At 41.3% G+C, this 144,179-nt stretch overlaps 1 protein-coding gene across 8 annotated transcripts in view; it reads right to left on the bottom strand.

The window, feature by feature from the left end:
• Window positions 1-140,155: 140,155 nt before the first annotated feature.
• The window catches only part of Tfap2a (transcription factor AP-2 alpha), a 22,521-nt gene continuing 18,497 nt past the window's right edge, over window positions 140,156-144,179 (bottom strand). For all 8 annotated transcript variants that reach the window (XM_074082920.1, XM_020187371.2, XM_074082919.1 and 5 more), the window contains 2 exons: window positions 143,594-143,735; window positions 140,156-141,806 (listed from right to left, as the gene is read on the bottom strand). In XM_074082920.1, the coding sequence (XP_073939021.1) occupies window positions 141,518-141,806; window positions 143,594-143,735 (431 nt within the window). In that variant the 3' untranslated portion in view covers window positions 140,156-141,517. The remainder of the gene's footprint in view (window positions 141,807-143,593; window positions 143,736-144,179) is intronic.

The raw sequence follows: 144,179 nt of genomic DNA, 5'->3' as shown, positions 1-144,179 counted from the left end.
GGCAAGTGCTCTACCACTAAACTATAGGCCCAGCCCAGTAAGGTCTATTGTAGTATTTTAGGTGAGGCATTATAGCAGCATGAATGAGACTGGTCTCCCTTTGGTGAGAAGAGGGACTCTGGATATAGTGTTAAGATGAAACTAACAAGACTTATTTATGGATTAAGTGTGAGGTAAGGAAAAATGAGTCAACAATGACTCTGAATTAAAACAACTGAAAGTATTCAGTTGCTATTTGCTACCAGGAAGAAAGCTGAAAAAAAATCAATTTGACTGGCAAAGATCAGATATTCAGTTTGAGATATTAGACATCCAAGTGGAAAAAGCAAGTAGGAAGTTGGATATAAGCTGGATTGGAGATAAAAATTAAGGATGACCCAAGTATCAACAGATTTGGACCTGTGAGCTTAGACAAAGGCATCAAGGGGTAAATACAATCAAACTTCCATATCCATGGATTCTACATCTGTGCATTCAGCCACCACTGAGTGAGAATATTCCAAAAAATGGTATCTGAACTGAACATATATAGACCTTTTTCCTTGGCTAAGTATAACAACTATTTACATAGCATTTATATTGCATTAGGTATTATCAATAACCTAGAGATGATTTAAAGTATATGGGAAGATGTATATGTAAATCCTATGCCATGTTATAGAAGGGACTTGAGCATCTGTGAATTTTGGTGTCCTTAAATGAGTCCTGGAACCAACTCCTCACAAATACCAAGGGACAACTCTATAGGTAAAAGAGAATTCTAAGCACTGACTTTGGTAATTCCACAGATAAAAAGGTCAAGAAGATACAAGGAACAAGGAGGCTCCCCCAGGTAGAAGCAGAAAAGGTAATCCAAGAAACAAGAAACAGAAAGAACAACTGAGTGAGCCCTCTAGTCTTAACTTATCTCATTTGCTGTTAGTTGTCTGCACTCACCACCAATTTTAGAGAGCATATAGTTGAGCAATATTCTCTTAGACTCCCATGAGTTTGTGATCACATGTGGGTCACAGGGGTGACAGTTGTTTTTCAGGAGTTTGGAGGCTGTTTTTTTGTCTAGCTCAAGCCAGTTTTAACCACCACTCCTTTCACATGGATCCTTCACAAGGGTAGAATGAATAACCTTTTAACGTGGGAAAGCCAAGGTCACCCAGAGAGCAGGCTGTCACCACCATCTTCTAAACCTGCCTCCCATAAAGAACAGTGAAGTTTGATTGTGCATCTCCAGACCAATTATTAGCTCACTTTTCCCAAGCTCTTAAGACAACAGGCTGGAACTGCTCATCACACCTTTTATCACCCTGCTGCTTTAACCCATAGATGACCCTGAATCCCATTCTAGGAGAGGCATATTTGAAACTTGTTCTTCCATCTCCTTGCTTAGCTGCCTCATAAATTAACTCTCTTCTATAAAACTTGTCATTTTAGTGACTGGCATAACAGGCAAAAGTGGTTACCGGCTCAGTAACAACATGAGGATATAATCACACTAATCACACCTGCCTCCCTACAGCATTTTCTGCCTCTTTCTGGACTTGAGCTTTCATGTCACAAGAGGTGTGAGGAACAATGGATAGCACAGAGAATGACTGTGGAGGTTAAACTGATGGGAAATCTCTTCTTAAAACAGACCACAGAATCCTTAGCCAAGAATTTATTTCAAAAGGGCCACAGTTTGTCAGGTGTGGTGGTACACACTTGTAATCTCAGGACTTGGGAGGTTGAGGTAGGACAATAGCAAGCTCCAGGACAGCATTGGCTACATAGTGAGACCCTGTCTCAAGGAAAAAAAAAAAAAGCAAACCCTACTTCATTTATCTTGAAAGGATTTCCATAGATAAAATTCCATTGCACATGGCCTCACATTCAAACATCATTGAATATATAAGAAAATAAGGCATCCTGAGCAAAAGTCAAGAGAAATAATAGACAACAGAATCAGACCTGCAAAGGCTCTAATTATTAACATATTTTGAGAATGAATTTAAAAGAAGTATTTTATGATTTGTAAATGTTTCATTATATGTTTACAGAAGCAAAAAGGTAGGTTGAAATTATGAGTGGGGGAATGGGAGACTATAAAAATGAACAGGCAATTTTGTAAAAGGAACAAATAAAACTAATACAAATGAAAAATGCTAATAATTTAAAATTTAAATGACAATGAATGGATGAAATAGATTACACACACCTGAAAGAGAATTCACATAGGAATATAGCACTAAAATTATTACCTAGATGAAGCACAGAAAGACAACTAGATTGAGTTGAGGGAGAAAAATCATGAGGGATAAGGGGCTAGAGAACACCTAATATACATTTAATCAGAGTTCCTGAAAAGTCAGAAAAAGGGGGAGAAACAATATTTAGAAACAAACTGATTGAAAATTTTCTAAATCTGATGAACAAAACTCAGATTCAGAATTAACATGAATTTGAATAATAAAAGGAAATCTATACCTAGACCATTATAATGAAACTATAGAATAATAAAACAAAAGATAAGATCTTAGACAGAAAGAGAAAATACTGAGCACATTCATGATCATTATTACATAGACAAGACATAGGCCTGTATAAGCTGTACTTAGAGAAAAGCCAAATAAAAACATTATTGAACAAACAATGAACAATCTTAGAATCAAAAAGTCCTTATAAAGGAAATAAACTAATACACCATCAGAAGGGAAAAAGAAAATCCCAGAATAAAGATGAGAAACAGAAAACAATGAAAAGACAGTGGTTAACATTTGATGAAATCTAAACAACTATTGACTACACTTAAGAAAAAAAAAGGAATGGATTCTCAATGATAATATGAAAAATGTAGAAACAATCAAAACAAACATAGGTAGGCATAGGGTGATCAGATTATTTGCAGAATTTTCAAGGAGCTAAAAATAGTTATTAACTTAATAAGTACATATGTCAAATGCCCAACGTAGGGTGTCGTGCCTTTTGCCTAGACCAGCCTTGGACAGTGATCCTCCTACCTCTGCCTCCTGTGTAGCTGAAATAACAGGCATGAACCACTGAGGCTGGGCCCTAAAAGTATAATTAATTATTTCCAAACTCATAGAGGAAACAATAGATCAATCCAAAAGAAGGAAATGGAAAAAGAAACTTGGAAAGTATAGCAAGCACAAAATACCACAAATAAACCTGAACACATCTGAAATTTGACAGCCTGGATAAAAAGCTAAATCTAGCTATTAGTTGTTTCATACAAAACATACTTACAGCAGGATAAAGAAAGGTTGAAAGGAAAGGAAAATACTAGCCAAAGGAAATAGAGGGTTGTATCTTTATTGTTGTTAAATGATGAAAAAATTTTAAGGAAAAAATACTCCTAAAATCACAGTCACTCTGTGGATTTAAAAAGCTTCAATTCACACAGAAAACAACAACACTATTCTAGGACTAGGGCTGTAGCTTAGTGGTGGAGCACTTGCTAAGCAGGTAGGGGCCTGGGTTCAAACTCCAGCACTGGAAAAAAGAAGAAGGCACAGTAACTCTAAATTTTTCCATACTTAATGATAGATCCTAAAAGATGGCTGATATTAAAGGGGAAAAAGTACTAAGAAAATTGTAGGAACAAATTTACAAGTCAACCATCTTTGTAGCCTACCAATAATTGGTAAATCAAGCAAACCAAAAAAAACCAAAAATAAATACATAAGACATTTTAGCAGCCTAATTAACAAGATTGGATTTATGTATTATCCACCATTGAAGAATTTTAATTCATTCTGAAAAAACTCAGCATATTTTTAATGGACCATATGCTATGTCATAAATCAAGCCTCAACATAGTTCAAAGAGTTGATATTATATGGAAAACTTCTCTCACAACACTGAAAGGAGACTAAAAATCAATAACAAAAAGAAAACTAAACAAACAAAAACATTCACTTGGGAATTTAAGTCACGCTTCCAAATAATTTATAAGTAGATAGATGGATGATAGATAGATGGTAGATGATTGATAGATAGATAGATGATAGATAAATAGATAGATGAAACAGAAATACACATATTGAAGCATGAACACAACTAAAATACTACTTATGTTTTCTTTAAGTGCTTATATTGGGGGGAGAAGGTTGAAAATGAGCAAGAAGTTAGATAAAAGACAAGAAATTCAAGCTAGAGAAAGCAGAAGGAAGGAAAAAGGAAAGAACAGAACAGAAATCAAATAGAGAAGTCAATAAAACAGAAAACAATTATACAATGGTAACCAACATAGTCAAAAGTCGGGGCTTAGAAAATTGACAGCCTATTGTGAGATTAATTAAGACAAACGGTAATAAGAAAACATTGTCGGGGGAATTATAGCTCAGTGGTAAAGTGTTTGCCTAGCATGTATAAAGCCCTGGGGTCAATCCCAAAGAACTACCAAAAAAAACTTGTCAGGGATATTTTGCTATAGATGCTACAAAGACCTAAAAAGATAATAAAATATTATGAACAAGAAGACTATACAAATGGAGAAATTCACAGAAAGAAATTTAACTCACTAAAACTAATGCAGAAATAGCCAGAAAACCAAATTAGTTCTACAGTGATTAATGTAATCAAATTTCTCTCATGAGGAACATTTTCCAATTCATTTTATGATGCTCAATACCAATAACAGGCAAGAATTACACAAGAAAGAAATATTACGAACAAACTTCCTACATGAGCATAAATGTAAAATTTAAACAAGATACGAGTGAAACAAATATGAGTATAAAATTGATCAAACTGGATCCAGGTATTGTGGTGCCTGCCTGTAATTCCAGTACTCAGGAAGTGGAAGCAGGAAGACCTTGAGTTCAAGGCCAGCTGGTGCTACACTGTGGGACCCTGTCTCAAAAACAACAATAAAGGAGACAATATAAGGAAAGGGTGAAGGAGGGCAAATATGGTGGAAATATTATGTATGAAAATGGAAAAATGAGACCTGTTGAAACTATTCTAAGAAGGGGGGACCAACAGAATGATGGACAGGATAAATCTAGCTAATATATATCATAAGAACTTTTGTAAATGCTCAATGTGTCCCCTGTGCAACAGAAATATGATAGCAAAAAATAAATTTTTAAAAATAAGGAAAAAAAACAAAGAACAAATTGGAATGCAAAGCTGTTAGAAAATCATTTGAATTCATCAAAAGAGAAAACTATTTAATTATCTTAATATCTTCAGGGGGAAAGAGTGCAAAAAATTAAAAGCCTTAAAATTGACAAGAACATCCTTAACCTCATAAAGAAATTTTAAACAAATTAAACTAATACTTAATAGTGAAGCATTAAAAACATTGGCTTTAAAATCAAGACAGACACATATGCTCTATTTTGGTCACCATTCTACTGGAGGGCCTCAGCAAAGCAGTTAGAGAGTGAAACAAGAACAGATTCAAGGGGAGGATTAGTGGTGGCCCAAACAATGTAAACACATGTGAGTAAATGTAAAAACGATTAAAATAATAATAAAAAAGAAAAGATTCAAAAGGAACATGAATTAGAAAAATAATACTATTTTTCTTCATAGTAAATCCCATCAGTTCCATAATAAATGTTTGGCAAAATTGCTGAATTCAAAATAACTACCAACTTGGGGAAAAAGGAAAATGGAGGAGGGGGTGAGTTCAAGTATGATATATTTGATATATTGTAAGAACTTTTGTAAATGCTACAATGTATCCCCACCCAGCACAACAATAAAAGAAATAACTACCAAAGTCCATTGCATTCTAATCATACAACAGTATGAATAATTAGAAAGGATAATTTTTATTAGTTTTTTAAATTATTTTATTAGCATATAATAGTTGTACAGGACGATTCATTGTGATATTTATATATGTGCTTATAGCGTATCTTAGTTAAATTTTCCCCCTCCATCATTCTCCCTCCTCTCCCCACTCCCCAAAGGATATTTTTTAAATGAAGCTAATTTACAATAGCAAAAATAATAAGGGAAAACAGAAGTTACCTGGGAGAGGCGCTGAATGTCTCAAAGAAGACAAGACACTTAATAGTAATTGGCTGGGTTGTAAGGATAAGTCTATGGTCAAAAAAAATGGTTGAATTTAAGATTTCAGAGGGGACGTCAGGGGCTAAGGGTGGTGTAGAATCAGGTGGTTGAAGGGAAATAGAGACACCAGCAACATCATAATTCCCTCCTATAAAGTACTCAGTGGTAGAATCCAGCTGTGAAAGTGAAGGGTCCAAGAGACTTGTCAAGTTGTTGTTGCATGGTTTAATCTACATCAATAAATGTAGAAAAGATGCTTTTAAGCACATTTTACTATGACAAAAACATATTTTGCTTGTATACATGCTTCTCAATTTTGATGCAGCATATAAACCCTTCATAAATAGAAAATATTGTAAATCAAAAATGCATTTAATCCAACTAATCTAATCTACATGTGATAAAATTGCATAGAAATATAATACACAGATTCAGAAATGAGTGCATATGAAATTGGTGAAATCTGAATAAACTCTGTGGATTGTACCAACGTCAATATTTTGCCTCTGATACTGTATTATAGTTATGTAAGATATTATTAATGGGAGAAACTGGGTGGCTGTTCCCTGGGACCTTTCTGTAGTAGTACTATTTTACAACTCCCTGTGAATTTATAACTATTTCAAAATAAATTAAGCTTAATAAAGTGAAAAAAATCCACCTAATTAGTGAACATCCCAGCTTAACTACCTGACACTCTGTAGAGTGACTGTTGTGACCACATGGCTGACTGGGAGCTGCCACTCACTGCAGCTGCTCAGCTTTGAGGGAAAGGATCAGACCTCATATTGCTAAGTTGGGAAAAGATCCCAATTCAACACTCCAAGTGGTCTGGTTTCTTTGGAATGCTTATCGCCTGCACTATTATAATGTTGCACTCACAAATTGATCCATTGTAAGTCAGGACTGCCTGTACTTATTGGATTAGAGTTTGGCTTGGCAGAGTTGCTGATGGAATGTGTGAGAAAAGTTTACCACTCTCTGTCATTCAGTCTTCCATCACTATAACAAATACCTGAGATAAACAACTTATGGGAGAAAAAAATGATATGGTTGCAGAGGCTTTGGGCCATGGTCATTTGGCCTCGTTGTTTTGGGCCTGTGGTGAGCAGCACATCATAGTGGATAGCATATGGCAGAGAAAAGCCTTTCATCTTACAGCTGGACAGGAAAGAGGGAAAGGAGGAGACCAGGGCCCTACAATACCCTTCAAGGACACAACCCCAGTGATCTAAGCCCCCCGACTAGGTCCCACTTCTTGAAGATTCCACCATCTCTTAACTGTGCCAAGCTAGGCACCAAGACTTTAGCACGTGGGCCTTTGGGAGACACTGCAGATCCAAACCACAGCTCCTGCCTGCAACTTCTTAACATATCTACCCACAATGAAAAAAATAATCAGGAATACTTACTTTCAAAATTCATAATTTTTATACCCCCAAATTGTATCAGCTGCAAATGTGTGCATGCCTATGTTTGTGTATGTACATGCATTGGTAAAACTTCTTGGATTGGACCATAAGAAATTGCCATTTTTGTAGTGAAATCACTTAATATCATTAATTTTATACAATAGTACCTAATATTTTGTGGGTAAGCTGCACAGAGGTTACTGACCAAGCTGAAAACTTTAGTTTTTAAGATAAAGGGATGTAGTGTTACAGACTACTTCATGCTTTTGCAGAGAAAACAAAAACAAACACAGCTCTCTAAGTGCCAATTATATTTTGCTATTATTGCCAAGATGATTCTATTAACTATGTTAAGAAGCTATAAAGTAAAATATTTTGCTGGTAAGTTCTTTAGTCAAGTTGGGTAGATATTATCTCCTGACTAATGAATAAGGGTTCATTTGATTATAAAATGCAGTTGTCTATTAGTGCGGTTTCAATGCACATTATATCCCGTACAATATCTAACTAGCACAGATTCTAATTCCAGTGCTTTTATGTAGGCCTGGCTGGCTTCTCTATTAAAATTGGAAGTGTTAATTTGCCAGTAATCACTCCACTTTCTCCTATCGCCTAGCCGAAAGGACAGGGCCTTACTGCATGGATAAAATGTAGTAATGCACTTAGTGGTAGGCCATGATTTTAGACCTCCAGCTGTTTTACTGGTTGTGTAACTAAAAATAAGATGATGTTATGCTGGGTAACCACGGCTTTTGTAGGCATTCACATTTTACAAATCACTGCACAGTATGCAAACCATTATATTTTTTAAATGCTTAAATCCAGCCAAGGAGTCTAATGCTTCCATTATTAAAGGAGAGCTTGCTAGACTGTAAAGTAGGCCGCACCCTGGTCAGGGAAGCTGGTGTGCTGGATGTACACTATCCGGGTCATTCCTATAGCCCAAGTGGGAACAAGCATTCCTGGCTGTCGATGATGCAGAGCGAGATCTTGAAAGGCTGGTGGGTTGTTTTGTTTTTTAATTTCTATCTTATCTATAAACCTAGTACTTATTCAAATAATGCAAACCACAGAACAGAAGGTTGAGCAAGAACAGTGGCGAGAAATAGTATGCTTCTCTAAACAGGCTTATGTTAAAAATAAAGGGTCAGAGGAAAGGACTTTGCTGCTTCACATCGTGCAAACACATAAAAGTCCTGTGATATTTATACTTCTGTGATCTAATCAGAAGCCCGAAGCATGTCTTCTTTAGCTGAATATTTGTCTTGCATGAAAGCCTTGATAAATAAGAGGAGCTATCCTAAGCTGCATCTGCTTTCAGAAATACCAGTCATTCAGAACAAATGCTCCCGGAGTGCACTGCTCCACGTGGACATAAATACTGCCAAGGATTTGGTGGGACTTTGAGAGTACCTGAAATTGTTTTCAAGATGCTAGGGGCTATTTACATTCTTTCAATGCTAGTTGTAATTTTGCCAAACACTGCATCACATGTAGAACCCAGGTTTAAATAAAGGCATCTAAAGCTCATAGAAATATGAGCTTGGGCAGGAAAGATGGGGTTTCCCTAAGACCCCTGGGAAGTTAATGGTTCAGATGTCAATCACTAGAAGTGCATAAATGTCCCAACAATGTTAAATAACTCTTAGATCCAGATTTTAACTAACCCACTTATAATCACCAATTGCCACCAAGAAGATGGAGTAGGAGTGGATAAGAGGGATGAGATGTAACTCTGTGGTGGGGCAGAGAAGGAGGACGGGGGTTAGGGAGTGTGGATTTGAAAATCGAGACTTGGTAAATAGGAAGTGACATTAGAAGACTCCTTCACATGTGATGTGGGGTTGATAGGAGAAGATTGAGCTTATTGATGCTATAAAAAAGTGAATCTTTCAGAAAGATTAGACCAAAAGCCTAGTGTTCCTGGGAAATTCAGAAAATTGAAAATGCGTAAAGCCCATCTTTCATCACAAGGCCTTCAAGTTCTCCAGTGGTGAAGATGGAGCCTCCTCTTCCCCCATCTTTCCTTCCTACACAGGCAGGGTTGGTTACTTTTAAGGATTCAGAACTTGACCTTCCATTAAGGCAGGAAAAGGAGTGCCTATGTCAGGCTAAAATGTATCTCCTGTGCGTTTGGATCAGGACCTTTAGAGTTAAAGGGGAACTTGGAATCCATCTGGTACAAATCTCTAACTTTATACACAGGGATCTGTCACACCAAGAAGTTAAGAAAGTTGACCAAGGTCACACAGCTGAGAAGCTATGAATTAAGCCAAGTCTTTTTGAACCAAAGTGGTGTGTTCGAGTTACTTTTGCCAAACCGCCTGTACATTGTATTCTTTCTTCTTTAAAAGGGTAATTGATTATGAATAGATGAAACTAATTCTTAGAACTTACACATATCCCTCTCACAATGGACAAAATCAAATGTCAGAACAAAAAGAAATGTATAAGTCATGTTTTGGCATGGACAGCCAGCACAAAGTCTTAAAGCCCATCTTAGGAGATAGGAGGCCGGGCCCAGGCTCAAAGCAGGGTGTGGACAGAGGCTGTGCCTCAGAGCACTGCCTCTTGGTTGAGTCACCAAATCACTGAGTCAACCCTCTCCTTTCTAGCTGACTGTGGCTTAATCTGAAGGGTGTGGTAAATAATCCAGCCCCAACCTGGAGATCTAGCCTCACATTTTCCTGGAAAAATGAAAGATCCAAGGGATTACCTTGAGGTTTGGCTGTTCTTTCAAAACTTTACAATACCTACATCTAAGGCCAAACTTCCAGTGTTACCTTATATACAATAATGCTAGTTTTTGTCTTTGTCTTTGTTTGGGTTTTTCAAACATCCTAAGGAATCCCTAAGGCCTTTGCCATCATTTTCAAATAATGACAAATTCTTAAGATTACCTTTCTAAACCCTACCTGTTCTAGGGAATTTGACCTCTTACTGTCTTAATTTTTTAAGTGCCTGACTTTTGATTTAGAAAAATTCGATACTAGACATATTATATGAAGTAATCTGAGTAGTGTATGGTTGCAATGTGTTTTCAGCTCTAGCAGCCCCTCCACTCATGACCAAGACAGCTCCTGGAATTTAATGTTCTAAAATTCAAGTTCTTTTTACTGGCTCCTTGAAAGCAGGTTACATATGCTCTCTGCCCCAACCCTAGCTGTCCCATGTCTCAACCTAATGATACCCAATTAATTAATTTTGTCAGTTCTATGGTTGCTGGGGAAATATTGTACATGATAAGTAATTTATTGAAGGAGTCACAAAGCTTCTCCTCTCTTCTAGTTCACAAGTCACTCAGCCCAGGTACAATCCAGTTCTGCTCTCAGAAGGTGCCAGGGTGTCCTGAGGCCCTTATCATATTCTTTTTTTGTTTCTATCTTTCCTTCTTCCTTTCTTTCTTTTACTCTTTCCTTCTCCCCTTTCTTCCCCCCTTCTTTCCCCCCTTTCTTCCTTCCTTTCCTTCTTTCTTTCTTTTCTTTCTTTCTCTCTTTCTTTTTCCTTTTTTGAGACAGGTTTTCACTGTGTGTCCTAGGTTGGCCTTGAACTCAAGATCTTCCTGTCTTAGCCTCCCCAGTGCTAGAATTACAGGCAAGAGCCCCTGTGCTCAGCTTTCCTACAGTCTCTCTTAAAATGAAATGGCAGGATGACATCTTTCCATTTCCCTCCTACTTCTTCCAAAACTTATGTTCCTTGGGGAGAGAAGCCTTCGACAAGAAAGGTCTTCAATAGACAAATAAAGCAGGAGGTTTATTTTTTAACTCTCAAATCATAAAGAAACAGATAACACATTCAAAAGGTAATCACAGTTAAGCTTTCCCCAGCCCAGCACCCAGCCACTCTAGCAAAAGTCATTGGTAGTTGCAAGTCAGTTAGGCTAAATTGTCTCATCACAGACCCTGGACCACCATCCAGAAAACAGAAAGTTGTAGGGGTCAGGGGTGAGGATAGAGTTGCTGCAGAAGATGATCATGCCTGTGGGGCTAGCAGGATTTTTCTACTGAAAAGAGGTAGTTCCTGAAGTTCTCAGAAGGTGTACTCAGCCCTCGGGATTCACATCATACCTGTTTGTGTACATAACTCGGCATTTACTCATTATATAAACCTGTTAGCTGCTGTTACTTCTTGACTCTTTCTTTCTTTCTGTTTCTTTCTTCCTTCCTTCCTTTCTTCTTTCCTTTCTTTCTTTTTCATTCTTTCTTTCTCTTTCTTTCTTCTTTCCTTCATTGCTTTCTTTTTTTTCTGTTTGAAACAGGGCATCATTATGTAACATAGGCTGTTATCAAGCTCAAGATCCTCCTGCCTCAGCCTCCCAAGTACTGGAATAACAAACCTCTTGGCCATTTCGTTAGCCAGTGTATCCTTAAGTTGATAAATAAATTTAGAAATTGTATTCAAATACCATTGTAGTGTTGATTGTTTTTGTGTCTAACTTCTCTAAAGACAATGTGGAAAAATAGCCACTGACAATGCCTTTTCTTTTTTTTTTTTTGGCAGTACTGGGGTTTGAACTCATTAGGGCCTCACACTTGCTGGGCAGGTACTCTACTTCTTGAGCATGCCACTAGCCCTAACAATGCCTTTTCTAACTATAGGGGTAATCTTCTTGGCCTCAAAGACATTGGTTCTTAAGAACATTTCTACTTGGTCAAGAGTACAGCTCAATATTTTAATGTTTGTGCAGAAATTCTTTAAATTGCAAGTATTTCATTATTAACTCATCAGCAGAAAAATCCACAAGAAACTAGCACACTTCCTTACCTTTGCTTCAGAGATAAGGAAATAAGAGACCAGGTGGCAAACAGAATTAATATCTTTCTGAATCTTATTTCACAGCTTCCCAAAAAGGAAAAACATAGGCTCTTCTTCCTTGTTAGCAGGTACATCAGCCTATAGTTGCTTTTTAAAATTTTAACTATGTGATCTTGGGAAGTCACCAAACTCCTCTGAGCTTCACTACTTCCCCAGTCAATGTATCTACCTTGGGAAAGGTCAGTAGGCTAAACTGTGGGAAATAATTGGTAAAATATTAAGAGATGGCAGCAATTATTGTGATTAGGCCCATAAGTCAAAGCTTCTAACCACAGCTGGTTCAGGGATTCTGCAGGAATTTACTTCCCTTCTTTGCTGTGTGGGCATAAAAAGTTGGTATCCCAACCAACTATTTTTACTTCAAACATTTAGGGAGATAATTTTGACTCATTTGAACATTCTTCATCTTTCTCTATTAAAGCAGAATAATTAGAAGTATCCCATCTGGAATATAATGTCTTGTTTATATGGTAAAATAAAATATTTTGCTTTTGTAATGGGCATGGTCAGTGTCCTTCCAAAGATCCATTCCACTTCATCCAACCTCAGCCATGAATACTAGATATCACCTTACCCCATCTCTACGATGGATCCTGATTGTCCTGTGAAGGTCAGTTTAATTATTGTTTCAGGGATGAGTGTATAACTCAAGCTAGTCCATTGTAGAGATATGCAGGATTCTGTTGAGTGTTTCAGGTGTGGCTTGTATATGGAAAGCCCGGAGCTGCTCCATCCACTTTCTATGCAGTCTCCAAACTGACAACAATGTCAAGACCACCAGAAGAGGCAAAGCCAAAGTCATCTCAGAGAAACAGAGCCATAGAGATGATCGAAGTACCCCTTAGGCTAACTAGAATGCTGGAGCTTTCAATTTCTTGAGCCAATAAATCCTGTTAGGCCCATTAAGAATTGGCCCCTATAACTGTGGTCTAATGTACTTTAATGGTACAGCTTCCTTGTAATTCCAACCTCATCTACCAACCTCATCAAGGGTTGATGTGGAAAGTTCCATCGTACCATATGCCCTCTGTACTCACGGGCTCCCACCTGCAGATTTAACCAACCACAGATCAAAAATATTCTGTCTGTACTGAACATGAATGGACTTTTTTCTTGTCATTATTACCTAAACAATACAGTATAACAACTATTGACATAGCATTACATTGTATTAGGTATTATAAGTAATCTAGACATATGCATGTAAAGGAAATGTCACAGTGAAACCATTCATCTGTGAAATTAATATGCATAATTAATGGCTACATTTTTTAAGATAAAAATAAAATAATACTTTTATCTAAAAGAAAGAAATAAAGCCAAAATTTTAACCAGAAAAAAAAAACAGTAATTACCCTAGAGATGACTAAAATCCACAGAGAAGTATATGGGTTCTCTGAGGTATGACCCTGCAGATTTTGTTACCCGCAGGAGGTTCTGGAACTAATTCCCCACAGATACCAAGGAACAACTGTATATATTTCTGCCCCTTCTGAAAACAATGATCCTGAAGATGTTATGTTACTGTTGTCCTTTAAACCTGAGTCCACATGGTGAATTTGCCCTTTGAATTTAATGTGAGGAGAACAAAGCTTACCTCTGAGAACTTGCATCCCATCATTTCTCAGACTAAGAGATCTCTAAGCTAAAATCATTTCCCATTGCCTTGAACCATGTGGAAGAACAGAAATCCATAACATTGAAGGTTTGGCCATGAACACTGCAGGAATCTTGGCAATGTGTGAGGACAGGACAACTGAGGAAGCAGAGATCACCAGGACTCCTTACACTGACCAGGCATCTGAGAGTTGGGGAGAATGAGAGATGGAGATAGGAGATAAGGGCACTCAAAAGTTTAGAGAGTATTAGACAACATCCAGCTCATCAGAGGCCATTGACAAAAATCACTCCCTTGTAGGCAGCATTTCTGCTGCTGGGGATGGAAATCCACCACATTAGAGCCACCTGAACAAATGGGGGATTTGTTGGGAGCACAGATTCCTAGGTCCATCCCAGGCCTGCAGAACCTGATTCTGTATGGCCTTAGGAAATGTACAAATCCACTGAGATGCCCAACTGAATCTGATAGATTTGAAATTTCCTAACTTGCTTGACCATAATACTGACCCGAAGTACTTTTTCATATACTGACTGCAAAGCCCCATCTCAGAACTCATGAACCAAAATCTCAAGGGAAGATCTGAGTGCTCACATTTTACAGTATCTCCAGAAAATTCTTACGATCAAGTTTGTTTAGAGAATAGTTCCTAACTTACTGCAAGCTGCTACAACAAAGTATTGTAGACTAGATAGCTTATAAAGCACAGAAATTTATTTCTTATCATTCTAGAGGCTAAGAAGTCTAATATCAAATATCAGGCGTAGTGGCACATGCCTGTAATCCTAGCATGTGGAAGGCCAAGGCAGTAGAATCACAAGTTTGAGGCCAGCCTGGGCTACATAGTGAGCTCCTGACTCAAAAAAAAAAAGAAAAAGGTGGGAAGGAGAAGGAGGAAGGGAAGGAGGAAGGATTAGGGAGGGAGAATAAGGGTAGGAGAAGAAATCTGAGAATAAGCACAGATGCTGGGTGGTTGCAGACTTCCATCTTCTCATATCCTCACTTGGTGGAGAGAAAGAAAGCAAGAAAGCTCTATGGAAACCTTTTTAAAAAGGCACTAATCCCATTCATGAAGGCCCCACTGTGATATCCTATTTACCTCCCAAAGACCCCACCTTTTATTATCATCACCTTGGGGGTTAGGATTTCAACATATGAATTGCAGGAAGAGTGCATAGTCAACCCATAATATCTCCCTAGAAAGCACTAGCTATCCAGTGGCAAGAGGGTCTAGGAGCTCCCCTATCTCACTCAGGTCTGCTGGGCAGTAGAGGTCAGGGGAGCCCATGGCACTAGGTCATCAGATCCAAGATCTGAAGAGCCTGATTGCCTCCATGTCACTCATGCCAGTGAACTTGAGCCTGGCTGTACCAGCACTTCCCACACCTGTCTGGTGCAAGCCCAGGCCTGCTAACGCTACCCAGCACCAGGACAGGCAGCTAGAAGCTGGCCAAACTGGCAAACCAAAGCCAGGGAAAAGAAGTCCTTGCAGCAGTGGCCCTCAGATACCAACCTCTTCTTGCTCTCTTATCATTGGATGTCAACCAGGGCTGTTGTAAGTCACCTGAGTAGCTTTAAATAAAAACAATGCAGGGCTCCACACCAAATTAATTAAGTCAGAATGGCAGGGCCATAAACTGATTTGTTTATTGCATCCTCACTTCCCACCTGGGTGATACTTCTGTACTGTCAAGGGGAGGAAACACTGTGAGCTGTTCTCTCTCTCTCTCTCTCTCTCTCACATACACACACACACACACACACAATCTCTACTAACAACTGCCCTTCCTCAGCATTTTTATTTAATTGTTGTTGCAAATGGGTGTGGAAACACATTAAAATATTTTAATTGACCTGTTAATTCAGTCCAACGACTAGTCAGTTTATTTCTTAAACATCCAGGTGAGTAATGGGTTTTTTTTTTTGTTGTTTATTTTGTTGTGAATAAGCTTCTTAAAAATACTTTCTCCGTGATGAAATATAAATCACAATTCGTCCTGAATCCTAATTGATCACTATACACAAGCAGAATTCAATTCTCACTCTTAGAGGATAGAAAACCAATGTACATAAACATTAAAAGGTGCACCTGTAGCCTTGTACCTGACCAGAGTCTTCATTTTCTAGCAACTTTCAAATAAAGTTAGCTCCAAAGCCCTTATTCATGGGACACACTCACCAAGAGCCACTTAGCCCTACCACACAGCAAAGGACCGAGGGACCCATGAGTCAAATGGAAGGACTTGGAAAGGTTTGAAGGAGGGAAATTAATGAGACCAAGCCTACTATGGTGGAAAAAAGAGCTCTTGGGAAGTAGAGCAGAAAGTTATTTAGATGACCATGTACTTTACAAATTGAAGGCATGAGCCTGGACACAGTGGAAAGAACATTAGAACTGGTGACCTCAGTCCCATGTACTGGCACCATGAGCTCAGGCCAGCCTCAGAGTCCTTCTCCATCTCAGAGTCCCCACCCCTAAAGATGAGGAGTAACAGTATCTCCTTCAGTACATTATCATGATCAAAGGAATGAGGCATGAATTGGCTAACATGAAAGGGAAATTGCATAAGACAGTCCTTTGAAAATAACCTTTGCTGTACAATAGGACATCTAGAAATGGTATGGTTACAGTCCATGCTGTGAACACTTTTTGCTGAGTATTTTGAACAACTGGGTGCTCCACAACAAACTGAAGAACTTGGAGAACTTGGAGAAGGTTCAGAAGAGAGCCACAGAGATGATTAAAGGGACAGAAAATCAAAACCAGGCTTAGGAAAGGTTAAAAGAACTGAGTTCATTCTGCTTGAAGAAGACAATTCTACAGGCTAATTTAATGATTGTTTACAAGCACACACAGCCTGTGTCCAGCTGTTCCTTCCAATGGACAGAGGAGAAGAAAGGATTGTAGATCCTTGTCACTGGCAGATTTGACATGCAAATTTCAAACCACTTCGTATGATTCTGAAGGTTCGTGACATGTGATATTTTATACTTTGTTCTATGCCACAAAGTTTAACCCCATGTATATGAAGGGAATACATTAGGTGGTCTAACTGAGTCCATCCAACCACCCAACATTGACATCTCAATGCGAATATGTTGTTCTGCCCTGATTGTCTTCCACACAGGAATTCTGAGAAATAGAAAAAAATAATAGCTACCTTTAATTGTTTACTCTGCAACCAGCAGTTAATGCTAAGAGTTTCTTTTAATGGAGAAAGGAAATAAGGCATGAATAAACTGAGTAACATCACTCATAAAAGTCACACCACTCATAATCAGAGGAGCTAGAATTTTAACCCAGATCTAGTCCAGAGCTCAACTCCCTACTCACCTAAGCAAACTATTTCTTTGTTTAAAAAAAAAAATGCTCCCCCAAATACAATCTTCCACCAAAGCTAATGGGAGAAACAGAAGCAAAGTATGATAGCATTAAATAATGACAGTTCTTAACAGAAGCCAAGAGTTTCATCAAACTTGGATGTTGTTGATAGTTTTGACACTGCTAGACCACTTTAGAATTTGACACCCCATATACAACTATAGAATTTCTAGATCTGCTGCCTTTCTCCAGCCTTCAAGGTCTAGTTCATGTTGGACTGTAACTATCTTCCTACTGATGGTCTGTCCATCCCTTGTATCCATGTGGCTTGCTGGCTACACATTAAAGTTAACTCAACATCACATTCAATCCTGCTTTCTATATAGCACAACTTTCCATAGTCTCATTGTTTTCTATAATCTGATTCTAGTACTTGGCTTCCTGGTTAAATTCTTCAGTTTTGGTTTGGTTTGGTTTTCCACAAAGTCTTAGGTAAACCAATCCTGAAAATGAGTTGCTGCTGAAGTAAGAACCAAAGGACTCCAATAGTAGGTAGGGTTATTGCCCAGAGGGGTTAGAAGTAGTCTCATTGGAAGTAGGAATTAGAAATCAAACTCAACAGAGAGTCAAGTCCAAAGCCAGAAGCATAATATCCAGTCTTAGTAAATGAGAAACCAGTATCAAAGAATGAGTCAAGAAGCCAGAAACCAAGGAGAAGAATGAAGGTGGGGAACTTATGTCCCTTTGTTCCTACATTCCTGATTGTCTACAAGGAACAGTCATGACATAAGCCATACTGATGCAGTGTGGTCATCTGTATGGTGGTGACACACAATGCTATGAAATCGTGGAGAAGGAGCCCTTAGGAGTCTGGCTGGAGGAGAGGAGGCTTAGGCTGAGTGTCATAGCAGAACTGAGTAAGAAGCAGAAAGAAACATATTCCAGGAGGAGGGACAACCTAGCCAAAGACCCCTACCACAGGTCAGAAAGGGAATAAGAAGAATCAATAAACCAGGAATATTTCCTGTACTTCTGGAACAATCAGACACCACTGCTGCTAAGGACATAGCACAGTAGCCTTATGTCTTCAGACAGAAGGGCTGAGAGGACAGGAGGAAATTACAGGTGACCCCAACCCAGAATATCAGCTTAGGCGGCCCCTGGACAATCAGTGGTTTTCCCAGTGTCTTATGTGAATTTCCACACTCTGGGTCTACTAACTCTAATGTCATTAGAAATTATAGTCTTGGACAGGCTGCAGTGGTACATGCCTGCAATCTCAGCTACTTGGAAGATTATGAGGATCATGGTTCAAGACCAGCCAGGGCAAAAAGTTAGAGTGATCACTTCTTCTCCCTCTCTCCAACTTCAAACAACAAGCTAGGGATGGTGGCATGTGCCTGTGATACCAGTTATGTAGGAGGTATAGGTAGGAGGATCACAATCCAAGATGGGCCCCTGGGCAAAAATGGGAGACCCTATCTGAAAAATAGCTAAAAGCAGAAAAGAGATGGGAGCATGGCTCAAGTAGTAGAGCACCTGCCTAGCAAGCTCAAGGCTCTGAGTTTAATCCTCAGTACTGCTTTTAAAAAAAAAAAAAGAAAGAAAGAAAAGAAGGAAAGAAAGGAGAGAGAAAGAGAAAGAGGAAAGGAGAGAGGAAAAAGAGGGCTTCAGAAAAACCTCTACCAGACCAGTGAGACTGGCTGTACTTCAGAAAAAACATACTTGCTTTGCCTGGCATAATGTCTGAATCAAAAGAGTGAGACAGACATAGAAATACTTATTTGAGAGACTAGTTACAATGTTATTAGAGCGCCCTATTTAGGGCACACCCTATTCAATTTCCTAATAATAAAAGTAGTACTTATCTTAGGCTGAAGTCATTTGTTCAAATATCAGTGTGTTGTGAAATGCTTCTGCCCCTGAGAAGGAGAACTGAGATGCCATCTCCTATCAATTACAGAAACCCCAGCAAAGAGCCCTAAGCAAATCCCCCTGCTGCTCCTGACACTTCTCATTTACCCACCTCCAGGTTATCTACTATAAGATTTCCCCAAACTTCTGGGCTACTTCCTCTCTCCGTTGAGAAATATCAACAGATTTTAAGAGATTTAACAAAATCTAGCTCAGAATTTCAAAGGTTTTTCCTGAAGATTAGATTCTGTCTTCCAAAGCCAGTTGGAAATGGAAATCATTGTCCAACCTTGATTGTGACGCCTCTCTCCCACCAGGTGTGTCATCTTGAGCCCACCAGGGTCCATACTTCCAACAGAACAGGTAACTGATTTCCCTCAGTCAGGTCCACCCAGCACCTCTAAAACATTTCCCTTCTCCTTCGATGAGTTCACACCTCCAAAATACCCACAAACTGCAGTACATAGTACTTTGCAGATAGTAGCCACTCCCCAGGTTACCTTCAAGCTGCTGAATGACTGAGGCGTACCCTGGACACTTCTGGTTTCTATTCTCATCTGCCTCTCTTCCTCTCATGATTTCCCCTCTGGCCACACTGGCCTTCAGTTTCTCAAGCAGGGTCAGCAGCCCCTCTGCCTCAGGCCCTTTGCACATTTTCCCCTTAGGCTCCAATGCCCTTCCCTAAGATAGGGCTCATTCCCTGAGCTCCTTCAGGACTCTTAGTGTCTGACAACTTAATAGTGAGAGCTTCCTCCCACCCCAGATTGAACACATAACCCCCCCACACCACATCAGTCCACACCTCTGCAGGTACCTAACTCCCTTTCCTGTTTCATTTTTCTCTGTGGCACACTTACAAACATAGGAAGTTTGTATGTTTCATTTGCTTTTCATACTCCATATAAACTTTCAAGTGCTTTGTACACTGTGGTATCCGTAGGACCTAGAAAAGGCATGACACATAGGTGACATAACTAATAGTTGAGTGAATGAATGAATGAACATACAATTGAGAAGCAAACTCAGTGTCAAGGAGAAGCAAACATAGGATTTCTTGATGCAAATTTCCTCTTTCCTGGGACCTGCCGTGTACAAGCACACACAGCCACTTAAACGAGATTGTGAAAGCAGACTTTGTTCCTTAGGTCATCAGGCTGTCACATAAAGTATTTGAAACCCTAGGCCTTTAGAGATAAAGCTTGCTGATGCAACTTGATTATAACATAGCAGTCTAAATTCAGGCATTACTGATATGCTTGAAATGTAACTATGTGCTCGGTTGCTAAAGGAGTAGTTGGCAATCTGGTGAAATAACCGGTTGCCCCTGATACCCTGAGATGATAAGGCCACAGCCCCTGTGACTAGCCGTGTGATAAGACTGAGGATTGCACCCAGCCAGCCCCCGTATGCTGGCCCTCTGGCTATCTCCCTATGGGAGCCCCAGGCAATAGTACAAGAAGCCACCAATGCACCTGCCAGAACCCGTGTTGCTCCTGAAAACGCGCTCCTCCCACTGGCCATTAAAGGACTCTGCTTTCTCCAGGGTCTGCCTGCACCCAACTCTCATCTAGACTGGAAAGAAACTGGCAGTCTGAACTCCCGTAGGGAGCCTGACACCTTCCCAGCCTTTCCCTCTGTCTCAGGAAGACAGATTCCTTTTATTCTGAGAGTCTGCATCGTGATGCAAAAGTTCTCTTCTCTCGAAAGAATAGGAACTTGATTCCTGTCTGCTTCTGGAACTAGAAAATCAATCCTTCATTCAACTAATATGCCAAAGGGTATAGTCACAGTTACCATGACCTCAAAACAACATCAACAAATACTTACCAAGAGTAAGGCACTGTGAAGGTAGAACATGGGCTGTCCTTGAAAACATCTTGCAAGACTCTGACTCGTTATGGAGCAAAGTCCAGTCTTGCCCACTCTTCAAGCCCCCCTGAGAGCCAATGGAACCACAGGACAGGTTTCTGAGAGGTTGCTAGCAACTAGCATTTCTGGGTGAAATGACAGATGGTGAGATCCTGAGGGTTGGGAGAGAGAGAAATTGAGGAACAAGAAGAGGAGGAAGAGGAGAAGGAAAAAGAAGGAGAAGGGGAAGGGGAGAGGGAGGAGAAAGAGAGGAGAAGAGGAGGAGGAGAAGAATATAATCTTGGTCTTGTGTGACCCCTGTTCTAAGGGGATACACAAGACCAAGGACAGAGCCAAATCTGAATCTCTTGGATCACCACCTCACACTAGAATGAAACTAAAAGTCTGTAAGGAGAAAATATGGGGAGAGAAAGGTAGAAAGGATATCAGAGTGGGGAAAAGAAACTTCCACTTCCATCTGAGACAATGTTATGGTAAAAGTAATTAAGCCTTTGCATCACTCTCAAGTGTATTCCAGGTCCAGTTTCTATAAATAAAGTTTCATTGAAACACAGCTACAATCATTTTTTTCTGATTTTCTATGATGTTTTTGTGCTTCACAAGTACAGTTGTATAGTTGTGAGGAGACTAAACAGCCCATAAGGCCAAATATATTTCATTATCTGCAGAAAATTTGCCAACCTCAGATTTCAAACATGAAAGAGAACTTTACTGCCCCAAGCTGTACTTTTTGTAAAGGGTAAAATGACTCCAGAAGTTTGTTGCCCTTAACGCAGAGAAACTAAAGCAGATACCTTAAAGCAACTGAGGCCAATAGGAAAAGGGGAACAGGTACTAGAGAAAAGGTTAGATCAAAAAGAATTAACCTAGAAGGTAACACCCACGAACAGGAAATCAATGTGAGTCAATGCCCTGTATAGCTATCCTTATCTCAACCAGCAAAAACCCTTGTTCCTTCCTATTATTGCTTATACTCTCTCTACAACAATATTAGAAATAAGGGCAAAATAGTTTCTGCTGGGTATTGAGGGGGGGAGAGGGAGGGGGCGGAGTGGGTGGTAAGGGAGGGGGTGGGGGCAGGGGGGAAAAAAAAAAGTAAAGGGTAAAATGACTCCAGAAGTTTCCAACTTTTTCCTTGTTGACTCTTCCCCCTTGTTGAAATTGCTTGCAATTCCCCCAACTCCATTTACATTAGTCCTGCAGCTAGAAGTCTGTGTGTACCCATCTGTAAGGATAGGTGACATGAAGGAGAGGTGAACACCACCTTTCAGAGAAATTAAAGACAATATGAATATATTTTAAGAAAAGTAGTTCCCTGTGTTCTTCTGTGAACACTGAGAGTGTTTTATTTTTCCCTGCAATGTCTTGTGTTTCATAAATAATTGCAACAATCTTTACAAAATTGTATATCTTTAAATGACATGTTCTTATAAAATCACAAATAGCTAGCATTTATAGAGCTCTTTCTGGATGCCCATCACTAGTCTAAGAGCTTTACGTGAGCTATGCCATTGGGTCTTCATGAGAGAGAAGGACTTTCATCACCATTCTGCAGATGAACAAACCAATGAAGGTACATTAGTCCATTTTTGTTGTTATAATGAAATACCGGAAGCTAAGTACTAATAAATATTTAGCTAACAGTATTAGAGGCTGAAAGTCCAAGATGGGGCAGCCCAATTGATTCAGCTTTCAGTGAGGGCCTCATGGTAGATGGTATCATGATGGAAATGTATACAAGGAGGGAGAGGTCACATTGCCACAGTTACTGGAATCCCACAGTGCCTTCTGATTACAGGCCTAATTGACCTAAAATCCTCCCCATAGGCCCCACCTCTTCTTAAAGGTTCCACCTCCCAAAATTACCAAAGTGAGGACCAAGCTTCCACACATGAATCTTTGAAGGAAAAACCACATCGAACTATAGCAGAGGGCTTCAGCAATTTCTCGTTGTCAGGTTGCAGGGTTTCAACCACTTCAGAACCATGTCCTTGACCACCTTGAAGAAAATGTAAAGGGTTTGAAATGTTGCTCCATGGGAGAGCTCTTGCCAAGCATGCACAAGACCCTGGGACCAATCCCCAGTGTCCTCTGCCAAAAAAATAAAATAGAAGAAAGTATGAACACAAACAGCCAAAAGTCTAATCAAGAAGTAAATGCTCATCAGGCATTTAATAGTTATGTATCTACCAAATACTAATATGGAAAGACAATTATTAATTTTTGTTTATATCAGTTAGTCTGAATTTTGAGAGAAATATGTTCCATGAGATTAAAAACACCTGCTTCTTCTTATAACATTTATTCTCTTCTGGGCCTTTATTGGACTTTCATTTCATTACTGTGTATATAAAGACTATCACCAACTATTAATGCTCTTATTTCACCTGATGTACAGACAGTAAAAGAAAGTAAGGCTACTCTGATTTTCCATGTCTTTTATTTAGCTGTATTTGCAAAAACCTTTAGAATTCCTAGACATATCAGCATCAGTAATCTCTTGACTCTGACATGTCAGGTCTGGGTTAAGCTTGTTTTCACGTTTTCTTCTTCTTTTGAGGTGGGTAGGACACTTGGAATAGAACCAGGGCCTTGTACATGCACATCAGAGGCCCTCAAGTAGCAAGCCCTTTGTGATTAGTTAACAACACAACTCATTCAAGTTGTTCCAATTAAAAACTGTGGAAGGAATATTTTCTAAATTAGAATTAAACTCATAAAAGAAGAGGGAGATTGGCTCCTGATCTACCTGTATGTTTTTCCTCCAAGAATCAGAACTGATCAGTGATTCCACCAGAAAATTTCTCTCCAGTTTCAATGAATATTACAGGGTACAAATACTGTATGATAGAGACTTCATATCAAAGTTTCGTTTTGCAACAAATATAATTTGAAAAAGTTTTTTTAAGATATAAATGAAGCCGGGAGTAGTGGTACATGCCTATGATCCCAGCACTCGGGAGGGTGAGGTAGGAGAAACACAAGTTTGAAGCCAGCCTGGACAACTTAGTAGGATGCTATCTTAAAATAAATAAATAAATAAACTGACAGAAACCTCTAACATACAAGGAGCTTGGAAGTCTTCACTCTATCCTAAGTAAAAATCAGCAACCCTACTTAGATCTGTTAGAGAAGGAAGAACATGTTACCACATGTTCACACTTATTGTCCACAAAATTGCACTACAGAAGTCACTGGACCCATGAGCACAGGAGCCAGTGCTGAGTAAGAAGTCTGAACTGTAACTGATGAGTTGCTGGAGGTTCAGTGTGGACAAGTCTAAGAGTTAGAAATTCCAGGGGACCCAGTCATGGAGGGACCCAGTCATGGAGGGACCCAATCATGAAGGGACCCAGTCATGGAGGGACCCAGCCATGGAGGGCTGCTACACCTTGGTAAATTTTACCACCAGGAGACTGATCAGGTCCACACAGAGCACCAATGAAAAACCCCCTCACATTTCCAGCAGGGAGATAGGAAAAGGAATCATTTTCAAATACACCCAAGCCCTCTGCTCTTCTTAACAAAATGATCAGAATCATTTCAGGGAAAATGATTTTACCAGCACCTAACCTGCTGGAGTTTTATCAGAGCCAAAATTACCTGGCCAAGGGTCACACCCAATGCCAGCCAAACTTCTAGGAGGCCAGCACTACCTAACAGCACCATCAGACAAACATGTTACACTAACTCTGTAACTATATGCCTAGAGCACAATTGTCCACAACCACAGGAGTACTGCCAGAGCAGAGAAGAGGCTGGACGCTCCCATCTCACACACTTCCTTGGTTCTGGGTATGCCAGAGCAGCGGAATGAAAACAAAATAACTAACTTGTCCTAGCAGCTGCTTACAAGTACAGGGAGCTGCCCTCTGCTTTCCTCATAGCTACATAGGCCTTCTCCCTCACTGCCCTCCAGGAACTAATCCCATCCAGGACTTTAACCCTAAAAGAAAGCATAGAGATCATATCATTCAAATGTGAGTCTGAGTCCCAGGAGAAGTTGAAAGTCTTGATCAGGATCACCTGGCTCTTCAAAGACAAAAAGAAGCACAGTAAAGCTTTGGTGTCACAAACCTTGATTTAAGTGAATTCGGGAAGTTCTACAAACAGCACTGTCTTGATGTCTTGATTGCCGATATTCATTAAGCATTTGCTACAATATTTTGTGGAATCTAAGATTCCATCACTCAGAAGACCCCCCATTACTTTGTGAAAGAAGACGCATCATTGATTGTAGATATCTTTGGGAGATATTAACATGTGAGTCTCAGAATCAAGGGAAAACAGTATGGTATTGAGGATTCTATGGACCTAGTCATACTTAAAACAAAACTTCTGAGACAGGTTTGGACCATTTTTTTAGATGAAGAAATAAATGCTTAAGTTTTTCATAAGTGGCAGAGACCAGTCAGATCCATGCTTGACTGTCCCCAGGATTTAAGTCTATAACCACCATAGTTTTACAGGTATCTTACACATCAGAAAAGGAACCATTGAACAGGACCCAAGTCGATCTGAAACATACCAGCTCTTACCTCTTGTACCTAGAGGTTTTCATTTTGAAAACAAATGTGATGATCTTTTCCCTCCAACATAGTCTATGCACAAGGATGTGCTTCCCTTTGTTTTTTCCTTCTACATTCTAGCAGCTCCTGGAGTACAGAACTCAATTCAAAATTGACCTGCTGCCTCCCTCTTAACAAGGACATAATATTCTGAGCAGCTGTCAAATTTCTGGAATTTAGAGTTTCATTATTCTATGCTGTATACTTTTTTGTGTTTAAAAATGTTTATGGTGCTGGGTGTGGTGGTGCATGCCAGTAATCCCAGATATTCAGGAGATGGAAATAGAATGATCTTGATTCAAGGCTAACCTGGGTCAAAGTGTGAAAACCTATCTGAAAGTTGATTAAAAGCAAAAGGCCTGGATGAGATGTGGCTCCAGTGTAGAGCCCTTGCCTAGCAAGCACAAGGCCCTGAGTTCAGTCCCCAGTACTGCCAAAAAAAATGCTTATAACAAAAGGTTTTTAAATATTATAAGCAATATTATATTGGCAATAATCATCATGATAAAACTTTGCTATGTACCCAAAGTCTAATAAGGTCATCTTGTGCAATATTTTTACTGTACCTGTATTTTGCTACATCCAGTCACATGAGGTCAAGTGTGGAATTTTCCACTTGTGGCATTGTGTCAGTACTCAAAAACTCTTGGATTTTGTAGCTTTTCAGATTTTGGAAATTCATATGAGGGATACTTGAAGTCTATCTAAAAAGTGCCTGTACCACAGACAGGGAAGCTTACTCTTTTCAAGGCTTTAGAGAAGAAAAGTTTTTATCAAAATCTGAAGGTCAACGAGTGTTAAGATGAGAGAGAAAACTGCATGTACAAGACAAGGCTAGGTGCAGTGTCTCACACCTGTAAACCCAGCTCCTCAGGCAGCAGAGATCGGGACAATCATGGCTTGAGACCAGCCCAGCAAAAACTGCACACAAGACTCCATCTCAACCAATGGCCAGGCACAGTTGTGTGTGCCTGTTATCCCAGCTACAAGGGGAAGCACAAATAGAATAGTCCAGTCGGCCTGGAAATAAAACGAGACCCTATCTCAAAAATAACAAACATAAAAAGGACTGGGGGAGTGACTCAAGTGGTAAAGCACCTGGCTAGCAAGCATTAGGCCCTGAGTTCAAACCCTAGTACCAACAAAAAAGCAAAAATACTAAGATATGCCAAGTATGCTACTGAGCACCTGGAATCCCAACACTTAGGAGCAAGAAGCAGGAGGATCATGAGTTGGAGGCTAGCCCAGGCTGCATAGTGAGACTCTGTCTCCAAAAGCAAAAACAAAACAAACAAAAAGACAAAAAAATACAAGTCTTTAGGAAAAGACTTTAGGCTACTGACAGGCAGTGTATAAGCAATAGCACCCTCATATCTAACAACAAGCGCTCTCCAAGTGCTCCACCTTCTTAATCCGCGAACTCTGGACGCCTTTTAGCTGTATTCAAGGAGGGAGTTCTCTTTAAACACCATGGAACTGACTCATTTGTACACAGAGAGGATGAGTGGCTGACCCTGCCACACTTGGAGTGTTTTCTGGGGAGTCTTTTATGTGTGCCTGCCCTCACACACTTGCTCAGAAAGCAAATGAATCCGGCCTCATATGTTCTCTCTTTCTCTCTCTCTCTCTCTCTCTCTCTCTCTCTCTCTCTCTCTCTTTTCCTCCCTCAGTCTCTCTCAAAAGTGAAAGGAAAGAACTTAGGGCTTAGCATGTCTATCAATAGCAAACAAACAAAAAAAGTTTGGGGGTTAGCATTTGCATAAAGGCCAGAATTTTTCTAACATACTGGTCTCAAAAACAGAAAAAGCAGAAAGAAAGTCTGATTGGGACTGAAGGTGTGGCTCAAGAGGTAGACCACCTGCTTTGCAAGTGCAAAGCCCTGAGTTCAAACCCCAGTCCCAACTGAAAAAAAAAAAAAAGAAAGAGAGAGAAAAAAAGAAGGAAAGAAAGAATGAAAGAAAGAAAGCCAGCCTGATTGTTGCTAATGCCACAGAATCTTGAATGTCCTGTAGCTTTGGGAAGGCTTCTGCTGATGGCCATCCAGCCTGGAGTGCATAAGGCAGCTGAGCAGATGGTAGCAGAAATGGGCAAAAGGGACAAAGGAAAAATGAAAATGGTAAAATGGACCAGAAAAGAACAAAGAGTCGCTGAAAATCTGACAGATTCACAGTCTCTCATGATGACTGAAGAACTGAAGAACAAAATTCAGCTGAAAAGTTCAAGCTGAATCCTCCAAATCAATGCTTACTTGATAGACCCCCCAAACATACTGGTCTACCTAAAAATATTTTTAATATTGAACAGAAATATAGTTGAATGAACCATGTTAGAGACATATTCAGGGCATTTGGCTTCATTTCACACATGTTCAGAATTCTCTGTCCCCAAATCACTTTTTCCCCCACATGAGAAATAGACACCTACAGTAATGCATTAAACTTGCTGGCTCCAATGCTCTTTTTTTCCACTTGTGGTGTAGATGAGTTACCCTGGAATATTCACATTCTCATATCACCCACTCATCTATTTTGATTATCCCACTGACAGCTGAGGGGGGCCAGGCAGTCAACAAATAGTCTAAAATACAAAGTTGATAGAAATGGCAGGTTTGCAAATGGAAATAATTAAACCCATTACTCAAAAGCAGAGAAAGAGAAAACTCAGCCAATAGTTCAGTAGAATGGGAAAGGTTTTACTTAATGGAAGGGTGTCAGGAAACTGACAATCATTTTTATATTATAAGAGATAATATCCTAGTCAAGGAAGCATCAATACGAAGTTGCTTTCAAATCCTTGGTCATGTCTCAATTTAGAGTCTCCTGAGTATTTTCAGCAGATCCCTTAATTGATCTCTTCACACTTAGTTTGTATGCTTCTTCACAAACTGAAGTCCTGACAGGTAGCTATAAACAAAGTCATGCAAGACCAGTGTTTTCCTCTAGACTAATAAAGTTTATAAAATATGCTGGAGGTGCATTGGTCCCAGTTCAGAAACTGAATCTTAACTCTTGGTCCAAAGGCTAAGGTAACTTTATGCTACTCTCAAGAATCAGTTCTGCTCCTTTGCCCTGAGCAGTCCACCATGGCCTAAGGAGCTCACAAGGTAGTTGCCAGCAAACAACACCCATGCCGAGCAGACACTTCTTCAATCTGATTCATTTATTTCCTTTGTTCACTTGGTACTCCTTCGACCATTATCTTAGACTCCTTGCTGCAAAAACTGCCGAGTCATGAAAGTTGAGTCATAAAAAGTCGGATGCTGAACTTTTCTGCTTTGATAGGTGTGTTTGTTTGCTGATTGGCAGCATTGAAGACAGTTAAGCTACCGTCATCTCTCTGAGCCCTGACTCCAGGTGGAGAACCCTCTAGACTTGGCCAGCTCTTCTCTTACAAAGGCACACTTTTTCTCTTGAATAAGGAGGCCTAGGGAAAAAGAGAAAGAGTGAGTATGCATGCACAGGTGCACAAGTGTGTGTACACAGGCACACAAATACAAAATCTAGCTTCCAACCAGTATCGCAGCCTGCTACACGGAGGGGACCAAGAGATACAAGGTTGCCCACATAACAGATGCAAGTTTCCCATGCTCCAGCTCAGCTGGGACCACAGGCTGTAAAGCAGAAATAAATCAGATGGAACTTGCTGTCATCTCTCTACCTTCCTGCTAAACCCTTCGACACCACCGCTTGACTGGCTGGAGTCACTGTAGTTTTTAAATGAAGGCTGGAAAGCATCATTGGCTGCCCTGCCTAATTTTTAGCTAATGCCTTTGTGGATTGTGCGTTCGCATCTGGCCAGTGCCATCACACAAGTATGATTATAATAGGCTGCTGCTCTTTCCCAAGCAGGAAGCTGGAGTCCTGTAACCAACAGCTTCAACAGAGGCTTGTTCCAAATAGATTGTAGGCAGGGAAGGGTCTGCGGTGCGGGACTTCTCCCAAGGCATAAAAAGAGAGAGAGAGAGAAATGTGTTAACTGTGCTAACAGTGCCAAGTAATATGCTTCGTTAAAAATTTAATCACCTACAAGTGCAAAACAAGTGCAAAGCAATCATGTTGTAATTAGCACAGCAATTAACACCTCCCTTTCCGATAGCACATGCATCCTAGGAAGGGCAGGATTGCAAGTGTTTATGCTGCTGACAAGCTCCTTTCCTATAGAGAGGGAAAAAATGCTTAAAGAGAGTTTTTTGGTTTCTGGCATTTGGGCTGTGATGGGTCCATGAAATCTCACAATCAGCTGCCATTTTGATTTTGTGCAAAAGTCATTCTGCTGTGTGGAACTTCCCATTTTATGTGTTCTCCAAAGCTTCTTCATAGCTTCACCTTCCCTTTCCCTAACATTAAGACACAAGTCAGTCTGTATTGAGACCACATTTGCCATGCATCTGGGCACCATTTGCATGATAGATGGTGCTTCCTACCAAAATAAAATTTGTCTTCCTTAGTTCTTTATCAGTAACAAAAACAAAAAACTCTCAATGCCAGGATAAATGAATGTTGGAAAAATTGCCCTAAAATAATTCATTCTGGTACTTCAGAAAACTTAGGTCCCTTCTATACCACCAAGTTTGGTCTTAAGGACTGTCAGTTCTTTGGGGAAGGGTTAGGGAGGAAGGTAAGCAGTCCTTCTTTCCGTATCATCCTACATCAAGCCCAAGTCCAATTATTGACCTAAACAGGTCATAGCCCAGCGGCTGCCTGGCATTGACTGAGAAGCAACTATCCCAACATGTACTACCTACTCACCGGACTGACAGTACTCCAAAGATCATCTCAATACATAGAGATTTAGCGTCAAACTGCTGAGAAGATATAGCAAGTAGTCCTCAAGCTCCATTGAAGAAAGATTTCAAATATATTTTGCACCGGGGTACAGCTAATTGGTAGAGCATGTGCTCAGCATGTGCAAAGTCCTGGTTTCCAACTCCAGCACATAAATAAACAAACAAACAAATAAAATGCCTTTAACTTTCCAACCTATTTCATGTCTCTACCTAGGAACATGTCAGAGTATTCGGTCTGAGCTGCCACTTACTAGCGATTCATCCAAGGCCTCGAAGTCCTTGGCACAGTTTTAGAAATGAGTCACTCTGAGAATAAAACCAAGCTAGCAACATGAAAACCTCAAATGTATTTGAAAGGAGTTGTATTAAAAAATGTTGAAAAAAAGTAAGAAACATCCAGGGACTTGCAAAGTCATGAAACAGCATGAAGGAAAAGCAAACTAAATATTGAGGGTGGCTTTGTTTTATTTGTGTTGGCCATTGACAATGGAATGAACACGTTCTAAGGAACAGTGGAAACACTTAGAACGTGATGTTTAGGGAATAGAAAATCAGTCACCTACTCCTCACATTTCTATAGCTGATTTGTAATAATGTTGCTAAAATATGAGGAGTAGAAAGCCGAGGCCATAGCACTTGCTAACATTCCAACATTCCGCAGACTCTGTAGAAAGTGCAAGCATTCATACATGCTGGTCACTTTCCTGGTATATGCTGTTTCTTTTTCCAGCAGTTCTTTTTTTTTGGCGGGGGGGGGGGAGTTAAATTATTTATTTATCATTGTGATTATTCAATCAATACCCATTTCTTCTAATTAAATGTAAGCTCCATGGGAGCAGGAAATACTTCTGCTATTGTTTTAGCATAATGCCTGTCACATAATAAGCACTAAATGTTCGGGAAATGAATGAACTTATTCAACTTTAAGACCATGAACAAGTTGTTTCCAGAGATCCTCTGGTTTTGGCAAGCTGGTAGATTCCTGATCTAAAACAGTGTTGTATTATAGTACCTTGATAATTCCACAATGTCAGTCACCAAAGGATTTTTCTCAATAACATTTATTTATTTATTTATTCACATATATATACATTGTTTGGGTCATTTCTCCCCGCTGTTCCCTGCCCCCACCCTCCTCCCCCACCCCCCTCGCTTCCAGGCAGAACCTGTACTACCCTTATTTCTAACTTTGTTGAAGAGAAAACATAAGCATAATAAGGAAGACAAAGTATTTTTGCTAGTTGAGTTAAGGATAGCTATACAGAGAGATTCCTAGCATTGCTTCCATGTACAAATGTGTTACAACCCAAGTTGATTAATCTCTAACTGATCTTTACACTGGTTCCTGATCCCCTTCTCATGTTAACCTCTGTTGCTTTAAGGTTTCTGTATTAGTTCCTCTGGAGTGGGGACATCAAATGCTTTCATGTTTTGGGTTTTCTACCTATCCCCATACCTCTCATATGTGTTCTCCCCTTGTCATGTGATCCAAGTCCAACCATATTGCTGCATTTGTCCTAGATCTAAAGTCTGCATATGAGGGAGAACATACGATTTTTGGTCTTCTGAGCCTTGGTAAACTCCCTCAGAATGATGTTCTCTAGCTCTATCTATTTACTTGTGAATGATAAGATTTCATTCTTCTTCATGGCTGAGTAAAATTCCATTGTGTATAAATACCACATTTTCTTTTTTTGTTGTATTATTCATATGTGCATACAAGGCTTGGTTCATTTCTCCCCCCTGCTCCCACCCCCTCCCTTACCACCCACTCCACCCCCTCCCTCTCCCCCCACCCCCTCAATAACCGCAGAAACTATTTTGCCCTTATCTCTAGTTTTGTTGAAGAGAGAGTATAAGCAATAATAGGAAGGAACAAGGGTTTTTGCTAGTTGAGATAAGGATAGCTATACAGGGAGTTGACTCACATTAATTTCCTGTGCATGTGTGTTACCTTCTAGGTTAATTCTTTTTGATCTAATCTTTTCTCTAGTTCCTGGTCCCCTTCTCCTATTGGCCTCAGTTGCTTTTAAGGTATCTGCTTTAGTTTCTCTGCGTTAAGGGCAACAAATGCTAGCTAATCTTTTAGGTGTCTTACCTATCCTTATATCTCCCTTGTGTGCACTCGCTTTTATCTTGTGCTCAAAGTCCAATCCCCTTGTTGTGTTTGCCCTTCATCTAATGTCCGTATATGATGGAGAACATATGATTTTTGGTCTTTTGGGCCAGGCTAACCTCACTCAGAATGATGTTCTCCAATTCCATCCATTTACCAGCGAATGATAACATTTCATTCTTCTTCATGGCTGCATAAAATTCCATTGTGTATAGATACCACATTTTCTTAATCCATTCGTCAGTGGTGGGGCATCTTGGTTGTTTCCATAACTTGGCTATTGTGAATAGCGCTGCAATAAACATGGGTGTGCAGGTGCCTTTGGAGTAGCCTGTGTTGCATTACTTTGGGTATATCCCTAGGAGTGGGATTGCTGGATCATGTGGTAGATCAATGTTTAGATTTTTAAGAAGCCTCCAAATTTTTTTCCAGAGTGGTTGCACTAGTTTGCATTCCTACCAGCAGTGCATGAGGGTTCCTTTTTCCCCACATCCTGGCCAATACCTGTTGTTGGTGTTTTTGATGATGGCTATTCTAACATGGGTGAGGTGGAGTCTTAGTGTGGTTTTGATTTGCATTTCCTTTATGGCTAGAGATGGTGAGCATTTCTTCATGTGTTTTTTGGCCATTTGAATTTCTTCTTTTGAGAAAGTTCTGTTTAGTTCGGTTGCCCATTTGTTTATTGGTTCTTTGATTTTGGGAGAGTTTAGTTTCGTAAGTTCCCTGTATATTCTGGTTATCAGTCCTTTGTCTGATGTATAGCTGGCAAATATTTTCTCCTACCCTGTGGCCAATAATTCTTATGTTCAAACTCAAAAGGCTATCCCAGAAAGCTGAAAAAGGAAACCTTAATAAGTAAAAAAACACACTTTATAAGCGGGGAAGACTAAAATAACAAGAAAAAAATCACACTGGAAAGCCTCAGTAGAAAGCAAATGAAATCCCTGTCTGGAATACAAAGAGGATAAATGTCTTATTATGCTAAAAAACCTCAAATTAGGTCTATAGAGTTGGAATAGTCGTTCCTGAAGTCATTTTATTCTTATAAAAAAGACATGTTTTAAAACCAAAATCCCATAAATATTGTTATCATTTGTAAAACTAGTTGAAAATGTCTGCTCCATTGTAGCCTTAATCAAAAGACCCAAGTGATATATTTCCATATTTACATTTACTTCTAATAAACATATTGTCTATGTTGATCAGCTTTTATTTTCTCTTGTATTAAAAAGGCACAAATGCCAAAAAGTTGGAAATCAACTCATTGTGCAACTTTTGCAATGTTAGCATCTTCTACACTTGCTAGTTCATTCATTCACTTAATAAAGTCATACTCTGTGCCGGGGGTTGAGCTAGGACTGGGCACTGCTTCAGGTAAAAAAAGATTTAATAGCACCAAAGAATAAGGACTCTAAGTCTCTATGCTCCCCTAAGAAGTGTTTTTTACTTCTTCATATCCTTAGACCCTCACACAGAGCCTAGCATGCCTTAGAAATCTGTTAAATTGATCAATCAATCAATGATCAACCAACTCCACCCTAAGCTGATAGTATGGAAGTAAAGTAAGTATATTAATGTATCTAACACAACTTAGACATTGATAAGAACTCTAAAAAAGAGACATATGAAATGCTAGAAGGATGCAAAAATACCCACTTCCATTGTAAGTGCTGGAAGGGGGAAGGAAATAGAGATGGGAGACAGAAAAAATAGACAGTTTAGTTTTTGCAGGAGCACTGTGTCCCTCAATGGGAATAATGTTGGACTACTTCTGAAAGGTAGGTAGAGGCAGTCACAGAAACCTTTTGTGCCTGCCAAAGAAAATTAGGTTCTGAAACAGAAGCCAGTAAAGAAAAATTAATCTATCCATAAAATATGCAAAATTGATTACACTGGAAATGGTCTGGCAGCAAGGAGACCTATTAGTGAGCTACTGGGACAGTCCAGGCAAAAGTCCATGTTTACCTGAGTCGGGAAAGGGCAGTATCCATAAGAAACTGGTGATTTTTAGAAGAAGCTGTCATATCAAACAACACATTGAAATTTCAATGTTTGATGGCTGGTTCCACTGGCAGAAAGTGGGCCCTCAGAAAGGAGCATTTGGGCCCACATTTGGGTAAGATGAGGATCTATGTTTTAGAGGTACTACTTTTGAAGAGATGGCTGGACATCTGGCAGCAAATGAAAAGCAATTGGAAATGTCAAACTAAAGCACAAGAAATGAAGTCAGAAATGGAAGTAAAAAAAATGGATCCTCTACATACAGCTTTATAATCAGTCATGTGGCAGAATGTCACAGAATTGAATGAGAGGGAAAAGAAAAGTAAGGGTAGAACCTTGACCACTAACCAAATGTGGGAGGAAGAAAAGAAGCTGGGGAGGGAAAAGGATAATTGTGAGCTATGAAATCCAGGAAGAGGAAAATTTCCAGAAGGCTGTGGTCCCAAGTGCTCTAGAGAAATGAAAGTAAGGTGTGAACTGAGAACAGACCACTGGTCTTCACCACCAAGAAGTGATAGATGACCTTTGAGAATACAGTTTCATAACCTGGAGAAGTTCCAAGGAATGAAGTGTGGAGAGGTGGGAAATCAGTGGAAGCAGAAATACAGACAACACTTTCAAGAAGACTAGCATTTAGAGGAGAAAAAAAAGGGGAGTAGATTGAGAAAGGACAGGCCAAAAGTCAGTTTCTTTTAGACAAGTGCATCACAGGAACGAGGGTATTTATCAGATAACTCACCAACAAAGTCTAAGTTGAGATCCCAGACTTCCACCTTCACCAGGCTGTAAGGAGGTACCCAAACATACCCACCAGAGTAGAAGGCCTTAGGGAAGGCCAAATAGGGAGCTGGAACTTTCATCCTTACCAGGAGGTGGTATCACGAAGGGGACATTAATAAGGCATCCTATGCTCCAAGCCACATAGCTATCATGGAGGCCAGGTGAGAAGCTGAAGCTCCTAGTCCCCCACTATACTAACAAGGAGCTCCCTGGACTTATACCCCTATCTCAGTAATGGGGATATACCCTCCTCGCACTAGTAAAACAGAGTATCAGATGAAGCCAACTTAATGAAAAGGTTTAAATAAGACACAGAGTCTCATAATTTCAAAACATAATTTTTGGTTTTGACCAAAAGTACTCAACATGCCAAAAAATAGGAAGATCTCAAACTGAATGAAAAAGACTATCAATATCCTATGTCAAGTGATAGAGATGTTAGAATTATCTAACTAAGATTTTAAGGTAGCCATCATAAAAATGCTCCCATAAGTACTTAAACACATTTGAGAAAAATGAAACTTATAAACACATTTGAGAAAAATGAAAACAAAAGTAAAATCACATAAGGAATAAATACTCTCAGCAAGTCAAAAATACAAAGAAAACCTAAATGGATATTTTAGATCTGAAAAATAATAACCAAAAGAGCAAACACATTGCATAGGCTCAATAACAGGATGAGGGGGACAAATGAAAGGATCCGGGAGCTGAAATAGAACAATGGAAACTACCCAAAGGAAACAGCAGAAAGACAAGTAATGCGATAACCAAGGAGGCAGGAAGAACAGACCTAAGAGAAATGTGGGATCTTAACAAAAGATTTAACATTCGTTTCATGAGAGTCCTCAGAAGATAAGGAGAAAAAGGGCAGAGATAAAAATGAAATAATATCTAAAAGCTTTCCAATTTTGGCCTAAGATGTAAACCTACAGATCTAAGAAGCAGGGAAAATCCCAAACAGGATGAAATCAAAGATCATTTCACAGCAAAACACATCAAAGTCAAACTTCAGAAAACTAAAATCCTATTTTAAGAATCTTGAAAGCAGCAAGAGAAAAATGGCACCTTAGTGGTAGGTAACAAGGTAAAGACAACATATTTCTTATCAGAAATCATGGCAGCCAGAAAGAAGTGGCACAACATTTTACAACTGCTGAAAGAAAAGGACAGTCAAATGGAATTATATAACTAGCAAAAATGTCTTTCAGAAATGAAAGAGAAATCAAGGAATTCTCAAAAAAAAGAAAAGCTAAGACAATTGTCACCAGACACCTACCCTAATAGAATTTCTAAGGGAAGCTGTCTAAGCAGAAAGGAAAAAATCTGGAAGGAAGAGAGAGCATGGTATGCACATGGGTTAATACAGTAGTTTTTTCTCTTGAGTCTTCTAAATTACACTTGATAGTTGTGGCAAAAATTATTAGCACTGTCTGCATTAGTCAGTTTTCTGTCACTATCACAAATACCTGAAAAAACAACTTCAACGGAAGAAGGATTTATTTTGGTTCACAAGTTCAGAGATTTTAGTTCTTCATGGTAGGGAGGGTATGACAGCAGAGCAGCTCACTTCATGGCAGCCAGGAAGCAGAGAGTGAGGCAAGAGCAAGAGAGAGACAGAGACAGAGACAGACAGAGAGAATGCCTCCTCTAGCAGGCATTTTTGCTCCATCTGGACCCACTAGCCTGTGGGATGGTACTTGCCCACATTCATGGTGGATCCTTCCCCTTAGTTAATCCTGTTTAGAAACACCCTTGCAGATACACCGAGAGGTGTTCTTTACTAATCTCCTAGGCACTTCTCAATACAATCAAGTTAACAATCAAGATGAACCATCACACCATCCAGTATGTACCAAATGTATGTAGAAGAAATATTTAAGATTTATAGAAATATTTAAAATTAATATTTAAGATTATATTATAAAGAGGAAGCCTAAAGAGATGAAAGGGACACAGGTTTTCTACACTTTACTCAAACCAGTAAAATGCTAACACTAGCACCCATATGTATGTATATGCAAAATGTAATACCAAGAGCACCAAATCTATATTTATGTACAAAGAGATATACTCAAAACACTATTAAAAACCAAAATGGAGTTCTAACAGATATTCAAGTGACTCAGGAAGACCAGAAAAATAAAACAGAGAAATGAAAAATGGAGGTAAGAAACCAAAAACAAAAATAAAATAAAATGGCAGGCTTAAGCCCTAACATAACAATTATTGTATTAAATGTAAGTAGTCTAAGTACATCAATTAAAAGGTAATCTTGTTAATGCATATTAAAAACATGACCAAATTATACATTGGCTCCAAGAAATCTATTTCAAATATAACAATATGGGGACAGTTGAAAGTAGGGAAAGAAAATTATATACCATTCAAAGAGTCATCAACAGAAAGCAAGAGTGGCCATATTCATACCAAATAAAGTACACTTGACAGCAAAAAAAAAACAAAGACTTATCAAAGACAAAGACAGACAATATATAATGATAAAAATGATCAATCCATCAAGAAGACATAATTGTCATAAGAGTATATATATCAAACAATAGAGCGATGATAGATATATAGCAAACATTAACGAAACTTAAAGGAGAAATAGACAAATCCACAATTACAGCTGAATACCTCAACATTTTCTCACAAGAATTGATAGGGTAATAACAAAATGCAACAAGGATATAGGAAACTCATTAACACCATCAAATAGTAGCATCTAATTAACACTGAAAGAAAATTACCCAACAACAGCAGAACCCATATTCTTTTCAAGTTCCCAAGGAATATACACCCAGATGTACCATATTCTGAGTCATGAAACACACCTCAACAGATTTGAAAGAATCAAAGTCATACAACTTATATTCTCTGCATATTGTAATCAAATTGACAGTAACAGAAACATAAAACAAAAAAGTTTTCTAACTCTTAGAAACCAAACAACACACTTCTAAATAATTCATGATTCCAGAAGGATGTCATACTAAGAAAAACACATTGAACTTAATGAAATGAAAATAAAATATAGCAAAATTTGTGAAACACAGCTAAAGCAATACAGAAAAAATGCACATATTAAAAATGGAAAGCTCTGGGTTGGTGGAGTGGCTCAAGTGGTAGAGCACCTGCCTAGTAGGAGCAGAGCCCTGAGTTTGAACCCTAATGCTGCAAAAAAAAAAAAAAAGAAAGAAAGAAAGAAAAGAGAACAGATATGACCAGTATCAGAAATGAAACTGGAACTAGATATCATTACAGACTGAAATACTTCCTTGACCTTACTCTAATCAGGCTCAACTGAACTCTCTTTTCAAATAGACCCTAACTTTTAGGCTTCTGAGTTCAGATCTGCTTAGTCCATATTTGACAAGAATCTTGTTCGGTTTAGTTCAAATCTCCCACTCTTAGTATTTAATCCAGTTCCATATCCCCCACCCTCATCACTCCAGCCTGCCCTCAGCAATAATCCTGTCAAGTCAATTTAGACAATATCTCCCCCAACACCTGATGTTCTTTTCTAGTAATTTCTGATCTACTGACTCCCCTCCCCCCACCACATTGTCACACCACCACCATCATTCCCAGCTTGTTGGGTTATACTTGTCCTGATGTGTTCAGAATTAAGCCTTATCCCTCTCTTCTACAACAAAACCCAATGTAATAGCTTTCCTTGAAGAAAATTTGCTTATTGTTCTTCAACAAGAATGATTTTTTTCTTTAACAAAACCCTATACATATTAACAACATAAAAAGAAAATAATGTGAACAACTTTGTATTTGACAACTTAGATGAAATATATCAATCTTTAACAGGGTAAACAACCACAACCCATTCAATAAGAAACAATTCTTACAACCATGAAGGAAATTGAATTTGTGACTTAAATGCTCCCAAAGAAGAAATCTCCAGGCCCAAATGATTTTACTGTTTAATTTTATCAGATGTTTAAAGAAGAGTTAACACTAATTTCTATAAATTGCTTCCAAAAAGTAAAAAAGGATAGAACTCTTTCCAATTCATTTTATAGAAAACTGTTATTAGAGTGGTACCAAAACCATACAAAGAGCATCTTTTACTACAGACAAATAATCTTCATGAATATAGACACCAAAATCCTCAACAAAATGTTAACAAGTAGAATTCTGTCATATATATCAAGACCAAGTGAGATTTATTCCAGACATGCAAGGGTGCATCAATATTTGAAAATCAGTCAATGCAATAAACTGTATTAACAGACTAAAAAAGAAAAACTAATTATCAAGTATATTGATGCAGAAAAAGCCCTTGACAAAATTAAACACCTATTCTCAGAATCAGAATAGAACAGAACTTTCTCAAACTGATAAGGAGTATGTATTTTAAAAGCCTATAACTAACATTATATTTAATGATAAAAAGACAATGCTTTCTCCTAAGAAGTAGAAGCAATCTCATTCTTACTCAACATATTATAGAAAGGTCTAGCCAATGCAATAAGGCAAGAAAAGGAAATACAAGCATGCATACCCAAAATAGGAAATAAAACTATAAAATAAAACTTGTAGAAGACATGATTATCTACAAAGAAATTCCTGATAAATCTACAAAAATCTCAGAGAACTAATAAATGAGTCAGCAAGGCCACAGACTATAAGATAAACAGACAAAATCAGTTTAAATTTCTACATACCCAGCAATGAACACATAGACATGAAAATTTAAAATACAAGATTATTTACAATTGCTCAAAAGTAAAATTATATGGAAATCTGACACAGTATATAGAGGATTTGTGTACAGAAAACTGCAGAATAATGAAGAAATGGAAGGAGGCATAAATCAATAGAGAGTCACAGGCTGTTTCTGGACTGGAAGTTTCACCTAATAAAGAGATCCATTCTCTCCAAATTAACATACAAGTCAGTTTCCTGTGCCTATTGTAACAAGTTACCACAAACCCAGGGATTTAAAACAGAGAACTTTTTTCCTTCGTAGTCCTTTAGGACAGAATTCCACAGTAAAGAGGTTAACACGATGGATTCCTTCTGGGGTCCCAGAGGGAGAACATGATTCCTGCTTCTACCCTAGTTTCTGGAGGTCACCAGCAGATCTTCATTTGTGGCACCGTAACTGCAATCTCTGTGTCCATCTACTTTGTGTGTCGCTGTGTCCTCCCCACTTTTTATAAGTACAGAGTTTTAACTATTTAAGATCTAACCTAATCCAATGACACTTCATCTTAAGGTAGCTAGTTACATCTCAAAGATGCTATTTCCAAATGAGATAACATTCCGATGTTCTGTGTGGACATGAATTTCATGAGGACACTATTCAAACCACTACAAAGTTTAACAGGGTTCCTATTCACATGGAACTAGAAAAGTTTAAGTAATTGTGAGGAAGAACAATGAAGTTGAAAAAATTGTTTTGTCCAACTTCAGACAGACTGGCTGCAGTAACACTGTGTAATATTGGTAAAAGTACAGACAAACACACAAATCAATGGAATGGAATAACAACTCAGTAACAGACCTATGCTAGTGTGCCCAAGAGATTTTTTAACAAGGACACAAAAGCGACTCTATGAAGGAAAGGGAGCCTTTCCGAAAAATAATGCAGGAACAATGCACCTTGACTGAACCCCCATATTCTATAATTAAATTACAGAATAAGTGTACAATGTCAAACTATAAAACTTAAAGGAGAAAATCTTTAAGAGCTGGGTTTAGGCAAAGAGTTTTTATGCTTAACTGAAAATGCACAATCCATATAAGGGAAAAAATAATAAATTGGACTTTATCAAAATTGAAAGTTTTGCCCTGTGAAAGACACTGTTAAGAGGATGAAAAGACAGGCTACAAACTGGAAGAAAATATTTGCAAACCACATATCTGACATAAGCCTAGTGTCTAGAATAATAAAAAATTCTCAAAACTCAACATTTTATGAAAACTAACAATCTAATCAGAAAATGGGCAAAGAACATGTGAGACATTTCACCTAAGAGGGTAGACAGATGACAAGGAAGTGCATGAAAGGAGGCTCGCCTTTACCAGCGATTAGCGGAATGCAACTTAAAACCATGAGGAGATCTCATCATGCTCCTATTAAAATGGCGAAGATAAAAAATGGTGACAACACCAAATGCTGGTGAGAATACAGGAAAACTGAGTCACACATGTATTGCCATAAGACAGCACAGCACTCTGAAAAGCAGTTTGGCAGTTTTTGGTTTTTTCTTTATTTGCTTAGTTGGTTTTAGTTTTTATTTTTGCATTTTGAATACCGGGGATCAAACCCAAGATCTATACATATTTGGCAGGTGCTCTACTACTGAGCCACACTGCTGGCCCATTGGCAGTTTCTTTAAACATGCAAACACCACAGGATTGAACTCTGGACATTTATCTAAAGAAATCAAAGAAACCTATGCATAAACATTTGTAGTAGCTTTATTTCATAACAGCCCAAAAGCTGGAAACAACCCAGATGCCCTTCAACAGATGAATGATTAAATAAACTGGTAAGTCCATCCCATGAAATGCTACTCATAAATACTCACATATATAAATATGAAAATGTGTGTGGGGGCAACAACCTCCAAAGGATTATATGAACATGGGGGAAAAAAAAAACAGCACGAAAGGTTACATACTGCCCGGCACCGGTGGCTCACACCTGTAATCCTAGCTACTCGGGAGGCAGAGATCAGGAGGATCACAGTTCGAGACCAGCTCAGGCATATAGTTCGTGAGACCCTATCTCAAAATACCCAACATGAAAAAAGGGCTGGGGAGTGGCTCAAGTAGTAGAGCGCCTGCCTAGCAAGCATGAGGCCCTGAGTTCAAACCCCAGGAACATCAATAAATTAAAATTGAAAAAAGGTTATATACTGTATGATCTGATTTATTAATATTGAATCAAAATTATGCAAATAAATAACAGCTTAGTGAATGTTGGGGTTCAGATGAAGAATGGGAGGGAGGTAGGTGTGATTAAAAAGGGGGCAGCATGCTGGGGACAAAACTTTAGGGTACTTAGCGTGTGCGAGGCCCTGGTTCAATCCCCAGCATGAAAGAATTTAAAAAAAAAAAAGAAAGAGCAATATGAGGGACCCTTTCAGTAAGAGAATTTCATATTATGTCTACATTAATGTCAATATTCCAGTGTTTTGCAAGATGGTGCCATGGGGGACTGAGTGAAGGGTGCATGGGTTTTCTGCCTTGCTTCTCACAACTGCATGTGAATCTATGATTATCTTAAAATTAAAAAGTAAATTTAAAAAACATCAAAATCAGCACTGTGGCTGTTATGTAATAAGTGGTATTTTAATTGTTAATCTAAAAAATAAGAGAAGGAGTTGGTAGGAGGTGTGAATGGAAAGGCTTTGAAATAGATGCTTTGTTTCTATTTAATAGGAAGCCAAAGATTAATTAGAATTGATTCTTCAGGTGTCAATTGCACAGTTGCATGAAAATACCAATCTGTGTGCATACACACATATAAACAAAATCCCTGTCTCTTAAAAGCAAAGCAGGGTGTTAAAAACTATTTTTTTGCCAGGCATGGTAGTTCATGCCTATAGTTTTAGCTACACAGGAGACAGGTAAAAGGATCACAGTGAGAAGGCAGCCGTAGGCAAAAATACAAGACCCTATCTGAAAAATAAGTACAACAAAAAGGGCTGGGGGTTTGGCTCACAGGGTAGAGCAGGCCTACCAAGCACAAGGCCCAGGGTTCAACTCCAGTTCCACAAAAAAAAAAAAAAAAAAATTGAATTGAAAAAAATGGGACAGGCAAAAGATGAAAATAGATACTTTAGAGAATTAGTGTGAGGAGGGGGAATGGTAACAGCATTGACTACTGAACATTTAACCAGCTGGGAAGAACCAGCTTCGATAACATGCATTATCTCATTGGTCATTTCCACGTAAATTCTACCACTATCCCAATTTACAGATAAAGAACTTGAGGCCTGCAGAAGTTAAAGTAGCCCAGCTGGCAATCACAAGACAACAATCCCTGACTGAGAGCTGATGGTTCCCCAATGTAGTGTCTGGCCACTCCCCAAAATAGGAAATCATCTTATCAAATAGGAAATGATCTTATCACAGCCACATGGCACTGACCACAAGGTGCCTGACTTCTTGAAGACAGGCAAGGAAAAATAACTCAGGCTTGCCTGGAACCAAAGAGACCTGCCTTTCTTTAGGGATGGTCCAAGCTTAAACCTCCATCAGAGAGTGAGGAAGAAACAGAGCCCGATTCAGATAACTTTGCTTGATTCCTACCATTTTCTTCAAACGGTTTCCAGAATCCATTTAAAGTCTGTTGCTATTTATGTACAGACAGGATTAAAATGAGAACATTCTCGAAGTGCTAATTTGTTAGGCTTTGCCATGACTGTTAGTGATGATAATTATTTAAATGATACTGGTTAATTTGTTTTATTGTTTCACATAGTTTGATTTATTTGCTATTTATTGGTTCACTTATATAATGAGTAGGATTAGATTAATAGATTTTCAAATGTAAATTCACTTTCACTCATTTTTATGAGCTACATTTGTAGATGTGGTTTAAATAAATACATGACCAGGAATCAAGATTACAGTATATTTTTAGCATAATAAAGTAAGGAGTCAAATAAATAAGATATGCAGATTCACAAAGAAAACTAGCCAGTACAGGCAGAGGGATAGCCAACCCTGTCACACAGAAAACATACAGATATTCATTTTCTTCCTGGTCCACCCAAAATGAAATAGTAAGATCATAGTAATCCTGGGGTCATAATAATTATGTAAGCGGTGTCACTGTGAATAGCTGCCTCAAAACCCTGCTTTGAACGGCAGTTACAGGTATGCTGGCAATCAGGTCACATCTGAGAAAGTTCCCCAAAAGGGGGATCCCCTGTCACCTCTCCAATCTCCCTGCTGCTTTCATGGTATATCATGCTCAAGGGCCAGTGGAGGTAGCACGACATCCCAAGCAGGGGAATAGTGAGTGTCAAATGCTCAGCTGAAGTTGCCCATGGAACTCAAATTTATGCAAACTAAAGGATCACCAATCAACCAAGAACAGACACTAACATTCAAATTTTTTTTCAGATAAGAGTCTCACTATGTAGCCGAGACTGACCTCAAACTCATGAAGGTCCTGCTTCAGCCTCCCAAGTTCTGGGATCGCAGACATGAGCCATGACACCCAACCTAACATCTAGTGATTGTTCCTAGTTATCTAACTAGGCTAGAAAGCAAGAGGGCACTGAGTGTGTGAAGAGGATGGGGGGTGGACAAGGGGAGATGGATGCAAAACAATATAACTGAGAACTTTCAGTGAGGCCAGTGTTGAAGCATGTCCAGGCAGCCTTCTAACATTGGTGCATCACCCTGGCTAATGTTCTAAATAGCTCTTTGAGGCAGGGGCTATGAATTTTATTTCAAAGAAGAAACTGAGGATGAGAAAGTTAAGGTCCTTTGAGTAGTTGTTTCAATGGTAAAAAGATCACAGTATGGGACCAGGTCTGTCTTCAAAGGTAAGTTCATAGTCAAGTACTATAAGTGCTGGGAACAAATCTTCCAGTCTGTAGCAAATGTCCTCAGAGGAAGTCACATTTGTCTGATAAATGTGAAAGATGGCTAAAAATATATGATGGAGAAAAAGCAGCCTCTTCAACAAAAACTGCTGGGAAAACTGGTTAGCAGTCTGCAAAAAACTGAAACTAGATCCATGTATATCACCCTATACCAAGATTAACTCAAAACGGATCAAGGATCTTAATATCAGACCCCAAACTCTTAAGTTGATACAGTAAAGAGTAGGAAATACTCTGGAGTTAGTGGGTATAGGTAAGACCTTTCTCAATAGAACCCCAGCAGCTCAGCAACTAAGAGATAGCATAGATAAATGGGACTTCATAAAACTAAAAAGCTTCTGCTCATCAAAAGAAATGGTCTCTAAACTGAAGAGAACACCCACAGAGTGGGAGAAAATATTTGCCAGCTACACATCAGACAAAGGACTGATAACCAGAATATATAGGGAACTTAAAAAACTAAATTCTCCCAAAACTAATGAACCAATAAAGAAATGGACAAGTGAACTAAACAGAACTTTCTTAAAAGAAGAAATTCAAATGGCCAGAAAACACATGAAAAAATGCTCACCATCTCTAGCAATAAAGGAAATGCAAATTAAAACCACGCTAAGATTCCACCTCACCCCTGTTAGAATAGCCATCATCAGCAACACCACCAACAACAGGTGTTGGCAAGGATGTGGGGAAAAAGGAACCCTCTTACATTGCTGATGGGAATGTAAACTAGTACAACCACTCTGGAAAAAAATTTGGAGGCTACTTAAAAAGCTAAACATTGATCTACCATTTGATCCAGCAATACCACTCTTGGAGATATACCAAAAAGACTGTGACACAGGTTACTCCAGAGGCACCTGCACACCCATGTTTATTGCGGCACTATTCACAATAGCCAAGTTATGGAAACAGCCAAGATGCCCCACCACTGACGAATGGATTAAGAAAATGTGGTATCTATACACAATGGAATTTTATGCAGCCATGAAGAAGAACGAAATGTTATCATTCGCTGGTAAATGGATGGAATTGGAGAACATCATTCTGAGTGAGGTTAGCCTGGCCCAAAAGACCAAAAATCGTATGTTCTCCCTCATATGTGGACATTAGATCAAGGGCAAACACAACAAGGGGATTGGACTTTGAGCACAAGATAAAAGCGAGTGCACACAAGGGAGATATAAGGATAGGTAAGACACCTAAAAGATTAGCTAGCATTTGTTGCCCTTAACGCAGAGAAACTAAAGCAGATACCTTAAAAGCAACTGAGGCCAATAGGAGAAGGGGACCAGGAACTAGAGAAAAGGTTAGATCAAAAAGAATTAACCTAGAAGGTAACACACATGCACAGGAAATTAATGTGTCAACTCCCTGTATAGCTATCCTTATCTCAACTAGCAAAAACCCTTGTTCCTTCCCATTATTGCTTATACTCTCTCTACAACAAAATTAGAAATAAGGGCAAAATAGTTTCTGCTGGATATTGGGGGGGGAGAGGGAGGGGGTGGAGTGGGTGATAAGGGAGGGGGTGGGGGCAGGGGGGAGAAATGACCCAAGCCTTGTATGCACATATGAATTAAAAAAAAAAAGTGAAAGATGGTCAATTGATGGAGTGTCAAATACGAAAAGACAGCTCAATGAGCTGACATTGTGATTAAAAGCAGAATGTGAAGTGTTTAGAATCTTGCTGTGGCTTATGGAACAGAAATGTTCAAAAGACTATGACAGTGCAGAATGTTTCAATTCCTTAAGGCGTCAGACAGACAGAAATGAGATTTTACATAATTCTATCTCTATGATAATATTAATAACTAGAACAAACATAGCACTTCTGTATGTTTATTATATATCTCCCCTAATTTCATTCTTACAACAAATGAGGTCATTAGCATTATCAGCATCGTTATTCATCAGTCCATGGGAAACTGAGGCACAGAAAGATTAATTAACTAACCCAAGTTTACATAACTAACAAGTGTGTAACTAGAGCTCAAACTTGGGCCTCCTGCCAACTGTGAGCTGACTGCTGGGATTATAAGCTGTTCTGCCTCCTAAATCCTTAAGGCCTGGAAAGCCCAGGTACACAGAGACCAACTCCCAAGTCTCAGGAAAAAATCAACCCCTATAAGAATCTTTTAACCATCTGGCACATTCATTCTGAAACTCAGATTAATGAATTTGTCAGCACTTGTCTGGCTCTTTCCACAGGTCGCCATTTTCAAGTCCCAGCTCTGCTATTTAATAACTGTATACCTCTACATCCCTCAGTTTCCCCAGTTTACAAAATAAAGATAATAAGATTGCACCTATCTTTTATTTTAAAGATCCTATCAGCTAATACCTTTATAGCTATTTAAACGCCACCAAAAGCCACTTGGTAAATGCCATGATAGTTATTGTTATCCCTTGGTACAGGCCCCATGCCTGATTCATCTCTGTGCCTCCCCCTCTCAGAGTGCTGAGCACATAATGGGTGTTAGGAAATACTGGTGGAATGGATTAATAAACAAGCAAGAAGTTAGGAAGGAGAAACACTTGACCTAGGCCTGCTATGAAGAGTGAGATTTGGGGAGGCAGAGAGAAGGGAATTTGAGGTACAGGAATTGAATCTGGAGCAGGAAGACCTAAGCTAGGCTGGTAAAACTATAAGCTGGCCAGAGTGGTGAATTTCAGCTGGAAATTAATGGGATATTACAAGGAAAAGCAGAGTGCAGTCAAAAGATGGAAACCTTGAATGACCAAGACATCCAAGGTCTATACAACACCCAAGTCTGTGTTCTACTCATTCTACTTTTGTGCAGTTAAGAATCTTTGTTGGTGCTTAATCTCCCTACACACTTAAGTCCTAAAGCAGTGCTCTTTAACATAAAAAAAAAGTAATATTTTACTGTTATATAGGACTTTAAAGTTTCTGAAGCATTTATATATTTATTATCTCATATAACAAGCTCCTATGTTGTAAGGTACATAAATAATATATTATTATATATTCTATAATCTACAGATGCTTTATTATATAATGTTTTGTTATTTTTCTGAGCAGTCTTTCCAACTTAAATCAATACTGAGGCTGGGCTAGTGATGTAGTTGAAGTGGTAGAGCACCTGCCTAGCAAGCACAAGCCCTAAGTTCAAACCCCAGTATCACCAAAAAATAAAATACTGAAGGCTAAGAAAGTAACACATAAGTCAGTCTTATATCCCACAGTGAAGAGCACCAATTGGTAAGGGGTTGATAGGTTGGCTTATTGGTAGGTCCTACACACACACACACAGCACATGTCTTCCAGGTGAGACAGTTGGAATTGACTTTGGCCAGTCCTAGAAGCTTTCCCAAGGGAGGTGGAAGAGCTCTAGCCAAGACCTGCTCAGCAATGTCAACACAGTGAGATGTTGCAATTAATGTGACTTTCACCCTCCTTTTCACTGACCTTCTCAATAGGTAGGAGAAGAGTCATAAAGAGAAAAAATCCAGGAGCTCTTTCATACTGTGACATTTTAGGAATGTTTTCAGATGCTTAAGGTCCCCCAGAAATAACTTGTGTCCATTTCTCAGATGCACAATCTGTACCTGTCCTCTCCTTCCAGAAGCAACACAAGAATTCTTTTATCCCAAGGTCTGGTCATAAGCATCTTTAAAAATTCAGGTAGCAAAGCTGTGTTCTTTTTGCTCATTGAGTGGTGGTTACTTTTATTTCTAACTCTTCAAGTTTCTTTTAGGGATAAAAGAATCCAGGTATTCTAAGTAATGCCATTTCAGGGCCCCCTGTAATAGGATGGCATGTGTAACATGGGGATGGTCAGTGTTCCCCTCCCAAGCCCCTGCACTGTCACCACAAGAGAAGCTTTCATGTCTCCTTACACACTGCATGCTACTTGCTGTAAGTATTTCCACTCTGCTATGCCATATGTAGTAAAACATCCATTTCTAGTTGGGCATGGTGGTGCATGCCTATAAACCCAGCTAAACAGGAGGTATAGGTAGGAGGATTGCAGTCTAAGGCCAGCCTGGGCAAAAAGCACTAGATGCTATATGAAAATAACTGAAGCAAAAAAGGACTGGGAGCATGGCTCAGGTTTTGGAGCACTTACCTATTTGTTTATTTGACCCTGAGTTCAAGCACCAGCACTGCCCAAAAATAAAGGAGGAGGAGGAGATGAAGAGGAAGAAGAAGTGGTGGGGGAAGAGGAAGAAGGGCGAAAGAGGAAGAAGGGGGAAAGAGGAAGGGGGGAAGAAGAAGAGGGAGGAGGAGGAGGAGAAGGAGAAGGAAGAAGAGGAAGAGGAAGAGGAAGAAGAAGAAGAAGAAGAAGAAGAAGAAGAAGAAGAAGAAGAAGAAGAAGAAGAAGAAGAAGAAGAAGAAGAATCCATTTTAAGCAATACTTCATTGCACATTTTTGATAAAAGGTGGTTGATGGACACTGTACTCATACTGATAACCCTTTCTAGGAGCAGACTTCCTGCCATGTTACTACTACCCCATTTATTTAGGATTGCTATTTACAGAAGCTCTCCTTCAAAACCCTATAAGCCCAGGCACCATTTCTCCCTACCACAGTCTTACCAGGGCTTGTTGTTTCCAACTACCACTTTCACTGTCAAGCTGACACAAGAAGCATAAGCAAAGCAGAAAGTAGTCTAGTCTGTTATTTTGTTTTTATTGCCTTCTGCTTATACAGAAGTGTCCCTGGTGTCCCTTTCCATATCTAAGTTCAACACTTTGGGCAGAGAAGTCAAATTCAGTAACATGCAGTTATGGAATAAACAAAGAAATGAATTACACAGCTTGGATAAAGACAAAGCTTAGAGCCAAATCACCCACAGAGTGCCCACATTTATAGGCATCATAGATATTGTTGCTGATTTTATTTATGGCTGGGGAATGCAGGTCTTAGGCTGCACCAGGGCAGGGCCACTGGAAAGCAAAGGCATGTTTTCCAACTTAAGCTGGGACTAGTTTTAAGCCTGGGTTGGTGAGACTTGGGCTCTAATACATACTTTCTAGCTTGTCCCATAGTTCTTAACAAGATGGGAACTAGTAGCCCCACTTTTTTTTTTTTTTTTTTCTCCTGGGGTTTTATTTTGAAATAATTTTTGTTTTACAGAAGGGTTGCAAAAGTAAGTTTCTGTATACCCACTTCATTCAGATGCCTCTAATGGACCTTGCATGACCGATGGACATTTATTGAAATTAGGAAATTGACAGATAATGGTGCCATTCACTACTCACTGTATATAAAATACAGGCTTTGCTCAGTTCCCGTTTCCTCCGATGTCCTTTCTTAGTCTCAGGAGCCAGTCCAGGGCTGGACACCATATGGCATTCAGTCACATGTCCCCTTAGCCTCCTTCACCTCCCTCAGATACAGTCTTCCCTTGTCCTGCATGCGTGGACACTTCGTTTGTACTTTCTCATGGGCTTTGTCGTGATCTTTTCACGCATGGACTTACGGTCCTTTGTCGGTATTCACCCCGCTGCCCTCTCGTCCCCTCCCACAACACTTGGGACGAGTTCTGGCCAGGTATTTTGTAGACGCTCTAGTCTGGGTTTGCTGTGTTCTCAGAATGAGGCTTGGGGTTTTAAGGAAGACCTTGGCAGTGGGGCAGGGCTTCTCACATCGTGGTGGGCGGTGGGCGGTGTCACCTGGGCTCACTGCCTCCATCAGTGGGTGAAGACAGCCTCTGCCGTTTCTCCCTTCTCATGGATTGTTGAGTGTGTCACTCAGCCCAGCCCCGGGAAAGCAAGCTCCCTCTTATAGGGGAGGATGTCAAGGAATTTGGGTTGCCTATTAGCACCACAGTGCCTAGGGAGTGGGGGAGATGCTCGGAGGCCATGCACACGTGCTGCCTCACTTTCACCCGCCGATTTCGGCCTGCACCAGCGGCAGTGCCTCCTCAGCTCCTACCACGGTGCCTGTGCTAACGGTCACGTTCTCTGCTTCCCTCCTTCCCCTCTACATGTCACCTTACCTCGGTGTGCACAGATGGCAGCAACCTTTGCACATTGTCCTGTTGCTTTATTTCCAGGACCTACTTTTTGGCACTGCACAATGAGCGGGTTCCTCACGTCTGCCAACGGCCCATGTGTGTCTTGTTACACGTGTTGCCTGCCAATGTCTAAATAAACATGAGTTCTGATGGATATCCGGGGTTGGATACCCCAGTCCAGCACCACAGAATCATTCTAACAACCTCCATGCTTATTTTCAATTGCTTTTTTCAACCTAAAACCAGCTCCTGTTACTCATTTACTCACCTGTTAACTCCACTACACACGCAGTCCTGGAATTGCTAAGCCTGTGAAATTCAGCAACTTGCATAGTTTTTCTTGCAAGTAACACTGGCAAGGATTTTGTGGTGGCTTCAGTTTATCAGCCTTGCCACAGAGCTCAGCAAGACCAGAGTGCAATGCTGAATTGATGGAGAAAGAGAATGGTAACCTGGAGGAATCACTTCCTTCCTGAGCGAAATCACTTCCTTTCCCTTCCAAATATTTGATGCTCCTCTGCATTTTGGAAGTACAAACTCTTATGCTTTGTTTCCTATTTTCAGAACACTGACATGCTTCCTTTCCTGACCAATGGAAAGCCCCAGAGAGCCAAGAAATCTGCACTGTCACAATATGGCATCTGCCATATGAAAACACCAGTTGGTCACCAGCTCCTCCTCATTCTGTCATTTCATTGGCAGAAGTGTCATTAACTTTTGCGGTGACAATTATTCGAGGACCAAGTAAACTGTGGAAATGTGTAAACTCTTGCACAGCTAAATTAAATGCAATTTTAACTAACAGTTAATAGTGTTTACTGCTGGGTAATAGTAATTTTCATTTTTTACTGTATCTAATGACATTCTGATGACTGGAATTCTCTGTAGGGATACCAAATCATTGCATTAAGGATGAGTGATTTTAGTATGCAATGACTGATCAGTACAATAATATGTAGAGTAATGCTATGCTAGTAAATTAAATCATTTGCTCTACAGTGTTTATCAACTGGAATAGGGATTCCATTCTGCTGATAAACTAGAATGTAGAGCCTGCTTAAAGTGAAATAACAAATGAGCATCTTAAATTGGTGACACATTGGTAGAATATTTTCTTAAAAGGTATGGTAACAACAAAAACACTCCTACTCAATCCCAACAGCTCATCCACTCCCAGTGGTAGGTGGCATTGAACTGAATCATAGCAGAAACCTTGCTGACACCTTCAAGTATGGGTATATACGAGATTTGCCTACTGGAGGAAAAGAAGGAAGGGAAGACTGCAGGGAAGGTTTGGATAATCAACCAAGTGAAGAAATGGTGTTTTGTTTTGCTTCCAGTTTTTCTCTTTTATTTTCATTATTGTTTACTGAGGTATATTTTGACGTTAACAAAAGTTCTCACAGTGTATTATGGTTGAATTCATCCTCTCTACCATTCTCCTTTATCCTCCCTCTCAGGAATAGTTTCAGCAGGTCTCATTTTTCCATTTACATATATGTGTACATAACATTTCCACCATATTCAGCCTCCTACACCCTTTCCTTATGTCCTCCCCTCTTCCACTGATACCAATCCCCCAGACAGGACCTTTTATGCCTTCCTGTTCTGTTTTGCGGGGGAGAAGTCATTTTTGTTTGTTCAAGATTGCTATAGGGTGTTTTATTGTGACATTTCCATGTATATGTGTATTATAACCTGAATTTTTATCATGTGGGATCTAATGAAAAAACGCAACTGAAAAGAGAAAGATATGGGCATGGGGGTACCATGTCTGTAACCCCAGCACTCAGGTGGAACAGGCAGGAAGATCACAAGTTCAAGGCCAGGCTGGGCTACATACTGAGACTCTGCCTCAAAAAAACAAAGGCTGAGAGTATAGCATAGTGGTTGAGTGCTTGCCTGGCACAAGCAAAATCCTGGGTTCCATCCCAGCATCATCCAAAAAATGACAAAGAAAGGAGAAAGAAATGACTCTTCTCCAGCATGGTGATCCGGCCTCCCTCAGGCACAAGCTGACAGCAACAGGGACTCCACTTTGACCAGACAGTCATCAAGGTTTCCTTACCTCTCAGACAAACTAGGCAGCACTTGGCAAGCATGAAATCCTTTCTTAGTCTGCCTTAAAAAACTAAAAGAACATTCAATGACTAAGATCACAGATTAGACAGACTTGAGAGACTGCAGCACTCTCAATAAATAAATAAAGACACCCAGGCTTCGAGACTTTCTAGAGTCTCCATGACTTTCATTCATCAAATCACATTTTAGAATCACCATTAATGAAAGCTTTGAAGAAGATTTAGAGTAAATACAGGAAGGAGAGAAGAAAGAATATTATCCTTTTTCCCAAAATAGAGATTGTGGGAAGGGGAGTAAACTTTACTCCTCTCTTGTAGAGGAACTTCTAAGAGCAAGGTCTATAATTCAATTGAAAATGATTTAGCTAAGCACACTCTATGGATCAACCATTAGGATGAGGTGGAGGGGTAGGTCCTGAGTTTACAGAAATGAGACCTCAGAGCTCTGTCCTCCAGAGACCCACAGTGCAGCACATGAGATAATACGGGAGCCAAGAACAACTACACAGCTACTGTGTTTTAGTGCAGGGACACAAAGGACCCAAAGGGCACTTGGAAGAGAGGCCCAAATGCTGTAGATGAAGTAAGGAAGTCTCCCCAAAGACTGTGCCCTTCACATCAAGTAGGACTGGCCAAATGAAGAAAAAGAGAAAGGGCTTCCCATCACATAAAAAGACTTAGATGTTTAGGAAAATGTGAAGTGTTGGGGCTGAGTACATGCTTAGCATGTGAAAGGGCCTAGATTCAATCTAAGAAAAGAAGGATGGATGAGAGGGAGAGAGGGAGGGAGAGAGGGAGGGAGGAGAGGAGGAAGGGAGGGAGGGAGGAAACAGGGAAAAGAGGGAGGAAGGGAGGGAGAGAGGGAGGGAGGGAGGGAGGGAGTGAAGAGGGAAGGAAATGTGGAGAATTAACCAAGATTTGAGAACATCAGAGAAAGCTCTTGAATGTCAAGAAGGGATATACTCCTGGAGAGCTTATAGTAGAGAGTAATGTGATCATGGATTAGACTTGTTTTCTGGAAATATCATTCTGCTGGAAATGTAGAGGTGGCTTAAAAAGAGGGGAAAGTACAAACCAAGACACCAGTAACAGAAATATGAAAATAATGATAAGAACAGATGATTAGGGCATGGAATGATAGCAAGAAATAGAGCACATATGTTTAGAAAGTAAGATAGACTACTGACTGGGGTCTGAGATTGACATAGAGTAAGGTGACTGGGTAAACTGCTAAACTGTGCGCTTACTTCCATGGCCTCCCTGTGGAAAACAAAACATTCTTTTGGTTTCTTTCCCAGTATATTGAAGAAAGACTTACTATAACACTATCCTGTGTTTTCCTATAAATTAAGTCACTTTACCCAAGATGTAACCAGAGCAAAGCATTGCTATTGCAGATGGTTTCATTTTTGGTAGCATTCAGTAACTGCATTCTCTCATGCCCTAGATGGGCTTGACTGGTTCTGACATGGATTCCTGAGTCAGAGAGCTGCCCTGACACACCAACTCTACCAATAAGTGGCTGGCCAAACTTACCAACTTTTCTTTCAAGGAGTTTGAATTAAATATACCAAGAAAGAATTGCTAAATTCATGATGATTGGAGGAAAAAAAAATTTTGTGTGTGTGTGTGTGTGTGTGTGTGTGAGAGAGAGAGAGAGAGAGAGAGAGAGAGAGAGAGAGAGAAAGAGAGAGAGAGAGAAAGAGAGAGAGAGAGAGAGAAAGAAAGCAGCTGAGTCACCAAAGTAAAATATCACCCAACCAAAGAGGACCGCACACCTGCTGCCAATAAAAAAACAAACTTCGCAGTTTTGTTAGCACTGTGTCAACTCTTAAAAGATGGGATATGCAAGTTGAGCACTGCACAAAAATCTCTAGAGAATAAGCAAGAACAGAAATCCAGCTTCACCTCCACCTACCAGACCAACCATGCTGGATCAGAGCAGTGACCCCACAGATGAAGGCTGCCTTTTGTAAATGGTGCAAAGGCCCCATGGGGCTTAAAGATGGCCCAGTTGAAGGCAGCTTTCTGTAAGGACCTGGCTATGCAGAATTGAGACAGTCTTATATCCTACCTTCAACCCTTTCAACAGCAAACACTGCTGTTAAAGAGCTGTCACAGACAGGTAGCCTGACCCTGACTGCCCTATGTGTGTTTTGATTTCACCTAAGCAGCAGTTTTTAAAGCTATCAAAGTGCATACCTTTTGGCAGAAAAGGCATCTCCTTCCATTGTCTTATCCAACTGATTCACACAGTTATATCAGTTGCTTGGAGTTGAGTTCTGGTTGCCTCAAGCAACCAGAGTGACTTTTCCTTGCCACCTAAAAGACCCTACTAAGCACAATGAAGAAAATGTGAATAAGAAGAGCAAGCCTGGAGCAAAAGCAAAATGACAGCAACCAAAGAAACATATGACACAAAATAGGCTGTTCATTCAGTATTCGTGCATCCCCAAGTCCTGAAAAGCCATCTTACTAGGCTCAGAGCAGCCACAATCCTTGGTGTACTCCCAACACTGAAACCATTGAAATCTTTTAAAACTATGAGTTCTCAGAACCTCTGCACCAACTCCACAGAGTGCAGGTCTTATAGCAGCTTAGGAGGCCCTGTGTAGTCTAGTCTTGTTGCTCTTCCAATCCATTCCTTCCTGTTCTCACTCAGCTACAATTGTGGGGTTCCAGTCAGGATACAGGATTGCCAAAGACAACAACCAAGGGATCTACTGTTCCCCAAACATCTTGGCTGCCATTCCTGCCAGGAACCTTTTCCCAGACATCCACATAGTTAAATCCCTCACCTCCCTTATATTTTTGCCTCTATTTGGCTTTCTAACTTAGTCCTATTTTAAAATTACTACCTGCATTCCTATGCATTCTGGCACTTTCGTCTCCCTGCCCTGCTCAACATTTTCCCACTTTAGTTTTTTATTTCTCTTCTTTTTGTAGGATTGAGAATTGAACTCAGGGCCTTGTGTTTGTACTCTATTACTTGAGTCACACCTCTAGTCCTTTTGATTTTAGTTTTTCAGGTAGGGTCTCTAGCTTTAGCACAGGCCAGCCTCAGATCCTCCCACCTCCACCTTCTGAATAGCTGGGATTCCTGATGTGAACCACCAATACTCAGTCCTCCTCCTTTCACCCTTATACCTGCTAATGAACCTCATATTATGTTTACTGTTCATGATCTGTTTTTCCTACTAGAATGACAGTGCTACAAAGGCAGTCACACCTTAATCTCTTGTTACTCACAGATGGGTACCAGGTGCCCCTCGAAAGTGACTGACATTCAGTAAACCCTTAAAATATTTGCTGAACAAAGGAACTGTGACCTGCTCTGGCCAGCAAAGGACTGAAATCTGAGCCTTTCTAGAGTTCACATCTATTGGCAGATTTATCACCATTAGCTGTCCTATGGAATAGGAGCTATGCCATGTCCATTTTGCAGATGAAAGCAGTGGGACACAGAGAAATTTGCAACAGCCCTGCTGTCATACCACTGATAAATGGCAGCAGCCAGATACAAAGCCAGATAGTTGTTACTCTAAGTCCCATGTCAGAACTATGAGAAGCAACCTGGACCTCAACAATCTTACAGTTCAATGAAGGTGAAACTAATGCATGCATTTTTTTCAGTCATAAGTTTATCTGAAACTCCAAATCAACATCTTTTCTGGACTGTATCACCCTAATCAAAGACAGAAGGAATGGAAGTAGGGAAAGAGAAGTAGATAAGGAGATAGGCTCTAAATGCCTTGAGAAGAAGAACAGATCCTGTGGGGTATAATTTACCCTCCAAAAAAAGATATCCTTAAAGAAAAATAATTGAGGTACATTTTAAGTATCTTGAAAATAAGTGTGCACCACATTTTAACTCATAGCTCAAATGTACAACAGATAAAAATAGTAGGGTTTTCACATTTGTTTTACAGGAACTTTCTTAAGAATGTCAGTTCCTGAAAGAGGCCCTAATTGGTTCTACACTTGTTCCTCTGAAAAGCTATTACTCTGCTCTGCTGGATGAGAAAGGACAATACTGACAAATGTGCATAAAACATGAAAACAAATAGCCGAATGAAGTTTTTGTGGCCCCATATTATCAAAATCTATTGATACACACACCACTTGCTTTGCTTGCTAAATATGATCACATTATAAGTTGATCATGAACAATGCACAAATAATAAAATGGATATTAAATAATATCCATTCAAATACTGCCCACTTAAAAATGTGTGAAAAAATAAGGTTCTTTTCTATTTCATACACTTACATGATCCTTTAAGATACCAAGAAAAGACGTTCTTCTTTCAAAAAATTTCAGGCTGTTTTTATCAAAAAATCAGAAAATCGCTGGAGGAGTGGCTCAAGTGGTAAAGCACCTGCCTACCAAACATGAGGCCCTGAGTTCAAATCCTAGTGCCACAAAAAAATGCTAGGCAGAAAATTAATTAAAATTTCTTAAATAATTGCAAGATTGCCAAGTACAGGGTAATGTTTTACTGATATGCTTAAATTGTGTTTGATTTTATAATAATTTGGATTGTTTCCATTACTGTAAAGTTCAAAAATATAAACCTTGTCTTTTCAGCACTGATCCAAAACATTTCCTTGACCTCTTTGGAACCCAGTGGTCACATGTACTCAGCATCTCTCAAGATTTTGTTCTGTTCTTTAAAGAAACTACACTTTCTCTGCTGTGAACTGACTTCCAAATGACATCACAGTGCTAATATTTTACCTTCTAACTTTGACAGGCAAATGAGGATTTGACAAGATTACCTTAAGTAAATATATGTGGGTAAAGAGATTATCTACCATTGTATTTTATTGTAGTCCTTACTACACAGCCCAGTGTTTTCAGAGGATTCAGTCTCACCATTTACCTGAAATAAAAGCTCTTTGCCAGATAGCACCCTTGCCTAATGGAATGCCTAACCCTCATGTAGCACCCTTTCGTAATAGAGCATGATCAGATTTGACTTTGGAAAGGAAGTTATGTAACATCACGGAAAGAATTTTTAAAACTTGAGCGAAGATATTTTCAAAGTCCAGGGTATTTTCTAGGCTATCTGATCATCTGAAACAAGTTATTTAAATTTGCAATTGATTTTTTAAATTGAGTTTAATATGTCTCTAGAGAGGCAGGAATGATGCATTTCATATAGGCTCTGTCTTGATGCTTGGTATCCAAAAAGCAGCTGAGAAAGAGAACATTTCCATTGCTTGCTGATTTCACTCGTTTATGTCATTGGGTGATCAGATATCCCTACTTAAGGGATTAACCACTGTCATACCACTTTATTCCAGTGTTCCAAGAATTCCTTTGGAGATTAAAAACAAATCTTGGAATAAGGATCCAATTTTTTTTTTAGTCCAAAATTACTTCCTGGGACACCAGTGCAAAACATCAGAAATGAGCTAATCCCTGAAGAAAGGGATATTTGATAACTCAATACCACAAATTAATTGTGAAAATGCTCGGGGAATCCAAATGCATTATAATTAATTTAATTCTTAAGAAATACATTGAATAACGTAGTTAATCCCCATAAATGTAACCCAGTAGAAGAAGGGTGGGAGATGGCTTTTTTGTCCTTCTTTAATTTCATAAACTGATAATCAGCCAGAAGCTCGAAGAAACGAATTTGACTCCTGCACCTCAAAAAGTCTACACATCTTCCACGATAGGAGATCTGTAAGCATGTGAACCACATTTCAAAAAGACAAGCCCCATTTTCATGTGCAAGTGCATGGGAATATGGACACACTGGCGGCCCTACTCCTCACGTAAGAAACTCCTTCGCAGTAGAGTGAGTGTGCTCTTACACAGAGGAGAAGAGTCTCAGCACGGAGAAAAAACTACGCAGCAAGCACATTTAAAGTTGAATGTGTAGATTGTCTTTTATGGACTTAATGACTCATTTTATTTTTTCCCCCAAGAGGTCCAGAGTTACAAAAGCATTATATTTTAAGTTCTGAGTCCCTCATTACAGAAGTGTTTTATGAACTACTGCATTCAGATTAAGCTTCTCTGGTGATACAAAAAAATTACTTATCATGTCTATTTTATGGCCTACTTGGCATGCTTCAGTGAGAGATATTTAGCAAATAAGATTGGTAGGTTGTCAACTATCTTAAACAATTTCTTAGCTACTTTAAGCCATGTAGCTTCTTCTCAAACAAGGACTGCTGTGTTCTCAAAGCCTTTTTATTAAAGCCATTGGCAGTCCAAAGTTAAATGTTAGACAATCTCTAGGATGTTTTCTTCTGGTTTTTTGTTTTGTTCTGTTTTGGTTTTTGTAGTGCTAGGGGTGGAGGCATGCTAGACAATTGCACTACCATTGATCCACAGCCCCAGAGTGTTAAACAGTCTAGAAAGAGGAGTGAGGAAGCTGTTGCCCCTCTACAAAATTAAATACAGATAACCAAAACCATTAACACTAAACACTCATCTGGCCAACAGCAAAGTATTGCAGGGAAGTAGCTCCAGAGGATATGACCAATTCTTATCATTCTTCCATCTAGTGATAACCTCAAAAGCAGCATGGAGTGCCTTTCCATGTCGGGCAATCTTCATGCCTGCTCTGACTTGCTTTCTTTTGGGGCAGTGCAATGGAATGACAGCTGAGAAATCAAAGCCCTGCTCTCCACCCCTACTCCCACCTCTGTGTAACCCCATGTGATTAAGTTAAAACCCTTTCCCTCCATCTGTCCTCCAAAGAACAGCCATTGTTCATTTCATACAAATGCCCTGAATGCCTACCTTGTGCTCAGTTCCACAAATGCAGAAGTTGTGGTCCCATCCAGTTCCGGAGGAAGTGACCACCAAATCGAGGGAGTCACAGTGAATCACCAGAGTTAAAAACAATACAGAAAACAAATACAAAAGGCCACTGGAAATGACTACCAGAAGCAGGCAAATGACTAAGGGACAGATAAGTGGGTCAGACAAGTTGTTGTGGAGGAGGTGACTTGGAGGTGGGCAGGACTGCAGGAGAGAGCACAGAGCAAGAGCTATTATTAGACTTCCATATTTGTGTGCTCATATAGCACACGTGCGCACCACGAAGGTGCTGTGTTAAGTACTCTTACTGCTCTCCCGCATCTGCTATAATTATTCTCTCTTTTGTTTTCCCAAAAGGAAGGGGAGATAAAGATGGTGTGATCAGAGCCTGGAACAGAAAGGAGACCAAAGGGCTAGCCTGCAGCATCCACTGTGGGAAAAGGGTCAAGCCTGAGGCCAGGTCCTACCAGAAGCACCGCAAGAACTAGGGATGGGGTGATGTAGATGCAGAATGCTGACACCCCCCACCCATGTGTTCCTCACCCCAGAAATATGGCATAGACCAGCAGACCTGCACACCACCTCACCAGGGGAAAGGAGGGCACACATGTCCTTGCTGCTGGAAAGGTCCCTGAGAGGTACTGTTGTACTCTGCACTCTCCTTGCCTCTGTCCGTCTTTCAGGCTAACTCATTGTTAATTTTCCCGCATTAAGCAGGAAGTAGCTACTGCAGAACAGGCACAGGACTTCACTATTCCTCCTTAGCTCTAGTGCAGGGGACTGTGGCTCAGAGTAGAACAGGCAGATGAAAGGATTGCAAAGACAAAAGAAAGATCTGCACTGCCTCACTATGTCTTTTTTCAGTCAACAATTCCTTTTGCTAGTATACACCTTCATTGTTTATGAAATGGAGAAGCAATCCATGCTTCACAAGCTTTCTGAAATATTTTGAAGACTAATTATCTGATAGAAACACGATTTGGGGTTCCTGAGAAACATACTTTAGATTAGAATTGTGATCCTGCTACCCGTATCGTCCTGCACGCCTAAACTCTCAAGCTATCTTTTACATCCACAGAAAACATACAGTTAAGTAGAGTCAGCCCTCTGTATCTCTGTATCTGCAGATTCTGCATCTGTAGACTCACAAATTTCAAAGAAAATATTTCATCTGAATTAGACGTGTACAGACTTGGTTTTCTTGTCATTAGTCCCTAAATAATTCAGTATGACAATTATTTAGGTATCATTTTCAGTGCTTTACAAGTAATCTAGAGGTGATTTACAGTATACGGGAGGATGTGTATAGGTTATATGCAAATACTACGCCAGTTGATACAAGGTGTTTGAGCATCCACAGATTTCAGTATGTCAGTGAACGGGGTTCAGGGACCAATCCCCCTTGGACACCAAGGGGTGTCTGGTCTTAAGATGTATTTATTATATCATATATAGGACATAGAGAATATATAAGAGGTAGGCAGATGCAAAATTCCACAAACACATTAGAGATAAGTGTCCCCATGTTTGTGATTTCCAGCTACTGAAGACACAATACTCACTAATATTCTTCCTGCTGTGATCTGGGATTAGCAGGAGAAAAGACTTCCTCTTTGAAAATCACTTGCTTTCCAAATAAACAAAAGTAAAAAAGTAAAATTATTCCCTTCGATGAGGGAGGGAATACTTAAACTTAAGAGTTAAAATGAGAGAAAGCGGTCTTTCCTAGTAAATGAACCAACAGATCATAAAACAGAATTCACAGCCCTAAAAAGAGAAGGAAATTCTGGCACGTGCTATGATGTGGATAAATCTTGAGTACATGATGCTAAGCTTAATAAGCTAGACACAAAAGGATATTGTATGATTCTACTCCTACAAGCTACTCCCCTGTGATTTTGACTACTCACAACCATAGATTCAAAGTAGTTGCTAGGGGCTGGGGGAAGGGGGATGGAAGTTATTATTTAAGGGGTTCTGAGCTCCAGTTTCACAAGATGAAAAAGTTCTGAGGTTGATAGTGATGGTTGCACAATGAAGTAAATGTACTTAATGCCACTAAATTACAAATTTCAAAGTGGTTACAATGGCTGGGATGGTGGTCCACAACTGTAATCCCAGCATCAGGAAGCTGAGGCAAGAGGATGGCAAATTCAAGCCCTGTCTCAAAAATTCAGACTGGGGCTGTAGCTCAGTAGTAGAAAACATAGTTTAGTATTCTCAGGACCTTAAATTTAATTTCCAGCATCAATAAATAAATGGATTAAATGACAAATTTTATGTAATGTATATATTATCACAATTTTTGGCTGATATTTGTCCCAAAATAATAGTAGGGAGAAGGAAAGTAAGTTGGGGACAGATAAATAAAGTGGGTTATGTGCTGTTCATTGTTAAAGCTAGATGATACATACAAGGAGATTGATTGTACACTATCTGTCCTTTTTTTGGTGGTGGTGATACTGGAGTTTGATCTCAGGGTCTCTTGCTTGCTACTTGGGCAAGAGTGTCTCTTGGGCACTCTACCATTTGAGCCACTCTACCAACCCACTACTTTTCCTTTGCACATATTTGAAAAGTCTTATTATTTAAAAAGAACAGAAACAAAATATAGAGCAAGAAATAATTTTTGAAGGTTTATCTGCATATATATGCCTAGAACAGAACCATATAAGCATGCATTGTTTTGAAATAAAAATATACTTGGGGCTGGGGATGTATGTAGGTCAGTGGTAGAGCACATGGGTGCCTGGGTTCAATACCCAGCATCGAAAAGAAAAAAAAAAAAATTCATGGGATGGAATCTTAAAAGAAAAATTGCACAAATAAGTAAATAATACTTGACTATGCCTGCCGTGCTCTGGCCACTTCAGAAGGGGGCAGGATGTACTGGGTCTCTGGTCCTGAGCTGAAGTGTGGAGTCATGGATCCAGGACTGTGGGGAGTGGCCTCAGGAAGCCCCCCCCCCAGCCCTGGAACTCATCCAGCCGCCCCTCGGCCTCTATTCTCTTTAGTGTCCAGCACATTTGCATACACGCATTCCTCTGTTAGTCCCTTCCCAGGTTAGATTGATGAGGAGGCCATACAGAGCCCTGGGTCGACCCCGGGGAGCAAGGCCAGTCAGAGCCATCAGGCTAGCTCTGCCCCCGGCGATCTCTCAGCAAAGAGCCCAGACGCTGAGGCTGGGAAGAGCTTATTCAGTGTCCTCCGTGCCCTCCAAAAAAAAAAAAAAAAAAAAAAAGGCAGCTTGAGAAGAGGCTCCTTTGTGGCTCTTTGCATTACAATCAGCCCAGGGCAAAGAGCACAAAATGGTCTTGATGTGTAAATTTTGTGTTTGACAACGAATATTGCACACTAACAATTTAAATGTACATAAACACATTATTAAAGGTATTCTACCCTAGTATTTATATATTCGATGGTCTCTCACAAAATCACGACGGGTACCCACTTGATCACCCAAAAAAAAAAACCTTGGTTTTTTATAAGGTTATATATCTACATTACTGTTTCTCCAAATATTTACATGGGGTTACCTCTGATGAACATACAGCTGGGAAGGTGAATTACAATCATTATCTAATGAACAAGGGCAAAATTACAGTATATTTCTTCTGGACAATGAGAAAAATGAGACTACACAATAAGTTCTTTAGAGGCCCTGTGTGGGATTATTAGGAAAATAACCCTAACTGGAAATTGACAAGGGAGCCCTGACTCCTGGGAACCATTCAAGGTGGTCAGAGTCTTTGTTTCCAACTTTAGGTGAGTCACTCAGCTAAGTGACCTGAGAGAAAAATAGCTACATTGGTATTTTCCAGATGTATTGAAAGCCATCAGATGTCTTTCATTTTACACAGATTCACTTTTTGCTCTTCAGGGAAGGGGGACAAGATGCACTTGTCCCCTTGGATCTGCTGCAGTATAGGTTCTTATCTCAATGTAGGATGCAGAGGATGGGGGCAAGAAAATCAAACTTCACATATCCAGAGGGGGAAACAACCCCAGGTGTGTTAAAAGCCTCTTGACAAGGTTCCTAGGGCCTATACTAGTTTCCCACTCCACTGTCCCTTAGCAGCCCAAGAATGCCTAAGGATTTATGAGATGGCTGGAGAAATATCAGAAAAAATAGCATTTAGAGGCAAATTCTTATATTCCTGAATCTAGCCTACACCCAAAATCTCCAATGATCCTACCAGGAAAGCTTTTCAAATGAAAAGAAAAAATCTGCAAATATCTATTATAGGTTCCCCCTCCCCTATGTCCTATTGTAACACTTTTAGTGGATTATGAGATAGGACAGATAGCGTTAGTAATCAGTGGTGCTGTTTCAGGTATAAGGCTGCTTGTCAATTTCCCAATGACTAACCACACTTCAGTGATAGTGAGGTTAGCTCCAATGGACACGACCTTCTGGCCCATAAAGAGCTGGTTTGGGTCCTACCTTCATTCAGATATATCCACAGTGTCCTGGGAATGATATTGTTGGCCAAACAACTTCACCTTTAAGGGTTGAAAGTGTCACCCTGGCAAAAGTAAGGGGTTGGTCATTGCCAAAGTCCTTTCTTACTCTGCCATGCTGTAATTTCATAAATAATATTAAATGACAACTTGAATTTTTAAAAGAAAAAAATAGAGCCATCAATTTAACCTACAAAGATAATGTCAATCCTTAAAACTAAAAATATACAAAGCCACAAGGGGAAGGCAAAAACAAAAGCCCCCTGCAACCGGAAGCTGGATTGAGCCTCTTTTTCCCACCCTTCAGTCTGTCCTACACACTGTTCTGGGCTCTCCAAGACCTCTCTTCCTCCCCCAAAATGCTAGGTTCACCTTCCAACTGCCCAGAAAGAAAACATGTTATTCTTGTGTCTATACACCATGTGTCATTTTGCTGGATTTTCATTTTTTAATAAGCTTTCTTATCTCTTTCATTTCAACTTCTTTGCATCATTCCAACAACTGTGTAATGAGGACGCAGTAAAACCGAAGCACGTCATAAGAGCAAATGACTCCTTTTAAAAAGCTGATCTGAAGTTCTAGTTTACCAAAATGAATACAGTCAGGCATATTAGTCCTTTAGCCTTTTTATTATGTATATACACAAAAACAATTAAAGCTGATTTTTTTTCCCCAGTGTGTTATCATTTTCTTTCCCCGCTGGCTTTTTCCTCCACATTTCAAAGAATGAGCATAATATCAACTGCAGAGTCTCTAGTGTTTCCATTCTTTTCCCTCCTTTCCTCTTAAGAGCTGACACCCTTTTAAGATTAGCCAACCGTGGGCTGTCATTATACACCAGCAGCATATAAGGTTGGTATGGCAGCCGCAAAGGAGAAAAAAGAAGGAAAGAAAAAGGAAAGGAAAAAAGTTGAGGAGGGAGGTATTTAATGCTCTCATAAAATTAAATCTCAGATTTCAATTCTCCCTCATATTTTATTGTCTTTTCTTTTCTTTTTCCTGTGGTAAATGGTAATTAGAGTCAGTAATCTTTTGCTGAGAGCGTACCTTGTCTTCACAGTGTTTATATCATCATCATCAAAGATCTGCCTTAAGGCCCTGGCGTGTTAATAATTTAAGGTGTGCACAGCCTAGTTATAGCAGGAAGCCTAGTTATTGAGTTTGTAAACCAGCCGATGATTTATGGGAACACCTTGCATGAGTCATGCTCATTAAATAAAATACTTCAGTTTAATAAGGAACATGGGGTAAACAGTCCTTCCCGTTACAGGGTGAGTGTGCAATTGGAGATTGTTGAGTTTTGTCACCAGGTTCACCAACGCTATTTTGTCTTAATTGTATTGGAGGCAAGGGAGGATGGGAGGTGGGTACATGAGCATGTATGTGCAGCCTACAGACAGGGAACACAGAACTTGGGTGGCTAGGCTCTAAGCTCTCTCTCCCCCCAGAAGCTGTATCATAGAAGGCAAATCCTCTGATACAGAGAATGTTAAATCTCTCTCTAAAAGGCTACTAATTAGGAAACCAGAAATGTTCATGGAAATAAAATTACCAGAAAAAATCAATATACTGTTGTTAAATGTTGCCCGCATTTAAGGCCCATAACCATATTTTACTGCTAAACACTATGGTTTACTCATTAGAAATTCCTAAGCAGACTGAGACAACGAAAGCCAAACACAGCATTCTGATCTGCTTAAAAGAAAATTTGTACACAGTAGTGTACATTTTTTTAATTTAATGTTCCATATGTACAGCTTGTAAAATAATAGTTGAATCCTTTGGTTGGAGGGCAGTGTGGTCTACCAACTCCTAAAACATTCAGTCCAGTGGTCCCTTGATAGGAGCATAAAGTTGGCATTGAAAAAGATAAGCAACCAAGCTTCTTTTGTTTCACAGATTTCTATATAAAGTGAACTTTGATATTTGGTTGGATGGGTTGCTGTGATTTCTTGGGTACTTCAGAAAAACTTTCAAAAAGGAGGAGGAGGAGAAGGCAAATCAAACTTCTAATTGTCTCACATGTTTGAAAAACTCCTTCACCTCCAAATCCAGCCTGTTGGCCTTTGGGACATTTCTAAGCAAGACCCAAAACGTGGCCTAAGTAGTCACTAAAGTAAAACCAGTCCAACTCATTTAATATGCTATGGAGAATCAGCAGGTTTTATCAGCTTTCTTTGGAAAATAAACATGTCCTGAAAGAAAGCTGACTCTCCTGATGACTGAGAAGGTGTACTTGTGGTCTTTGTTTCACCACAGAGAAAATGGCTAATCTGAGTTTCAAATTACAGCGCTTCCCTCCCAGGAATCCTACCTGGTCGACTGGAGGCTCAGTTTGCAGTCATTGTCCGCCCTGTGTGTGGATGTGACTTCCCTGGGCAGAAACAGCAGTGAGCAACCTGCTCTAGCTTTTTAAGCAGTTTTCTTCTTTGCTTTATAACATATAATACACTAACCAGTTTCCCAAATACAGTCAATTTTAACCAGCCACAAAATATTAAGTACTCCCTTACTCATTTCTCCTCCAAGATCGATTTGATATCTTGCTTCTCTGTACACAGAAATCTTTCCTAGATAAGCAATTTCAAAACTATTTTATTCAAAACATGTTAAATTCCAAGTGGCCTCGTGAGCATTTTAATAAGTAACATTTACAACACAAATCAGACTATAAGTTTCTAGCTGGCCAAGAATAGGTATTCATAATATTTTCTCTATGTGTTTAGCAGTGTTGTATAATTAAGTTCTTAGTAATTAATGAGTGAGTTAACAAGATCCATGTTATCATCTCTTGGCCCCTAGATTTGATAATGTCTCTTTTTTCCTGTAACACATGCAGATCTGGTTTACACATGATTTTAATACATTTTACTTCGATTTCAAAAATGTGTTTAAGAACAAACTAAATAGCTGTGAGTCCATGAAAAACAATCTTTGTGCTGGGTTCCGGTGGTTCACACCTGTAATCCTAGCTACTTGGGAGGTGGAGATCAGGAGAATCACAGTTCAAAGCCCTTCTGGGCACATAATTCAAGAGTTCCTATCCCAAAAATACCCAACACAAAACAGGGCTAGCAGAATGACTCAAGTGGTAGGGTGCCTGCCTAGCTAGTATGAGGTCATGAGTTCGAACCCCTGTACCAAAAAAAATGTTTGTTTGTAAGTATGTGTATGTGCTCTGATGACTTAAGACAAGAAGACTGAGACCATTAAAAAATTAAGCCAGGCACCCTAGCAATCCTAGCTACTCAGGAGGCAGAGATCAGGAGGATCATAGTTTGAAGCCAGCTGCGGCAAATAGTTTGTGAGACTCTATCTCGAAAAAAACCCATCACAAAAAAGGGTTGGTCGAGTAATTCAAGGTGTAGGCCCTGAGTTCAAACGCTAGTACCACAAATTAATATTAAAAAAATTAATAAAATCAGTAAATATGTCTGGGTTCATATAATTGTACTTTGGTGCTTCTAAGAGTTAAAAATAGGACCATCCTTCTTTATGTCCCTACACTGCCTTTTTCCTCTTTTTAATCCTCAAAGTTCTTTGTTAAGGTTGCTTCACACCTGCTGGCTTGCTTGATGGAAAAACATCCAGGTGAAGGGCTCCTTAGCCATGGGCTTGTACCGATTCACAAATGTACAGTCCCTAAACCCCAGGTGGACTGGGAGCAAAGCTCCTGCCACAAAGCCCTATCTTGAGCCACCAACCCTGCTAGTAGGATCTGAGCTCAGCTTCTGTTGCCATTAATTTCACTAAAAGGTAAATAATGTTTTGGTTCCTGGAAATGTCTCCCAATTTTTCTCTTCTTGCAGTTCCATAGTAAGGATCCCAAAATAAAGGTAAATGCAAGCATTTTTAAAGCATTTACTTCCTGATGGGCCGGCTGCATTTTCCACTAAGGTATTTGAAGCGTACTTCCACTTCCTTAGACTCAATAGGAGCTTGGCTTTCTTGAACATGATGGCAGAGATAATATTTGCAAAGTCAGTTATACAAAATTCAACTTTTCTCCCCTTTGCCATAGGTAAAAATGATATGGCTGGGACCAGCAGAGCTAATGTTTTCACAGGGGATTGCTTGACTGGGCTCTCCTACCAAGTTCAGGGAGGTCCATCTTTAAGAAAGCTCAGGTTGCTGCTCAGGATGGGCTAGCCTGCTCACCACTCCTGTGTGATAGCATCTCAGCTACTTACTCCCTTCCAAGCCAACAGGGTAGTCATTTTTTTAATGACTCTGTTCCAACACAGTATATGTTACTCACAGTGCCCAAATGTAAGCACAATGGAAGACAGATTGTTTATCCATACCCAAAGATAAATATTTATTAGCTAGCAAATACCAATCCTGTCACTAGAGTCGCCCAGTTCCAAAGCAATCTTCCAGGAGAGGGACCTGTTTTATTAAGGGTGTGTCTTCGGTGCTGTCTGACCTCAGCCATTTTGCAAGGGGACATTCAGGGACGTTGTTGCCAGAAAGAATCCACCGTTTCCCAACTGCCAAACAGGGGATTCTTTTCTGCCATTACTGAAACGCAAACAGATTTTTCTCCCAAGAAATAAAAACAGAGATAGACTAGTGGGAAAAAAAAGTGGTAGGGAGATACAAATCTTTAAAATATGACTGGGGAGGTCTCTTTCCCTCCCTTCACTTTGTGAGGACAGTGACTGCTGGGGCCACTCTCCGCTCAGCCACCCTGAATGTGTAGCTGCCTCTTGTGCCCCAGGGCCACAGCAGATTTCTTTGCTGGAGATGCAATCAGCTCTAACCAATCAGTAAGAAGGGTTAATCAGCTGATCGATTGGTCCCTGAGCAGCCAGGACCTGGCTCCTCTCTGACTGGCTCTAGCCTGGCCTTGGGGCAAGAGGTTGGGAACTTTTAATTATCCACAGCAGCTTCGGCTCTGATTGAATGGTCAATGGGTTTACTACTGAGGTGGCCCTGCTTGAATAATAATAGAAAACAATGTGAACGCTGGCGAGTGCAAACAGAGTCCCAGAAAAGGCACTTGGAGATGGAGAACGCACTGTTAAGACCAGTTAATTGCCTGGCAGAAACTAAATTTCAAAGGTCTGGAAGATGTTTTATCCACATGGGGAAGGAGCTGGGGGCAGAGCAGTGAACAGGCATTTTCTTTGGCTCCTCTTGGGTCTGTGACCATTGCTATCCGGGACAAAGGATAACTTCTTACCCTGGTGGTTAAAAAATGATCACTGGAGGAAATTTGTATTTTGACATTTGCAGGCACTGTCAGGGTTTAATTATTTTTCATTGTGAACTTCCTTGAAAAAAAAAAATAATAATCGGCCCCTAGTACCTCTATATAGGTTGTGCTCATTCTGTATCTGGCAGGGGAAGGAGGGAGATGGGAAGAGAAGCAAAATTAAATCATGCTAAAATAACAGTACTAATAATAATATTCACACCCAGAGGTTATTAAAAGCTTTGCTCAACTTTATGGTGCAGAGACCTTTCCATTTCCATTCCCCAAACAATAAATCAGTAATCGAGTAACTCCCTATAATATTCTGTTCTTTCTTTTCCCTAAAAAAACAGCTCCCTTGGGTCTTCCTTCCTTAAGAGTAAACCAGCTAACACTGAAATAAAAATGGGATCTGTGTCCAAGTCCTCTGAGAGTCACAGTGGAAGCAAGTGTCCCACCAAAGGGCAAAAGATCCAACCACCAGCTCTACGTGCACGCAGAAAGGTTAGCAAAAGATGGGAGCGATTTCAAGGATGCTGCTAAAAGGGGTGTCTGGGCTCAATTAAAAAAAAAAAAAAAAAAGAACAAGATAAGAGAAAAAGACCAATTTGGCCCAGAAACCAGCATTTGGAGGGGTTTGGGGAAAAGTCAACTAGCATCCCTTTGGAAGGTGTCAAGGGGAACATTGGTCAAGACCCTCAAATTATCCAAGATCAGAAATCATCCTACTTCAGCAGATTCCATGTTAAAAATTTGCCTTTCTCCAGTGATCTCATATAAACACTAGTGTTCGTCAGGCCCCGTCAGAGTCATTACTATTTATATTACCATACCCTGGCTGTGTGCAGTCAATTCATAATTGTCCAGTTTTTCTAATTAATCACAAAAGATTTTTGTTTTGCCTGAAGCTAGTTCTGGGGTGACTCATGATGGCAAGCCAAAGCTCATATATCAAACACAGGCCCTTTCTCACTCTGGCCTTCTGCTGGGGAATGCTGCTCAGCGCTTCTCCACCAAAGAGGCGCAGACTGGGCATGTGCAGCCCCAGGCAGAGAAGCGGAGCTCTGTCCTCTGCTGTGTGACTTGTTATTTTTATCTGATGCTTGCATTCTCAGGCCAAATCAGATCCAGAGAGCTGGGCAAGGTTTCTAAATTCGGAGCCCTGCTGCTCGGCCTTCTTTTCTTCCTCTCTTCTGTCTTTCTCCTCTTCTTCTTTTATCAAATTGTTCAAGACTGCAGCATTTCCAAAAGAAGGATTGGGTGCCATTTTTCATATTCTTAGTCCTTTCAATGGTGCCCTTTTGTGGAGACAACAACAAAGAATGTTGGAGAACGGAAAAAAATCTGTATTCTATCCCACTAAATCTAAGACATTAGGGACAGCAGAGAAAATCTATTGGATGTGCAGATGTGCAGTTGATCTCATCAAGGCACCTGGCTGCATTTCAGCAGCTGGAAAGGTGTCTAGTGCAGATACCTCCTTTAGAACTGAAAGGAGGAAGGTCAGGACCACAGCCAGCCTGAGACAGGACAGCTGGGTAGATCTAATACACACGATCAGAGGGCCACTAGGGAAGGAGACAGGCTGCCACTGCCCCACATTTCATGGGACAAATTTCAAGGTGACATCTATTTGGAAGGTCTCCATTGATTACGTTCAGTCTGCATTAGAGTTGGCGTCACTTTGAAGTCAGCACAGGAAAAAGCATGCTTCCCGTTGGCTGACACAATCTTCAGCGTTCAATTACATGCTTTAGAGATGTCAGATGACGTCTAGGTGCTGATTTTATGAACAGTCAGCCCTCTATATTCATGGATTCAGTCAACGGCAGATTAAAAATATTCAAGAAAAAAACTGCATCTTTACTTAACATGTACAGATATTTTTTTAATTTGCTGGAGTATTAGGGCCTCATGTATGTTGGCAAGTGCTCTCTAACCAATGAACTATAACCCACAATCCCCTTTTTACTTGTCATTATTCCCTAAGCAATACAGTTTATCAACAATTTACACTGCATTTATATTGTTAGGCATTATAATTAATCAGAGATGATTTAAAGTATACAGGAAATGTGTATAAATTACATGCAATACTAAGTTATTTTATGTAAGGGACTTGAGCATCTGTGAATTTTGGTATCCATAAGGAGGAACCTGGGGTCAGTCCCCCACAAATGCCGAAGTGACAATGGTACTATTGATTGGCTTCACTGATTAATGTTCTGGATTTGTGGTGAAAATAGATATTCAGAAACAGAGGACGGAGAAGCAGCTCCTGCAGGCCACAGTACTTGTACCTGCCCAGTTCTCCAAACTCTATTCTCAACTCCTTTAGACCTATCTAGGTGTCTCCTCCTCTGAGAAGTCTCCCCTGACCACTTTCCTCATGGATGCCACCTGTCCCTGCCAGAAAGTTAGATGCACTTTTCTGCACCTCCATAAAAGCTAACTCTGCCACTGTCACAGCACATACTGCATGCTATAGACTTTGCTGATGCACCTGCCAGGTTCCCCACATGGCTGTGAGTTCTGAGAGCACCAGGAGAGGTCCCAGTGTTCGCTTTCTGCTCAGCATGTCTCTTCCTGTGCCAAGAGGAGAGAAATTCCTCTGAACAGAAGAGCGTTACCATGGGATAGAAAGGTCACAGTCAGCGTGAGGGATGAAGCCTTCTACCTTTATTTCCCTAGTCTCTTGCCTTTTTAGGGTTATGTTAATGTAATCCGCCCCCTCACAGGTGACCTATTCTGTTGACTCTGAGTTAAGTCTCAGGCCAGCCACATTCCCACAGGTCATCAGTGTTGACCTTTAGTTCATTTGGAATCATAATTACAATAAAAATAGAGAATGCTATTATCTCCTGATAAGGGAAGATAGCCAAACATACCTGGATTTGTGTTGGGGCTTTCTCCCTTTTCTGAAATCCATTTGCATATATATGGGAAGGACAATCTCTTGTTTGATCTAATTAGTCTATTTTTCTTTACAAAAACACTGGGAAGGGGAATTCCCTATAGTCCTTGAATCTCTGTAAGGTAAATTTATTTTTTAGACCAGAAGGCCTGAGTTTTCTTTAACAGGTTGGCTGCCTAACTGACAAAGAACCTGAGGTTCCCCAGGCCTTTATTTTTCGTAAATTATAATTGAGTACTCACTATGTGTCAACACATACAGGTGTGGCCCCTCCTTTTATGTACAAGCAAACAGCATTGAGCCGGCTGGTCATCTGCAGAGACCAGCCTGTTCTGAACCTGATGGACATCACGAAAGGATGGTGACAGAGCACAAACGGAGCTTGCAAGTGAAGGAACTGATGTGGGATGTCCATGAAGACACAGACACTCAAGGGCAAAAGTTCTCTCCTAGCTGTCTTGGAGGGTGGTCAGGGTCGAATTAAGTGCTCCAAGCATGGGGGCACAAATGAGCTGTGCACCTGTCTCAAAGACATGAAAGGATGTCCGTAACCGAGCATGGGAAGTGATGTAAGGCCAGGCCGAGAGGCTGGCAGTCACTGAGATCACCATATGGAATGCCCTGTAAACCACAGGAAAAAATTGTAATAGTGTCCTAAGGACAAGGGGAAGCTCTGACTGGCAAAGGGTTTTAATCACATGCATTACTAAAAACAGCCGTATATGATCTAAGGCACTCAGTTTCCACATGCAAGATGAAAAGAGAGGGGCTGGTGGAGTAGCTCAAGTGGTAGAGTGCCTACCTAACACTGAGTTCAAACCCCAGTAGTTCAAACCATGAGGCAATGAGTTCAAACCCACCCACCCATCCACAACATACAAAGATTAAAAGAGAGAGATAGAGGGGCAAGAAAGGAAACAGTGGGATTGATTAGGCAACTGGCGCAGGTGAGGAAGGATGGCAACCCAGACCTGAGTGGTGACAGTCCCTGGGGATGGGGGAAGTGGGAGGGTATTAAAAATTAAGTGAAGAAAAAATGAAGTGTGAAACTTCCCAGAACAACTAAGGTTAGTGTCTTCAGCATTTTAATCATTCAGCCCTGCTTTACCTAGTGTCTCTAACCCCAAAAAATCTGACACAAAGTAACGAGCTTAAGAGAAAAGGAGGTTGGGGTGAATGGTACTGAGACTCCCCACTGTTGCTGACTGAAACACAAGATCCAGCTAAGAACATTTCCTTATTTACCAAGGTCTCTCTCCCCACCAGGGGATTGGAGCCAGAAGAGACCCTATGCAGCCATCCATGTTCTCCCCACAAGCCTACCCAGGCCCCCACCCAAGCACAGGAGCATCCCCTCATTTCCTCCTCACTCCTTCCCCTTCCAAATGTCCATCCCCCTTCAGAGACCCCAGTCTCTCCCTTGTTAAAACACTGGAGAATAGAAATGGTTTTTATTCAGCCCTCTGCAGGTGGCCTGAGAAAAACTGTCGTGGTGGAGAAACCAATTGAGCTTTCCCAAACACCAAAGCCTTACAGCCACAGAATATCCTTACCAGAGGGAGGGTCTGCCTTCCCTCCTCCTCTGCCCTCCCCACCCTCACCCCAGGCTTTCATTATGGACAACAACAAACATTTGGATGGAAGAAGTCACTGTCTTCAGGGAACTGCTCTAGGTGGCTCTCGGAAAGGGAATTTCAGATCTCTTTGAAAATTGTAGAAGCAAAAATATATTATCTGAGATGAAAAGTGAGTTAGAAAATTTTAAAGATCAACAGTGAGAACATGCCATAGGGATAACCACAATAAATTTAGATATAGTTAGGTACCCTATCAGGTATTTAATTTTCTTTTTTACCTACCTATAGTATTCTACACTGTCAATTTCTCCTTCTCCAGGAAATGATTCTGACTCCTCCAATTAGCCCTTTTCCCCACAATAAAAAACAGCTGCACAAGTGACTAAATTCTACTGGTGGCACCGAGGTTTAGCTCAGTGGTAGAGCACATGCCCGGCACAAGCAAAATCTGGGTTAAATCCCCAGCGCTATGAATCTTTTTTCACTAATGCTTATGCCTAGACATCTTGACACTAAAAAGAAGAGTTCTCCCAGATAGCTGCATAAAAGCAAATCCCCTTCCAACTCCCTCTGAAGGCATATTTGAAAATGAAAGAAAATAGCTTCATTTTTTTTAAGCAAATGAGAAAAAGTCCCCCTGAAAAAAGATTCCGAACCCAATCCCTACCTTTCTTCACTTAACTGGGATAGTACATATGGAAAAACAAAGTTCCAAGTCAACAAAAGAATTGGCTTGGTAGTTTAGAGCCTATCTTAAAAAATAAAATAAAATTAGGCCAGGCACAGTGAGTTAAGTTTATAATCCTAACAGAGATTGGTAGGATCACAGTTTGAGGCAAGCCCAAGCAAAAAAGTTCATGAGACCCCAACTCAACCAATGACTGTGTGCAGTGGCGTGTGCCTGTCATCCCAACTCTGAAAGAAACTTAGTAGGAGGATAGAGGTCCAGGCTGGCTAGGCATAAAGTGAGAGAGCCTATCTAAAAAATAACCAAAAAGTAAAGGGCTGGGGTGTAGCTCAAGTTGGAGAGCACCTGCCAAGCAAGACCAAGGCCCTGAGAGTTCAACTCCCAGAATAGGAAAAAAAAAGAAATTATATTCTAGGATGAACACAGACACCTCCTGGGGTAGGGTAGAGTGGGGTAGTGAGGTGACAGAGCACTACCTCAGCCCCACTATTAGGCATCAGCGCAAACATTAAAAAATAAGGATAAGTGGACTGTAGCCACACACGCCTAGTCCCAGGTGCTCAGCAAACGGAAGCAGGAGATCACAAATTGGAGGCCAGCCTAGACAACTTTGGGAGATCCTGTCTCAATAAAGTTTTAGAAGGGCTGGGGCTATGGTCCAGCAGTAGAGTGCTTGCCTAGCATGCATGAGACTCTGGTTCCATCCCTAGTATTGCAAAATGAATGAATGAATGAATGAAATCAAGAAGGATAGACAAACAGGATTCAGAGGAGGGAAGATTTTGTGGGAGCAGACTAGCTCTTTCCAGCCACTAAGGGGTTTTCTTCTTTTCCCTTCTACCTTCACTTCTACTTCTGCCTCTTCCAGTTTAGTTCCCAGGAGTCTCCTTTGAAAGGACCTGCTCACTAGTGAAAGGAAATCTCACTTGTCCTTGTTGGAAAAAGCCCTGGGAAGCCTCAAGTCCAGTTCCTGGCTGGCTTGCACACCTGAGACCCCTGCTACAGCACTCACCTAAGTCCTGGGCGCTGGTTCTAATTCAAGACCTGGCACTAAGTTGAGTTCTAGGGCCAGGGGTGTGGCTCAATGATAGAGTACTTGCCCAGGATGCGTGAGTCCTGGGACACACACATAGTAGAGTTACAGGATGAGCCAGATATCCTTTTCAGAGCTCTTCCTAGACCTCCTTCCTCCCAGTAGAAGGACCAGCAGAGTGGGAGCAGGGAGAGGACACTGACTTCATGACCCTCCTTACAATGTCCAATGACACATGGCCACTCGGGAAGTCACTTTGTGTGCTGCAGCCACCTTTGCCTCTGTGGTTTCATCAAGGATAAACAATCATGGGTTTCTATGAGTGTTGGGACAGTTAAGCAACAGTACTGAGCTGAGGCAGAGAAAGATATCGCTATCCATCCCATTGTCTCCCTCCCCTGGGTTGCCATTCCTGTGTTCATTTTTACCTCCAGACTTCTAGTCAAGGGGAAGATACTTTCATGAATTTAAGTACTTGACCTATTTGTAAATGCCCTCAAAATAAAAATCTAAGGCAAAAACAATGTTCAATGTTTTGCTTTTTTTGAATTAGTCTCTTCTTGGAAGGATAGAAATAAAGACTGTGGGCCTAGGGCTGTAGCTCAGTGATAAGAGAACATGGTTAGGATGTGAGAGGCCCTGGGTTTGATGCCCTAGGAAAGGAAGGAAGGAAGGGAAGGAGGGAGGAAGAGGGAGAAAGGGAGAGGGAGAAAGATCAGGAAAAGGAGTGGGGAGGGAGGAAGGAAGAAAGGAAGAAAGGAAAGAAGGAAGGAAGAAGGAGAGAGAGAGAGGGAGAAAAGGAGAGAAAAGGAGGGGGGAGGGAGGAAGGAAGGAAGGGAAGAAGGGAGGAAGAAGGAGAGAGGGAAAGGGAGAAAGGGAGAGAAAAGGAGGGGGAGGAGGAAGGAAAGAAGGAAGGAAACTAAGACTGCAGCCCAAATTTAAAATATAAAAATTCAATCTCCCTGGAAAAGCTGCCCTCCCTCCAACTCTTGAAGAGTGGCAGATGAGTCCAGATAAGGCAGGAACTTGAAAATTCAAGTCGCTCCTACTGAGACCCTGTGATTTTTCATCCCCTGGCTAAAGGTACAATTACAGAGGAGGCTCTCCATCACCAGTGTTCTGGAAGTGAGTCATAGGATGAACTGCGAATGGAGCTATTACTGAGCATCTGCTCTTCAGAGACAGAGAGGAGTAGATTGAGGTGGAGATTTTGCTGATTTATAAGCATTAAATCAGATGAGAATAATGGCAAATATCTTTCTTATAACATCGGATGAACAGTCATCATTCTCCAATACCTGAAGGAGTATCTCACAACACACAGGTGATCTACGCAGCAGGAAAGGAGGTTGAAAGTGACTTTCTGTCATCCCGCATTAGTGGACCAGTAAGATGAATGCTGTATGTTGAAATAACTCACAATTTTTGCCTGCTTCTAAGCAGCACAGGGTCCTGGAAAAAAAAGGTTATACCAAGTGGCTATTTAAGGGCAGAGGCTGCTACCAGAGTAGCTGGATTGTATTGGCTTCGTTTAACCTTCCTTTGTGCTCACTACCCACTACTCTGAGGCAGCTGCTCCATCCCAATTATAAAGACTTCATAGATGCAGTTACTTAACATAGTTGGGTCCAGCATGATGCTAGATTCAAATAAAGAGCCTTAAATGATGAAACCAACACTCCTCCAAGGCAGTGGGAACGCGCCCATCAGACAAGCACTGACTGGTTTATCTCCAAAGCTGACTGCACACATCATAGAGACTTGGTGTTTTATAGCATCTTCCCTCTCTTGGTATGGGTCCTCTAGTCTGAGTTTCTTTTTTATCAGGCTAAAGAGGATATATTTTATCACAATGGCTTTGTGTCTGATGTGTACAGTCCAACACAAATAGGGTATTACAAGGCAGAGCACCATACCTCAGGCACCATTTTATGAGAACTTGTGTTTACATCACACAATACATCCTAAGTACTTTATATGAAGCGCAGACAAATCATTTGCCTGAGGATTAGGTGTTGTGCCATTGAAATGTAATCCTTCTGTTGATTTTTTTCTTAACTGCCAAACCAAACATGGTCAAAGATGTAACTGTAAGCACAGTGACAGGAGCAATCCTATCCTACAGGTCAAGCAGAAAATAAAAGCCAAGGCCAAAACCAGTGTGAGAACAGCATCACTGCAGTGTGTGGTTCCAGCACGCTTTGGCTCTGAGGTGTCTAATAGACGTTTTTAAGTTTGCTTTCATTATTGGAGTATATCAATGACATTGTATTCTCAAAGTATCCAAGGCGCAAAAAAGAAAGCAGCACCCAATGGAAGACAAGCAGTTATCTTCCAGGATCTCCGATTTCCCACCAGCCTTGCATGCTGTCTTCTCAGCTACCCTTTCCCAAAAGAGCGAGAGAGTGAAGGAAGTTCTAGGGCACAAGGCCACTGTGGCAGATGCTTTACTCTCCCAGGCAGGTCCATATACTTTAGGACACTGAAAAGCAATTTGTAAGTAAGTAGAAGAGTGATCACTGGAGGCTAGGACAGGGAGGCAGAAGAGGGGTCAAAGGGAGCTCAGATAACAGCTACTGTGACAGTTAGATAGGAGGAATTCATTCTGGTGTTGTATAGCCCAAGACTGTAACTATTGTTTATAACTATTTATTATGTATTTTATAAAAAACTAGAAGAGAGGAGGGTAAAGGCTCCCAATGCAAAGACATGATAAATGTTTAAGGAGATGGAATACCAATTATCCTGACTTGATCATTACACAATATATGTGTATCAAATTATAACATTGTACCCCATAAACATATGCAATTATTGTGGTCAAATAATTTTTAAATTTGAAATACTCATAGACGTTGGTCATATTTTCAAATTAGGTATTTGTTAGATGGTCTCTAAAGTCCCAGACTATGGTTTTTGTCTACTAGACAAGGAAAATGTACTTAAAAAAATTCCAAGTAAAACATTCTTCTACAACAAATTCAGCAAGTGAAGATTTGCCAACTAAAAAGGGTGCATAAATTAACATAACACAGTGGTTAAGAATGAAGTCAGGGCCAGGCACAGTGGCTCACATCTATAATCCCTGCTACTCCGGAGGTGGATATCTGGAGAATCAGCTAGCTAGGGCAAAAAGTTACTGATATCCTCCTACCATTTCAACAAAATAAGTCAAGTGTGGTGATTCATATCTGTAATCCCAGCCATGCAGGAGGCATAGGTAGGAGGATCACTGTCTAAGGCCAGCTCAGGCAACAACACAAGACCCTACCTGAAAGGAAAATGATGTTGGGGGCATGGCTCAAGTGGTAGAGCATCTGTCTTGCAAGCACAGGCCCTGAGTTCAAACCCCAGTATGACAAAAAAAAAAGAATGGAGTCAGCCACCCCTTAACTGTTTAATCTTGGGTAGTTTACTTGACCTCTCTGGGTCTCCGTTTCTTATACAATGAGACTAATAATAACATCATCAGCAGAAGTTTCTGTGAATACTAAGTGAGATCACCAACAGGAGTTACTCTTAGCCATTTCCCCTCCCTTAGCATTGGCTGCATCTAGCATTAGTTCTATGCTGCACTGGGGTGGGGGAGGCGCCTCTGTGCTTACCCGTCTGCTTTTCATCAGAGCAGAAATAAGTTGCAGGGGGGAGAACCTTGACCCAAGATCCAAGGAGACAATACTTGAACTGGCAGGAGCTGTCTTCCATAGGCACTTCTGTGACCAGGTAAGGCCAGTCACCTTAAAGCCCCAACACTATAAGTTCATTTCTAGTGTATTGGTGATCCATGTAGAGCCATGCCACCTACACAAGTGTGCCAAAAGAACAGGGAGAAGGTGCTACTGTCACCACCAGTGGACCCTCTGTAGACCTGGGCTAGATCCTATTGGAAAAAAAATTTTAAGGGTCACAAATAATCAAACACCTGACTTGGGTAAAATACTAAATGCTTTCTTGGAAATATTAACTCACGTAGCAAAACTTCAATTGATTGCTAATATGTGGCAGGAATTGTACTTGGTACTGGAGTTAACAAAGCCCAACAGCACAAGGGACTAGACAGGTAGAGCTACTCAATTCCTTCACTCATTCCTGACACACACCTTCATTTAATTAGCATTTATGTCCCAATCCCTGTACCTCATCCTGGAAACACACTAGTAAGTGAAACAGGTACAGTCCCTGTCTACAAATCCTTGGGCCATGTGTTTCTAAAGATGCCCAGCATCATATAAATACTCATTAAATACTTATTGCTTGAGAAATTACAGACAACCTCTTATAAATCCAGACCAGACTTTTGTCATGGGGCTTTAATCCAGCCAGTCACAAACCAAAGCTTTCACTTCTTGGGCCCCTTTCACAATCTGCTGTGATCTGATTTAAAAATGTAAAGGGAAGGGCTCATTTCAGAGATTCAGTTTATTTTATTTTATTCTATTTATTTATTTATTGGCAGTACTGGGGTTATGAACTCAGGGCTTCACGCTTAGTAGGCAGGCACTCTGCCACTTGACCCACGCCTCCAACCCTAGAGATTCTGAAAGCATTCACAAAGATCAATGAATTAGGTAGGCAGCTTCCATGGATCTAGTCTTCCTGAATATATCTCTATTTCTAAAAAGAAAAGGAAGTATGGCTCTCCCTCAGCATCCGCAAGGACATTGGTTCCAGGATACCCTGCAGATACCAGAATCTGAGGCTACTCAAGGCCCTTATATAAAATAACACAGCATTTGCATATAAACTATGTACATTCCCACATACTTTAAATCATCCACAGATTGCTTACAATACCTAATACAATGTAAATGCTCTGTAAATAGCTGTTGTGCTGCACTGTCTCGGGAATAATTACAAGAAAAAAGTCTGTACATGTTCAAGACATGTGCAAATTTTTCTTGAATATTTTTGAATATTCAGTTGGTTGAATCCACACATATAGAACCTGTGGATATGAAGGGCAAACTGTATGTGAAAACTGTGAATAACTGGTGTCACTCTCCAATAGGATTATATAGAAAACAATAAAAGCCAAATTCAGTCATCTGAATATTTTCTGAATAAAGCATAGAAAAATCAGATAGTCTAGGTGGTGTAAGGGGTGGGTCAGGGCTCTTCTCTCTAATAGTTATCATGGTAAAGTTCCAGAATATCTAGTTTCCTTTCCTGTGTCTTAACTGCATTGTTTGTGACTCCAGGTGAGTCCCTTCTCTCCAGTGCCCCCTTTCAATCCAGGGTGAATTAAGGAGAATTCTCACGAGCTTCATGGCCTTTGGGACAAAAGAAATTGTGCACATTTTTATGAGACATAATGGATTGTGTTGGTCTTTGAGAACTCTCCATTTAAAAATGGTTCTAAGTTCAGATATCCGCAAAATTCATCATGTATTTATTTCTAAATATAAAACTAACTCCTTTTAAACCCAGTTCTTCATCTCTTTTGAAGTAGCAGTTTGATAACAAAAATGTATATTTGAAGAACATTCCAACCATTAATAAATGAATTCCTCTCCTTGGTTCTCTACAGAAATCAGCAAATCTTTAAGTACTTAAACATTATGAAGTTAAAGAAAAATCGGAACTACAACAGAGTTCTTTTCCCATGCAAACCCTGCCTACCATCTTCTCTACACCCTTCATTCTGCTGGGAGAGGACTTTTCTCAATAGAGCTCTGGATGTTTTAATCTAGAGGGCACCTGTTGTTCTCAACCCTGGATTTCTCCAACCATTGTCCACAAGAAAGACATCATGACAATTAACATTGCATAATGTTTTTCTTCCACACAGATTAGAAGGTTTTCTGGTGTGAATCTCCCACACAGGTCTCCCAAATGTCATAAATCATTTGGGGAAATAATTAGCACGTGGATTTGTCCATGTAGCTCTCACATCTATACCTCATCACAGAGAAATCTGATACACTGGCAGTCACTTGCAGAAGTTAGAAACTAGAAAACTTAATGCCCTCCTCCCCCAATTATCCTGAAGTTCTTTAACATAATTTTTGAGCCCGTTTGGTCACATATTCCAATAAACATGTGCCACCCCCTTCATTTGCTGAGACAATTAGACTCAGCCTCATCAGTGTTTCTGCATTATCTCCAATCCAGAGAAGCCTGCTCACTCTACAGCAGCTGCCCCCTCATTGTTCTGCATAACAAGCTCCGAGTAACCCAAAGGAGGTGTGCATTTGCTCCCAGTAGAAAATAATGAAGTGTCAATTTGTTAAAACCAAATGACTCTTCAATCCAATGTGACTGTTCAGTAAAGATGTTTTACTTTGCTGAGAAAGAAAAGGAAAAGCACTATTAGGTAATTTAATGGTCTGAATTTCAAATGTGACTTTAATGGACATGTATCCAGTTGTCTAAAGAAACGATAGAGGCTTTGATACATTCAAATTCATGTTAGAGAAAATTTAGGAGTACATCTGATTGAAAAGGATCTTACAGCTGCAATCTATCAGACGCTGCAGACTTGGTACCATTTTCAAGGTAATCTTATCCCCTCTGTGCTGCTTTGGTATGTGTAAATTCCTATTTAGGACTTCAGTTCAGGGTTTGTTTTCTTGTCGGTCTGTTCCCCTGGACTGTGAGCTGCTTGAGGGAAGGACCGTGAGTTAGTCATCTTTGTCCCTCCAAGAGCCTGGCATTCAGCCAAGAGTCATCAAGCTGTCTGTGCCAGGGACTGTGTTGGGCTCTGCTCTCATGGAACCCACACCTATCCATTACTCAGTAAGAATGTTCAAGGAAGTCAAGTGGCATGTTTGCTGCCCTTGACAATGCTATCTCACCATTCTTTTCAACCTGATTTTTACCAGCCCCTGTCTGAATTTGCCTATACATTTATCAAGCTTCAACCTTTGGTAAGGATGTCCTGAGAACCCAATGCACACAGCCAGAGGTAAGTAAAGGAGGCAGAGACTATTCATTCATATGATCTGGGGAAAAGCGCCCAGCTGCTGAAGGCCCCCCGGGCCATGTTGGAAGACTGTTTTGAAAGACTTTAACCTACTAATGCTCATAACCTCTGTGGACAGACCCAAGGCAATGACCTGAGGCAGAACATTCTAGAGCTCTGAGGACTAGTATACGTGTCTATAGCCCCATGTGCGCTTTCCTTCCTAACCGCTGACTCACTCGAAAGTTGAGCAAGTCCCCAACCTTCCGCATCCTCTGTTTCTTTACCTGCATAATGGGAATGATGATAGCAGATGTGAAAGATATTACTCCCTGAAATGAACAAAAAATAACAAAATTGAAGGCAATTTTGTTAAGTATCGAGTGCTGTTAACAACCTTTAAAGAGGTCAAAGTGAAAGTAAAGACAATGGTAAATCAGTTCTCTCTCCCAAACGAAAATTCTCTTTGTTTTAGCCACTTGGCTGTTTGAAGGCTCCATTACATACTTAAATTTCCTTTTGAGATCCCCAGAGAACTTTCAGAAGTGCAATGATCATCACAATGAAAGCAACAGAACATAGTGACACATGGAAGAAGCACTTAGAGTTCCAAACCCATGCCTTGATTTTACAAAGAAATCAACAAAGAATGATAAAGTTTATGTGGTTTGCCAACTACCATGTGACTAATTTGTGATGACCTACAATGAATCCTATAATACCACACTTTCTGGAATAACTAACCAGAACCTTTCCCACATTTCTGCTAGGGCTGTAAATTGAGATAATCTTTCTGAAATGTAATTTAGGCAATCTTTTACAATAGCCTTAAGAATATGCTTATAATTTGACCCAGAGATTCCATTTCTAGGAATTTTCTGTAAGAAAGTAATCAGAGGACTGGAGGTGTGGCTCAGTGGTAGAGGTAGGTTCAAGGCCCTGGGTTCAATCCCCAGCATCAGGAAACAAAGAGCAACAAAAGTAATCAGAAAGAAATCTAATACCTCCCATGCCTCAGGCATGTAATAAATTTTGTATGCTCTTTTCCCTGTCAAAAAAAATAATCAGGGAAATGCACAATAATTTGGCCACAAAGATGTTCATAGCAGAGCAATTTACCATGAAAAAAGGGAAGAAATGTATATGTACTGTCATATGTTTTGATTAAATAAGTAGTGGTGTGTATATACATATATGTATACAGGGCAAACTATGAAAGTTATACTGTGGAAGATTATGTTATCAGATTGCAAGAAGAAAAGGGGAGGTGGCACAACAATACGCAAATCCAAATTACACAGAAAATCTGAAGGGATGTGAAGACTCGGATGAGATGGAGCCACAGAAAGCTAAAGTAGATGGTGTCATCCTTTGCTGGAATATTGGTGGTGTTTGTTAACGAGCTGTTACTTGACACGCACTAGTGTGTTAGATGTTTAAGCTAAAGTAACCAAATAGAAAAAGTTGTTAATAGGGTGAATAGAAAAGGGAAGAAGGGAGAGGCCAGGAATGAGAATGGGTGAAAAAAAGGGGAGTTGTCAGAGGGTGTAGCTCAAAATGAGAATCCGGGTAGAGATGGTAGTGGAATTAGGGTGGAGCTCTAAAGATGAATCAGAGATGTCTGATAAACTCTGACCTAGCCAACTTCATGATGAGCCACGTAAGAGATAACAGGAGTAGGCAATGGTGATAAGGTATATCCATGATTTGATGAGAGGTGAAAGTAAGGAGATTACCAAGGTGGAATTGTTCTTGGCAACTTTGTTGATTAGAAGATGTTCCATGCAGGGATTCTGAATGTTGCTTCATGGAATTAAAATTATGGCAATTTCACATCTTCCTGGCAATATAATTAACAAAATGAATAATGCTTAACCAATATATGACATCCCAGCAGATATATCGGCCATCACCCACCTTCCTTCTTTTCTTATCCAGTCATGAAAGGAAAAAAACTTAGCTGGGCTATGGAATCAGACAAACCCAGACTTACTTCGTGACTATCCAGACACTCAGTTTCTACACCTGCTAAATAGAAATAATAGTAATCTACCACACAAAATAAGTATGAGAACAAGGTGAGGAGGTATATGTAAAGTACATAACAGACTGTCAACCAATATTTGCATTTCCTCACCCCATCTCTCTGGGTCAGTACCTGGCCACATGGGAAAAGAAAATAGTCTGTCAAAGAGAGAGACTAAGGCCAACAAGCACATCCTACCTTTCTGTGGGTTCTATGGTCACCATGATTTTGCTACAAATGCACTTCCATCTTGGCTGATTCTTTTCCTCTCTGGAAAGGGTGCCTAGCTCCTCATCCTGTATGTACTCGGTCTACCACTCCAAATGGACTTGTTGGTTTAACTTATGGTCTTGCTTTTAGAGGGCAATCATTACCTTATAGGAAACATTTATGATTTCCTAACACTCCCACCTTCTGATTCTAGAATATGCCTCTCACAGCAGTGACTACAATCCACTAACTACCTCTTACCCTTTCTTACCACCCTATGTATGTACCAACCACACAGCATTCCAGAGGGGCCCCAAGACATAACTAAGCTCTCAGGATCAATGCTAGCCACACCACACGCTGGCTGCATTTTTGGCATGGGTGTCTGTCCAGACCATGTTGGGCTGTGTTCCCAATTAGCTTCGTCAAAATACTAGCCAGTACTAGAAACAGATTCACAGAACTCAGCTTAGAAGACTGTCAAAATATTCTATTACAAAAAGAAAGCATTCTATTCCATTTTCTGTATTCTGACTTTTAGAAGTTTATTTTATCTAATGAGTTAAAATCTTCTTATCCATCACTTCCATTTATTGATCTTAGTTTCACTCTCAAATTATAGAAAACAAGCCCAAAATTCTTCCCTTTCTTTCATATGCCACATAATTCATAATAGATGCACAAGGATGGGACTATTATTTATTTTCACAGGTTATTATTAGATATATATTTTACAAGCAAAACATTTCAACAATAAAATGACTATGAATGACCAACTTAGAAAATTTCTGCATCCAGCCAGGGATATAGCTTAATGTAGAGCACTTACCAATCATGCATAGGTCCTGGCTTCAATCCCCTGCACAACAACAACAAAAAAATCAAAATATCTGCCTCTGGAAAGCAAATTAAAATGGGAAAGAATAGCAAACCATATTGAAAGCAAAAATTAAGGCAAGAACAGGGAATTTCATTTCCTGGCCCTCCTCTTTTTATGTTTAGACAGATTTTCACTCAAGAAATGTTATCAAACAGATAAACAGTGGGCAGGTCTGCCATCATTCAATAGTGAAAATTGATTCTTCCTGTGGAAAAAAGACAGATGCCCAGACATTTTTCCAAGCAGGTGAGCAACCTTCACAAAGGTGATTTAACCCCCAAAATGTATTACAGAGATGAGTATTTTATAATTTTATTAGTATTATTACTAACATTAATACTTTTATATTAGTACAGCAGTATATATTCTCAAATAGCTCCCACAGCCAACATCTAATCAGATGATCCTCAGAAAAAAAATTAAAGCAGGTATTATCAACACTGTATTTCAGAGTAGACCCCTGGGGAAGTTAGGTAACTCGCTTAGACTCAGAGAATTCAGCATTATTATTCATGGAATCAGTGGGGTTTATTTTAGAACCCAAGTAAGTGATTCCTTGAAGAAGTACACCAGTTCCCAAGTTCCCCAGGTATTATAAAACAGAACTGTGTCCCCCACCAAGTTCATATGTTAAAATTCTAACCCCTAGAATCTGAGAACACACTATATTTACAGATTGGGTCTTTAAAAAGAAACTTAAGTTAAAATGAGTCATTAGCATGATCCAAAACCCAGTATGACTTGTGTCCTTGTAAGAAGAGATTAGGACACACACACACACACACACACACACATACACACACACTCACTCATTCACAGAAGAACATGTGAACACACAGAGAGAAGATAACCATCTGCACGCCAAAGAGAGAGGTATCCGGAGAAACCAACCCATGGACACCTTGATCTTGGACTTGCAGTCTCCAGACCTTTGAGGAAATAAAATTCTGTTACTGAAGATCCTCAATCCATGGCATTTTGTTACAACAGCCGTAGCTAACTTATAACCATGTTTTCTTAAGTCCAGGCTCTGTGTGGATATAAAAACTCTCACTGGCAAGTTCAATGAGTTACAGCATCACCAGAGGAATGGAAAGTTAATGACACTTTCTGTCTGCTGCACTCCTTAAAACAGGCAGTGTGAGCCCATTCCTGACCTCTCACTTCACCCAGTTTTCTTTCAATGCGTGTTTCACCCACAGCTCAAAGACCAGGGCAGTCTCATTAAGAACATGGGGTGGTTTCTTACAGGAAATTCCCCACTTCTAAAACCCCAATATAAGTGCAAGTCCATGTGCTTGGTAGAAAAATGAACATCACAATTTATCATTTTTTTTTAATACGGCAAACTGGGATTCACAGCAGCAGAATCAAGGCAGTTGGATGGCCCACATCACCTAATCTAAGTTCCCTCTTCTGGCATTTAGGACATCTGAAGCAACTGCTCACTTCCAAACCCAATGGCAGGCACAAATGTTCTATTTGAACAAAGAAGAACAGTAGATATTACTGATCGGCTGCCCCTCATGGGAAGGAATAAAAAAATCTTGACTCCTACTTGTCATATACCACTTCTGTGTCCTTCATAACTTCTCACACTTCAAAAGTTGGGCTTATATTCAAGTTTTATACATTGCATGATGTCTTGAACTGCATCTTTTAATTGGCAGTTGTAAGACTGTGAATCATGTGACTCTTGATTCATGTGACTCTTTTATCTGCAAATAACTATAAATGGGTATCATTAGCACAGCTCTCCTTAAAGAAGGCATACATGTGCTGTTCTAGTACCTCTTTGAATAATTAGCATCAAGCCCCTTGTAAATGTGTGCAAATGGTGAACAGAATGTTGTGTTTGATTTGAACACATGGTCACTTCCTGGTAACTATGCCTGTAAGTGCAAGCTCTTCCAACAGTCTGGGGTAACCACAATGTTGAGAGCCACAGATTTCCTCCTGCTTGGATCTGACTGTCACACTTACCTCTCAATTTTCCAAGGTAATCCATTTAAAAGTGGGAAGGGACATGCAGGACACAGAAAATGGCTTTCCAGGGACAAATGGGACCCCACAAACCATGGGACAAGCAAGGAATTATTATCTCAAGAAAGTAGCCAGGCTTCCTTTTTTTTTTAATTTTTATTTTTTTATTATTCATACGTGCATACAATGCTTGGGTCATTTCTCCCCCATGCCCCCACCCCTTCCCTTACCACCCACTCCGCCCCCTCCCTCTCTATTTTGCCCTTATCTCTAATTTTGTTGATGACAGAGTATAAGCAATAATAGGAAGGAACAAGGGTTTTTGCTAGTTGAGATAAGGATAGCTATACAGGGAGTTGACTCACATTAATTTCCTGTGCATGTGTGTTACCTTCTAGGTTAATTCTTTTAGATCTAACCTTTTCTCTAGTTCCTGGTCCCCTTCTCCTATTGGCCTCAGTTGCTTTTAAGGTATATGCTTTAGTTTCTCTGCATTGAAGGCAACAAATGCTAGCTAATTTTTTAGGTGTCTCCAGGCTTCCTTGACACTACTGTTTCATAATTATTCCAGGATTTCCCAACCTGATGGATACAATCCATTCAGATTCACAACTTTCAAATTAAAAAAAAAAAATCTCTTCCCTGTGCCTCTCCCCAGCTTTTCCTAATCTTTAGAAGGAAACAACTTCAAGAAGCCAATAAGAATTTAGGGAGACCTGCATTGGTGTGGCACAATCCCCTGCTTATTAGGCACTTACAATCTAGTTGTAAAGAAACATTCATCACACCTGGATTTTCTTTAAATTAGGTCTTGGGTGATGCAATTTATCTGTAATAGGTAGCATATGTCTCTTTAAAATAAACCATGTAATATAGTGAACGCCATATTTGCTTGGCTGCTTGTTCCCAATACTTACATCAATGACTGGCCCTTGGTAGCTTTTCATAAATATAATTGAATGAAGTAATATAATCGAAGGTAACAGGAGTCCAGGGAAAGGAGACATCAATGAAGAGCAGAGTTTGGGAGTGATTTCATGGAGGAAATGAGTGAGGTCAAAAATTCAGAGGTCTTCTCACATGGAAGCCTGTACAATGGAAACAATGGACAAGACACAGAGGAAAGTCCATTATTTTTAGTCTTACACTGACGACCAAGTCTCTTTACTCTGCCAAGTTGTTTTCATTGCCCACCAGCCCCACACACTGTTTCCCTTCCTCCTTGCCCTGCTTAGAGGCCACAATCTATCTGGATATTCTCCCCCTGGCACACATCCTCAACTCATCCTGTCCAGAATACACTTGGTATAACTCCCAAACCTGGTTAAATCCAAGCCTCCATCTGCTCAGCATCTGCCCCCAACTGAAGGTTATCAGAGAAAAGTGCACAATTGTACCAACAGATCTTTCTCTTTATCTCTTTTCTTTTTTTCTCCTCCCTTCCTTCCTTCCTTCCTTCTTTCCTCCTTCCCTTCCTCCCTTTTTTCCTTCCTTTCTTCCTTCCTTCCTTTTTTCCTCCCTCCCTTCCTCCCTTTTTCCCTTCCTTCCTTTCTTCCTTCCTCTCTCTTGGTAGGACCAGAGCTTGGACTCAGTGCCTCATATTTACAAAGCAGGCACTCTACCACTTGCCACACCTCCAGTTGATTTTCCTCTGATTATTTTAGATGGAGTCTCTCAAACTATTTGCCCAGGCTGGCCTCTAACTGAGATCTTCCTGATCTTAGCCTCCCAAGAAGCTAGGATTACAGGTATGAGCCACTGGCACCTGGCTCCAACAGGTTTCATTTTAAATTTAGATTTCAGAAAATAGAAATAAGAGATCTAACTTGCTTTCCCACAAGCAAGTTCTACCAATCTCCCTGCAACCCTAATTCTCTTTTTCTTACTTCCTTCTTTCTGAGGCCAAGTGCTCACCTGTGCTCCAAAGCCTGCACCCTCTCACCTGCCTAAGGACTTAGCAACTCCTACTTTCTCCTTTTCCCCTCTCTTTCAAACCACTCCCCTCCATATACAAAAACATTTTAATAGCTCCCCTCTTTTAAAACTCCACCCTTGATCTATATTTGTTTTTTGCTCCCTTTATGACAAAACTTGAAGGAGTTGTCTACACATGCTGTTCCCACTCCTCTACCTCCTATTCTCTCTTTAATCTCTTTCATTTCAAATTTCTCCTGGCCCCACCTCATTCCATCTCAGCTGCTCTGCCTCAAATCCAGTCAATTCCCTGTCCTGAGCTGCTCAGCAGAACTTGGCACTGTTGGCTCCCTGTCCCTTGTTGAAACCTTATGTTTTTCTGGACCTCACACCCTCTGGGATTCCTCCAGAGGAGGCTATTCCTCCTCGGTCTTCCTTGCCTCACCTTATGCTTATTCTGTGCATAAAGTATTGGAGGGCCCCTGAACTCCATCCCAGCCTCAGGGCAAGCACCTCCTACCCCAGGTGATGTCTTCTTGACCCATGGTTTTAAATACCATCAACATACTTGTGACGCTCAAAGCTCTCCAGCTCTGATCTTTATCTTACATTCCACACTACTGTATTAATATGATACTCAATATCCTCACTTAAGATGATTAAAACAGAGCTCTTAATTTCCCAATCCATCCCAGCTCCTCCCCCAATCACTCCCATCTTAGAAAATGGCACCACAAATCACCCAGCTCTTCAAACCACCACCCTGGGAGACTCCTTGACTCCTCTCTTCCTGTCATACAGCACATCCAATCCATTACTATCAAGTCCTTTGTCAGTGCCTGAAAGCACACCCTGAGCCTACCTACTGCCTTTCACCACTTCGCCGGCATCTCCATCCTTCAGGCCACCAACAGCTTTCACTTGTTCTCTGCAATAGCCAAGCAGTTGGTCTTATTACAGCCATCTTTTTCCACAATAGAGTATTCTCCAAGAGCAGCCAGACTTTTTTTTTTTTTTTAAACTCTCAATCTGGTCATCTTGCTCCTCTCCTCAACTTCCTCTAATAGATTCACACTGCACCTTGAATAGAATTTCAGGTCCTTATTTCAGCCTCTAAGTCCCCAGTGATTTGGCCACTGGCCACTTCTGTGCATCCTGCCTTTCTCCCTCTTGAAACACTCCTCTCAGCCATACCAACTCTCTAGTTGTTTATTGACCAACCCTTATTTTATTTCACCCTCTACGATCACCAACACCAATCTAGGTCTCTACTCAGATGTGATCTCCTCAGTGATCTTCCTGTCCACCTGTGAGAACTGAAAATAACACCCCAATCTCCCTCCAATGCTACCATTTTTTTTCCTGTGTTGGGGATCAAACCTAGAGCCTCATGTATGCTAGATAAGCACAGTACCACTAAGCTATACTCCTACCCCCAATGCCATATCTTGCCCTATTTATAAAACTATTATAAACTATTATATATTTATAAAACTATATTATTTACCTATCTTCCTTTCTGGAATATACATTTAATATGGAAGGAAACCTTGCTTGACTTCTTTATCCCTGTGGCACCAAATCCATGATGAAGCTTTTTTTAATATTGCTAAGAAAAGGTAGGAAGAAAGGACAGAAGGAAGGAGAAAGAAAATTGGGAGTCAAGGAAGAGAGAGCGTAAGGGGGAAGAGGAAAGCGTGTTCTTTGGTATCAGATCATTTCCATGAATCCACCAAAACAAAATCTCCAAATGAATAGAAATACTTTTCTGTTACCAACTTTGCAAAACAGCTGGTAAGAACAAAAAGTCAGTAGATTTTCTGTCCTGTCTCCTAATTCAGCACACAATCTGACTTAGCTCTCTTGAAATTAGATGGTGTGATTGCCAGATCTGGATTCCCATCTAACAGATGCATTCTTTGAATGGATTCAAGCTATCTACTGCTAAAAACATCTGTCATTGAGAGCAGATATGCTAATAGAATTGCCTTGGCCACCCTGGAGCATTTAAGAATGTGAACTCCTGGAGGTCAGAATGCCTAACCCATCATTACCTGCAAAATAAACTTCAAATGTAGATGAAGTAAGTTCTCTCTTTTTATGAGACCCTGTGCACAGCAGGTGGGTGACAGGATTGCCCTTAAGACTCTGTTCGGAAACATTAAAGCCGGTCAACTTGCGGAAAAGAGGGCTGGGGATTGGAGCTCTGTGATAGAATGTGCGCTTAGCATGCATAACACCCTGAGTTGGCTCCCAAGAATTGGGGAACAAAAAAGAAAACTTGAAAAGAAGTGATTGTTGGACATTGATATATTTTAGTTTCTGGTTCACAGCTCTTACTATGCCACCCCCAAAGTAGAAATACTCAAAGCTTCCTCTTGTCTAGCAAAGAAGGCCCCATTTCCTAGCCATTACTCCAACTTCTCTGTCACTTCCCCAGGAAGAGCCTCCTTGCCACTCCACCAACCTTCCCCTGTGCAGGGTGCCCTCCTGGTGGGTCTCAGCAGACAGCAGGCTTGCTCTCTGATGTAAAGCCACTCATCAAGCTTTTCCCTCTGCCTTAGTCCACTTGTGCTGCTAAACTAGGAAATTTATAAAGAATAGAAATTTATTACTTTTTAGTACTCTGGAAATCCTAAAGTCCGAGATCAAGTGGCCAGCAAATGGGTCTGGTGAGCCTATTCTTCCTGCTGTGTCCTCACATGGGCAGAAGAAGCAAACAAACTCTTCCAGGCCTCTTTCATAAAGACACTAATCCCATTGATGGGATTGATGGGACCCTTGTGGCCCAGCCACCTCCCAAAGCCACCACTTATAATGCCACCAAATTGCAGATTGTGTTTCCACACAAGGATAGGGTGGGGGCACATTCAGACCATAACACACTCTCCTGAAGCCCCACCCCCTCTCTGTCCCAGTGTAACGGGCTGCCCACTATGGGAGGACAGGATGGGTCCTCAAACTTCTCTAGTTATTTTTTATCTTAAAACTGTTACCCACCATTATCAACCCCCGCCTCTACTCACGCCTCAAACTGAACTCCCACAAAGCCCATCATGTGCACCAAGTGCTCCACCCTTGACCGCAACCAGCCCTGTGTGATTGCCCTACCTTCTCACCCATGGAGGGCCTTCTAATGCATCTGTGAGTGATTGGAAGGTCATTACTATGTCTCTCAGCTCTTCGGGTGTACCCCAAAGGACCACAGACACAATAGATTTTTCTCCGAGTTTTCTAATTGACTTACGTGTTTCAGAAAACAGAAATTGGAAGGTACCATTGTCATAATGCCTAACATCCTCATTATTGATAAAAATTTCACTTAGAGGAGTCAGGCACAGTGGTGGATACTGTAATCCCAGAACTCAGGAGGCTGAGGCAAGAGAATCTTGAGTTCGAGGCCAGGCTGTGCTACATAGGAGTTTGGAGCAGACCTGGACTATATAGCAAGACCTTGATTCAAAACACTATTTTCTTTCACTTAGATTTAGTATAATTGGACATTTAAAACTATCCCATGTGGCCTCCAACTAGCTACCCCCTAATCAAATGAAAAAATGCCACTTAGAAATTGGTCTGAGTAAGACAGATCTCCCAAGTAGCTGCTTATTTCTGCAAATGTACATCCAGAGCTTTCCCTCCAGGCTCCTTGGTAATACCTGTAAATTTGTTGTATCAGCCTGGCTCCCTCAATACCTGCTCACACTTTGAGCCAACTGGGAAGAAAATTATCCAAAAGTTCTTGAATAGCAAAGAGAAGCAAGACAGCCGGGTGTAGCTCAGTGGTAGAACACTTGCCTACCATGGGCAAGGCCCTGGGTTCCACCCCCAGCATCGCAAAAATAAAAAATAAAGTGAAGTAAGAAATTGGGAGCACAAAGAGGTGAGCAAGCAGTCGAGGGGAGGGACTGGGAAACTACAAAGAAGGCCCAGCTCTGAGGCTGAGTTTTGAAGAACAAATAAGAATCTCTCAGGTGGTGTGACAACATGGATGAACTGGAGGACAGTGCCCTGGATGAAATAAATCAGAAAGAGAAGTCTCTCAGTAACGCATAATCTCACAGGTGGATCTATAAAAATCCAACCCAGAGACTTGGGCTAGGGATGGAGGTTGGGAGATGCTGGTCAAAGGATCCAAGCTTTCAGTGATAAGAAGAATAAGTGCTGGGGACCTAATACACAGTCTGGTGACAATAGCTAGCAGAAGAGTATTGTATGCTTGAAATTTGCTGCAAGAGTAGAACTTAAGGGCTGGAGATGTGGCTCAAGTGGTAGAGTGCCTGCCTTGCAAGTATGAAGCCTTGAGTTCAAACCCCAGTGCTTCCAAAACAAAAGAGTAGATCTTAAGTATTCTAAACACACACACACACACACACACACACACACACACACTGGTAACTAGGTGAAGTAGAAAGGATGTTAACTATTTGATAGTGGTGATCATGTCACAATGCATATATGCATGTTATATATATATATATATATAAAATCATCACACTGTATATTTTAAATTCATGCAATTTTATTTGTCAAGTATACCTTGATAAAGCTAGAAAAAAATTTAATACCCCAAAAAGAAGTGTTTTGTTTTGTTTTGTTTTCTGGTTGGTGGTGGGCTTCATGCTTGTTTGGCAACCACTCTATCAAGCAATATTCCAATCCTTTTGCTTCTAGTTTGTTTTTCAGATAGGGTCTCCACTTTTGCCTGGGCTGGCCACAGACCCTGAGCCTCCTACCTCCATCTTCCAAGTTGCTGAGATTATAGACAGATACCACCATGCCCGGTCCCCAAAAAAAGTTTTAAAAGAGTTAAAATAAAACGTTGTGTGAGAAGATAGGAAAAGGCCTTGTTCAGGTGGCTCACACCTGTAATCCTAGCTACTCAGGAGGCAGAGATCAGGAGGATTGCAGTCTGAGGCCAGCCCAGGGAAATAGTTGGTGAGACACTATCTTGAAAACACCCAACATAAAAAAGGGCTGGTGGAGCAGTTCAAGTGATAGAGTGCCTGCCTAGGAAGTATGAGGCCCTGACTTCAAACCCCAATACCCCTCCCCAAAAAAATGGAGACAGGAAAAAAAAATTTTTTAATTATTATACTTTTCTTGCACATATTATTTGTTTAATTAGTCCAACTATTAGCCACTACTAATTGCCACTGTTTAAGTAACATAGCATTTGTGTACCAGAACAGTAAATATTGCAGAATAATACATAATTTCAAGCACACCTTTTTGTTGTTGTTTTTATGTTGCTGGAGATGGAACCCAGGGCCTAACTTATGTAAGGCAAGTTCTCTACCACTCAGCTATGTACTTGGCCACACCCATTTTTGATAAAACTAAAAAGAACCTAACAGGAAGAGAGTGGTGAGTAACAGATGAAAGGACTGGAATGGTAAGAGGTGACATCGCAGGAAAGTGCCAGGAGCACGGTTTGCCTGGAATGTAGGGTGCTTGTTCAGAACCCCCACAAGCCAAGCTGCAGAGGTCTGTCAAGGTGCTGTAGTAGGAATTTGAGGGATCCGAGAAACCCATGGCAATTTTAATGATTTCAACTTGAAATTATGTTGGCAACAGTTTGGAGAATGGGCTTGTCTTACTCCATTTAGATGGCTGTAATGGAACATCACAGACTGGATGACTTTTAAGCAACAGAAATTTATGTCTCACATTTCCAAGATGAAGGGGTCAGTAAAATTTGTTGTCTGGTGAGAACCCACTTCCTGGTTCACAGATGGCATCTTCTCACTGAGTCTTTGTCTGATGGAAGGCACTACCTCATAAGGAGACTCATAACTTAGGCCCTACTTCCTAATATGCATTGGGAGTTACCCATACTGGCTTGGAGGGACACAGAACTCAAACCACAGCAGGAGGAAACCAGCTGGATGGGTGCAGTAGTTCAGGTAAAAGGTGAGGAGCTGCAGTAGGACAAAGAGGCAGATCTGAGGAACACAGCTAAGAGGAACCAGCTCATGTGCATTGTGAATTATCTTCCAGTCAAATCTCTCTGATTCATTAGATGTGGAGGCTGAGGGAGGGGAATGAATAAGGATGACACCAAGGTTTCTGGCCAGAGAGGCAGCCCAGGTGGTGATGGCATTATTCAAAACGGAAGAGGGGGCAGGAAGAAGACCAGCTGGTTCAGGGAAGAACTCAATGACTTGAGTGGGGATTCATTAAACTGGAGGTGTCTGTAGAACCTTGGGGGCAGGTCATGGGGGAAATCACAATCACTAATGACATGCAAAGCGTTCAAATTACCCAAGGAGAATGCATAAAACAAGAAGAGAAAGGGCTTCCTCTTTGAAGAAAACTAGCAGAGTAGAAAGGAGCCTTAAGTAGGACAGTAGGGGGGATGAAGATGATTTTAGACTTAAAGGGACACAGGTGTTCATCAGCTAAGATATAGGAGCTCAAGGAGATGAAGCTACAGAATCTTCAGGAGAGAGGGCTCTCGCTGTGAGTAGAGGAGAGAGTGAAGGTAGCAGCTGGAGGGACAGGGTAGAGTGCCTTGGTACCAGAAGGTTAAACTCAGAGAGGAGGGATGAGACTTTCTCAGAAGAAAGGGAGAGATGGATTGACAAGTAATAGTATGGATAAGCCAGGTTTGTGAGTCAGGACACTCAGCATTGTCCTAAGGGTCTCTGTGTCCTCTGTAAAGATGGAAATGATATAACGTGTGCAGAGGAAGGTCAAGTTGGAGTGAGGGCAAGGGCCTTGAGGGAGTTGGAGACAGTTGGGAATAGCAGACCTGGAATAGGGAAAGGAAGCTAGTAGAAGTAGAGATGGGGGCAGGCCAGCACGGGGGTGGGGGGAGGCGGGGGGGGACAACCAGCATCCTTTGCGGCTTGCTCTGTGAGGCAGGGCCCTGGGTGCTCTGCAAGAGGGCCTATCCCCATGAAAGGGTGGAGTCTTCCATGAGCCGGGAAATGTTGATCTTCTTGGTGTTTTACTGCTTCATCCCCAATAATCTGTGGGCTACTTGAGAGAGGACCATAATGATGGTGGCAGCAAGAGTGATAATGGACGGTGGCCTGACTATTTTCCATCTCACTGCTTCTTCCTCCTTTGCTGCTCGTAACAAAGACAAGGATTGCTGCTGGGACATGCACTGGATGGGAGGGGACTGCTGACTTTTCACACCTTCCTGCCACCACAAGTCACCTTTGCTTCTTCCTCCTCTACCTGGCTGCCCCACCCAGGTCCCAACAATTCAGGGATATGTTATCAGGAAAAAGGGCAAAAGGGACCCACCAATTATTACAAGCAAAAGAGTGACTCAGAATCTTTTGTTGTGGGTGTTTTGAGCCCTTAATAATCACATTTAATATTTATTATCTCAATCCCAGGACTAGCTATTGTTCTGCACACTCTGTATGTACTAACTCTCTTGTTCCTTACAACCATTGCATAAGATGAGGCAGATTAGCTCCCCATGAACTAAATAGACACTGCTGTTATCCTACCTGTTTTACAGATGAGAAAACTTAGGCATGGGGTTTTGCCTAAGGTTACACAACAGAGGTTGTAGGTAGCCGAATTTAAATCCAGGCTGCCTGGCTTCAGTCTATGCTTTTTTCTTTTTTTTTTTTTTTTGATGGTGCTGGGGTTTGAACTCAGGACCTTGTGCTTGCTAGGCAGGCCCTCTACCACTTGAGCCATGCCTCCAGCCAGTCTATGCTTTTTATCAACACACCATCTGCCTTTCTGTAAGAGAGTTCAGTGTTGGAAAACCTCAGGCTTCCTTTTAGAAAGACCCTCAATGTAATCTATTCCAGCTTCCTACGTCAAGCAGAAATCCTTCTGCAATTTGGACAGTTCAGGATTTAACAGGCAACCTTTCTACTGCTGCAGTGATATCACTGGAATAAAATCTGCAAAAAAAAACTGGAACTGGCCTTGCTTTCTTTGCAAAGCAGGGAAAATGCAGCCATGAAGGCAGCTAAGAGGGCAGGGAGCCTCACAGCCCTTCTGGCATATGTAAGTCATTACCCATCCTGGACAAGCAAGAGAAGGGCCGTCTCCCAAACCAAATATGAAAAAAAAAAGAGAATAACATAAGCCTTGCTGGGGGACTTTCAGTGAGGCCTCAGTGGAGTCATGGAAGGGGCACTCTGATTCCTGAAGCCACCTAGTCTCTACCTGCCTCAAACTACCCAGAAAGAGGGTGATGCCATCCTGGACCCTTGGGGCACTCTAATGTCAAGTTGGAAAGTGCTCATCCAGGTTTGGGACATTGTTCAAGTGCTAGGGCCCTGGGTTCAATATCTAGTGCTGCAAAAAAGAAAAGAAATGTTCATTGGTCCACATTTGTTTTTATGTTCACAAATGGACACAAAAATTGACTTTTCCTCTCTAGCCCAACTCTGCAGGTACAATCTAAATTCAGAGAGTGCCTGGTGACTCCGGAAATGGCCTCCTCATCTATTAATTAGGCGAGATCTCTAATCTCTGGTTTTCCTTTGGGCTAATAGATTGACTCACCTTGCTTTTCCAAGCTGGGTATCTTGTCAACCCTCCAGGTGCCTTGTGGGCACTCAGTGGGTCTGTTCCCATGTTCCTCTTCCACCATATGGGCTGCGCTCACCTGATGAAGGACAGGGCATGTGGCCAGAGGGACAGGGGCAGAACATCTCTGGAGTGCAGGCCCTGGCTGCAGGCTAAGCAGTAGGCCTCACCAGCCTGGGGACAGCTGCCTGGTATGACTGTCTAGAAGTTAACAACCTCCCTTTTGCAAATCTGTATGTATCGAGGTCATAGCCGGCAGCGCTCTGCTGCTTCGCCCTCCCGGGTGTGTGTGTGTGTGTGTGTGTGTGTGTGTGTGTGTGTGTAAAGGAGAACAAGCAAGCAGAGACAGGACCAAAAACTCCGGAAACTATAAATAAAAGAAAATGTGAGCCAAATCTTTTCACACTAAAGGAAATAAACATATGGAAGAAGTTATGGAAACAAGAGGCTGAAGCTGAGGGCATGAACGAGTTCAACAGATATCTGCTTGGTTTGCAAGAGCAAAGACCAGAGAGAAACTGAAGACAAATAGAATAAATGCAAGGTTTTTCCCTCTTCCTGTAAGTCATGTATTTGTTAAATAAAAGTGTTAGTGAGCACCTACGTTCTATCATGTAGGTTCCAAGGATAAAAGATGAATAAAATGTGTTCCCTGACCAGGTGCTGTGGTTCACACCTGTAATCCTAGCTACTTGAGAGGTAGAGATCAGGAGAATGGAGATTTGAGACTGGGAAAATAATTCAAGAGACCCCCATCTCCAAAATAACCAGAGTAAAATGGACTGGAGGTGTGGCTCAAGCAGTAGAGTGCCTGCTTTGTAAGTTCAAAGCCCTGAGTTCAAACCTCAATCCTACCAAACACACACACACACACACACACACGCACGCACGCACGCACGCACGCACGCTCTCTGCTCTTAAATTTCTCCCCGACCAGTGTTTCAGTTGCCTAATGTTTGTGGCTTGAGGGTTCTCCTAAACTTCTATCACAGTAAGTGTTTTCAACATGTCAAGACATGGAGGACTTTGCTAATACAACCAATTTCCATTTCTTTTGCTTTGCTGCCTCCCTTCCAATCCAAATCTGTTTCCACTATTGTAGGAAAAAGATACAAAAAACTCAGAGTTGTGAAAGGTTCTTTTGTTGATCACAGTAGGACTGTGGTTTTCTTAGTATAGTAGAAATGGCCTGGGCCTGGCAGCCAGGAAGACTCCATGCTTGGCCACTTAGTGGCTGTGAAACCTTAGTCAACATGTAAATTTTTTAATTTAAAAGTTTGACTGTTGAGAGGCAATTTTCCATGGGTCTCTTGAGTTTCTGTGTTATACAAGCAAGGCCCTCACTGCCCTTTGCTCTAGACTGTCTTTGCAAGGATGTTTACTTAACAGTCTTAGAAGACAGTGTCTCACTCTGGACAAAAGGGAAGGCAGGCTTCCTGACACTATCAACAATCCAGGTTCCCTCAGTTTGGTATAGGGCACCCCAATGAATGTAGAAGCACCCACCTAGGTTTAACCCCATCTTTCCCATGGGACTTGGGGACAAGGGAAACTGACACAAGTACACGATGATCATGCTACATGGTACAACTAACTCATCGTCAAGCCCTCGGTCTCTGACCCAGGCCTTATGGCTTCTGCCAGCATCCACACAGCCATGGTAGGCTCACTTGGTAATTCTCAAGTCAGGTCCAATCTTAGCCTTCCACATTCTGTACACTGACTCTCAGATAAACACATCCTAAGTACCTATCAAAAATGTATTTAATTCACTAATGAGGGAACTAATAAGATGATGTGGTTCTGGGGGCATTTGAAAAATGAGCATTTACCTACCTGGAAAGAACGCTAAAATGAGTGTGTCAAATGAAATACAAAACTGGGTAATGTCTTCAGGCCAATGAAATTATAACCTTTGGGATTATCTTTTATAATGGAAGAAATAACTTGCATATCTACCAGACAAAATAATTGATAATTTAGTAATCTACAAATTAAAAAACTGGACTTTATAATTTAACAGTGTCTGGGCCACAATCACAAGGCAGAGTCAATAAAAGATTTCTTCCCAAGGGGTATGGGAGTGTAGCTCAGTGGTAGAGTAAGTGCTTTGGAACAAGAAAGAGAGAGAGAGAGAGTAACAGAGGGAGGGAAGGAGGAAGAGAGAGGGAGGGAGAACAGGAAGCAATAAAAGAAAGATGATTTTTAAAAAAGAAAGATGATGGTAAAAATACTCTGCCTAGAGATTTTATTTGGTTTTATAGACCAAACTGGCTTTGAACTCAAAATCCACCTGCCTCCACCTCCCAAGAATTGGGATTATAGGCCTGTACCACCACCAACAGCACAACCAATGACACTGAAAAGACATCCACCCTTTTGCAATCGAATTATTTTTTTCTTACCTCCATGAACAATTTATCTGAGTTCTCTGGAGCTCACGTTCTTCATCTGTAAAATAGCGATGATAATATCCACCTCCAAGGACAGTTGCATAGAGAAGAAATAATAGCACATACCAAGTGTCTTGCACAGAGAAGATGTTAAATCAGAAGTGGCTGCTAGAAGCCAAGAATCAGACACAATCCGACTTCCCTAAACATTTCTTCCCAGGCTGCCACAATTTCTTACTTGTCCTCTGAGGCTAAAGAGAATGTGTGTGTTGCAACTTTGTCAGACAAGAAGTTTTTGTTTTGTTTTTCTGTAGAGCTGGGGATCAAACCCAGCAGCCTGCCAAACACATGATAGGCAAGCATGCTAACACTGACTTTACATTCTCCAATCCTTGTATGCTGTAACTTTGAAAAGCTGGCCGGAGGTCTTTGAGTGGTGAGGACTGGTTGGATTCATTCCTGTAAAGATATAGTCTGTATTGAAAAAGACAGTCACACCCACAGATGGTTTAGAGCACAGTTTAAAGAGTTCGAAAATATTTGATCACCAGACAATTTGAGTAAGAAAGCAGTAAGCATGAGCCCTGGCTTTGTGTAGGGTAATCTATACTTCTTGTAATTTGGAGAGAGTTCAAGCCCAACAGGAAGAAAAACACAGTTTACTGCTGGGCACCAGTGGTTCACACCTGTAATCCTAGCTACTCAGGAAGCAAAGATTAGGAGGATCGAGGTTCAAAGCCAACCCAGGTAAATAATTCAAGAAATAGGAATATTAAGAGTTGAGGACAGTCTGAGCTGTAAAATGAGACCTTGAGAAGAGAGAGAGAAAGAAAGAAAGGAGAGAGAGAGAGAAAGAAAGAAGAGAGAGAAAGAAAGAAAGAAAGACAGAAAGAAAGAAAGAAAGAAAGAAAGAAAGAAAGAAAGAAAAAAGAAAGAAAGAAAGAAAGAAAGAAAGAAAGAAAGAAAGAAAGAAAGAAAGAAAGAAAGAAAGAAAGAAAAAGAAAGAAAATTAAACTAGTTCTGAACTCTGAACACAAAGTGCCCTGCCACTAGAGGGGACAGTGGTCACAAATGAGCTCTGAAAACAATAGCCTCTAATTCTCTGGCTTTACCCCTACCTCCTCCCCTACCCAGCAGCTTGCCAAGAACTAGACCTTCACCTGTGGTAGCACAAGCCAGACTATACCTCTCCAGTTCTCAGCAGAAAGTCCCCACCTACACAGGAGAGCGCACCCTGTCACTAACCTGCTATTATTCTCTGCCTGATGAGAAATTTGTTTTTACATCACTGCAACATGCATAGTTCACATGGGTGCTAATGGGACTTCCCCACAGACACATAAAAGAGAATAGCACCTTGAACTTGGACAGATAGGACCTTCTGCTGAACTCAGACATTATCTCATTATTTGCCTTCACGTCTCTATTAAGAAACTAGGGGCTGAGTATTATGGTGCCTGCTATTCAGATAAAGAAACTGAAGCATGTCATTTGGTGTGACACAAAATTAGGTATTTAATAAAAGAAACAAGATTGAAGTCCCTGGTCCTCCAAGACTATAGAGCCGTTCTGTCTAAATGGCCACACTAGAGCCCTAGAAATGGGAGAAGTCGGGAAGAGACATGAAAATGTAAAACACATGACCATTTTCAAGGACAATATGAAAACCTAAAATAGCTCATTTATAATTTTATATCGATTACATGTTTAAGTGTAATACTGGTTTTGATATACTGTTTTCAATAAAGATACCTTATTAAATTTAATTGAATCTGTTTCTTTTTATTTTTCATGTAGTTTATGAAGCTACAATGGCCCATTTGTAGCAAGCATAATTTTTGTGGTGGGTGGCGCTGACTTAAAATCCATTAGGCTCCTTTCTTACCTTCATACCCTGGATTACACAGAATATACTTCTACTAGCAAGCCTACTAGCAAGCAAATTCCAGACAAGTCTTCAAACATTCATTTGCAAAACAGCAAAGAGTTGTGCTTTGTTTAGAGGCACGCATTTTTCTATCCTGACTCAGCTCCAGATGAAAGGCTGTGGGCCATTGTAGGGAAATGTTAGATTAACATTCAGGGATGCAAATCACCTGAGAAATGCAAGAAAGTTTGGTCACAAAGACACACTTTGATTCAATGATCAGGTTTCTCTATCAGACAGGATAGACAGGATTATGCTACATCATAAACAACTCCAAAATCTCCATGGATGACTCAAAAAAGGATTTACTCCTTGATTGTGCTATATGTCTACTTCCAGTCATCAGGAGAGTTCTTCTCATTTTAACCACTCAGGAACTCAGACCAATGGAGAAGTCACTGTCTCAAACATTGCCAGTGCAGGAAAACAAGTGAGCATTGGAAAGTCTCATATAGGTAATTAAAAAGTACAGCTCAGGAGTGACCCAGGTCACTTTTAATCCATCTCATTGGCCAGAATTGGTCATGTGGCCCTATCAACTACTAAAGGACCAAGAAATTTAATCTTACTGCCTATTTTGCTTTCTATTACTATAACAAAAATTACCTTAGGTTGGGTAATTCATAAAGAAAAGAGGCTTATATATCTCACAGTTGAGGAGGCAGGAAAGTTCAAGAGCATGGTGCCAGAATCTGCTCAGCTTCTGTAAAGGTCTCATGCTGCATTACAACATGGTAGGAAAAAGGAAGGGAAATCCAGTGTACATAAAGAGGAGGCACACATGCAAGAGACAGAGAGAGAGAGTAAGGAGGCTGACATGCTTTATAAAACCCACTCTCACAGTAATTGATCCAGTCACTTGAGATCTAACTCACTTCCATGAGACTAAATCCAATCTCAGAGAACTAACCCAGTCTCTCAAGAAAACCATTAGTCTATTCATGAAAATGGAGCCCCTATGACCTAATCATCTCCCACTAGGCTATGCCTTTTTTTTTTTTTTTTTAGGTGAAGAGTGTTTTTTGTTTTTGTTTTTTTTTTTATTATTCATATGTGCATACAATGCTTGGGTCATTTCTCCCCCTGCCCCCACCCCTTCTCTTACCACCCACTCCGCCCCCTCCCTCTCTCCCCCACCCCCTCGATACCCAGCAGATACTATTTTGCCCTTATCTCTAATTTTGTTGAAGAGAGAGTATAAGCAATAATAGGAAGGAACAAGGGTTTTTGCTAGTTAAGATAAGGATAGCTATACAGGGAATCGACTCACATTGATTTCCTGTGCATGTGTGTTACCTTCTAGGTTAATTCTTCTTGATCTAACCTTTTCTCTAGTTCCTGGTCCCCTTCTCCTATTGGCCTCAGTTGCTTTTAAGGTATCTGTTTTAGTTTCTCTGCGTTGAGGTAGGCCATGCCTCTTAAAGTTCCCGATATCTCCTGATACCGTTACACTGGGGACTAAGCTTCCACCACATGAATCTTTGGAGGATAAACCATAGCACCTATTCTGTGTCCAAAGAGTGGAGAGCCAGAAATGCATGATGCACAGACCTAAGACTGATCCTAAATGTGTCCAGTTTGTCTTAAATAATATGTGGCCCCAGCCCTATGCAGGCTGGACCGCGCCCTTTAGTCACAATGCCAGGCCAGGCTCCAGGCAAAAGAGTGCTAGAATACAAGGCAAAGACCTAGTCACTTAGTTTCAACTTTTCCATGAAGAAAAGAAATTCCTTCCAATCATCATTAATATTTTTATTTGCTTGGCTTTTTAAGGCATTTAGGAAAGAGAGTACGTGACTCGTGTCTACACTTCCCACTTTTTCCAAGTTAATCCCTACTTAATAAAACCATCTTCCACAAACTGAAATCTGTGGTTTCACTGGTTCCTTTCCCAAGGATCAACTGCCTTGCTGATCTATGTCCAAGCCACCTTAAATAAACATCACCACGGTCAAAAACAACCACCAACCTTTCCAGGCTTATGCTAATCGTCCAGCACGTACCCAGGGCCACACTGAGCCACCTCCATAGATGTCCTGTGAGGAAGGCTCCATTCCAACCCAATTACTTACTGTGCTCTATACAAATGTACACGTGAGACCTCAGCATGCCCCAAGGGGCACAGACCTCTCCAATGGCCTCCACCAGGAATGACGCAACGTTGATATTATAGGTTGGGCACTGGGCTTTTTCATTCAGCTAATTTGTACCATACAGACCTTTCTGTGTACTCCAAGCATATACACAAACAAATGCAGTGAGATTGTCAACTAAAAATACTGAATGGCTCAACACAGTGCATAATATTAGATGGGCACCTCTAAACTCTACAAGGTGGTTTACTTTAGCCAAGGAACAGCCGATGGTAAGGAACCTTAATGCATTCTGAGTCCCATGTTGTTTGGGGCACGGCCTCTTGCCTCTTGGGTCACTCGTACAATCCTTTGGTTCAAACAGATCCCACTGTGTGCCCTGAGCCCTGAGTCACAGCAGCAAACTTGCCACAGCTGGTGCTCCCTGCGTCCAGACTGTGCTTCACCAGCAGCTGCAGAGCAATCCTGTGGCTATTCATATGGCTGTTGGGAAATGCTGGGTCAAAAGCACCTCTAAAAAACATAAGCCATGTACTGTTGCGGGAGGTTGCTAGCTGAGATACGGGACTCTTGAGGCAATTAGCAGGAAGCAACATTTTATTTTATTTTTTATTGTTTTATTATTCATATGTGCATACAAGGCTTGGGTCATTTCTCCCCTCTGCCCCCACACTCTCCCCCCAACCCTTCAATACCCAGCAGAAACTATTTTGCCCTTATCTCTAATTTTGTTGTAGAGAGAGTATAAGCAATAATAGGAAGGAACAAGGGGTTTTGCTGGTTGAGATAAGGATAGCTATACAGGGAGTTGACTCACATTAATTTCCTGTGCATGTGTGTTACCTTCTAGGTTAATTCTTTTTGATCTAACCTTTTCTCTAGTTCCTGGTCCCCTTCTCCTATTGGCCTCAGTTGCTTTTAAGATATCTGCTTTAGTTTCTCTGCGTTAAGGGCAACAAATATTAGCTAATTTTTTAGGTGTCTTACTTATCCTCACCCCTCCCTTGTGCACTCGCTTTTATCATGTGCTCAAAGTCTAATCCCCTTGTTGTGTTTGCCCTTGATCTAATATCTGCATATGATGGAGAACATATGATTTTTGGTCTTTTGGGCCAGGCTAACCTCACTCAGAATGATGTTCTCCAATTCCATCCATTTACCAGCGAATGATAACATTTCATTCTTCTTCATGGCTGCATAAAATTCCATTGTGTATAGATACCACATTTTCTTAATCCATTCGTCAGTGCTGGGGCATCTTGGCTGTTTCCATAACTTGGCTATTGTGAATAGTGCCACAATAAACATGGGTGTGCAGGTGCCTCTGGAGTAACCTGTGTCACAGTCTTTTGGGTATATCCCCAAGAGTGGATATACCCATTGCTGGATCAAATGGTAGATCAATGTTTAGCTTTTTAAGTAGCCTCCAAATATTTCTCCAGAGTGGTTGTACTAGTCTACATTCCCACCAGCAGTGTAAAAGGGTTCCTTTTTCCCCGCATCCTCGCCAACTCCTGTTGGTGGTGGTGTGGGAAGCAACATTTTATTGTGCCAGCACAGACTCAGTGGATTTGTGTCCAAAGGCTGAGCCCCGAGAACAAAGGGGTCTCACCTTAAATACCCTTGCAAGCAAGTTACAGAAGCAAAAAGCAAGGTCTAACCCTTACATGGTTATATTTAATTTTATTGGCTACTTTATCCTAGTGCTATGTGACTTCTTCCTCCTTGGTGCTACGTGACCTTCCTCACGTTCAGATTTCTCAGGTTTTATCTCTCTGCTATGCCATCCCTACCTCCCTGCTACTTTCTCAGGACTCAGACCTAGACTGTTTTCTTCTGATCCTCCTCCCTGTTACAGTACCAGTGGCTCATGTTAATCCTAGCTACTTGGGAGGCTGATATCAGAAAGATCATGGTTCAAGGCCAGCCCAGGCAAAAAGTTCTTGAGACCCCCTCCAATCTCAACCAATAGCTGGGTGCAGTGGTATATACTTCTTATCCCAAGCTACAGGGGAGGCTGAGCTCAGGAGGATCACAGTTTCCAGGCCAGCCTGGGAAAAAAAAAAAAAAAAAACATTGGAGAGACCCCATCTCAATGGAAAAAAGCTTGGCATGGTGATGCATACCTGTCATCCCAGCTGCAGCCAGAAGCATAAAATAGGAGAATCATGGTCTAGACCAGGCTGGGCAAAAAGCAAACCCTACCTCCAAAATAACTAAGGCAAAAAGAGCTGGAGGTATAGTTCAAGCAGTAAAGCACCTCTCTAGCAAGTGGAAAGTCCTGAGTTTAAACCCCAGTACTGAAGAAAAAAAATGGCACTTTGCCCCCTAGAAAAACTCAAGCTAGCATGGTGTATAATCCATGTACCTCCATTCCCCAAATAAATCAAATTGAAGGCCAAAACATTTAACTAAAAATAGCATGAGATTTAACATTTCTCCTTAACCCATGCTAAGAAATAAGCTAAGTGCTTTCAATGCATTCCATTCTCTCAGCACCCCTAGGAGAATTTGCTATTATTATCTCACGTCAGATGCAAAAAGATTGATATTTTGGCAAATCAATTAATTTGTCCAAAGTCATGCAGATAGGAAGTACAAAAATTAGGATTCAGAGCCAGGATTCAAACACAGACCTTGACCCTGGTGTATCAAGCCAGGGCTCTTCACAGAGATAGATCAATAGGAAACAGACAGACTTAGATAATAGACATAGAAATATAACCGCCTTTGCAGGAAATGTCTAGGGCCATTGTGGGACTGACAAGTCTGAAATCTGTAGGTCAGGCTGGCCAGTGGAAAACTCAGGTAGAAGCTGCTGTAACAGTCTTAAGGTAGAATTCTTCTTCCCCAAGAAATCTCAGTTCTTACTCTTAAAGCCTTCATATGATTGGATGAGGCCCACCCACATTTACTAACAGTTCATAGACGTTAACCACATCTACAAAATAGCTTCAGTGCACAGTCTAGACTAGTCTTTGATTACATAACTGGGGAACCATGATCTCGTGTAGTTAACACCTAAAGCTAACATCATCTCGTTATTAAAATATTGCACTGTGCTGCATAAATATGTACAGTCAGTAAGTGATAATCAAAAATCAGGGTGCATAAAGGTGTAGCTCACTGGTAGAGTGCTTGCCTACCATACATGTTGCCTGAGTTCCATCCCAAGGACATCCCCAACTTTGTTTAAAATGCTTAAGAAGATGGAAAGTTTGCCTAGCCTAATGTAATCATAAAGGCATTGCATTTGTGTATCAAATAATCACCCTACCCCATAAATATTTACAATTAAAATAATAATAGTTAATTTTAAATGTTAAAGTAGTGAGCTTGGTGGGGGGCACATAACTCTAATCCTAGCATGCAGAAGGCGGAAGCAGTAGATTGTGAGTTCAAGACCAACTTGGGCTATGTAGCAATACTCTGTCTCAAAACAATTAAAGCATTTTAAAAAAATTTGTTTAAAAAAAAAACCATCATGCCTGGTCATTCAATTATTAAGCTGCTACAGTTTTTATTTTTAATTTTTCATTTGAAAATACCTCTATTTTTTAAAGCTGTACAAGAACAAGTTTGTGTCCTTGAAAGTAAAATGGAGCTCAACGTATGTGCTTTGTTAAAAAAAAATTAGTTTTTTTTTTAAGACTGTGCCTAGGTAGGCTTAACTTTAAAAATAAAATAATAACTTTTATTTTTATTGTTCACATAATAGCAAATTGCATTTTTTGGGGGGTGAAGGAGTACCGGGCTTTGAACTCAGGGCCTCACAATTGCTAGGCAGGTGCTCTACCACTTGAGCCACTCTGCCAACATAAGCTGCATTCTTAACCCCTATGCTGTGCATTAGTGTTGGTCTTCAGACTTGTGAAAGTTACTGTCTTTTCTGTGTAAAGTAAATGCATAGGACTGGCCACTTCACATAAGTTGGATTTTTTTTCTATTTTTGCATGGCTGAAGATTGAACTCACAGCCTTGTGTATGCTAGGCAGGCTCTCTACCAATGAGCTATATCCCAGCCCAAGTTGGATATTTTCATAAGTCTTCTATCATTGGCAAACTGCACCCAAACTTTCAAAACTTAAGTCAAATGCCACCTCCTTCTTTACCAGCCCCAGCAATAAGACTGGTTAGAAAAGACAATCCAGAAATTGAATTAAGGAAGAATGTTCTTCCTCAAGCCATGGCAGTGCTTGCCTGATATGTGTACTGAAGCATGCAATGACCTACTCAAACCAGGAGAGCAGTGCCTCATGGGAAAAGACTCAGTGCCTCATGAGAAACGGTTCTTGCCTTTCCATCGTCCAGCAAAATGCTTGAAGTAGCAGGTGGTCGATACATGTACGCTGAGTGCTGGAGTTTGAATCCGGAATATCCCCCAAGGCCCATATGTTAAAAGTTCTGTCCTCAACCTGGCCTATAGGTGGTGGAACCTTTAAGAGGCAAGACCTAGAAGAAAGAAGGTAGGTCTCTGGGGGCATCAAAGGTGATATTAGAACCTTGATCTCTTCCTGTTTCTCTCTTTTACTTCCTAGCTTCCATGAGGTAAGTGACTTCCTCTGCCAAACACTTCCGCCATGATGTTCTGCTCTATCACAGGCCCAGAAACAAAGTCAACTGACCCTGGATTGAAGCCTCCAAAACTATGAGCCAAAATAAAGCTTTCTTCTTTATAAATTGATTATCTCAGGTATTTTGTCATAGTAACAAAAGGCTGACCTACACACTGAATCACTGTAAGAATAAATACAATCTCAGTAGAGTTTCTGGCACAAGGTAAAGAATTTTTGAGTCAGGGATTTTCAACCTTAGGTCCCTCTCTCTAATCCAGTTGAGTTCTGATATTGGCTTCTGGAAGTCTCCAAAAAATTCCAACTATGTGCACAATTTTGTGAGCAAATGCAACTTAAGTTTTTGTTTAAAGATGGTTCAACACCTTAAAATGGCATACACCATGGTACAGTCCCAGCTCGCTCCTATTATAGATGAATTAATTTTTAAAAGTTGTTTTTAATATCTCTTTTCACTCTCAAAATGATTCAGGTTTATACAAAATTAAAACCCATTATATTAAACTTTGTGCACCTGTCTACCTTCACAGCCAGGTGAATTCGAGACTCCCCAACCAAGAAGAAATGCTTCCTTGGCCTATTCCTGCTTTCTCTGTGCAGCAGGCAGCAGCCTCTGCTTTAGGCAAATTGGTCAAGTTTGCTCTGGGTCATTGGCGGGTCCACTTAGATTTTCACACAAAGCTCCAGACCCCACACTCTAGCACCCTTGACACTCATGAGCCATTGTTCTTAAGCAAAACCAGATCAAAAAAAAAAAAAACCAACAAGCTGGGCACAAGTGGCTCACTCCCATAAGCTACTAGGGAGGCTGAGATCAGGAGGATCATGATTCCAGGACAGCCTGAGCAAATAAAAAAAACCTTTCAAGACCTGGGCTCAATGGGAAAAAAGCTTTACATAGTGGTTTGTACCTGTTATCCCAGTAATGAAGGGAAGCATAAACTAGATGTGTGCTAATACAGGCTGACCTAGGCAAAAAGCAGGACATTATCTCCAAAATAACCAAAGCAAAAAAGGCTGGAGGTGTGGCTCAAGAGGTAGAGCTCCTGTCTAGCAACCTTGAAGCCTCAGGGCCTTGAATTCAGGTTCAAACTCCAGTACTGGGGAAAAAAAAAAATTCTGAGAACAACTGCACATACACAATCTGCAGGCAGCACATCTGTAAAAAACCATCACAGTATCAATCTTCTAAGGGAAGAGACCTCAGACTTTACCTGGTGGAAACCAACCAGGATAGATGAGAAAACACAATTTTCTGACCCACAGAACAGGGACCAGGGTGGACCATTGTGTTTGCCTGTCCTGTGAAAAGGGGATATAGGCTATACAACTGACTTGGAAATTGTTCATCAATCAACCTTGGATGAAGATTGCTGTTGTGTAAAGTGACTGTGATGAGGTACCATGGTCATGTTTTCTGAATCAAAAAGTAAAACTAAGAAGCAACCATGGGAGAGAGTTGGGCATGTCTGTCTCAGATTATTAAGAACTACACTTTCATAGAGAGAGCCAGATACCAGTGGCTCATGCCTGTTATCCTAGCTACTCAGGAGGCAGAGATTAGAAGGATCTCGGTTCAAAGCCAGCCCCTGCAAATAATTCAAAAGACCCGATCTTGAAAACATTCAACACACAAAAAAAGGGCTAGTGGAGTGGCGCAAGCCTGCCTATCAAGTGTGAGGCCCTTAGTTCAAACCCAAGTACCACCAATAAAAGAACTATACTTTCTGGTTTGGGGTGCATCTCAGTGGTAGAGCACTTACCTAGCATGCACAGGCCCTGGGTTCATTCAATCTCCAATACCACAAAAAAATAAAAGAAAGATAAAAGAAAAACAACTAGAATTTCCAAAGGTGACATATCAAAACCCAAGATATACTAAATATATTAATTCATTAACTCATTCATACTAATATGAAAGGCACTAAAAGGAAAAACTAGCAAGCAAAAAATAAATACAAATGAAGTCTACAACTAGAAACTGCAAACTGGCTGGGGAAAATGAAACAGAGAGATGATAAAACAGTCAAGTAGGCAAAGTGAGACGCCCATGACAATTAATCCTAAAGATCAAACTAGGGGAAGACCAATGCATACTGGAATTATTCATGGGCCAGATTATGGAGGGGGGAATCTTTAAAAATGACAATCCACACAGGCAGAGAGAAAAGGAAAAAGGAAAAAGTACATCAAACAGAAAGCCCTTCAGAGTTCCTACCTTGGCATGTTTCAGCCCCAGCCCCCGTGTTTCATAGCAGCTAAAGGTTCGATAGTTTCACCTAAGTGCAAGACCAGAGAAGGGATGAAACTTGGGGGAGGGGATGATTTCCCCACTGTCAGCACAAGTTGAACAACCCAAATGCCCTCAGCCTGAGGCAGGGAAATTGGGTTCATCGTCTACCTATGTTTCCCAAGGCTCTGAGTAGTTCATCCGTCAAGATCCTAAACTCCTCCAACAGGTCTTGGGGCGGGTGATTCATGCCATTCTGATTCACCTGGGATGATGTCTATCTCTCCCATCTCTCCTGTGGTATTTAGCTCTGTAACAACACTCTTGAAAAGCTTTCTTCTTTAGAACCTACAAGACAGTGTCACAGTCCTCCAGTGAAGACCAAGTGCAGAATAAAGTCTTCATTGAGTGTTGTGATCTGTCATTTCAGCTCAGGATTACTTTAAAGCTTATGGTTCAGTATTTCAGTGTTTTATTTTACCCTTCTGCATACTAAAGACTTCACATGGTTAACAACATAAAAGAATGCCAAGACATTTCTGATGTTTCATTCACACTAAGTGAATCAGATGCATTTTACTAGTTCCTTGACCCTGTTTCTATACCGCTTTATAACATCAAGGCTGTTAACCTTGAAAATTATGATTTATTGGTAGATCTTTGAAACCTCCTTTACCTGGTGGTTATCCAAGGTAGACACTGCTATCATGCTCTGCTTTTGTAACCAAAAACAATCTTTATAAGGAAAACACTGAGGAGATCTGTTTTGTAGAATAAAACAAAAGAAAGTTTGAGAACAAAGCCATAAGGTGGTGCATTTCCATGAGAAGGTGGGGTAGTGACCTTGGAAGAATACTACAAATCAGATATGATTCTGGAAGATCAGATCACAACGTTGTTTGGAGTGTTACAAATGATGACTGTTAAATGTCACCCAAAGGCTCATGTGTCAAAGGTCTCCAGGGTGGTGCTATTGGTAGGCGGTAAAAACTTCAAGAGGCAAGGTCTAATGGAAGGTCTTTAGGTCATTGGGGGGGGTGTCCTTGAAAGGGATAGTAAGACTCCAGCTCCTTCCTCTTCCTCTGTTTTGCTTCCTGGCCATGAAGTGAGCAGTGTTGCTCCATCAGACACTCTTGCAATGATGTGCCATCACAGGCCCAAAGTAATAGGGCCACCCAGTCATGGAGTGAAACATCCCAAACTATGAGCCAAAATAAACTTTTTCTCTTTATAAGTTGAGTATTTTTTATAGTAATGGAAGATTGATTAAGACCTCCCACAAATTGAAATCAGCAAATTGGACATCATTCACTGGAAAAATTCTAGAAGAGTAAATGGAGAGGGGAACCCTTGTGAAGACAGTAACAAGAAGATAAGACACAAGCCAGTAGGATTTACTAGGAACATGCAAGAGAGGACTAAGTTCATTTCCTTTTCACATAAGTTTACCAGCTCACAGAATGTTTTCAACATCAATAGCTTGACTTGTTTTAAGTTTTTGATAAAATCTTTTACTTTTTTGGCTTTGATGGAGAAATGTAAACTCGATGATAATATAAGCTAAGACAAATTTAGTCTAACCCCAAAATATTTACTTCCTGTGGATAGATGGTCCTGAGTTGTACATGAGCTTCCCTGAACTCCCACCAGAGGTCTGCTGCTGCCCAGCCCGGACTGTGTCTGTGTCTGTGTCTGTGTGTGTGTGTGTGTGTGTAAGAGAGAGAGAGAGAGAGAGAGTGTGTGTGTATACACTAGAGATGTGCACACACTAGAGATTAAGCCCAGGGCCTCCTGCATGTTAAGAACACACTCTATCACTGAGCTACACTGTAGCCTCAATTTCTTCTTGATTCAACATTATTGTCCAAAGGAAGACTCAATATTCTTATTCAGGAGGGGACTTCTTGGTTCATCTTTCATCCCTATCATTGCCACTATCCCCAGTAGTAGATACTCTCACTTCATGAGATGAACTGGACATTAAAATCTCTGTTGGGGCTGGCAGAGTGGCTTCAGTGGTAGAGTGCCTGCCTAGCAAGCATGAGACCCTGAGTTCAAGCCCCATTACCTCCAAAACAAAAAAAAAAAACCTCTATTACCCTTCAAAGAGTGTTAGGATCAAAAGTATTGACAATTATGACCCTGTAATGGGACAGAAGTATATAACATTGGTGAGTAAAATGCTGACTGATGTTGAGTGTTCTCATTTTAACAATATATTACTGAAATATATTTATTGGAGATGCCAGTACCTTCCTCCTCCTATAGCTACCATTCCTGAGAAACTTGGCACATGCTAGACACTAGGTTGAAGAGTTATTGTCTTTTTTGCTTTTTGGTGGTACTGGGGGTTGAACTTAGAACCTCAGACTTTCCGGGCAGGTACTGTACCACCTGAGCCACTATGTCAGCCAGTTGGACAGATGTGGAATGAACAAATTGGTATGTTGCCAGTGCTATTATAGTTCTTTGCCCACTTTGATTTTTCCAAGTATCTAAATTAAGAGAGCTCTTAAAAAAAGACTCAAGGAGAATTTCTACATAAGAATTTTTTTTGAAGAGTGGGGATTTTTCATTGAAACCTTAAGACATGCTTTGAAAAGTGCTAAGCATTCACACTATAAATTCAACAACTCCCCAGTTATTTTGCTGATGTAATGTCAAAGGACACCATACTTATTAATTTATGAAGGCTGTATTGCCAATTCTAGGCAATGAAGAAGTTTACAAGGGCACTCAGGACTGAACAAAGAATAAATATGAGGGCAGTTGCTCTGCAGTTCGTGCTACTGTTGCTACAGATTGGTGGGTACAAAATAGATTGAGAATGATGGTTGACATAGTGCATCAAAGATCAAGCGACCCAGCCAAATGTAGATGTCAAGATTGCAAAAACAATACAAGATCTAGACAGAAAATAATTGGCATTTATTTGCCTATAATTCCTTATATGTTTTTTAAGTTAATTGAAGTCAAAAATGAGCATGAATTCCCCTTGGCCCATGCATTTTCATATTATGCATCCCCAGTTCCCTCTAGCCTGTGCTGAAGGAGGTCAGACTAACCCTTGAAGAAAGGGAAAAATGAGCCTGGGGTGTAGTTCAGTGGTGGAGCATGGGCATAGCATAAGGCCCTGGCCTCAATCCCCAGCCCCAAAACAGAACAGAAAACCTTATTAGGCTTAGCCCAGCTTAAGCCAGTGGCCTTCTAAATTTTCACACTACAGTATTACTAAGTGTCTTGATCCAATATCTGTGATCTCACTTTCATCTTCTTACCAGTATCTTCTTCTCTTTCCCTCCCCCCACCCCTTGCTAGGAATTGAACCCAGTGCTTCCCACATGCTAGGAAAGCTCTCTACCCCTGAGCCATGCCATCAGCCCTCCCATCCCATTCTAAGCATTAAAGTGCCAGGCAGAGGTTTAACACTCAGCAAATAATCACTTTTGCACCTCATGACAATCATCACTTTGCAGAAGAGGAGTAGTAACTATGTCAGTTCACACAGCTGGTAACAGGAACTCAAATCAACCCTCTCATCCAAGGCCAGTGCTTTTAATTAACTCCATGCTCTATTGAACCATTCTCCCATGAGTCAGAACACCTAAAACCCACCAGACTCAGATAGCTATCAGAGATCTGGACACCTGTCCCTCTGAGCATCCCTCCTGGCCATGAAGCCTCCAGGAGATGGTGGACACACAGAAGGCCAGCCCGTTCACATTCACCCCCATCACTGCCACCAACCCCAAAAAGACACTTGGGATTTGGAACTTGAGCCTCAGGCTACGCCGATTTCCATTAATCTATCATTTCCAAGGTGAGAAACATAGCTCCAGCATTCCCAGCCTTGGCTGATGTATTTCTTCTACAACTTATAAGTGCAGGCAAGTAGAAAATAAGTCTAATTCTAACACTGAGACAGAATGCAACCTTAAAAAAAGGTCACATTTTCTTCTCTGAAACAGTGAAGCAGAAACACTATTCACTGGCTTCCACGCTGAGTACTTTTAATTGGAAAATCCTTTTCTAATCAGAAAGAAAAACCAAGAAGAAGGATAGTGTGTATAACAGATGCTCATTATGAAGAGGAGGATGAGAGTCTCTAGTAAGTATGTGTATAAGGTAACTAACCACATGAATGATCATGGTGGAGAGACTGGTCAGTTAAAATGGGAACAGTGTGCAGATCGGGGTGGACTGAGAAAGACTTCTCATTGTGTAATGTTTTGTGTTTTGTGGAGTTTTACTTTTTTTTTCTGGTGGTACTGGGGTTTGAACTCAGGGCTTTACTCTTGCTAGGCAGGTACAGGCATTTGAACCATGCCTTCAGTGCTTTTTGCTCTGGTTATTAAAGTATAGGGCCTTGCTTTTTGTTCAAACCAGCCTGGACAGTGACCCTACTGCTGTATACTTCCTGCCATCACTGAGCTGGTAAGCACAAACCAGAAGGCCCAGCTTTTATCAAATGAGATGGGATCTTGTAATCTTTTCTGCTCAGGATGGCTTGGAATTGTGATCCTCCCAATCTCAGCCTCACAAATAATTTGGGATGACAGGCATGCACCACCACACATGACTAACTTGGAATCATGAACAACCCCCCACCCCCACCACAGCTGGTCTCACTCCACATCTCAGCCTCCCAAGCAGTTAGGATTAAAGTCAGGAGCCAGCAGGATCCAGCAGCAGATTTTTACTTTTGAGCCATGTGAATGTATTATGTATTACAAATCAAACACTCTAATTTTTAAATTATAATAACATTGATGGCTTCTGAACAGAGAAACCTTCTTCTGAGGTGAGAAAATGGTACGTTTGTTTCCTAGGGCTGCTGTGATCAAGTACCACAAACTAGGTAGCTAGGAGTGTGTTCTCCTATAGTTCTGGAGGCTAGAAATCCAAAATTAAAGCAAGAGCAGGGCCCTGCTCTTTCTAAAACTCTGGATAGAATCCCTCCTGGCCTCTTTCTCAATTCTGGTAGTAATCTCTGACATTCCTTGACTGGCAGCTATGTCTTCCTCTGTTCTCATGTGATAGTCTCTGTCCAAATTTCCATCTTTCTATTAGGACACTTGTCCTATCAGACTAAGGGCTTAGTTTTCTCCACTATGACCCCATATCAACGAATAAATCTTCAATAAGTCTGTTTCCAAACCAGATTGCATTCTAAGAACAGCACCTTATCTTTTTGTGGGGGGACACCAACCAACCAACGACAAATAGGGCAGGAAGAAATTTTCATGGCATTTCCTCTCACACTGTTTTATGCTTTTATGCCATATTCAAAAAAGAAATAAATTGCTTGACATTTAAAATTTGCCAGACACCGGTGGCTCACACCTGTGATCCTAGCTACTCAGGAGTCAGAGATCAGGAGGATCACCGCTCGATGCCAGCCTGGGCAAATCAAATAGTTCTCGAGAACCTATCTTGAAAACACCCTTCACAAAAAAAGGCTGATGAAGTGGCTCAAGGTGTAGGCCCTGAGTTCAAACCCCAGTACCACACACACACAATTGAAGAGACTTCCATCACAAACAAATTGTTGCATGGCTGGAAAAGGGATGATCTCTGGGCCGGGCATGGTGGCTTACACCTGTAATCCCACTACACAGGAGGTATAGGCAGAAAGATCATGGTCTGAGGCTAGTCAGGAGAGTAAAAGTATAAACCCGATCTGAAAAATAACTAAAAGCAAAAAGGGCTGGCGGTGTGGCTCAAATAGTAGAGTACTTGGGGCCCTGAGTTCAAAACCCAGTACCACAAAAAAGAAAAAAGAAACAAAAATAAACAAAGAAAGAAAAGAAAAGCAAAAGAAAGACAGGAATGTTCACTATTTGGGACAATTCTGCCTGCCCTTGCACCTATATTTGACTACTTGAGGCTTGATTTGTTAGGGGGGTTTGTTTGTTTGTTTCTCAGGATGCTAAAGGAAAAGTAAGAAAGAAAGAAAAAAAAACTTCATGCAAGCATGCAAGGGAAGTGCATGCATGTTTGCACAAGCCCTCAGTAGCCTGATCTTTTCATCACTTTGATCCAATCATAGGGGAACCCCACCCACCCACCACCCAGAGCTGTAACACAACTGGCCCAAAGCATTCTTAATTTTGGGTTTACATTCCTCTCTTGTAAATACAGAAAGGGGGCAAATATGTTTCATCCAGGATCCCCCTCCCCAGCATTTATTAATCATCCAATAAAACTTAATGGCTCCATCATTAATTCAGACAACACCCATTCACCTAGAAAGCCAGGGAAAATTTCAGTGGCGAAAAGGCCATCCTCTACGCAGTGGCTGATATTTCCCCTGCCATATCCTAGAGGAGTTCGTTTGTCAAAATGAAAAAGCAGCTAAATTGTTTGCTGGCAACAATTCAGAGTTGTAGGGGGCTTTAGAAAAGGATAGGTCACTGCCTAAAGAGAACCCAAGATGAAAACTCAGCACAAAGTCTTTACAATCAAAGAATTCTGTGCTTGGGCTTCTTTAAAAAGATCTTCTATTGAACTGACAAATCAGAGCCAGCTCTTCCATACAAAGAAATTTTTGTCACCTATTTTTAGGAACACGTCTTCTCTTTCTATATACCCATTGCCAAATCCCACTTGCTTATTTTTTGTTTAACTTTTTCGTCCAAAGACAGCTAAACCTTGACAAAATATTTCTGATTGCTGGGGGGAATAGCTCAGCAGTAGAGCACTTACCTGATATGCAGGAGACTCCGGATGGTGAAAAACAAAAAAAGTATTTGATTAACCTAACATTTTATTGTTGTTGTTGTTGTTACAATTATATGCAAGGCCCTGTGCCAATTGCTATGAAGAGCGGAGATATAAATAAAAGGAGGCCCTGCCCTCAATAAACTTGTCATCCATTAAGGGAAACAGACGTAAACAACTCATCAAACACAAAGCAGAATGAGATTATTCTTCATGTTTTATTAAACAGGACCTCGTTGTACCTGAAGCATTCAAAGCATTACACTTTATGATAAAGACAAAGGATGTTCAATAAATAATGATGATAGTTCTGGGTTCACCACATGAGGTTTTAAACAGAATTAAAGCAGGGTTAAATAAATTTATAAGGCAATTGCCATAAAAAGTCAGGAGAAAAGACAATTGCTTCTGATGGAGAGGATTAAAGAGACTTTGAGGTCTGGGGGTATAGCTCAGGGTACAACCCTTGTCTAGAAAGCATCAGGGCCTCAGTTCTATCCATGACTCTGCAAGACAAAGATAACCTATGAGATTAATCTGGAAACTGGGACTTAAAGGATAAGAACTTTGTTATAGTCTCTGGCAGGAGGCATGGCATCCTAGGCTGAGCAAAAGCCAGAGGAGTCCTGTAAGTTTCTGGCACCTTCAAGGCAATGCAAAATATTGGAACAGCACACTGCACAGGGTATTTGGAGGCATTTCAGAGAACAAAAATCTAGAAAAGCAGCTTAGGAGATGACTTTATCTACCAGGCTAAGAGATTAGGAAGAAGAAGAGAGCCATTGGAGTTTCTTTAAAAAGCAATTAATGTAATTGGACCTATGTTCAGGAATATAACTGTAGGCTACGATAAAATGCTCCATGTGAACCCAGTGTGGACTGGTGTTAAGAAAAACTAGATCTGAGGATCACAGATGGGAAGTCTTGGTATTATGTCATTCCCAAAGTAATTATATAACTGCCTTACATTTTCAAGGGACTCAGTAGTTTTACAATAGCCTTTATTTCATCTCATTCACTCAACATCTCTACGAGACATATTTAACATATTATATATAATTATGTATACACACATATAAAATATATTATAATATATATATAATGCCCACTTGACAGATGAGGAATGGAAGTGTATCTGTAGTAAATGGTTTTCTCACAACTAAAAACTGCTAGTTCTTCAGCCTCCAAGTCTTCCCACTAACTTCAGCCAACTCCACCTAAGTCCATCTTTATTTCATATTAGAAACTATTCACTCAAAGATATTTTACATTGTAAGAAAAAAAGTGAAATACTTGGAAGTTCAAAAACTAGTTTCCTTTAAACAAAATTGCCTTTTATACACACACACACACAACTCTAATACCAAGATTTAGAGTGAAGCAAATGTTAGCAGTCAACTTTTAAAGTTTTGAAATGGTGTCATTAAAAGAGTAACAGCCACAATAACAAGGCAACAATAAAACAGTCAATACTAATATGGTGTGAATGAGAAGAATTGTTTGTTACATTAGCTAAGGAATGTAGGTCAACCTTCTCATGCCTCCCCTACAGCCTTGTCTGCAGCATTAACAAATGGCTTTTGTGTCCCTATCTATGTGACTATGGTATATAACTGGAAAAGCAACTCCTTCACACAAGAAGGGTTTCTAGCTAAAGGTTTATATTTACCCATAGCAGGGGCTGGTGCCTTCCAACACAGATGGCTTGACATACTTTTGGAGAGGCACGTGGGTTGGGTTCTCTTCCCTCTGGTTTGGGAAGTCACTAACTGTAGCTAACTTTGTTTGTCCTTTGTTAGCAATGAGTCCTGCCGGATTTTCTTCTCACACACCCTATGTGTTCACAGATTCTAGGACAAGTCTGTTTTAGGACTCTAGACAACCCAGGATGTCTTTGTGGGTGATAGGCCTTTTTATTTTATTAATTTTGGTGAAAGGGGAAACAGAAGTTGCTATTATTCTTTGTAAATGAGGTCATTTCAGGCGAAGTGATTTTTGTGACCATTTTTATTCCTTCTCCTCCTCCGGTCACCTTTCTTCCTCCCCTTTCACTCAGCAATTATCGTTGTTAGAGTTGAACTGTACATTGCTCTCTCTCCATTGTTAGAATTTAACTAGTAGAACATTTTCCAAACTCATCTTGTGTTCTACTACTTAGATGCCTCAAAAGAGTGAAAAATTCATTCCAAGCTGTCTCCAAAATCCCAGATCTTAGGCTCAGCAATTTCTTAGGTTATGCTTTGGGCAAGGTATAGAAGAGGTAATTACACTTAGCCCAGAGGATCAAAACTGCAAACCAAAAGAATAAATTACGTAAGACCTTGTGAAGGGGTTTATTGCTTTCTCTGTGTATTAAAAGCTGATCTCTTGACCTCTGCATGAATGGAGGAAAGGTGTTTGTCAATTCAACAACCATCTATCTGTTTGTAAAGTAATAACATAGAAATTCATCTGCCTGAGACCCCCTCTTTCTAGAGATTTCCATATTTTATCCAGCAGCTTTTTTTGCAGTTGAGAAACTGAGGCCAAAAGCTGGTTTTTCATGATTCTCAGAGTTAACTTATTTCTGAAGAAACTAAAGGAATATTTCAAAATTCACTTATCTATTTTATGAGGCATGGCAGGAGGATTGAGCTCTCGCTACATCAAACCATGAATCTGTGGTATTTTGGGGGGATGCTGGGGATTGAATCTAGGACCTCATTCATGCTAAGCACATACCCTCCCACTGAGCAACACTCCCAGGCAAGGATATTTTTTTTACCTATAAAATAATGGCAAATTTCTGAAAAATTTGCTAAGCCAATTGCTGGTTTTTAGCCGTCAGTTGGTTCAGTCTACCCCAATGGCTAGACCAGTAGTCTTATAGTCTTTTTTTCTTTCCTTCCTTCCTTCCTTCCCTCCTTTCTTTCTTTTTCTTGTGTGTGTGTGTGTGTGTGTGTGTGTGTGTGTGTGTTGCGTTGGGGCTGGAACCCAGGGCTCAGTACTTTCCCAGGCAAGCTCTCTACCTCTGAGCTCCTCCCCCAGTCCTAAACTGGCAACTGATAGCCTTAAACAGACTTACCTGACTGAATCAAGTTCTTTTATATAGCCCAGTGATTATCAACCTTTTATTTCATTATTACCTCCTCTAAGGAGGAGAAATAAGTTCAATTTAAAGTCTAACAAGAGAAATTAAATACAAAGGAATATAATTTTGCCAAGTAGGGTTGAGCTTGAAGGACCAAATCATTGTAATGGCTGAGGTTTTTTTGCCCCGAGAGTCAATTTTTGCTGCTTGGAGGGCAACATCAGTCCAATTAGGAATGCATACCCTAGCCTAATCCTATATATCAAGCTAACTAACTGATCCAGCCCCGCTCTCTGTGCAAATATTTATAGGGACTTACCCACCTTACTATTGATAAATTTTCACCTCTCTCCCTCACACCAGCCTGGAAACCTCTCAGTGGGATTTTTGAATTCCTAAGCAATAAGACTCAAATTTGTTGAATAGATTCATGAATGGGTAAAAGGATGAAACACAAAGACTGATTACTAAGAAGCTAGTGTGTCCTCAATAGCACTGCTTCTTTATTCCTTGACTAACTGATGGGAGTTTCAAACATTAAAGACATCTCCAGGTGTTGCCCCCAGACAAGTGACTAGTGTGCAAAGGCATTAAATGTTTTCAAAACCCACCAGGTCTTGCCCACTTTTTGAAGGATGACAGGTGCAGGAGGCGGTAACAGAGACCCTGGTTGTTTGATGTCTTTGTGACCATTCCTCTACTAGACACAATAAGGTATGGGAAGTAGCAATTATGCTGTCTCAAAGCAGCATTGCAAATTTACTCGCAAAAATGAACACTTAACCTTTCTCACTGTTGTGCCTGCACCAGTTGCTAAGAGTGCAGCCACAGCAGGGCTAATGGCCTGGGCAAGGCAGAACAGAGCACCCTGCAATTAGGAGGGAGGATATTCCTGAGGAAGATTGTGTGAAGGTGGGCAGTGGGATCACCCTCTCCTGTCAGACCCTGAGACCCCACAAGATGCCAGAAGACTCAGTTCTTCTTGTTAAATCCATGACCTCCATATCCCCACACAACACTCAAAGTTCAATCAGTTTTAACTATGGCTGTGTGGCAGGTCCTAGCAATTACAGATACAAAAGCACATACAGTGATAATTTTTTTAAACTGCCACATGTTCACAGATCAGGTTACGAAGTGTTTTTCATAAATGGAGTGAATTTTATCTTCACCACCCTATGAATAATATAGACTACAGACAGGTGTTAGCTGCATTTTATAGACAGGAAACTCAGGTCACAGCAGTCAAAACCCCTATGGCAAGGAACTCTTCAGTCTGGTGTCACAGAGGCCTGAGTTCCAGATCTGGCACGGCCATTCACCCACATATATGGGTGGCCTAAGACACATGGCTTACCTTCTCTGCTTTGGTTCCCTCATTTAAAAAATAAAGCTGTGAGGGCTGGGAGTATAGCTCAGTGGAGGAGCACTTGCCTAGCAAGCAAAAGGCCCTGAGTTCAGTCAACAACAACCACAACAACAAAAGAACAATTGTGCCCGTCTTTCTGTTTTCGCTTTTTTTGGCAGTGTGAATTCAGGGTCTTGCACTTGAGCATTCTACTACTTGAGCCATGTCCCCTTTTCACTTTAGTTATTTTAGATAAAAATCTTCAGTTTTTTGCCTGGGCCTGTCTTGGACACCAATCCTCCTACATACACCTCCCACATACCTAGGATTACAGAAGGCACACACCCAACTTGTTTATTGAGGTAGGGCCTTACTAACTTTTTGCCAGGGCTGGCTTCAGACCATGATCCTCCTATCTCTGCCTCCTGAGCAACTGGGTTTACAAGCATGAGCCACTATACCCAGCATTGAGCCACCATACCCAGCAACGGTTCTGAGCTTAAAAAACAGTTGTGAGTTCAAAAGACTAACTAGTGAGGCAGTGATTATAGTAGCTGAAAAAAGATAAGGGCTAATAAAGATAGTTATAAGCATTACTACCCGTGTATAGATTACATAAAATATTAAGCAATGTGAACCAAAAAGCTTGATTTCATCAGCTCTCAAAGGAAATAGGAAAATATCCAAATTGTCCTTCATATTTACAAAAACTAAATAAATCTTTTTCTCTCCATCAGTAAAGTCATAATACAAAATTATCCCATCAAAGAAATTTAAAACATCTCCCTGAAAAATATCCTCTTTATATAATGACTTTCACCAACAAACTTCACATCTCTTCTCTGAAACTCTAATGAAACAATTAGAAAAGGTAAAAACTGAAGGATTTTCCCAAAATTAGACAAGAACTCATCTGATCAGTCACGTAAAAGCAAAATGGAAGCTTTTTCCCGGGAGGGATTTTAATGTTTTGTTGACTACTGACAATACTGAGTGCTTGAGCACCAGAATCTCTTATTTGAATGCTTTCAAGTAGATTGTCCCTTGAGTTACTTAACTTTCTGTCCTTGGTCCCTTTCAGCATTCACTTATTCAACACACATCTCTTAAGCACCCACTACATGCTAGTTGTACACCAACCTGGGTGCTGGGCATAGAAATGCCAGAATAAGTAAGGGCTGAGGGGTGTAGCACAATGGTAGAGCAGGTGCTTAGCATGCATTAGGTCCTGGCTTCCAGAAAAGGATGGAAGAAAGGGAGGAAGGAAGGGGAAGGGAAGGGGAAGGGGAAGGGAAGGGAATGCCAGAATATGAAGGCTTGCTCTAGAACCTTGCTGCCTAATGTGCAGAGAGAAAGGAAAAAAGCAAACTTAGTGCAGGCGAGGAGGACAATGAACTTGCTGTCTCCCCTCCTCTTTCTCCAAGCATTGCTACTGGGCTCTTTGTCCTACACATTTTGAAGAAACTTGTGTCTGTTAACAAGCTTTCTGTTGCAAAAGAAAAGACAGAGAGGAGTACTTCCTGCTTTTTTATTTCCCCCTCTGACCCATTGCTTCTGCACCTCTCCATTTTTGCCATACTGATCCTACCACTCTTGTTAGGCTGCAGCAGTTCCTGTCCAGTGAAAACACCAGTGGCCAACCAGATCGGATATAATGGTGCCATGCGGGGCTGGGCCCCCAACCACATTAGTCATGGGCAGCATTGTTGCTGCCGCTGCTGTTATTTTAATTATGATTGTACGTTAACCACCACCTTCCTTCCTCTCCTCCCTTCAGCAGCAATGATGTATGTTACTTTTTGGTAACTGGATTTCATTAACATTTATGAACTCTCATAAAGTAGTAGAAAAAGCAATTTGTGTGGAAGAATTTTCCACCTCATTAAACAGTGTTCTTTTGGGGGTCAAGCTGATATTTTTTGTTGTTGGATTTTTTTTTATAGGTCCTTTGTCCTTCCCTGAGCCCTGGGGGATGAAAGGAGAGCAGTCCACACAGCTGGCTGGGGCTTATTGGTCCTACAGAGGGCGCTAGACCGAGAACGGACTTCTTGCAGGTGGCAGCCTGGCTTCACCAGCAAACTTCACAAGCTCCCCAGGTCCCGAGTAGGAACCCTCGGTCACTGCGGCCTTTTCTTACCTTGGCCAGATCTGATTCCTTTTGGTAAAGCCTGACTAAGTGCCACGCACAGCTGATCCCGGGGCCTGAATACTGCTCCCCCGGGGAACCTAAGAGGGTGATCAGGGCTTCACACACAAACACACACACATCCCCGGCATGGGGGCGGGGGGGAGGGCATTCTTCTGCCTTTCTTTAGAAAAGTCCCCAGGGAGGCTCCAGTCCTTTGACGCCGTGTTGACACCAGCAAACTGCCACGCCCCACCCAAAACACCTTGCCTTTGGGGCAGGCTCCAACCTAGGGACAGACAGGCTGGGGAAGTGGGTGAAGAGGCCGGAATGAGACCCCGGTTCAGGCTTTTGCAGACCCAGGCCCTGGTGTTTCCAGCGAGTTAATTGCAAGGTCCGGCAACGGTCTCCTGGTGCAAACCCGCACTGCAGACGGCGCCTGCTGCCCACCCGCCCACTGCAGCGGGCTCCAGGCAGGCGGGGCAGATCTCGCCCTGATGCCGGCGACCTGCACGCTCCAGCTGTCCCCACATCCTGCACCCACCTTCCAGACCCGGGCTTCAGAATGAGCCAGAGGCCCTGGTTCCCCCACTGTTAGTCCAAAGAAACTGAGGATGTGGCCGGGATTGGTCAAGGATGCACTCTTCTCTCGCTCTGCCGCACGTCCAGGTGCCCCAGGAGGAAATGAAACCACCTCATCAGCGTTGACACTTGGGGGGATAAAGCAGAAACCCCGAAGATGCCACGGCCTGGGGGCGCGGTAAAGTAACCAAGGAACCAGGTGACAGGTGCTGGAGGAAAATAATTCACATGCAAAAACCAGCATTCTCTCTTCTAAATGTGAAAATGTAAAACACTAGCTCAAACTCAAGAATCTGAGTGTTCACCTTGACTTGAGACTTGCTCTTCAACCACACAGCTCCCAAATCAGGTCTTATTAAGGGAGACCTCGAAGGCCTGCTAGCAGGTGACGCGGCGCATCTGCAGTCCAGCTGGGAGAAGTTGCGCCATGGGCTGGTGTAGACCCGGGCTGGGGGCTTTTCGGATTTGCTGAGTCAGCCGCGGGCGCCGCGGGCTTGGCTGCTTCCAACCCAAGCGACTGTGCTTCGCTGACTAGTGTGTCGACTTGCTGGTGTAATTATTGTTTTGTTTTCTAATATGTAATTACTCTTTGTCGTCGCTATTATGAATCTACCGAGCTTGACTGGAGCGGCAAGATGGATTCAAGTTTGGGGATGGGATTCGATGCATGGGAAACACAGGCTTCTCCCCACGCCAGGGAAAACATTGGACCCACGCGACCCCCCCCCCAGATCAGCAAAAAGGGGGCTTCTGGGGTTCCCTCACTGGCAAGAGGCCGTCAGTCCCCACACCACACATCCACTCTCTCCAGTGGTTATAAGCAGGAATTACTGTGCCTCTTTTTGCTTTTTTGTTTGTTTGTTTTTCACTCCTTCTCTGGCATATTTATAAAAAGAGGAGAACAGGGAGGAAGGATGGAGGGGGAGGTAGGGAGGTAGAGAGAAGAAGGAAAAGGAGGAGGAGGAAGGGGAAAGGGGGGAGGTGAGAGGGAGAAGGGGAGGAGGAGAGAGAGAGGAGAAGGAGGAGGGAGAAAGAGAAAGAGAGAGAGAGAGAGAGTGAGAGAGAGAGAGAGAGAGAGAGAGAGAGAGAGAGAGAGAGAGATGATCAAAGAGAGAGGAGGACCAGAGAGTTGAAAATAGAAAACTGAAAGTGGAGAAGAAAGAGAGAGGACGGGAGGGAGGAACGATGAGAGAGGTTGGTTCTTGCTTATATACTGTAAAGTCCCATCTATTTCTCCTTGCTTTACCACGCCCTAGGGCGTCCAGTTCCAGCCCTGATCCTCCAACCCTTCCTCCTGCTCAGGGCCCTGCCTACATAGTCTTGTCCTTCCCACCCGACGGGGACCACTCCTCTCACTTCCCTACAGTTGCTCCCCCTCACACACACACACACACACACGTCCCGAAAATGCCAGAACAAAGAATCAAAGCCGGGAGCGCTTCTCGGAGGAACCCAGCACCCTAGGCCCCACGGGCAGAAGCGGCACTGGGGACTGAGCGCGGCCCGCGAGACCCCAACCAGGTCTCAGATGGAAGCTGGTGTTGTGCTCGGCACCGCAGAACCTGCACGCAAGGCCACAAGACCCGGTCCAGCAACTGCGCTGCCAGGCCCACCCTTGTCTGGGCAGGATGCGGGACGTGGCAACCAGCCTTGCAGGGGGAGGTCCCCAGCCACGGGAAGTGATCCATTTTCTCTAACCATTTGCCCCAGAGCTGTCAGGTCAGCACTGCCTCCTCGGCCGCCCAGAGAACAATGTGTTAAAATTCTTCGCACCAGAGTTTCCCCAAACCCAAATATACCACACGTACACAGAGCCCGCCGCCGATCCTTAACCTCGGCCACCTTCTCCTGTTGAAATATGCACATCGCTCTTCAATAATTTAGACACCTGGGAGACTGGACAAGTATAATTTTTTTCCAAACACAGGAGCATCCGGGTTGCCATCAATCATGCTTTTGTTTTATGTGAGATGGGCTTTGTGTGTTTAGCTGCCTGGCTCCATCCTATTTGCATGAGGCTACTTAATGGGCATTTATTTTAGCTTTGAAGATCTGCTTAAAAATCTAAACCCAGAAAAGAGGGAAGAGGCGCCCCCCTCCCCCGTGGTTCGGCTGAATTTGCCTTTGGGGCCTCCGGCTTTGAGGAGACGAGCCCTGCGGGTCTCCGTTACAGATGAATTTTGGTTCTGAGGTGGGGCACGTCACGGAACGGAAAAGATATGTTGTTTCCTAAATCTGGTTTCTTTCTAGCAAACAATGCTCCAGTCAGTATTTGTGTATGAGACAAGTAATTGTGCTCCAAATGCTTAAATAAATCATTGATGGGTGAAATTACACATGCTCACTTAAAGTGTAATGTGATTAAGAGATTATGAGATTGAAGTTAATATCTTGTCTCCCAGCTCCTGGCCCCAAATGTTGACATCGGAAATTTATCAACTGCAACTGTCCTGAAATTTACAGATACAATGGGTTTCTATTGACAGCGAATCAAAGACAACCTCTAAAAAATAAAAATAGGCATGTGTGAGTATGTTTTATTGTGCTGGTCGTGGTTTGGTCATAAAAGGACATAAGAAGACTGGAACGATGGGGAGAGGGTATTTGCTTGTTTCATCTTTGATTTTTGAAAAGTAAATGCAGAAGGGGGGAGGCGGGGGAACCGTGGCGGGCACTACGTCTGCGAGCTGATTACTCGTCCTCTGAAAGCCGCTCCATTTCCCGCTCGGTGGGTAAGTCCTTTATCGGGGGAAGCCCCGGCCTCGCCCGCAGCCATCCTTTGCCTCGAGGCGCGCGCTGGGCCGGGGCGCGGGAGCCGCTCAGCGACTCGGTAATGACCCGGGTTCGCCGCAGCTGCGCCCTGACCCTTTGTGATGGCGCCGATAGCGCTCGGATGAAATTATGTCCTTCTCCGGGTGTGAAATTACCATGTTTATTAATTGAGCCAGACATTAGCTTTACCTTTTCTTTCTAAGCCGTGAAAATTTGTGATTCAGGGCAAATGATTCTCCGACAGACGCTGCGCTCTGCATCCCACCCCTCCCTATCCGCTACCCCTCCCTTCCTGCACCCCCTCCCATCTTGGCGCTCCCCTTCCCCCTACGTCCCAGGCAGGACCGAGGAACCCAAAAGAAAAAAGGGCTAGCAGGCCTCTGCGCGTGGGAGCGCGTGTGCGTGTCAATGCGCACGCGGGGGGTGTTTTCCTCTTCGGGAAGTGTTATCAAACAATAATAACAACCCCGACTCTGAATTACAGCATTTCCCTTGGAATTCTTGATCAGTAAAACCCAAATCGTTTTCAAGACAAAGGAGCATCAATCAGCGACAAAGACAGATTTAACGTATTAAATCTTTATTAAAGTGAAGTCATTCTTATTGAAATGATGTATTGGGTTGCAGAAAGATTGGATTTCTTTTTTCTTTTTTTTTCTTTTTTTTTTGACGATGCCTAAGATGGAGCTGGTGGCGGAGCGGCGAGCGCTGCGTCTCGCCTGGTTGTTCTGGGCTGCGATTGGGTTACTGAGGCTCTGCCCAGGGTCCTGCGCCGGGGATATCGCGGTGGACTGGAGCGGAGAGGGTGATTCCCCTTCTCCCACCCGCCTGCACTTAGATTTCCTGAGAAACTTCTCGCCTTGGTCTCTAAAATAGAGAAACTGAGGTACTGCAGGCTCAGTTGTCTATCCGTTTGAGAAATCAGAGATTCCCGAGGCCTAGAAAGGAAAAAGAACGCCCTGGTTTTCGAGAACACTCTGCTCTTATATAGCCTAAAGAAGTCCTTGTGCCCAGGACTGAAGGGGAAGGAGAGGGCGTGTTTGCTCCCCGCGGGCTCGCGGGCCCGTCTCCACAACCCTTCCTTCCACCCGGCAGAATTGAAGGCAGGAGCTGGCTGCCTTCCCGCCTGGGGTGGACACTCAATTAAATTGGCCCTTCGGACCTCGCCTCTGGTCAACAGCGAAAGCAGGACGAGGAGAGAGTTCAGAGAGGAGGCCTCTGCCTAAGGGATAGGCTGCCCAGAGTTTTCTGCGTTGCATCTGAAATGGCTCGAATTCTTATCTCCCCAGGAGAAAGGGCAAAGGAGGGGAGGGGGGGTGTTGTAAAACCATAGGTGGCTTTTCAGAATGGCAGCCTGAACTTCAACAAGATGTATTTGTGTCTCCACCTTCAGACACCCAGACATCCACACCGACTGAAAATGAACTGTTGGAATCAATTTCCTTGGAATACTCAACTTTTTTTTCTATCATATTTCAGCAATGGGCTGAACATTCTAGCCAGTTGATTCAATTTAGGATTTGCATAACCACGAGAAGAAGGTGGCTTTGCAGATTCGATGAATAGGTCTCTTGTTTGGGTGTGTGTGTGTGTGTGTGTGTGTGTGTTTGTGTGTGTGTTGTGGGGTTGAATTTTTAAATACGGGTTGGGGGGAGGGTATCTTTGGGACTGTGTGGCTGCCCCAAGTGTCAGAGAGGCTGCTACTACACTGAGGACAATTGTTCCCTTCCGGCCCCAGGTCATGTCTCCCTTTCCTCCTGTCTACCTATTGGTCCTTTACACTCAAATATCAACTTATAGGACCTTTCTTTCACTCATCCTGGACAGCCTTGCTCTTAAAGATAAAATGCCTTGGTAAACTTTGAAATCACTCAGTGGCAAAGCAAGACAGCAGTGCTGTTCTGTACTTTGCACATGGGAAAGAAACAAGCAGAAATTTGAAAAATGGAGCCGTTTATAATAGGATCCCAACCAGCACACTAATCAAATACTTCACAGCTCCCCAAGTGAATGTACTAACACTGAGAATTTCTTCCACCAAATTATACAAATTGGCCTTCAGTAATGCCATCCCTCACCCCAACTACCCCTCCCACACCCACCCACCCACATGCACACACCCTGCCACAAACTCCTACTTACTGATTTTCTGAATGGCCTTACAAAGAATTTTGTTAGAGAAAAGTCAGACTAATTACTGCCAGAAGACCTGTCTCTTAGAGAAGTCTGGTTTTCATAAGCCAGATTCAGTAAAGGTTGTGGTTAAATCCAAGCCTAGCAGAAGGTTCTTAAGGTTTTCTCAGCAAAGGAGGGAAATACAAAGAAACACTAAGTTCAACCAAAATGCTCAGTGGGGGTAGAAGGGCACATGATGGGATGGGAGGGAAATTTGAGAGTTCTCTGAACTCCAGTTTCCTTCTGCATTCCTCTCCTTAGAAGAGTTTTCTCAAACTTGCTACCACCTATTGACCTAACTAGCTCTAGCACCTCAGTTACTCACCAATAACTCTCTGCATGTGGCACTAATTTCTAAGTATAGAGGAATTTTCCAGACCCAGGATTCTCTGAGATACCTTTCTGCTCACCTGCCTTTTTTTTGGTTAATACCAAAAGGCCCCTGAGAAACAAGCAGGTGCATTCTCCCTCTTGTAAGCTATGTCACTGAGGGCACATGCTTTACTGGAACTTGTATGGGGGTTCCAGTCCAGGTGTCCCTGCCAGTTCTTTCCCCAGCAATCCTGTGCCAACCTGACAGGATGCTATTTGGCCTAGAAACAGAATTAGAAAACAATGACGTAGGAAGGGTTTGGTGAGGCCTTGATCTCTTTGAGTGTTTGAAAAAGAAAGCATGCTTTAAGAATCATCTTGCTATTCAGAGGCTGATTTCATCAGCCTCATCAGAACTTTCCTCTACTTTCTTGTTCCTAAAGCTTTTTCACAGGTGTTCTGGGACTGCTTAGAAATGCCCTGGAACTCATCATTTCCTTAATGGTCTCACCCACCAAGCCCACCTCATTCCAGTCCATCCAAGAAGGTGGAACCACTGGTCATGTCTTATGATGCCCCTGAATTTCATGGGGATCTTCAAGACCCTTTTTATTTGGAAAAAACACCCACAACGCCTTTCACTCCCAAGTTCCCTGATGTTTCAAGGAAACACTGTCCTCTTTTGAAATCATTGGTGTGGATCCTTCCATTCAACTGGCTACTGAGGGAGCAGTGGAAAATAGAATAAGCCGCAACTATATTTATTGAGAATCGTCTCCCCTACTTGGGGGGGTGGTCCCTTAGCCCTTGCCATCATAACCCTTGGATGTTCAGTATTGAACTTCTCTCTCTTCCCAAGGTTCTTGTTTCTTCTGAATCCACCATTACCACCATCCATGTAATTGCAGGGATAGGAAAAGAGGGGTGGAGACCTTCTTTTTGTTCTGTAATTAAAATGATCATAATTTAAGCCAATGAATAAAATATTTAAAGTCACTCTCCCTCCATTCTTCAGACAATCCACAGGGTTAGAGTTTCAAAGGATTTTATACATTCCTTAATTTCTCATAATTGTTAACATAGTAGGTTTGTGTCGGCAAAGATGTGAAGTTACCTAGATAACAAGGTATCCCACTCTCCAAGATGAATCAGGACAGTGATTCCCCCAAAGATCTGTCACTTCTCATTGCGCAACAATGCCTTTCTACTCATGTGCTAAAACTGTGATCTTGAAGGCTTGACTTAATAAATGCCTGGAACCGGTACTGGCTTATATGGGTGACTTCCACATCATTCATTCATTCATTCATTCACTCAAATGTTCAATTTTTAATTTGAATTTATTTATTTAAGTAATGACTGACTACCATTTTGGCACTACTTTAGGCAATAAATATGGAAGTGAACAAAAGTCCCTATTCTAATGTAGCTTCCATTCTAGTAGGAACAACATAAAATAACTAATTTGATGCTATAGAAATAAATAAGAAAAATGTCAAGTCCTGTAAAGAAAAACACAGAGCTGGGTGCAGTGGCTCATGCCTGTAATTCTAACTACTTAGGAGACTGAGTTAGAACTTCCAGAGTATGGAAGTTGGAGGCCAGCCCAGGCAAGTTTGTGAGCCCCCCCATCTCCAAATATAACCAGAAGAAAGTGGACTGGAAGTGTGGCTCAGATGGTGGAGTGCCTGCTCTGCAAATGCAAAGCCCCAAGTTCAAACTCCAGTCCCACCAAAAATATCAAATGAAATGAAAATCATAACACCTGGAGATTAATGTTAACTGTGAGTTTGGTTCATCCACTTAGTTAATCTAACCTCAGTGACTTCATCAGATTCTGGAAGTGGGGGTGGGGGGCTGGCATTGAAAGTCCATTCAGTGGGAAAAGAGCTTATCACTTGCAAATACTTCCCAGTCCTTCTTAGCTAGGACATGTGAGCAGGAAAGCGAATCCAAAAACTCTGGTACTCTAAGACTGCAGGACAATGGTCGTGTCCATTAACACCACTTCCCTTCCCTTGATCATCATGAATAAATTGTTGCAGAAAGAAAACTACATAGGTCACTGAAATCAGTCTCAGTATGGTGTGATTTGGGATTTGAAGAAACTGTTCATTACCCTGACGTTCTCATTTTATAAACAAGCAGCAAGGCGGTGTTCTCATAATAGAACTACAGTCTTCTCTGTTTGTGTGTATTTGCATAATAATTGCTACACAAAATCAAACCTCATGCTTCCTCTTTTGCATTTGCCTTCATTATTTTTTCTCTAGCATCAAAAAATCTTTATATCTGCATCTAGAGTCTTTTCCAGAGTTCACCTTTTCACTCTGTCGTCCCCACTTTTCTTTTCTCCTGATCAATGAAAGTCTTTTTGTCCTGAAGCTAAAAACCTAGCCAAAATATTAAATCAGGCATGTGTGAGACTTCCACATTTACCAAGAAGACATTATCATAAAGCAGAGATCTTCAGCTTCAACTTTATTTTCACCTGTCACTGGCAACAAAACAGATTCGACATGTACCTGAAAAGCACTGGGGATATTTGTCATATCTTTCCTGGGCAAAACCCACTGTCCTTCAGGCAGGGCCTTTCTCAGTGCTCTTACGTTTTTTGCTGAGCTTGTTTCTGCCTGTCTTTTTGTCCCACTAGGCTACCCAAACCCTGGGCAGAAGCAGTTGATTTCTGAGGTTTCCAGGAAAAAAATAACTGAGATGAAAAATGTTTTTGCTTTGAAGATGACCTTTGACCTTTCTTTCCAATACACCTGGCACCACACCAGGTGCTTAGAAAAGACCTGTTTGGGTCTGGGGCTGCTGATGGTGGTTTTTGACGTTGGATCTCTCTCTCTCTCTCTCTCTCTCTCTCTCTCTCTCTCTCTCTCTCTCTCTCTCTCCCCCTCCCTCTCACTCTTCCCCCTTGCCTCCCCCCCACCCCTTCTCGGAGACTGAACTCTATGAAAAGTTGGTGATAATAACCGCAGCTCTCTGCTCAGGGCCCAGAGAGGCGGGCGGAACACGCAGGGTGTTTTGTTAAATGCTCTGGTCGTTCGCAGGGGCTGGGACTTGATAAAAGGAGACAGTTTTCTGAAAAGATTTGATTGAAATGGCGTGTGCCAGGGCTGATGGGAGCCAGCGAGGGACAAAGCGCAGAGAATCCATGGACACTCGAGCAATTATGCCTCCACGCTGAAGGTGGATTAGCGCGCTGGAAAGAAGCATATGTTTGGCCCGGGGCGACACTTCCCCCCGGCTGAGCTTAGAGAATGGGAGCGCGGAGAGCGGCTGGACCCGGAATATCAACTATCTGCGAAGCCCCCCCTCCTCAGCCGGCCCCAGCCAGTCTCCCCGCCCCCGCCCCGAAAAGTCAGAGTGCATTTTTACAAAGGAGAGGGGAGGAGGAGAAGGGGGTGGGGAAGAGTGGGGAGAAGGGAGGAGGAGCCCGGAGGTGCAAATGGGCCTGGAATTGCCGAGGGACGCCACCCAAGGCTTTCCTCTTTGGTCATCCTAATGGGACACCTAGGCTTGGGTGTGCACACCCAGCAGGGGTCAGATAAACGCTCGCCTATGGAATTTCCCACCGCTGAACTAGTTCAGCGCTGGGTGTTCGCTCACACGGGTATTAGATGGAAGGTCACCCGAATTGTTGCAATACAGCAAGGTCTTAATGACAGTACAAATTCAAATGGCCAATGGTCAGTGCTCCGATGGGCAAGAGGCGCTGGGCGAGCAAGCGAGGGCTTCCGGGCCACGCCCCGGGTGTGGGTGCAGGCAGGCCTGGGGACACGTGTCAGACGGGCATCGCGTGAAAAGGGCTGGGGGTGGAATCCCGGGGAGGCGGAGTGGAGAGAGAGGTTCGTGCGCAGGGACTCGGAGCCCCACGCAGCTCTACCTGCTCAGAGCCCCGGGCCAGAGATGCTGAAACTTGGCGCTGTCCTGGGAGTCGAGAGCCCGAAAGTTTCCCACATCCTGCCTCCAGTCATTAATTAAGGCGTCGTTCCGGTGAAAAAGGTCCTTAAAAACCCTGACCTGAAGCCTCCCGGCTCTCGATCACTGCACGCAGGAGAGGTGGGAGGCTTGGGCAAGTCTCCAACCCCTTTCTCAGGGTTTTACTGCCTTTTAATTGGGTCTAACCTGGGCCCTTGTGCCAGTGGCCACCACTTGGGCTACCCCTCCCCCGCCAGAGCCAGTGCCCCTCCACCCAACCCAGGCAAAGCTTGAACCTCCCGCCCCCATTCCACTCCTACCACCCCACCCCACTCCACCCCCACTCCTAGACCCTCAAAATCAAGTTTTGAATTGCTCTTAATACAAAGATGTGCGCGGCTGTGGGTGATTTTCGGGTAACTGAGAGAGGACGATGTCTGGACTGGCAGGCCCGGGTGCCGGATGGGTTGGGTAACCTGGTCAGGGGGTGTGCACCGCGCCGCCTCCTCCCCGGCGGGGGGTCCTGGCGCCCGGAGCTGAGCTTTGGAGCTGGGGACCGATTCCTTGCTGTGGACAAAAGCGCAGCCTAGACTTAGGGGCTCCAAAAAAGACAGGGGGCATTCTGAAATAGGATTTGGAAGCTGACAAAGCAAACGGAAATTTGATCCTAATATTTATTAACTGAGTGCCTCGGGAAAAAAAATATTTTAAGCTGTATTAGCTAAATTTAGTTTGGCCACACATATATATAACATATCCCCAGGATAGGTTAGATTTTTAAATGAGTGATGAGCAAAGCCACTCAAGAGAGGGCTCAGAGAGATTTGTTCCCAGACAAAAACAGGGGCCGGGGTCTGACGTGTAAAACTTGAGAGTCAGGATAATACAGAACTTCAGGTCAGGATGGATGGCTAAGGAGCGGACCATTTTCTTTTAGAGGACTTGTGTTGTAGATTGTTACTGGAATTCAAAGGATGTGATTCCCACCCCTCATCCGGTGTTGGAGATTGAACAGTGTATGTCCCTAATGCTAGGCAAGGACTCTACCACTAGGCTACACCCCTAACTCCAGGTATTGGCTTCATTTGCTTGGAAAAATTGTCAAGTGAGGTGAAAATATAGCATGAGTTGGGCCACTTAAAACATCCTGCTCAGCTATTGAAAATTTATCAATTTATTCCCAGATCTAAGTGAATGCACTTATGGAAAGTCAAAGCCTAGAAAGCTCTCCTGAAGACCATCAGATTCACGTTTGATGAGAGAGGGAGAGAGAGAGAGAAAGAGAGGGAGAAAGGAGGAGTAGAAAAGAGAGAGATTGAGACCTGTTATGTCCACTGTGGTTGTTTCACCTCCTTGGACCTCCTTCTCTAAGTAGATTTCTCCAGCAATATGTTAATTAAGCACTGCTGTTTTGTTCTTGAATAAACCTATTTGTGAAAGTTAAATTGGTTCTGCTCTTTTTCAGCCATCAAAGATAAAATAGAAATGAATATCATTTAAAGTTAGTGTTAGGACCCCAAATTCAACCTAGAAGCTCTTTTGTTCCCTCTTTTCTTCTTTTCATCATAACTATACACAGCAGACTATTGTGTTTTAGACAAGTGAATTACATAGTCTTCCATCCTAACATCTTTCTGTCTTCCAACTCTGATAGCAATCCTGCTGTCCTCTCTTCCAACTCTGGTGGCAATCCTGCTGTCTGTCATAGGAAATGACTTCTTTGGTGGTAAGACTTAACTCAAGTGCATGATTTAATTGGGAACATTTCTTGTCTATGTCCACGCAGGCAAAGATGAGTTTAGGCTCCTGCTATTGTAGAAAGTGTTCAGTGTCATTCAGGCACACGCCCGCTGCTCACTGTTGATTAATTGCCCACCTTGGACTAATTCATCCCTACCTTCAGAGAAGGCTGACTAAAGTCTGATCATTAATGCGGGACTTTAGTTCTGACTCATGGTTAACTTGACCAAGTGTTATGGAAGATAAGCTTCTGTTAGAGGGAACCTATAAGAGAACCACACTTTTTCATTTTCTCACCAGACGGGTGTCGAGAACAGTGCCATTAAGAATAATAAGAACAAGAAGCTGGGTAGTGTGCATCTTATGTATTTAACCAAGTTTAATAGAGAAAAGAATTGCTCATTGAAACTAACAAGTAAAAATATCCCACACCATCCTAAGATGGGATACAGAGGTGTGAGAACTGATATTACTTGTAGTGTTTTGTGGCTCCATTCTTCTGGGATAAGGAGGTTGGTTGATGTTAGGAGTTCATTTGGGTTTGTCTTTGGTGTGCCAGAGGCATAGGTTTCTCTCTCTCTCTCTCTCTCTCTCTCTCTCTCTCTCTCTCTCTCTGTCTGTCTCTGTCTCTCTCTCTCTCTCTCACACACACATTTTAGATTTTTTTTTTCCACATAGCTCTGAGTGATAGGGAAACATAGTTGTGTTTCTCCAAATTTGCACCTTGGATAATCAAGTAAATTAAAAAGTAAATTTCAGTACTCTAGTCTCAGAACCACTCCCATCTCTACACCTGTAACTCAGAGAATGAAACCAAGCTGGTTATTTACGTTGTGCTTTCTGCCGCACAGATCTCTAGTGAGTTGACCCGATTTTTATATCCCTTTTACCCCAGCGAGGCAGATTCTTCTGCCACTCCATCTCCCATCCACCCATAACTGAGAGGCTTAGGAGATCTGTAACTGGGATGAAGCAGCTGTTGGCTTCATGCCCTTCTCTAACTTGATTATTCTTTGGACACGTTAGGCAAGCATTAGTGATTGATAATGACGCTAATTAACCCCTTTCCTTTCCAAACAGTAAACTGCTGCCAGCAGGATGCTGCAAACAATAAATATAAAACACTGCATACATCAATATCTGTTTAAAGCACAACTTCATTTGGACACATTTAACTGTACTGCATTTAGTTAACAATTCCTTATTTATTCAAGCATTCCTCCAAAAGTCAGAGGGTGGGAGGCAGAGGAAAAGAGAGGGTTAAGAAAAGGGGCCTGTGGGTTTAAGATCATAAAATGTTGTCATACCTATCAGTCCTAAGTTAACCTCTAATGGAAACCATTCATTTAAAAAAAAATTCCAGGTCAATACTTTTTAAAAACTTAATTAATCCAGCTTTGTTCTTAACCTATTTAAACTTAACACAAGACTGAATACCACATAAGATTTTTCTTTTCTTTATGGGGAAATAAGCTCTCCTGCCTGATATAGAATTCTTGTGAATTTACTTTTGGTTGAAAAAGGAGTGGGGAGACATTGTTTCATACAGTGGCAAAAACTGAACTTTAAGCAGAATTTGGGAGAAAACAGGGTAAACTAGATCTGATTATACAGTAGAACATAACCTGAGCTGTAAAGAAATGTACACTAAATTTGGAATTTTGATAAATGAATATTCCTAGCAAGTGAATAAAATGTATTCAATTAACTAAAACCCTGTGCACTTCTGAACTGAAGTGGAATCGACTGTAATTGATTTATTTGAAACCAGAGGTTAAGGACTGAATTAGCTAAGTACAACTGGGTATTTCAAGCCACTGACTTCTCAAATGTCAAATCTCTTCTATTTTAAATATTATTTCAGCTGCGGGGCATTGCAGTCCTGATGGTAGTTCCATCAAGAACGCAAATTATATTAATATTCGATTTTGGGGAGCAGTGGGTTGGATTGTAATCTTTAAAAGTGTTGAAGGATATAGGAGGGTAATGATAACTACCAACCTAGAAAGAGCATTGTGTTTCCATAAAAACTGGGTGTGGTAATTAACGTAGCCTAGTAGGGAGCATCTTTATAATTCAACTATGTATTCTAATTTGGTTTAATCCAAAGAGAATCACTGCTGTTAGTATATACACACCTGACCTGTCAAGTAATTGCCATGTGTTTTTTGGAAGTACACATTGGTCACAACAGAGAAGAACAAAACTCGCATAGCCTTTGGTTAGTCCAATAAAAATTATTTTTCATAATAGCCTTCCTAATCTCTCATCCCTTATTCATGACTTTCTTAAATTTTTACCGATAAAAGAAAAAGTGACAATGTCATGATGCTCAAAATGTCCAACTACAGAATAAAAAATAACTAATTCCCTGCATTTGGCAACCATTGCTTATTATGACCTTGTAATGTTCTCACCCACTATTTCCCTTCTATCTTTCTCAGGATGCAAGGATTATATTGGGTTCAGGTTTTCCAACATAACAAGCATCTGTAAATCCAGATATGAATGAATGGTATTTAATAAGATTGTTTTCGTTTTAAAATGAGTATTTATGTGTCGTTGGAGAAAGAGCAGCTATGTATAGCTGTTTATGAACGCTATTGTGCCTGAGGTTAGGATCCCCCACACAATCTGAGATGCAGCCAAGAAAAACAGTCCTGATAGACAATGCTCCACTTCACCTGCTACGATGCTGTGTGCATTTCATTTCTGTCAAGAGTATGTACAGTTAGGGTTCATTCGCCTCATTATTTTGTTACATCCACGTTACAGTTAACCAGTCTCTCTAGGAAATAATAAATAACCGCTTTAAAAAACAATTGCCGAGTTGCGTTCTGAGAATACACTTTCCATTTTGAATTTTTTTAAAACCCACCATTGTTATGAATTCTCTGGCTTTGGAAAATAGAATTTAGACTCCACCAACTCTCGTTCATTTGTCGAGATTGATTTTCCACTGCCTTCCATAAGGAGATTAGAAAGCACAGGCTGCAAAATGGACACTCTAATGCTTTACTTTCTTGATCCCTCAGAACACCAAACCACATGAACAAATGATAAATGCTCCAATGTGTCTACCTAGACCCTTTCTCTATAACCTGTCCTATAAACCTTCCAGTTAGGCATCCTCCGTTTTCTTGTTAAAAACCCTCCTAACTTCCAAAGCAAAGAATTTCCAAATCAGTTTACAAAAGCTCTGAATTTGCCATCTTTTTGTACCGGAAGTCCTCCCTTCTCTCAGAGAGAGTACACAGTCCTGTAGTGTGGAAGACCTATAGAAGTCTGTATGGGCAGGCTTCACAGCCCTCCTCCTCCCTCCCCCCACCCACCTCAGAGTCGGTTTTGTATTTCTAAAAGGTCCTAGGAGGAGCTCTGTGGAGATAGAAAGAGTGGACCTGCATTCAGAGGACCAGTAGAAAAGATCCCAGGGCCCTACACGTTTTCCGACTCCCCTCTGCTTCCTCCAGAGCTACTTAAGAATAGCAGTCAATTCATCTCTAGATAAAATATTAAAATAATTGAGAGACAATTTGCCCTCTCTTTCTCTGTTCCATATATATTTCTGTCACTGTTCCTTTCTCTTCCCAGAAAAGCAGAGCTAGTCTTGGTGTATTGACATGTCTTAGCTAGAGAAGCTTGTAGAGAAGTGAAGGTTGAAGTGGGAATTTCCTTTGTGCTAACTAATAATTTGAATTTCAGTTATCTTCTGAGATTCCAGAGTAGTTATGGGGTGGGGGTGTCCTTCTGTTCTTCCATTCTCCATTATCTTCATCATCCTAAATGTTGGGTTCTGAAGGTTTTATATTGGCTTTCCAAAACGCAAATGAAAACCTAAAGGGTCAACATAAATAAAATAAAATTTTATTTTTAATAATAAAATTAATGCTTCTGGTAAGGAAAAGATAGTATGTCATTCCTTTAGCAGTACAAACAATCTTTTATCCAAAAGAATACATTGGGTTTTATTGTGTCATTTGTCTGAATACAGACTCAGTGGAATATCTAAATGATACCCTGCTCTGAACTCCAAGTTGAAAGTAAGTTTTTATTATACTTGAGGGAAACAATGGGTTCAGCTGCTTATTGCAAGGAGCAATTGCCAAGGGAGAGTTAAACTCAATTACTGTAACCATACTGAATAAAAAATACTGCCAAGAACAAAAATACGCCTGGGTAAAGACAGCCACTGAATAAAAAAAAATCGACATAAAGCGTATCAAATATTTATTTATCTGGGCAACAAAGGACTATGATACATTGACAGGCATGGAAACTACTGCCAGCACAACTCAATACAATACAACTAGAACTGCTTCCAATATGGCCAGTGAAAATACAGAATACCAGGTGGTCCCAAATGTTTGAAGTTCTTTGAACAAAAAGAGAGGGAGAGAAAGAAAGAGGAAAAATCCCTAACCCTTGGTTTAAAGACAATATTCATTTATTGCTCAAATGATGCTTTTTAAGGGAGGACAGTGGAATAAAATAAACTCTTTTTTTCTCCCCACAATACATATAAGGGTGATCAAACCACTCAAGGTTTAAAATCTGTCCAGGATCCAGTTTCACTTTTTTCTTTCAGTTCAACGAAGAGCTAAATGGAATACTAATTATATATAAAATTTTATTTTACCTTTTTTATTTGTTCAGCTGTTTCATTGTCGCCTTTAGCATGCTACAAGAGGGCTAAATTCATGAATTCCAGAGGAAAAAAAATATTCCCCAAACCTTGGATTTCTAAATAAGTACCATGAACCACATGAAGAACTAATAGGGAAGATTCAAAACCCACTAAACAAGAGGTAAACGAGATCACCAGATAAATAAAAAAAAAAAAGGCTTAAAACAGACTCACCATATTTACAAATCCCATTAAATTACACATAAATAAATATATACAGAGACGTGAACACTGATTCCCTTATATAACTGTGAATCGTGTTGCCAGAGAAAGTTCAAGTTGGTGGCTTTACCTTGCAGAGGAAAAACTTCAACAACTGAAGACAGACATGGAACTTCGTGGATTTGTGCTCAAGTTTATTCACAATACTGATAAAAATGTCATTATGCTCTTTGCCTTTTTTTTTTTTAAAGTATGGCTACAATCTGAACCGAAGTGTGTAAGGGAAGGTGGTGATTCAGTCCCATGAAGCTCATATAATTTTTTTTTATTTTTATGTCCATTTTTTTTTTTAGAAAAAAAAAGTTTTAAATGTTTGTTGTTTGTTGATTTGTTGGTTAAAAAAAAAAGTTTCACAAACTCGACAGAACTTTTCTTTGCTGGCCTCACAGCCTGTTCTGTTCTCTCTTAGGCTCCACTTGAGGGCAAAGGGGTGGTGTTGGTGCTGATGGGGAAGTTGAGGCAGGGGGCTGCGTGGGCAGCGGCTGCCCCCCTGGCAGTGGAGAGAGCAGTCCCGAGAACTCGGGGGTCGCAGGGCGGCGGCGCAGCGCGCAGTAGTAGCAGCAGCAGTAAGGGTGGCTGGTCCCGGAGCTGTCACCTGCCGGGTGGGGAGGGGCCGGGGCGCCTGAGGGCTGGTGAGGCGGGCGGGGGCGGGGCGGGAGAAGAGCCTCACTTTCTGTGTTTCTCTTCTTTGTCACTGCTTTTGGCGCTGTTGTCCGTGTGGCTGTTGGGGTTGTTGCTGAGGTACATTTTGTCCATGGCCTTGAGGGCCTCGGTGAGATAGTTCTGCAGGGCCGTGACCGCGGCGCACACTGCCGGGCTGCCGAAGCCGTGGGAGATGAGGTTGAAGTGAGTCAAGCAGCTCTGGATGCCGGGCTCCAGGATGGGGTTGGGCCGCGAGTTCCCCAGGGGAGATCGGTCCTGGGCCAGCAGGTCGGTGAACTCTTTGCATATCTGTCTACAGCACGGGAGGAGCGGAGGGAGAAGTGAGACTCCATTTGAGCAGCACCAGCAGCAAAAAGAAACCTCTGTCCCCTGATCGGGCCTCTGCCCATCCAGTGCACCTGGCACGACCAAGGCCACAGCCCTAAATCTCCTGGTGAGGCCCTGTCACCACTCAGTATCCACTAAACCTGCCTTAAAGGCTTTCTGTACCTTTCTTCACAAATCCCTCCCTCTCTCTCTCTCTCTCTCTCTCTCTCTCTCTCTCTCTCTCTCTCTCTCTCACACACACACACACACACACACACACACACACACACACACACACACACACACACCGTCAGACGCAACTAACTTCTATCTCCACATTTCTCACTCAGACCAAACATCCAAGTCCCATAGAGCATTTCATACATTGAATAGACAAAAACAGAAAAGTTTAGAACAGAAGTATCTTGATACAACTATCAGCCTTCCTTTCCCAAATATCAGAATTTCATCAGACCCTCTTCCCTGCTGCCTGAGAGAGATCAGCAACAGTTTGTGAAACTGAAGTCTCCTCTCATTCATTTTCAAATCAAGTCAGGTTAAAATCTGGGCAGAAAGGCAAAACTTTGCTTGGGGATTATTTTGTTTAAAAAAAAAAAAAGCACAAAAACCTGATAGTTGGAAATAATTCAGGTGGTTTTTGTAGGAAGAAAAAAACATTTCAATTTTCCATCCCAACCCCTAAAAAATAAAAATTCTCCAGGGAAATTGTGACTAGGGATATGCTCAGGTAGTGAAGGGAAGAGGAAAAGTTGAAATTTCAGAAAGAGTCTTGCAAAGTCAGAAATTCAGGCAGATGAGGCCAGTACCCTGGAAGCTCTGTCCCTGAGCCTGGAGGCAGGACTAGCAGAGAATTCCTGAGGTAGCTGCAGCCTGACACTGGGAGGGAAAGAAGGAGGAGCAGTGGCTGGCTCCCTTCACCAAGGCCAGCTGATATCCGCAGGTCAGAAACAGGCCCAAGGCCTCAGCTTCTACCCTTGGATACCGTGCCCTTCTGTGACATCAACTTTTGATAATTAAGGGCTTCCAAACAAGCCTTTTAATTTCCAGAAAACATATCAAAACAGTCATTTTCTTTTCACACACCACCTGGAGAAGCCTATTCTGCCCAGGCACCGATGGGAATATAACTTGGGCCATTTTGAAACCTATTTGACATCTTGCCTGTAGGCTAAAACTCTGTGTGTGTGTGTGTGTCTGTGTGTGTGTCTGTGTGTGTGTGTGTGTCTGTGTGTGTGTGTGTCTGTGTGTGTGTGTCTGTGTGTGTGTGTGTGTGTATGTTGTGGCACTTTCCAGGAGGGAAGAGAAGGGAAGGGAAGAAAAGAAATAGAGCAAGGGATTAGGGTTGAAACTAGGACAGCTTCTGGCTTGCACATTTTCCAAGCCCCTGCTTAATCTTTGCTCTTGGAGAACATGTTGAAAGGAGACCAAAACTGACATAGTCAAGCCTGGTACCCCTTTGAGGATTTCATTCTGGTCTTTCTGAAACAAATCCATATTCATCTTCAATCAAACCCTTACTACACCTCACCCCCATAAATGAGGTGGGACAGACAAGAGGGAAAATATGGGAACCATATTAACCATTCCACCTGTATTTCTCCTTTCACATAGACTATCATCTGTAACTTTGTGCTATAACTTCAGTGTTTATAACAACAAAGCTGATTAACAAGGAAAAGAAGAAAAAAGGGAGAGCCAAAAGCAATTTTTGTTTCTCTTGACAGTGAGACCCCACAGAGGTAAATGCCTTACTTTGTAGCCAGGAGCATGTTTTTTCTTGTCACTTGCTCATTGGGATCGGAATGTTGTCGGTTGAGAAATTCAGCTACTGCTTTGGCAGGAAATTCGGTTTCACACACGTACCCAAAGTCCCTGGCTAGGTGGACGGCTTCTCCTGGCAAGAGGTAAGAGGACGGAGGGCAAGAGAATGAAAAGAGCTGGAATCAGAACTTCCTCTCCACTCCCAACTCCCTTATTTTCTTAACCCAGAAGTTGAAGGAAACACAAACTCCTTGCCTTCTCACTATAGGCATTTGATGTCCTTTTCTATAGGATCTAGTGGGTGCATTTTTCAGTAAAAATGGCCACTTGTCCTACAAGGCCAAGATGATTTGAAAATAAGACTTTCACCCACCTACCTCTGCCCTGACTGACATTTCCCCCAACTTCTTTAAAATGGATCTTGTATTCCAACCTCACACCTATCAACACATTCATAAATGATATTCTTAATTACTCCTTGGGCTTGTCTGCAAGGGAACAGCTGAGGGTTTACATTTTAACTTGATCACGTATAATTATCTGTTCATCCAAACCGATTAACCAAGAGGATTTGAGG

Source organism: Castor canadensis, chromosome 8 (genome assembly GCF_047511655.1).
Source record: "Castor canadensis chromosome 8, mCasCan1.hap1v2, whole genome shotgun sequence".
NCBI classification, from domain to species: Eukaryota; Metazoa; Chordata; class Mammalia; order Rodentia; family Castoridae; genus Castor; species Castor canadensis.
Note: the sequence above shows the minus strand (reverse complement) of the source record. Positions and strands in the feature narration are given on the sequence as shown.